Source organism: Salarias fasciatus, chromosome 5 (genome assembly GCF_902148845.1).
Source record: "Salarias fasciatus chromosome 5, fSalaFa1.1, whole genome shotgun sequence".
In the NCBI taxonomy this organism is placed as follows: Eukaryota; Metazoa; Chordata; class Actinopteri; order Blenniiformes; family Blenniidae; genus Salarias; species Salarias fasciatus.
Genome location: NC_043749.1, coordinates 2,622,528 through 2,766,706, shown reverse-complemented (window position 1 = coordinate 2,766,706; position 144,179 = coordinate 2,622,528). Strand labels below are relative to the sequence as shown.

Below are 144,179 nucleotides of genomic sequence, written 5' to 3'. Positions count from 1 at the left end.
GCATCTTGCATGGCATTGACTCTGGTCCCGCGTCCCACTGGCGAGTGGTCCAGGTTGTTTTTCAGGGCTGTAAATAGAGTAATGTTTGTCTCTCCGGAGAGTTCGGAAGCATTGTTGGATTCACCGTTACTCTCTGGAAGCAACACAGCGCACAATAAACCAGTTAGAAAACAGGAATATCTGGCTGTCATCGCTTTTAATAGGTAAAAGCTGCACTTGTTTTTTGTTTTTGTTTTTTTGCTGCAGTCAAACTTGGACCTACTGAGTCTGCAGAGCTAATTCCAACCTGTTTTTTTTTTAAGCCATTGAATAAATAAGTACCCCTGTGCAGCGTTCACCACCCCGTCTGCTCCTCCGGACGTGAACCGGTCCCATCGCAGACATTCGGGGACGGGAGAAATGTTATTGCTCCGTCGGGTTTATCTGACGTTACCTGAACTGCAGGACGTCGCTGTTGGAGCTGAGGTGATGTTCTGTGAGGCTGGAAACGGGCCAGAGCTGCTAACGGCTCCTCCGTTCAGACATTTTCAGTTCAGAGAAAACATCCAGAACAGCTTGATCAATTACGGTCCGAACCAGTAAAATGACTCTGTTTACAACCACGACTCCCACTGTTTTCATTCTGTTTCATCCAAAAGATTCTACAAAACCTGAAGAAATGTAGTGGGGGACAAAATATATCCAGACCCCATTTACACATTTGTGTGAAAATGCATCATTTCGTGATTTTTGTTACAGAAAAGTTTTGAAAATCCATGTCTGTTTTCACAGAAACAGCAGAAACACCGAAAAAGATGCAGTTTTGATGTTATGCCACCAGAAACTACTCACACAATCTGCTGAAGAGCTGTTCTCTGTGGTCACGGCGCTCATTTGCTGCAGCGTGTCAGAAAAGCATTTCCCCCCATTTCGACAGAGTCAGAGCGCTTTTGAAAAGTTCCACTTTGTGAGCCGTTGCATTGTGACTGGCTCTGAACACCGTCTTCATGTAAATGCACACCCAAAACACAAAGTTTTCTGTTTTCCCTTGAAAATGTTGGGCTCAGTGCTCTCCCATTTCATGGGTTTTCTGCCGGAGCTTGAGATTTTCATGAATGTAGTTCCTCGCCGAATAAATCCCCTTCTTCATTTCATCATTTGAAATGAAGTGGAAATGCAGAAGAACTTCATTTCCTTTTAACCACACAGACCGAGTCCTGTAGTGCATCAGATGTTTCTTGTGTGTGTTTTGTTGAAATCTATCCAAAAGTACTCAAGTGAGTTTATGACCAACACCACAATATCTCTTCTTCTGGCCCACGGGCCTCATGTTTGACACCCCTGGTCGGCGCAGTGGAATAAAACACACACGCTGTAAATACTGTAAACGCTTACTGATATAACAGATCTGTTTAGCCAGGCGCACACGTCACGTCTTGAAAGCAAAGACAGGATGTAAAAAAATTCCCCGTGGACGCGAACGCCGGCGTAGCTTTGTGCCGAGACTCGTCACGAGTGCCGTGCGTCGGACGCCGCGGTGGAGCGGCTCCTCCATCGCCGGCCACGAGCTCCAGCCTGCAGGCTGCGGGAGGATAATTAATGTCAAAACAGCGCAGCGCTACAAACAGACGGCGGCTGCGCTCGCGGGCCTGACACGGCTACAACGCACCAGCAGGCTTCAGAGCCCCTTCCAGTGTTTGGGCGGAGGCGCATTCCAGCAGACTGCACTGCGACGCGCCGCCGCTGACTGCTCCTCTAATGAGGCCGGGGACTGTCAGCAGCCTCCCCGCCGCTTCCTCAGCCCAGCCGGGGTGCTGCGCTCCCCGTAGCAACCCGCTGCCCCGCTCCCTCCGGGCCCGCCACACACTTTACACTGGCTGCACCGATTAATCAAATAAGGCCTTCTGCTGCTCACTTTAGCATTTTTTTTTTTAAGAGCGCAGCCCTTGAGAAGTGGGCTTGACACTATAATAATTGGGAGCTGTGCCGGCCTTGTTAGCGAGGCTAAACTAGGGTGGCGAGTGCGTTCTCATGCTGTAATTAAATATTTGCAGCAGCAGCACTGCGACTGTTGCATTATGGGTGCATGTCGTTAACGCATGGAGGACGGAGCCGTTATTTTTTTCCTCCTTTCACGAACCCTCTGATTATTTCATTAAAAGCTTCTTCGTGCAATAAATCCAATCCTTTTCTTGACAAAATAAATCTGAGTTGATCAGCGTGTGCTGAGCTCTGTTCAGAGAAGGTTCAGAGAGAATGTGTGTGTAGGAGGAGATTTCAGAGACGCTAACACCGCCTAGCTTTTTTACCATCAAGGGCAGTCTGGCCTCAGAATTCTCCTTTATGAGTTTCAACCTTTCTAAATATCTAAAATTAGATAAAAATATCTGTGTTTGCTCAGTTTGGAGGAGCAATCTGACGATCCGCCGTCATGAAAATGTTTAGTGCTCAATTTATTTCAAGCTTGCCAAAAAATGAGACGTTGAATCTTCGCCAAACTGCATGAGCTCAGCTCTGCAGTCATCATATATTCTATATTGAAATGAGAAAGTACATGAATATAATGAATTCACATATTTCAAGAGAAAACACAAAACTTCACTTGCTTTGGGAGTCTGTTTGCATGGCAGTGGTGCTCAGAGCCACTGGAAAAGGTGGACCTTCTCTAAAATGCTCTGGCTCCATGTAGATGGGTGAAAACAACACTTTCTGAAAATGCTTGAGCTCAACCTGCTTGTTTGACGGCGGACAACCAGCGACCGAGCACGATGTGACGTTGGTTAGTTTTTTTTAGCATGTGTTGTTTTAATGAGACAAACAGACAACAGTACGCACTGCCGACTAGGCGTGAAAACTGCAGCGTTTTCAGTGTTTATGTCATTGCTGTGTAGATGAACATCATTTTTAAAGACAGAAATACAAAAATGATGCATTTCCTCTTGAACTGCTGTCATGTAAATGCGGCTGATTTTTTTGAGTTGCGCCACTGATCAAATTGGAAGTTGGATAGTGTTGTGAATTTATCTAACGTTTTTCCCAAACTTTATTACCACTGATATTGTACAACGTGGAGTAATATTAAACGTCACAGTCTTTAAACTTTGTGTTTGTGGCTGGACATGTGACTTCTGAACACGTCAGAGAATCTGCAGGACGAAGGCGAATTTTGAACAACATGCAAATATACCAAGAGGGCAGAGCGCCAGTGATCATGCTGGGATGTGCCAACTGTGGCACCTGTGCCTGATGTTTCCACCCTCCCCACTGCCGCTAACCCCCCCGGCCCCCGGTGGCTCCTCTGTCTTTACTAGAAGTAAATCACAAGATATAGCCCTCGTTTCATGGACACTTATTCTTCATCTGCATACTGTATATTGTTAATGTATGCTCATGCTAGCAGGCGGAGATAAACAGATGTGCGGTGAGCAAACAGCACAAATGTGACGTTGGATTTGCCCCCCTGCCAATCACTGCTAACCCCTGAAATCTTACCAGATGTGCCTTGCAGGTGGGGGTGGCGCCGGCTCCAGTAAACTGGCCTTTACTGTGCCACATCAAGGACGCTGATCATCATGACAGCCTAAAACCCCCCCGGCGCTCGGCGCCTTCGGCTCCGACCCCGCCCCCTCTCCGGGAGGATGCCCCTCATCCTGCAGCATCTCTTTTTCTCTCTCTGGCTGATTTTTCTTTCTTTTCTTTCTTTCTTCTTCTTCAGCTGCCTGTCACCGGCCGCAGACGTCTACGACTAACCTCGCAGCCAAACAGGCTGCCTTCGTTCAGTCCAAACCAGCAGATGCTCTAACGCTCACTGCGAGCTAGTGAAGCTAGCCGGCCTCCTAAAGCGAGAGCAACGCGCCAGCCCTTTGTTCACAGTTCACAACTGATTTACAGCAGTTGCGACTGAGTCAGGTTTATGGAAAAAGTTGGAGCGGACATTTGCGTTTTAAACACTTAGAGGTGCGTCTTTAGGGAACATTCACCCGGATGCAAAGCACATTTGCACAGTGTAAATACACAGTGTAAAATGTAACAGAACCTAATAATAGTGTAATAACTACTGTAATACAGCATGTGAGATAATGCCTTAATACTATTTTCCCTGTTTTTATGCATTTTGCTTATCAAAAATAAACATAGTGCAGGATGGCATCTTCATATTTTTTCCATTTAATATACATTTAATCAAATTTTATTTATACAGTGCAAAGTACAGCACAGTCATTTCAAGGCACTTCTATGGAAAATATCCAACACTAATTAGAAAGAGACCTGCAGAACCAGACTCAGAGGTTTCACGTTCTGCACATGGCGTTATTTTCAGTTTTTTCACCATTGTTTTCCATCATGAAATAAGCTGAAATGTGCAAAGTGTTTGTTTGTTTGTTTTGTCAGGTATGATCGGTCGTTATTGAGTGCTCCGTGGTGAAACGCTCATGCGTGTGCAGGGGAGAAATTAAAAAGCAGAGTTGACACCTGATGTTCCCGACACACATTCACATTTCATACCAAATGGATGATAATGTGACTTTAGAACTGCCAGATGTGTAAATAAGCGGGTGTTTGCTCACAGTGACGCATTCTCACACAACAACAACTTAAAAAAAAAATCTGCTTAAAAATGTGATGATGGTGTTTTGCTGTGTTACACTGAATGAACACTGTAATCTCCTCCGCTCAGCTGGAGCGACACCTCAGGATGTTCCCGTGTAGAGTGGCCACCCATCACACCAGCATGTCACTCTCGTTAACAGTCGTTCTGACTGCACGGCGACGGCCATCAACTGTCTTTACGCTTCATGTCATTAAAGCAGACGAATAAAAGCAAATGTGTGCTGGTGTGTGTTGTGACAGACGCCAGCTGCAGGCAGTCGGAAGTAAAACAATGCCCCACTTAATCGCTTCCAAATGTAAAACAACCCCAGTTACAAAAAAGCTGCATTGATGTCAACTCATACTTTACTTGGGATAGTAAAGTGGTTCCAAACCTGAGGCCCGAGGCCCTTTAGGGAACAACAACAGATTAGAAGAAGACTCTTCCTGCAGTGTAAGTTTGCTCAATATTGAAAGTGTGCAGATCCATCAGTGTTTCTTCAGTGTTATAGTTTAGCAAGGTTGGTTTGCTCAGTTAAAACTTACGCAATGTCTCAAGTGAAAATAATTTGTTTTTTCGCTTTCACTTCAGAAACGTTTGCATTTACTCAGCGATGCTTTCAAAATGATACCTGTTTGCCAGAGACACTGAAAACCGCATATTTAACCTGCAAGGCCAATATGTAGGGAGAAAATAGCATGTAGTAACATTAACAGACATTCGTGAGGACAGACGACCAACTTGAGTTGCTCCTCTGGAGACTCAACTTTAAAACCAGCAGGAGAACATGGACTGGCAGTCACGACACTCCCCTGGTCGCCATCGTTGTAATTGTTCATCTATTCCTTTATGTGTAGAAGAATTATTCACTACCGCCATGTCGAGCATGCAAGTTCACTTTCTCAGAGTTTTTCAGATTTTTTTTAATGTGATTTTTCAAAATTTTCATGATATGACACATTTTTTTTTCTGTTCAGAATTGTGTGTAACACAACAGTTGCCAACAGTTTCCTTTTTTATACAGAGATTCATTCAGATTTCTTAAATTCTTGAAGTAGCTGGTCGGATCTTTGATGTGTTCAGACAGTGAACGAGCGGTGTGGAACTGTTGGAAGCTTCGGAGACGTGTCTCGCAGATTGGTGAATCTCCGCTCATCTTCGCTTCTTTTTAAAGCTGAGCCATAATACCAACCTGCCACCAGCTCGCCTTATTGTTTGCACAAACGTTCTTTGAGCACCACTTACCTCCTCTGCTTTTCAACGCCCGTGTTCCGACTTTCCCGCGTCGTGTTGCCGCCGTCACATTAAAATTATCCGTGAGATGGTGAAACATCTTGCTTTCAACAGCATACTATTAGGGGTGTTGTTTCACTGGCACTAAATGACATCGGGATAACACAAAGGCAGCAAAAAATCTGTGTTTTTCACCTTATTCATTAATTCAGTGAAATAAATTTTTGAAAAAACTGAGCCTGAGTGAACCTGGTTTGGCCTTTCTGTTGTGCTCTTCTGTATTCTGTCCTCAAAGAAAAAAGAAGTAAAACAAAATCCCACCGCTTCTTTTTTTGTGTGACGATGTTAAAAGGGTTAAAGGTGCTTTATTATCCTCATAAGAACTCCCCTGAAATCCAGCGCGCTTCAGCAGGTTACAACACAAGGGCGTCTCTGAAGTTATTGTGTGCTTCTTGCTCGTACTCATACAGTGCGCTCCGCAGGCTACTTCATCATGTTTTTGTGTCCAATCAATGGGCTCTCATCACCACATCAGAGTTTCCGTGTGAGTGTGTGTGTGTGTGTGGTGGTTTAATTGAGTTTTCCTCTGCTTTTCAGTAGAAGGGCAGCTATACAGAACCTCCAGCTCACCCACATCACATCAGTGACTCATGGCTTTGTCTTTACTTGGAGGGCACATCCACGATATATCTCCCTCCTCTGGGTTTAATAACTCGGCTCTTCCTGCTAAACGCTGCTGTCGGCCAGCAGGTGGAGGGGGCGGCCGTCGCTCTTTGTGCGACGACAAAAGTGCGAACAAAACGTAAGTGACACTGAAAGCGCCGCATTGACGACTCCTCCAGGAGTTCTGGAGGTCGGGTGAACACAGTACGAGACAGTTCATCGGGTCTGCCGGAGGCGCTTCGTTTACATGGATGAGCTCTGCAGCCGATGCTGCGTCATTTAGCTCTTCAACAACTAAGAAAAGTGATGAGGAGATCTTCACTCGGAGGGCATGTCTGGGCGAGGTTCTCCCCTCTGGGTCTCATAAGTTTAAATGCTGTTAACTGTTGGCAGGTAGAGCGCTGATATGTCTCTTTATGTGGTGCAAAAACTGCCGGAAGTGGAAGTTTTGACTGGGGAAGAGCTGTATTGATGAATTCTCGGTGAGAACGTGATTGTTCACGAACAAAGAATCTTTGCAGCTCAAATAGGAGCATTTATTTCTTCATGGTGAGGGGTTCAACTACAAATACTGAAAAAGAAAAAAAAAAAAGAAACAAAATCATGACAAATCCTTGTTAAGGATAGAGTCCTTCGTCTGGCTTTGGGTGGAGGGTTGCAGTGGCTCCTTATACGATGCAAAACTGTCGAAGAATTTGACACTTATCAAAGACTTCACTATAAGTTCTCTAAGATTTACGAACAGATCATCCTCGCTGCTCAAACTGGAGGATTTGTTTATTCATTTTGAGGAGACCCGTCTTCAAAAAGTGATTGTAAAGCCCCACAAAAAATAAATAAATAAAAAAATCCCACAGAAGCTTTTCTGAAATGGGCGAAAAAGACGAACAATCCATCGGCAATTTGGACGTTTCATGAACAAAGAGTCTTTGCGGCTGCTGCTGCTGGAGCTTTTCTTCCTCCATTGTGAGGAAGCACAACTACAAATGACGGCAATAAACCCAACAAATTCTGCACGAGCTGCTTTGGAAAAGGCAAGAAAAGACAAACAATCCAGCTGCAATCCCAAAAACCCTGAAGACACATAATTCATGTGTAGATTATTAAAAAGGCTGAAAAAGGTTTGAGTTTGATTCTACTTGTAATCTGTTAAGGGTTTCATGCTGATGCTAATATCAACTGGATTAAGGTTTTTTTTTTTTTGTACGTATCCAAGTCTGTGGCCTTGAAGTGAACATTTATCAATTTTGTATTTTAGAAAAGTTTTGCGTTCATGCAGCATTGGCACCGTTATCGTGTAAACACACACCCAGAACTCAACGGATGTTCTGCGCACGCCCCGAGCCAACCTGTGGAAAAGTGCTCGACATGTGCAGAGGTGTGAACTGCGTGTTTGCCGTCTCTGCCCGGGGATGCCAAACTGGGTGGGGTTTTGGGGGGGGGGGTGTTGTTAGCAGATGGTGGTGTGGTGTGAGGATTAGACGCGGCGTTGACACATGGCGGGAGGCGTCGCTGGCGTGGAGCTGCCGTGGGTGAGAGTGGAGTTCAGAGATCCCCTCCATGGGAATTGGCAGCAGCGTGGAGGAGGAGTGGATTTACATGCATGTCTGGAACGCCGGCTCGGCTTCAGACAGCGTCTCCCTCTCTGGCAGCACTGTGAGGAGATCACTGCTGTTTTTTTTTCCTCTTTTCTTTTAAAATAATCCAAACAGTCAGCAGAGAGGACTGTATGCTTTATATGCTCTGCTTCTCCCTCTGGACTGAACTGTGTGCCAGAACTTTATATATAACTGGATGAATTACCAAGTAATCACTGACCAGGCCTACTTTGCATACGGCTGTGCTGGGGAAAAATAGACTTCTTTATGTTATTGCTATCATAAAATAGGATGATACTGCTGCTGGAGTTCATTAATAACAACCCCGGCCCATAACTCTTGAAGAAATATGATGTGTTTTATACACGCAAGAGCACATTGGAACAACTGTATTTTTACTGGTGCAATTAAGGACAAGCACCTTGCTCAAGGGCATAAACACGAGTGGCTCTTTGGATTCATCTCCCCGGTGTTAAATCACTCGGCTATTGACCTCATGTAATACCCCCTGCTGACACTGTAGAAAAAGGGCTTTAATTATATATTCAGTGGAGAAAAAAATGGTGGGGGAAATAATGGGATACCCCTGTGGCAAGGGGAGCCCAAAGTCAAGAGCAGCTTGAAAAGAATATTGAATTTAAAAACACCATTTTCTCTTTTTTTTTTTTTTTTGTCGTCTTTGATGGCGAGTCCCTTCATGCCCTCTGCGTGTTGCTGTTAATAAATCATGATGCCTGATCGTTATCCGGCGCTGGGACATGAGGAGGGATCATTGTACAGCAGGAGAGCTGAATGATATCACAAAGACCTTTGTTTTAATGTGGAAACGCAAATAAGTGCAGATTTAAAGGGTGCTGGGTTTTCCAGGGGTTTTAAATGTGCAGGGATGCATGCAGCCAGCAGAGGGCGCCACAGATGACACAAATAAACCAAGGTGTGATTCCTGGTGCCACCAACAGAGAGAGGCAGAGGACAAGTTTTCCAGAGGTTCCTCATGATGGCGGGAGAAGGATGCAGCAGAGCACCCAGCAGTGGTTCTTGTAGGTTTGACGCATGAAGCCACACAAGAAGGCTGTTTTATCAGCCGCTCAAATCCTCCGTATCTCCCAGAGTCTGAGCTGACGGTCGACTCGGTCTCTGGTCTCTGATCCTGCCAGGTCGCACTGTGACACCAGAGAATATCACGGGTCAAATGCTGAATTATCATAGCTGCTTGTTCTTAGAGGAGCCGGTCAAGTCTTCACAGCTGATGTCGAAGGAGGAGGTTAATCCAGGGGAGTCACACACACTTTAGTTCAGGGCCACACAGAGCCGAGTTCATCTGGAGTGAGCTGGACTGATCAAATAGTCTCCTAATAACCTTTAAATTTAAGCTTTAAACTTTGTCTTTGTTTTAAGACAGACTACCCATGATGAAAAGGTTTATATTTTCAAAAAAGCAAACATTTACTTCAGAAAATAACTACAATTTCAACATAAAAACAATTTTAAAGAAACCTCCTGGTACAACACCAGTGAAATATTCAAAAAACTTAATTGAAGAAACATAATTTGAAATTGAATTGAACTAGCAAGTTTTAATAAATATCTATATATGATAACAAAATGTTGTTGATTATTAGGTATTCTGATGATCAAGTTGGATTGCTATAAAGAGACACAGTCACCTATAAAACTGCGAAGTCCCGGGAGAGTCTGGACTGGGAGACATGACACTCTGGAAGCAAACATTGTCATTATTGTTTATCTACTCCTGCATCTGCAGAAGTAGCGTTTCAGAAAAACGGTGTTTTCCTCCATTCACACAGAGATGAGTTGGAGCATTTTGAAAAGTTCATCCTTGGGATCAACTTTTGAAAAGTTAAATTTCCCTCCCATCGCTCTGGTAAAGTGATGACACTGACAGAATGCATGTTTACAATAGTTAAACTTTGAGACAAATTGAAGTTTTTGTGGGATCTCTTGAGCACCTTCATGAAAATAGGATACATCTGCTTCAGACTTCTCAAAGTACCTGGAACAGCCAAATGTGTGGCCGTGTTTTTGTAACATTGCATGAAATTAAACGCAGAAGAAGATAGAACTGATGTGACGATATTGCAAAACATTTTCCAGAAATCTGGTGAAAATTTTTCAAAGCATTCAGAAAGCATTAATACTGAAGTCAAGGATTTTACAAAGACAGGGTAAAGAAGTGGTTTGTCTTTAATGTCTTTAAAAAGTTACCAGTAAAACAAAAAAAAAATCCCAAAAATTTCAAATAGCTATCAATACGATAATTAATGAAAAATGAGTTGAATTCAATTTTCTCCAAAAAAGGAGTGAACATATCCGAAGAAATGACTGAAAGGTGAGAGGATGGGTTGATTCACACACACCATCCACACACACTGAAAATTGAAACATGCAAAGCACCAAATCCCATTAATAATTAATTACAAAAAAAAAATAGTCATGCAGCTACAGGAGGGGAAAAAAACACAGGCAACCTGTTTAAGTGCAGTCATAAATATTCATGGTGTGTACTCAAGAGAGAAATAAGAAGACGGGGACGGGGTTCGAGGGGCGGCGAGCTGAAGGGGAAGAGGCATTGTGGAGGGCTGACTTCATCAGAGCTTCATCTGAACACAAAGAGGCGAGACAGAAACTCGATTACTGGGAAATGGAAGTCTGCTGTCGTGTGACTGTGACAGTACGGGGGGGGGGGGGGGGGGAGGGGGGAAGGGGGGGCTTCGCCTCCGAGATGATACCATCAAAGTCCTTCTTTATTTCGCTTGATGAGGAGGAGATGCCTCATCCCCGCTGCTGCTGGAGGCCGCCGGCATGTCATCCGCCTGTCAGACGGCGTGACAGGAAGCCCAGCCGCCGGCGAGAGGCACGTGGAAATGAATGCATGAATGAATGAAGGAGTGAATGAATGAATGAATGACTGGATGGATGGAGGAAACATCAGGTCCTACAATGAACCCCGCGGCCGTGATCCCACCTGCTGCTCATTTACTGGCAGAATTCACAGTGAAATCTTCTGCGGGGTTTCGGTTGGGTGGTGCTCGCCGCTCACGCTCCGCCCTGTGATCCTCCGAGACACAATACAGCCGCAAGACAGAAACGCAAGCAACTTCTTCTGAGTATTTTCGAGGCTCATGCAAATCATTGCAGGCGAACCGTCCCGGCGTCGGGACTTTGTTGCGGCGACAGATTTATCAGCGAGGCCCTTTGTCACCGTCCTCAAACACCTCTGGCTCTCGCCCAGACAAAACACCAGAGGTCCATTCAGATTATACCTCACTGGATTTCTACAATGGCGGCATTAGGCCGTTTAAATCGAGCCTTGAAATCCGCGGGACGGCGCCGCGCCACAGATGCCCGGATTGTTAACCGGAGACGCCGAGCGAACGCTCGCAGGAGTAAATCTCCCTCAAAGAAAATAAAACCTCAGCCGCTCACCGCTGCCAGACAACATTTAATGAGATGCAGCCAGATTGCTAATTGACTTCCTGAAATTCCACGTAGCCCGTGTCTCCATGGCAACTAAAGCAGCCATCTCCTTTCATACTCTTAGGGAAAAAAGAAGAAAAGTTTTTTTTCTTCCTTAAAGAGCGCCTCTCAATCACTCTCTTCTCTTTTCTCCTCTAAATACCACACTGATGATTACATTTCAAGTTCTTTTCTCCCCCCAAACTGTTCACCGCTAATGTTATTAGAGGAATAATGAGGCTTAATCAATGCACGACATGATTACGCAGATTATATCTGTGCAGAGTTTTAATGACTCAGATGTACGAAGCAAGGACTGAGAAGAAGAGGCGCTGCTGTGAGGTGAGGCCATTAAAGGAGACGGGGGGGGGGGGGGGGGGCTTGTCGGGTGTCTGGCTCCCCGCTGACAACGACATGGCCCCCTCTGTTCCCTGTCACAGTGACACAAACCAGCCCAAAACCTCCTCCGCTGCTGCTCCTCCGACCCCTCCTTCCCGCCACTCGTCCACAGATCGGATCGCGGAACGAGATCCGGGACGCTGCTTCCTGTCAGGCCGACACAGGAAATAGGCTTGGCAGAAGCGCACGGCAGACACCGGCCGCTCCAAATAAACCCCTCGATTCGCTCGTGCTCGCGTAAAGCCGGGCGGTTTTACGACGCGCACCTCGTTTCCGTCGGCTTTTATCGAACTGCAAGAGAGTTTTCTCAGCCCGCTTCTGTTCCAGGCCCCCGTTTAGGGTCAACACGTAAGCAGCCGGGCTTCTGGGAAATATCCAAAGACTCGCGTATTTATAGTTTTCATATTAAGGAGGGCCCACCAGGAATTTAGAGCTGTTGAAACAGATTACAGCAGGCAGCAGAGGTCAAGATAACCGGATTTTCAGGCGATAATGCGAGCCAGACGCTGCCAGTGCCGGGTGTTATTCCCCCTTCAAGTGCAACCAATATCATTAGTTATTGACGATGTCCTGCACGTTCAGCTGGGTTTTCCATTATTGCAGGAATATTTCAGTGCAGGAGGTGACAGGATTACATGCATAGAGATGATCGCAGAGAGATGAGATCATATCCTTTCTACTAAGCACGTTTGATTTCCTCTCAAAGATTCATCAAAGATTCATTTCTGCAAATTATTAGAAGAAGCCGGTTACGTTTTTATTCCATGACAGTCTTCCTTTTTTTCTTAAAATTAGCCTCGTAAGGATGCAAAAAAAAAATCACAATTAATGTTGATTCAGTCATGAAGACAGACAAACACAAAACGATTTATGATGAAAATGGTGCATTGCACAGTTCAAAAGATTATTATGACAGAAAACACAAACTTTTTTAAAATAATGTGATGAATGAGATAAAATTATAATCTCAAAGGCAAACTAATAGGCTCTCATTCAGGGGTGTCAAACATAAGGCCTGTGGGCCAACACCGGCCTGCAAGAGGCTCTAACTTAAAATGTATTAACTGATTATGGTACTGTTTTACCACTCCAGAGGAAACCGGGCTGTATTTGTGAGAAGTGGAACCTGAACTCAAATATGTTTGACACCTCTGCTCTAACTAGCAAATAACATGAAATACTACGAGGGCGTACCCAAAAGAAACCGGAAATTGGTCATAAAATAATAATAATTATGAGTTTCGACTTCTGGCCGTCAGATGTGCTGGAGGTAAGCCTCGTGCATATCTGTGAAAAATCTGAGATCCCAGAGTGACACTGACGCCAGTCAGGCGCTATTTATAGTAACAGAGTGCCGCGCCCCTCTGCGATTTCTCCACAATGGCGACAGTGACTGCAAAGCTAGAGCCGCGCACTAACATTAAATTCTGCTTTTTGCTGGGAAAAAACAGCAGCAGAAACACTCAGCTTGTTGCAGCAAGCCTACAAGGATGATGCTCTGGGGAAGCCGCAGGTCTGTGAGTGGTTCGGGCGGTTTGAGAAGGGCCAGATGTCCATTGAGGATCAGCCCACATCAGGACGACCCTCCACCTCCCGCAGAGCCGAAATTGTCGGGGAAATTGAAGCGGCTGTGATGGCAGATCGACGCCGGGGCGTTGGAGAGGTGCTGATCTGACGGGGGTCTCCTGGGGTTCCTGCCAGAGGATCATAAGCCAGGATTTGGGGCCGCGCCACGTCTCTGCCAAAATAGCAGACAGCCCTGCGCGTCACGCAGTTTCTGACGAAGAATGGGATGACTGTCCTCCCCGATCCGAATTATTCGCCGGGTCTGGCCCCGTGTGACTTTTTCTTGTTCCCCAAGTTGAAGAAGCAGCTGAAGGGACGGTGCTTTGCAGACGTAGAGGAGGTGCAAAAAAAACCGCAGCAGGTCATTAAAGGCACAATTACGCACAAGTTTTTCCGATGCATTCGTGAAGTGGGAAACACGGCTGGAGCGTTGCATTAATGCAAATGGAGATTATTTTGAAGGCGACGGTGGTGTTTTATTTTGAAATGTAAGAAATAAAAATTTACAACCAAATTCCAGTTTATTTTGGGTACGCCCTCGTATTTATTCTGATTGACAACAACATCCCCGTCCTTCCCGGCCTGAAAAACATCTAAAAGAAAACTCTGAACCTCTTTTTATAGCTCCAGTAACAGGAAGGTTGTACAGTTGATAAACTGCAGCGCGATCCATGGTGTCATTTAATTTATGGCCACAAATATCTTTAATTAGCCGATGCTGTGAGATATTGATAAAGTCCATTCACAGCTACTCTGAGAAATTAAATCATTAGGCAAAGAGGCCGTTTCAGAATGGTTCCAGCTGAAGAAGACGTATCTGTCTCTTTTTTATGTGGTGCAAAGTGAGTGCAGGCTGGCAGTCATGGACAGTAAAGCAGTGGCTCCTTAGTCCTTGAGGCTTTGACTGCTCTTAAAATAAAACACTTAAAAAGACACTGTCTGGAATCTAAAGCAGATCTGGAAACCCTCAGGTCCGTTTGATATGTTGGGAAAAGTCACAGTGTTTGGCTTGGCTGTCATGTTGTGTGAAATAAGAGGCCGGAGTGGGGGTCTGCAGCATTCCTCAGAGGTAAACATGTGGGGGGCACCAAGGATTAAAGGTTAAGACCCTCTCGTCTAAATTTCCCCCCAGACTGTGGCCACAGGTGCATCATTTCCAGCTGTGAGTGAAAAGTAAGACCAGTTAAATGTGCAATTTATGAAAAATTAGCCTTTTGCTCAAATATCCCACTCACTTAAATCCCCAAAATAGAGGAAGCAGATTATCACTGATGTTTGTTAAAGAGCTTATGCACATCATGAAATAAGTGCTTGTAATTTGACATCAGCCTCGTCATCTTTTTGACTTTAGAAGCGAAAAAGAGGTTTGGAGCAGCTGAAAGTCTTTAGTCAATTTTACTGCGAACCACCAACATTCCAACATGAAGCTAATGTGGGAAAACATAAAAAGTCAAAGATCTGTTGCAGAATTGCCCCTGAAATACATCTCAGTCGTGGCTTTGCAATTAAATAAAGGAAAAATTCCCCCCTCAGTATCTATTTTCACAGTCTTCTCCATCAGGAGGCAGAGAAACGTTTAACCACCGAGTTAATTTCACCGTATGATGAAACTGTCTCTCATCACACTTCGAAGCGTCTCCACAACGCAGGGATCAGTACGTCGTGTTACACACAGCTTCTGACGGGAATGCTCTTGGCCTGATGCTGTTCAGACAGCTGCTCCTGGTTACAGATGAAGAAAGAGAAAACACTGGTGAAGAGCAGAATTATGTGCCATCCTGGGTTTTTTTTTTTTTTCCTCACTGTCTGTGCAGACTGAGTGCCAGAGACGACTTGAATGCTTAAAGACAGGCAGACTTCCACTTCAAGGGACCAAAAACTTTACAAGGAAGAGGCTGGTGCACAAGCAGAGAGTGAGGGAGCACCGAACAAAGAGGACGAGCAGAGACTGAAACAGAAACTTCTCCCTCAACAAGCAGCCATAAGCAGAACCAGACACAGGAAATCAGTCTGAAACGACTGAAAAACTGGCCACATGTTGTGAAATCAAATTCCAGCAATTTGACACAAAGTATAATCCGACCTGCTTTCCATTAAGCCTCATGTCTCATTTACACGATGAAGGCTCAGTTGAAAATGAGTCGTTTTTGCATTTTCGTTACAGAGAAGCTTCGAATTTAGGCGGCAGCGTGTTGAAAATGGTGTGGGTTTACACGAAAACACTGAAAACAATATAATTAGAATTGATGCAAAACTTTCTGAGATGTGTTGCTTTCATCAGCTTCTGAAGTGTCTCAATTTCAACTGGGAAAAATATAAGAATGGTGAATCAATTCATTTCTATTATGAACAAAAAGTGGCAATTTATTGATAAATTGCTGCAGTTACACATTTTTTTCAGCATTTTGCGCCTATTTCTGAGAGATTCTGACTCTCTGAAGTGTTCCTTTTATTCTCGGTTAGGTTACTAACAAATTCCAGCTGAATGTTAAACATGCTGTCAACATCTAAAAAGTGGTCTTAAGAAACATGCACACGTTTGTGCTCTGATTTCATCTACATTTTCCATGGCTGTTTGGGAATTGGTTTCTGCTTTAGGAAGGAGCTGAGTGGAAATGGGTTCAGATTGAGGTGATATGGGCGTGGCAGGCAGGAAACGAGGTGAAACGACAGGAAAACATCAGATAAAAAAAACCAGACAGAGATGACAAAGTGAGAGCGAGGTGGGGTTCATCTCAAGCCTAGACGTATATGTTCTCAAAAGAAAAAAACAACCAAGCATCAATAAACCCCCAAATCTATAAACCAAATCAGAATGAGACCCAAAATGAAACTAAAACACCTGGTGTGAAATCTCTCTTTGACTAATGCGTGGGATATTAACAGAAAAGTGTGACGATAATGAAACAAATGTGAAAGATTATGTGTATTGATTCCCAGCGTTTTCTTTATAATTAGCCTCAGGCTGTGTGACTTGATTGGATAGGATTCTGGATCTGGACGTATTGATCTGTTGGTCCTTTAAAGCCACTTTGTTGGTTATTACCGACCCCCATCCCTCTCCCCCGTGGCCAGTGTTTGCCCCCTGCTACCAAACGCGTTAGTCGCTGCCTCGGATGGCTCCCTGAGACACTTAATTGAAAGAGACATAATAACACCCCCTGTTATCCCGCGGGCCCGATTCTATTAGCTTCCCGTGCGCCTCCCCTGAGACAGGTGTGCAGCCACAAACCGAGCGTAGCAGCCGGAGCGTCGGCTCTCCTTCAAATCTCATCTGGGAGCGACGGGGCCGGGACGGAGACGTGTATGACATCTCTCTTATCACTGCCCCGCTGTTTATCCGCAGCATCCATCAGCGCCTTAATGAATTAATATACAGGCGCGGCTGCGTGTAAATGTGAATTACCGCCTGCGTTCCCGGAGATCCAGACGATACCGGCCCTGCCCGTCGACCTGCCCGCCCGGCCGCGAGCGCACAAGGCAATTATTTGCATGATCACACCGTCATTGTGTTGCATCCAAGCACAAAGACATTTAATTATCTAATGGCAAACTCTTGAGCAGGCGAGGAGCGGTGACGGGCCCCGTCTTTTCTTGCTGCGCTGGTTGTTTGGCTTCACGGCACACTTGGTTGCACTTTGTACATCTTGGCAATCTGATTGGAGAGAAATCTGGAGCTGGGAACTCGAATCCGGGTCCATCCATCTTCTATGGCCGCTTCATCCAAGGCAGGGTCAAAGGGACCTGCAGCCTCTCAGATGACATTGGGTTAAAGGTCACCAGTTCATTACATGGCAAACACAAAGAGACACACAATCACCAACAGGCATTCCAACGGAAACACAACTGAAGGAGGAAGCAAGGGCGCACAAATAAAAGCAGGCCTCGTTTACACGATGTTTTTAAGTGTAAAATTAAAAACTGAGTTTTGGGTCTCCGTATACATCATGTTTCTCAGACTCACTAAAAAGGCAACTTTTTGAGAATGGCATGCAAAAATGCGCCGACAGTCACAGTGGAAATGGGTGAAAACTCAACTTTTCACTCATGAATGAGTTGATGGACAACAACAAGAACGTTTGCCTCCAGAGTGTCCTGAGTCACAGTCCAGATTCTCCTGGAACTCCGTAGTTTTATTGGTCCAAAAAGGTTCATTTAGTCTTCAAAGTTATAATCCAAATCGAAAGTTCTTTTTCACTGAGCAGTGTGGTATTTGTTTGTTTACCTTACTGACGGTTTCGAAGGCTGTCAGCCATCTTCCTCAGTGTTGTCATGTGATGTTGTTGTGACATATCTTGTCAGCTGATTTATACAGGTTTTGGGGCTATTTTCCCACTAGTGAAAGCGGGAGAACAGCGCCATCTGCAGTCTGACTTCTTCAGTACAGCATCCCAGGTGTGTGAAAGCAAAAAGGCCCCCTCGTCCCGGTTCACTGTCCCAAGGGCACGTTTCCGAATTTCAATAGCCTCTTTTATCCAGCGTCGGTGTTTGTTCTCTTCTGTTCCGATGACTCTCGCTCCATCCCAATCCATAATGTGATTTTCTCTTTTACAATGATCTGAAATGGCCGACTTGAGTTGTTCCTGTTCAGCTTTTCTTTTTGTTGCTTTTTGTTGCTGTTGTGGTTTCTTTCTCACATTCTGTTTTGTGTTCTTTTTTTCACGTGCTGAAAGTCCTCCCTGTCTCTCCAATGTATGTTTTGTTACATAACTTACATGGAATTTCGTAGATTATATTGCATTTTTGTTCCAGTTGTATTCTGTCTTTGATTTATTGTTAAGAGTGAAAAACAATCCAGCTGGGTCGTCTATAGTGAGTGCATGGACTATGTTTATAGTGTGTGGCTTCATTACAAACATGAACGCCAGCTCCCACTAGTGGCCTGGGATGTGTACTACATTGTTTTCAGTATTTCTGCCATTTCTGTGGAAACGGACATCGTTTTCATTGCCGTGTTTAACATGAAACTGCTCGGAAATGAAAACGCAAACAATGAGCTTTCATATAAAATGCCACGTAAACAGCGCTGTGATATTATCGCAGGGAGAACATGCAAACCACTGTGGAGAAGGTCCCATCAGGCAGATTTTTATTCTGGGTTTTCACTTTCTTATTAAAGCAATGAATGCGAATCGTAGTTGCTTGTGTTTTTGACCCATGTCTCCGCAGCTGAATCACTTGTTTATCAGCAGCGGTCACTAAAACGCTGAGAAGAAGCCACTCATGTTAACATCTAATGAAAACACACCGTCTTCATCAGGAAGATCCGGCCGTTATATTACTGCAGGAGGAGAGGAGAAGCTTATTCCCCATTTCCTCCTTTGTTCGATGATTGACAGTTGTTTGGCACTAGTCTCCCATCTTAGCTCAAATTTCATAGCGGCAATATTTGGATTGCTATGGAAACAGCTTTTATACCACCAGGAACCCCGTCCCCCTCCCCCTCCCCGTCCTCATCGACACGCCGCGGTATCTCCCGGCCTTTATTGGGTGTGAGGATGCTCCTCGCTGCTCTCATAAAGAGCAAATGATTACACGAAGGCGCGTGATAAAGCCCCACGGCGGGGCGGAGCGTCTGTCTCTGGGGAGAGCGCCTACGCGCGGCACAACCTGCCTGCCGCTTGGAAAACGCCCTCACCCAACCTGCTGCTGATATTAATTACGAATGGAGACGCCTCCAGCGCTTCCTGACGTGAGGCTGGGAGGGGCAAACCGGGAGGCGAGGGGACGCTACAGATGATGTTCACACATTCTTATAGTAGCAAAGGAAGAGGCACTTGCTTTTTTCTTTTTTTTTTTTTCCTGGGTCTCTTTGCTTGCAGGTGGGGTCGGTAAGAGCTGCAAAGCCTTCATGCAATAAATCACAGCCGCCCTCAATGGAGATACAGAACTGAGAGTCCATCCTCTGCGTCGACTCCCATGATGCATCCCTGCAATATCGCCTGCAGCATGGAGGAGATAAGGAATTTCTCTTGGTTCTTGCAGGGAGATCTTCATGTTTGCAATAAGACTGTTGCATCACAAAGGCTGAAGCATCCAAGGTTAAAGATGACGCATCAATAATAAAACACCTTTCGTGCAAAACAACGTGCCAAAGATGTGCAATGTGCATTGTGAAACTCCACATCTGCTCTCAGAGAAATGAAAAACTGACATGAGATGCTGAAAAACTGCTGACACAGTCAGCATGTATTAAGCTTAGCATGAAGGCTAAATGTACCTAAAGTATCAACACTCATTCAATTATCAACATTGCCATCAAAAAAGAGACATTAGCAGTCAGTTACTCGCAAACTGGTGTTTTATTATAATGTTCAAAAACCTGATCTTTGCAGGGAATTAAAGAGATTGGTTCTTCGTGATCTCATGCCTTCCCTACTCCAGGTACGTGCTGAGGCCATTGATTACTGATTTTTTGTGTTCATATTGGGACAGAGCCATGCTAAGCATCCACTCACCCATCTGAAGTGTATAGTGTAATCGCACAATTAAATACTTTTCAGATGTGTCAAAAGCTGATAAAATTAATTTGCTTCCTTCCATCATCCTCTCACCATCGTGTTCAAATTCAGCTTTGTTGTATCCTGCCAGACTTGAGTAATTTGTGTCATTAGGTGAAATGTTTATGTTAAAGAAAAGCCTAGAAAACTGTTTATACTCGTCCCCTGATTTCATCTGAACTCGGCACCTTCTTCCTGAGTTCACCTAAAACCCAAGAGCAAGACATCGAATATACACAGCTCTCAGTTCATGAGCAATGCATCGTATTTCTTCTAGAGCTGTCAGGTCAATGCTCGAATGTGAAATGGATGGACTATTTTCATTATGTGCAAGTTTAATTAAACATCCCTCATCTGCTTGATGATTGTGATTAATGTCGTGTGTGTTTTCAGAAATTTGCAGTGAAATGATCATAATGTTATATGTGTCTTCTGCCATCCATCGTTCGGCTCCATCAGAAGATATTGTTTGTTTGTTTGTTTGTTTGTTCTTTCAGCTGCTGCACACTTCCATTCTGGTTGAATTTCTATTGTGACTTTTGCATTTGACCCTCCTGGGCCACCGTATTCATGTATCAAATAATGACATTAAATGAAATATAGTTGTAATTACTCAGACATCTTTTTAATCATGTCCCATCACCACTGAAACTAAAACATAATAAAGAGCCTTTATTTCTGTTCCCAGTGATAAGTAGCCGTTATTCAGAAAAATTGGAAAACTCTGTAGTCGCTAAGCTGAATGACATAATGTAATTAACCTCTTGAAAACCCTTCTCAAGTGTTTATTTGTGCTCGTGGAATTGAAACAACTGAGCAATTAAACAATCGCTTCCCGCTCCCGCCGCCGATTTGTGGTGTTTGCGAGGCCAGCGGCAGAGAGAGTGGAAAACTCTGAATGCACGCCGGAGATTTCCCTCTGTGCCGACGCTCTAATCCTTTCTCCCAACAGCATATTGTTTGCTTACATGTGTGGTGAGTTTTGAACCTGTTCTGTGTTGTTTTCATTTCCATGGGAGAAAACAGTTTGCAATCATGGACCGAGTAAATCTCCAGTCATGTTTATTTCAAGCCTCTCCACTTTCATTGTGCCGCGTACTCTTTTCCTTTCCGTCTCCCGCCGGACTAAATGATGACTAAAGGAGTGCCTGTGTGGCCCCAGATTTCATGTAATGAAGAGGAGCCTGTGGGGGAGGACCGGCGGCAGCGAAACACAGTCCAAGAAAAAACACTGCATCCCCCTCCTCTTCCAGCGGAGTTTGAAAAAAACACATGTTAACGGTTTGTTGAGAAAAGTGCAAACTGACAGTGCAGATGCAATTCTGCATATTGGATCATCACCATCTTATTCAGTGAAAATAAACATCAGCAATAAGAGAAGGCATATAAACAAAAGCGTCCAAAACGGAATGAATGAACATGTTGAAATCCCCCGGAACGGCCTTTGAATTCCACGTTTGGATAAATAAAACACTGCGCAGCATTGTTACGGGCCTTTTGGCAACACAATCCATCTTAATTTTTGATGAAAGCCTATGCCTGTCTGGTACGGAGCGGCAAAGCAGAGCGCGGCCTGCATATTTACTTCCAGCTCATTTATTCTCATTATGCAGCCCTGCAGACGTCAATGAGGGGATTTCTGCCCAGCAGTGATATGCCATGATACACAGAGAGAGAGAGAGAGAGAGAGAGAGAGAGATGGGGGGGGGGGGGGTTACACATCATGCAAAGGCAAGGCGGAAGCGGCGGGACGTTGGGGGGGGCGCATTCATTCGTGCTCTGCCCGTGAACTTTGACACCTTTGACAGAGGTACCCTCTGTTTCCAGACCCTACGTTGACGGCAACCGGCTCATTCTTCGCCCCTCGCTCAGTCTCCGTTGGAAATTTCACATAATGAGGCCCGGCCCTGTCTCGTTTGGCTGGGGAGGCGCCGCCGGTTCATATCTCAGCCTCACCTCCTCTGCAGTAATTACCACCTGTTTTGCCAACAATACGCCACCTGAGAAACGGTGCAGTCTGGACATGTCTGGGAGGAAGATGGTCTTTGCTTGCAACTAATTACATCCAGGATTATGATCACTTTTCTCGGTGATGTGTATTAAAAAAAGCAGTTTTATTGATTTTTTTTTTTAATCTTTCAGATAAAAAATGTGCTGAGATTGCAGCATCTCTGCACAGGCATGTTAGCTGGTTAGCCTACTCAGGTATGTGCAGAACAGCCATTTGCTCCGGCCGTGGTGCACATGCACGGCGGTGGCATTTCTGAAGTCTACAAGAAGATGTTTCCAAAAAAATAGCATTTTCAGTGGCACCAAAAATGCAACACATTGCTGAAGCAGACACCAATGCAACAGACGCCCTGTGTCGTTGAAATTTGGGATCTCTTATTCATGGCTTTGGAACTTGTGTTTCCAACTTCTGTGTGGATAGCAAGTATTTATCCAATTATTTTACCACAAGAACGTCTTTACTTCATCTTCACAGGCAACCCTCGGGATCAACTGCATTACAACGTATTCAAATGGCCAAGTGAACCTCAAAGTGCGTTAGAACAGTTTTTACGCTTTGTGCAACCATGTTCAAATCTCAACTCATGGTTGTGAAAATTCACGGTGGGTTGGACCAACGCCCGCCCCCCCCAAGTAATCTAATTTGCCAACTTGTTAACCCCCAATTGTTAACGGGTCCAATTATGTCAATCACTGCTGTTGTCATTGAGAAGCGGCCACCTGTCATCGTCTGATAATGAAGAAATAAATGTCACAGCTGAGAGTAATTACACAGGAAGTGTAAAACTAATAAACACTTGAGTTCACCATTCTACATGATTTTCACTCTAAAAACAATAATTGAAAAATAAAAAAAAGTGGTTACATGATAGAGGTAGTAATTGTTCATTGCAGTGCAGAATGTATGTGATGAAAATGCAGATATTTTAACAAATCCAAAATAAAAAACTTAAAAACTGAAATTTGAAGACCACTCTTTACAGTTTTGTCACTCAAGATCAATTTGCTCCTGATTTGTTGCCCCTGAACTAAAATGTGTTTGACACCCTTGACCTAAGCTGACCACCTTCAGAAACATTGCTTGGGTTTCTCCAGGTGAATATTTCAGTCTACATGATGTGATGCAGGGTTGAAACACCAGAAATCATTTGATGCTACTGAGCGTCACATCTGCAGGATTCGTGACACCTTCACCAGTTAGAACGCTCATTTTGAGACAATATTCACACACATGTGAAAACTTAAGCCCACCACAGGATTTTGTGTCTTGCGTCCGAGCTGCGAAATTCTGAAAGTGAAAAGCATTTGCATATTTTAGAAAGAGATTAAAAGTAGATGTCATTTTAAGGATTTTTACAAGATATTTTTCAAGGATACCAGACACGTGACGGCTCCAAGCGTTTTGCAAGCCTGAACACATTTCTTGAGGAGATCATCAATAGTTAAATAGAAGATTTGACTGTAGTCAGTACAGTTTAAAGCAAAATGCTTCCCAGCAGCTTCTTTAAAGCATAAGAATATGTGGATATAGTGTAGTCAGTGCCAACAGGAGGACACAGCAGGGATTAGAATTTAAAAGTCCTTGTCTGTCCTCGATCTGAACCTCCTCTGTGATTAAAGGCCTGTATTTCATTTGAGTGTTTCACAACGAAGCCAACCTTTAGTCCAGAAGTTGAAGGGTTGTAATGCGTTGTACTGGGAATGAAATTGTTCAATCTGCATCAATAGTGTCATGTTTGGTGGAAGGTTGAAAAAGGTCAGACAGATGGGGCTCCATTAACAAATAACAGAACAAAGGGAATCCCAAAACCCCGATGAACACAGAGAGGAACACAGCCCTGCAAAATACAGTGAATAACAGAGAAACCGACTGAAGCAGTCACCTGGTGAAGACAGCCACAGGTGAAACACATCAGGGCAGGAGCAGCAACCACACAGGAGGGAAAGGGGGGGTCAAAGAGCATGAAACAGACAAGACACAAAATGTGCACGGTGACACTTCTTCAATGCAGTGAGGATATGATGAAAGAGACTCGGAAGTAGAGCGAAAGACACGAAGGAGTCCATGTGCAAAACCCGATGAACGGAAACTGCATATAAAATTGTGAAGATTAAGACTGTTTATGTAACGTTTTCAAGTGAAAACGTAAAACTTTAGGTACACTGACATGATAGCCTATGAAACTTTTTGAAAATGGCTTCCAAGGTGTTTGAAACCGGAGGAAAAAAACATACATTTTCTGAAACGCTGCTACTGCTCAGCATGGCCATAGTTAATGATTCTGATGCACATTTAGATGGACATTAACAACAATGGCGGCCTCCAAACCCAACTTGAGATACATTTCGTTGACATTCAGCCCGTTCTACACAATCACATGTTGTGTAGGTTGTGCCTGGTAAAAGTATTTTCACAATGATTTGATTTTGCATACATTAAATAAGACTAGACAAAGAGATTTTTTCATATTTTACAATTACCTGACCAGCTGTGAGTTCATGCAAAAGACAGAGCGGTAACGACGAAGAGGGTGGCGATGCACACAAAACAACATGCTGGCAGAGTGGAAAGCATTTGGGCCACATGTGTGGTGCCTGTCGATGGCTTTTATGAGCGTAGCGGAAGGACTTTATTAACAAGCTTAAAGGAGGAGAGACATTTCTGCTGTTTCGTGGGATAATGTGAGGTTTAACTCAACAGTACATCTCAGAAATCAGTGAAGAACAGACCAAACAGATGAGATGACAGGAAGACGGCTGAAAAGGTCAGCAGACAGACAGTATTTTAATGTTAACATGAAGGTTAATAAGCCGCAGCTTCAACAGACCACTCATTCTGCTCAAGTCGTGTCAAAATATTGATCGGTCTTCTACGCACTGGAAGTAAAATCTATTCTCTAGATGCTTTTACAGAGAAGCTGGGCAGAGCGTTGTTATGTATGTGTAGATTTTGCATAAAGAATTTTAAAAAGGCACCAAACAACTGGAAGCAATGGAGGGAAAAAAAAAAAAACACATTTTCATGGAAAAATCCCAGTGTCATTAGGGCGCCTCCACAAATGCACAGCAAGTTAGTTTTGGTGAAACATGATACTCTCACACACAATCTGGCACCTGGCGGCAGCTTGAGCCGAGTTAATTACACACACTGAGCTGATCAGCAGAGCTCAGGACAGATAATACCCATTACTGCTGGACACAGGACAGGAGGTCACTCTGCAAATCAAACCTCGACTGAGAAGCAAAGCTAGAAAAAAAGAAAAACCCTGGAATTATGTGTCATGAACACAAAGCAGAATAAAAAGAATGTTCTGGGGTTCTCACATGAACTGTTGGACGACTGTGTTTCCAGGGGTCATGATCAAACCCTGTGATCTCTGGAAATGTTGACACCACTAAGGTGTCTTTGGGGATTTTACCAGTGTTTTAAAAAAAAAATCATTTTGCCTCATTTCTACTGAGCCGTATTGAAAAAGCTGCATTTTCAACACTTTTCATGCAAACAGACACCAAAAACTCAACAACACTTATCAAGGTGTTTGATTTGATTTGAGGTATTTAATGAAGAACGTGGCGCATAAAGTGATGTTTCCAGCTTTTGCTGGATATTTTCTTAAGTTCGCTGGAGAACAGGTCATGGATTCCAGTATCAGGTTTATACCTTCAGACGAGCCGCTTCGTGCAGGAAGCAGATGTTCCCCCCAAATTGAATTTGACTTGATGAGAGCACTCACTGTTATGTGGAGCACCTCACTGAAGTATCGTGTTGCATTTATTGCCCAGTCAAGCCATTGCGTAATCCATTCAGCGGGATTATAATACCCCAAATCACGTTATTAGCATTCAAGTCGATCTGCTCGTTTCCCTTCGGAGTGGAACGGAAAGGAGTCAGTCGTTCCTGTTTGGTGCCAGCTTGATGAAGATGAATCCACGGTGGACGAGACGGGGCAGACGGCCTGGCTGAGACCCAGGCATTCGGTGCCTGCTTGGCCCAGTCGTGGCCCCTCCCCTCCCTGATCAGGTGTCCTGAAGCGGTTAGCTCCAGGAAAGTCCCAGTTCTCCTACAGTTCATCTAGAGGCGAGGAAGTAAGTCAAATCTACCACAACCTCAAACCTCAATCTCTTTTTGCCCCACTTCTGAACTGACTCCACCATCTTGGAGCAGCAGTCTGGAAAAAATCCCCACATTATGTTCATATTCAAATTATTTTTGAGTCTCCATGCTCTGTGTGTGACAGCTGGATTTCCTCTCCACAGGAGTGTGGCCGTTTGGAACAACTTAGTTTTGCTCAGCTAAACCTGCCTCCTGTTCACTGTGGCAGGACTGAGAAATAATCCAGGCACAGATCATTCTGCTAACACGGAAAATGGTGGGTTGTTTCTATAATCCAGATGCTGGTTTTGGATTGGAGGCACTTTTCTAAACCATGACTTCATATCTTTTGGCAGCAACTCAGAAAGTTCAAATACACAAGTCTTATTGCTTGTTACTCATTTTGCCGCCTCGCCCTCCGCTCACTGACCTGTTAGCTTTAGCATTAGCTGAAGCTGTAGATCGCCACTCTGGAACAGCTGTGTTGGTGTTTTTGCTGAAATCTGGTTGACTGGAGGAACCACAGCATCATTAATTTTGGAATGGGCCCGATATGGCAGAAGCATGAAAGATGGAGGACGAACATTAACCTTTGGCTGTATACATTGTGGCTTTGCAAGATTGATTATGTTCAGTAAACATTAGTTTAACTCTATAAATGTGGTTTTTAAAATGGGCATGGGAAAAGAGGCACAGCAAACCATTGAATATAAAATTTACCAAAGAAATGATAACTAAGTTGTTGGCACAGAAGGAGAAAATATGAATTAATTTAAGCATGATGTTCTGACACTTTTGACCAAGCAGTGCTATTTTGTTTTCGTGAAAGTGCTCAAGTAGCCAAAAAAAAAGCACAAAATCAACTGAGATGCCAAAATTCAGAATAAAATCAGCCAAAAAGCCCCGATTTCATATTTTTTCTTCAGATTTATTTTTGCTATCACATACAAAATAAACTAAAAATGACCTAATCTAATACCTTCCATGAAATTGTAAAAATTCTCAGTTTCATCATCTGAAACAGTATTTATGTTTGAGAATGCTAGCTTAATATTTTCACATTTACATTCAACACGGCATCCTAATGTTTGAAAAGTTGGGTTGTTGATGAAAATACCGGAGATGTTTCAGATGTCTGGATGTGTTTGTTAGAAACAGATTCTTATTGTCACCGAGCAGATCTGTTGGAAAGTGATTTTACTTCCCTTTTAATAAGCGCTGCTGCATTTATGAGGCGCAGTCTCGCCGTTCTGCTGCTGACGGGATTGGGTGGTTGAACTCAACACAGATGGGCAACTCAACAATGCATGAAGGCCTGAAAATACTGCAAGATACCAGACACAGAACCAGTTTTCTTAAATATGAATTTATACTTCTGTGGATTAAAAAGCAACCGAAAATCCCTCGATACACATCGAACCACGCAGCCGTGTCAGCTAATGACAACTACACATGCACTGGGGGTGGGGCTGGGCTTGAGATGCTTGATCCATCCAGAAAATCATCACAGACCAGAGCACAAGTGACAGGCGCACGGTGACACTGACAGTCGGCCATAAATACGACACGGGGAAGACGGATGAGATGTCGCGACGGGGAAACTCCCCCGAGATCGATGGAGAAGAAACACACGTCTTCCGCCTTGTATTCTCTCAAGAGATAAACATCGGCTCATTTTCAATTCCGCTGACCAACCCACTGACTCACAGATGACCGAAAACGAGGCCCTAGACGTTCCTGGCAGTGGAGAGAGAACGCCTCCTCCCACTTCGTCATTCAGGTTAGAAATCCACTCCATTTCTGTCTGTGGGTCTAAGGTTATTGGATAAATTGATTTCTGGCTGACCTTTGCTGCCCGCTCCACTGATGCAAAGAGTTCTTAATGATCTGGTGCTGTCAGAGGAGGTGATATCACAGATCCCTCCAGACGCCATTAGTCCACAATACCCGCTCTGGCACGATGATGAAAGGAGCCGCAGCGCTTGATATACGGCAGGTCGACACAACAATGCCAACACCTGTTCGTGTAATGAAATTCAATAGAAACGGCGAATACTTCATTTGTGAACCATGAAATGAGGCCGCAGAAAACAGGCTTGTTCCACTTCATGGTCATTTCTGCGCTGCTCTATTTGGAGTTGCTACTTTACGTTGTCAGATGGTTTAAATGTGACATTAGAATAAATGTGTTTGATTTTTCTCTACTGTGACCAAATAAACTGAAACAACAGTGCAAAAATGCACCTGATATTCTGTATTTCAGTGTTTTTTTCTAGATTTTTCATGTTGCGTCAGCCTCGGTAATGCTGATAAGACGAATGGTCGACCCCAATGAAGGGTAGGCCCTTATCTATAAAACAAAGGAAATGGCCATCTGCCGTCACAGTTGTGATCATTTTATTAACAAATCAAATCATAATAAAGAAATGCTTTCACTGATAATCATTTATATTACATGTTTTGCCACTGTGAGGTTATTAAACATGTAATAACCACAGTTTTAAATTATATACAAGCGCCTTTTAAGCTCGACATCCCTTCTGTGTGGGTATAAAACCCAAATATAGTCAAGGTAATTTTATTTATTCATTCATTCATTCGTTCATTCATTCATTTATATATTTATCTATTTTAAATTACTAAATACACAAATCCTGTCTGGTTTTCCAGAAGATGAGCAACTGACGGCACGATGGCCAGATGCCCTTCCTGTCCCTTTATAAAGCAGTCCAAACGTGAAGACGTTGTTAGTTTACCAGGTTTTGAGAAGAGGAAAGAGTCAATACAATAACATCGAGCCTCATGCCATGAAATTTAAAATCTGAGTGATACTTCAGCTTTAATGGACATTGTGATTGAGTCCGTGTTACACATTGTTTTAGGTTGAAACGTACTGTTTGTCTTTTTGTTTAAGAAAAGTTTTGTGTTTTTAAAATGATGTCAGTTTACACAGAAACACCCGAAACGCTGAAAACGATGTAGTTTTCATGTAGACTCACCATTGGGTGCCGACGTTTTTCTTTTAGCAGTGTTTCAGAAAAGTTGCGTCTCACCGGTTTTTCACAGTGACTGAAGTTGGAGAATTTTCAAAAGCTCCACCTTAGTAGCAGTTTTTTAAAAAGACACATTTTCAAGAAGCTCCGAGCAACGTCGTCATGTAGATGGACACTGAAAATGCAAAGAAAGTTTTACGTTTTCATTTGCGAACGTGGTGTAACGCGGCTAAAATGTGTCCCTCGAAGTCGTCAAAGTTGTCCATTGTTGCTCTTAATGATTTATGAAGAATTTACAAATAAACAAAACGTTACCACTGGTTTAAACCATTACCTGGTGGTAATGTGTCAGTTACGCAACCTTGAGCACTACTGATGGAAACTGAAGCAAAACCATGAGCGCACACTTTTGTGTAGGTACATCAGGTCATGAAGGAACTCCAGATGGAAACCAGGCAGCACCTCTGGCGCTCAGACCGGGCCTGTGCGTCTCTGTTGTAACACTGTCTGCTCTACTTTTGTGGTAAAAATGAGCAGAAAGTAAAAAAAAAAAAAAAGAAAAAAAAAAAACAAATGGCTCCAGTGACAGGCAGGATTGGTGCTGGCTGGTGGGAAAACTGTGGGAATGAGAAATGAGAAATGTTATTGCTGCATTATTCAGGTGCCTCTGAGCAAGGTGCTGAACATCATGCTGGAAACAGGAAACAGTTGAATGGCCAACGGGCAGTTTTCAGTGGCCAGTGGCCAGAGGGATGTACCATTCTGCTTCTCGATTAGGGGAATTAAACATAAGCCGAGGAGCACATGGATAGGAGTGTCTTCACACAGGACGAGAAAGAGCCAGTCACACTCCAAAAGTCCTGACTCTTCTTTATCTCGTACATGTTTGGCATCATTTTGCATCACGGTATCAGCATTCGGCTTGTTTCCCCTCCTCTCTCTGGCAGCTTCATTGCTCAGTGTCGATCCTTTGGCACTTCTTAGGGTCATTTTGCATCTTTGTGGCTCTTCCATCGTCTCTTTATGGCCATTTTGCGTCTCCTACTTATTGTTTCACAGCTATTTCTGTGCGCTGTAGGACTGAGAGGTTCAAGAGATCCTGTTTCCCCTCGTGCCATTCTCCCATAAGACGACTGGTAAAATCACTGTGTGCAATATTAGCTACCTGTACTGCATCTCTTATTTTTATTTGATTTTATTTATTAATTTTTATTATTGTAACTATGGATTTTTATTGTTTTCTGAGGAGCTGGACACCATGAATTCCTCCCTTTGGGACTGAATAAAGTACTTCACTTATCCAAAAATGACCCACAAGAGGCTCAAACCTGACCTGAAAAACCAGCCGGTAGATTCTAACATCAGGGCTGAACACCTCTGTGGAGCGTGACTGCCTCTCAGGTCGGAGGTCTGAACTGCAGGTGCACCTCAGGGCTTTGCTCAGGTATAGAGACTTACTGATCTGCACATAAACAGTAATTACAACCACTTTCACCAGTACAGTTACTTCTATTAGCTATACTACTGTTTGATTACAATTATTTAAATTTTGATTAACTGTAACAAATAAACTTTTTGCATTTTTATTGGAACGTGTCGTACTGTTAACATGTTGACAAGGATTTGAGTTTTTAATTTTTATACAAGCACATTTATAGGATAGTTTTGTGATGTTTGAGGGAAAAAAAAACGGACTTCGTTGTTGGAGCTGCTTGTGATTGATCAACTGTGGGATGTACTTCCCTGAGTGAACACCAGTCAGGAGGGGCAGGAGTGGGAGTCAAACAGCCCTGTTTTACTCTAAAGGTTATAACTCCAGTAAACCACAAGACAATTGATGAGGGATCGTAAAAGACCTGTTCAATGTTACCTGGATACACTTTTCACATGTTTTACTTTATATTTTGTTTCTGAAAGTTCCTCAGAGCTTCACAGCAAATGGTTGAACATTACAACACAATGGAAAAACTGAGTGTTTGGTTCTCTGTTTTCACCTTTAAATTAACTATTTGTAGCACTCATGTTGAATATATTAACCATTTATGGGGCAATTAGCCATATATGGTCATGTTCAGTTTTTTTTTTTGCTTCCTTGAAGACAATTTTAAGTTTTTTCCACCATGTGTTGTGAAATACAAAGTCATTCTGGTCAGGTTCTGATCTGAACGACTTTCCCAAAATCTCCAGGCCCGTGGGCCGAAACTGACCAGCAAGTAGCTCCAATCCCGCCTTGAGATGGTGTTTCAACCAAACGAGTTTATCCTCAAAAAACAACTCATCATTAGAGAATTTAATGCAGAGATTTCTCACTTATAGCTCTCGGATTATCCAGATCTCAGATCTGATACCCCAGTTATCCATATCTGACTTGAGCATCATGTGATAACTGTTTTTGATCACATTTTTGATCAAATGCACCCAGATGCACTTCCAGAATTTAGCCTAGATAGTGTTATAATCCCATTAAACAAGAGCATCTTGGTGTTTCCTCGGAATCACGGATTTAAAAGAACCAAAAGTCTGAAGAGCCACTTTAGAATTAAAAAAAAAAAAAAAAAAGACTCTTATTTAGTGAGCCCAGCCAAATGATCCAACTCTGCAAAAGAATTCCCATCACCATTAGAGAGAACATAAACGTTAAATAGAGGACGTCTGACAATGCATTAAAACATAACTACATGCTGCTGAACTCGTGGCCTCACAGAGAGGGAACTTGGAACACACCTGACTCACGCGCTTTATTCTGAGCAGCGGAGTTCACTGCCTCCAATCCTCTCCGCCTCCTGCCATTAAAACCCGCTCCCTCCGAGGCTTGGGAATAATGTCTGTCAGTGTTTCGGGGGGCTTTAACCCGGTCACCGCGCTGGGGAAGTTGCGCACGGTTTTCCCGCGTTGCCATGGGGGCGAAACCCTATTGACTGCGATAGGGTCCCTTCTTTTCTTTGAGCCCGTCTTTGTGGAGGAGGCGGAGGAAACCGCTATTACTTTTTTTTTCCTTACAGAGGCGCAGGAGGAGGAGGGAGAGTAGCATCCCAGGGAGGAGGAGGAGGAGGAGGAGGAGGAGGAGGAGGCGCTCTGGTTGAGACCAACAGCGATCCGAAGCGGCGCTGAGCGTGAGCGTCTTTCCTCCAGCGGTGTGGAAAAAAAAATCAAGTTTGTGAGCGGCCGTCTGGACATGAGTTGCACCGGAGTGGTGAGTTCATCTTAAATTTTTCCTTTTCATTTGGAAAAAAAGAAAAATCAATGTTGCACTTGTTACAGAGGTGTTAGGCGGCTACAAGCGCGGTTTTTACGCACACGCGCGGTGCGTAAAACGCACCTGCACGGTGCGTAAAGACTGGAAGAGCGTTCAAAATGAACGGGAAGGGTGGGATTTTTTTTCAGGGGGGGATGCAGTCAGAATTGCTTGAGGGATACAAGCAGGAGAGCTGCTACAGATGTGCAGACCCTTTAAATCAGCCATGTGATAGCCTCCAGTGCGCGGCAGAGGTGATGCTCGAGGATAAGTGCCCATCGGAGATAACTTATGTTCTTCTCATGATCACTGTGTGGAGACCCCACTCTCGTTTTTGCACCAGGGCTGAGCTCATCCTGCACACCCCTCTGAATACTGAGCTGCAGAAGTGAATCATACTGTGTCATCTGACTGTGCTGAATAGCCTCATGCTGTCATTCACTTTTGATAAAACACATGCTTTATGTTCAGGCGAGGGTTTGGTTGGAATAATGCCTGTGTGTCCATGCTTTGGGTGGAAAGGGGATGCACGTGCAATTTCCTCACATTGAGTCACATGGAAGCAGAAATAATCCATAAAGTCTTCTGTTTCGACATAAAAATGGCTAAAAAAAGGTAAATCGACATGTATACTGTCAGATTAGAATGACTGATGAGACTTAAATGTGTGTGATTAAAATCACATTACAGTGATACTCCAATCAGATGATCATTATCCAGAGTTTTAATAACCTGGCATGGATTGATCAGTGTTTGTTGCATTCATTAACCAGCTATATGTCTCACGTGATTCACACAATGCCCCCCCCCCACCATGAATATTTACAAGGTATGCAAATGGATCACACACTGCGTGGAAGTGCTGCTGTTGGATTCAAATGTTGTGTTTCCTCTGTGCTGTCTCAGTGCAGACGATGCCTTTGAGACAATCCCAGGAAGCAGAGAGATGTTTTTCCCATAATTTGGTATTTGTATTCCTTTTGATGCTTTTCTTGTCTGGTTTCCAACACACTTAGCTCGGCAGATATTGTTTGTACTGTGGTTTTTCTGGCAAGTATTTCTGTCAGTCAGGGTTTGGGAATACTGATATTTTCTCATGCGTTCATAACTTGATTGACAGATGGTGGAATGGGGCTTTTCAAGCTAAAATTCTTTGATAAAAAGTTAAAAAGTATTAGTTTGATTATTTTCTTTGGTTATTCATTATAGTTTTTTTTTTTTTTTAGTTTTTCTTTTCACAATTTAAGGACTTTGGTCATGTTGAGTCTTTTGTTTGAGCCACAGAGCAGTTTACTGTCACAACGGTAGAGGCATTGAAGCATCACTCATGAAACGACATGAAACTCACTGCCTGCATTTATTTTCTGGTCATAACGAGCAATTTGGAAGAGAAACTTTCCAGTGTGAATTTTAACTTTGGGTAGTTTAGAGCTACTAGATAGCCTCCTGAACGGCTTCGTCCGGATTATCTGAGTTGTGCAAAGTGCTTTGGACGGAAATGCAAGAAGGATTTTTCTTAGCGTGAACGCTGTTCTGTTCACTCATACATTTTACAGCGACTCCACTATCATCCGTGGAGTTTCTTAACACATCCCATGATGTAGTAGAGCTGACCAATCAGAGCCATCGCCGTCTGTGTACTTCCTCCTCCGTTCTCTTCCACGTGACACATCGGTGGTTGGGGACGACCCTGATCCGTACACGGAATATAAATTCAGCTTTATTGCCTGATCAGTCGGCATCGTATTATAATATCATAATAATTCATGACTGCTAAGACCTTTAGCCAGCATCCCGTTCATCTTTGTCTGAACCTTTCTCTCTCACGTCCTCAAACCTGAGCTGATGCTGGATTGACTTTATCTGTTGCTGTTCATTCATTCTTTCAAAGTCTTCTTTGCGTTTCATACAAAAAACGAATCAATATTGAAACATATTATAACTTTTCTTCTGTCATCCAAACAAATGTCTACAGGAAAAAGTCGTTCAGTTTATTATTCCAAGAGACCAAAGAAAAGACAAATGATTGAAAATGTAAGCATTAAATGACTCTTCAGATGGATGCTGACTCCCAGAGGACAAACCTTGAGACTCCCTGCTGCATCACAGGCTTTTCTGACTCTTCAGTCACACAGTTCTTCAGGAACACCAGCAGACATCCATCCGGAGCCTCATAACGTGAAGCACAAAGACCTTGTGAAGGTCAGGCTGGGATTAGCAAGTTCAATCACCGTCGGTTTTCACTGACATTTTAAAGACTGAACTAGTAATCAAGTTATGTGGAAAATAATTAGAAGATTAATTGATACTGAGTGATTGTTCGCAACACTCAATCCACCACTTGTGATTCGGGGCCCGCTGCTGCTGCTGCTGCTGCTGCTGCTGCTGCTGCTGCTGCTGCTGCTGCTGCTGCTGCTGCTGCTGCTGCTGCTGCTGCTGCTGCTGCTGCTTGACGTTAAACACAAAGCCCTTGTGAAGGTCACACTGCCATTAGTGACTTTAATCATCCCGAGCTGCACGTCCCATTCACGCCGTTTCCCCGCCCGTCCTAGCCGGCTGTGCCAGAAAGCTCGCAGGTTTCTCGGGCGTTGGCGAGCCAGAATGATCGCGCGTCAGGTAAGAAGCCGATTTAAATTTCTAGGCCAGAGACAAGGGCCCCTAATGGCACTTGTCATCACACGTGGTCCCCACAGCCGCTCTGTATTCAGGGCAGTAGTGCATTGTGTCCAGAAGTAGGTCGAATGCTTCTCACCAAACAATTTGAGCAAGAGCCAGTAATTGGACAAGCGAAAGTGGCGACCATCTCCCAGCAGGTCCATGTCAGCCACTTAATATGCAGCTCCGACCTGCCGCATTTCATGGGCCGGTTTTTTTTCTCCCCCTCTTCCTTTTTAATCATTTAGATGACAAAACGCGGCGAACAGAACATCCTTTGTGGATCCAGACCGACTCATTCTCAGCAGCGGCTCATGCACTCAGCTGACTGAGAGTTTACAACACACGTCTGCTCATATTACCGCTCCGCCGCTGTTCACATCAAACTCCTGCCCGCGCATCAATCAGGCTCCGCACAGTACGCCGCCACTCTTTCTCTGGCTGCACGCAGATTGAGCGAATGATTAAAAAAAAAAATAGAAAAAGAAAAAACCCGCAAAAGCTTCCACCTTGCTGTGTTGTTTTTTCATCTTTTCACTCCGGCGCCGCAGACTGGCGGTGTGTTCAAGAACCAGGAAGTGCATTGAGGATGTGAAAGAGAAAGGCAGGCTGTGATTTTTTTTTTCTCTTCTTCTTCTGTTGCTTGATGTCTGTACCTGTTGCTACAGGTGTGTGTTTGCCTTGGAGCACAAACGTCTGGTTTTTTTTTTTGGTGTGCCGGCTGTATTGTCCCCAGTGCAGCGTGAGAGATGTGGGGGAAGAGGGAGGAAGAGAGAGAAAACAGAGGGGCCATTCTTTGGGGCCGGGCTGAGTTCACCTGGCGTTTACTGCTACAGAGCTGGAGTGAAACCTGTACATGTCGGGATACAGTGTGGCTGAAGGCACGGGGCCTCAGACATCAGAGGCTGGAAACTCTGGTTTCTCCATTTGATCTAATGGTAAACCGTCGCTGTCGCATGCAGCTTTGGCTTGGTTTAGGCCAGTGAGCACTGGCATTAGACTGCAATTTAGACATTTCTCACAGTTGGTTTATTCATAAGGTGTGGTCAGGATGAGCCAGTGGGATAAAATGTGAGAGTTCTAGAAGTTCTTTTGACTTTTCACTGTATTTTGCACCAGAAAATTATGTTGAGATTGTTTTCATTGTGAAAATAGACATTTTCCTCTTGTAAAAATCAATATATATAGTTCTTTACACAGTTCTGTAATGATGAATACACTTCATTGACTGTGAGATGATTGCTTTGTGCATTTGCAGCTCTTCCTAACAACATTATGATGATATTGATAACCATACGTTCAATTCAAATAATAGTAATAGGCTTGGTACAGATATTACCCTTTATGTGAGCTGCTCTTCCTGTTAATTCCTGTATTTAAACCACTCTAAAATGCTTCCCGGCATCTTATCAGTGCTCGGTCTGCAGCGGGTGCATCTCTTATCGCCATCAGGAATGTAATTTCAGGTTATAATGCAGCCTGTCCGATGGAATCAGCAGTATCAGATGGTGATTGCAGATTAGAGAAAGCAGCTTCTGGGAAAGAGGGAATTGCTGTATCAGGCTAATTGTCCATTTAGGTTATCCTGCTATCACTCCGTCTAGAATCTGACATTAGCGGTGATGTATTTTAAAAAAAACAGGAGTGTGGGTGAGGAGTTGCAATCAGCTGGATCGACAGTATGATCTCCACCAGGCGGTTGTGTTGAGATGTGCTGAGAAGGGCTCGCCGAGCGGCGGGCAGGGAGAGACGGTGTGTGTGGAGCCGAGCGAGCGCACCCCGGCAGCCTAATTGAGGTTCAGCTCAGGCTCCGGCACTACAAGCAATTACAGTGACGCCTCACGGTCCCTGCGCTGCAGGCAGAGCTGAGAGTGCTGCAGCGTCGCAGCGGACCGCAGCACCTCCTCTTTCATGTTTGTCACCGGTGACAGTCGGAAAGGCGCCTTTCCAGCCACCACTGCGTGGAAAATACATGAAATATTCATCCACCTGCCTCCTCTCTTGCATTGAGCATATTTATTTTCATTTTTTTTTTCTTTAAATTTGTTCTTACGAGAGCGTTTGGAATGATTCCTCCCATGTGACCTCTGATGAAGGGTGCAGGAGCGGATCGTCAGCACCGAGGCTTATTTCTTATTAAACATCCCGCTGCATCATCAGGGACGACACAGAGTGATCAATGGCTTGTCGAGCCGCACGTACGATTAATCAGTAAAGCTAATACTGGAGGACAAACCCCGCAGTGGGGTCGGCGTTATCTGGTGTGCTCAGTCCTGCCTTTTCCCAGCAGGGGGGAAGAGGAGGTCAGTGGCTGAAACACGCCACAGCCTCGCACCGACGCCCGAAGGCGCAGCTCGACGAATCATCGTCCTTCCTCCGAGGCAGTCTGAGCAACGTTTGGGCCACACATCCTGAAATTGGCTGTCATTTACAGAGCTGGAAAACGTTTTGTGTCACCACTGGAGGAAAATAAAGAGCGTCTTGTTATTGTTGTGTCTGAGCGTGTCCTCCACTTGTTGTGCCATTATCCCTTACCTCCAGGCCGTTTGAGAACACGCTTTCCACGGGAATTGTTCTCTCTTCTCCCACATTCAGCCACAAAGACAATAACGTCTGGCATTTTTACACCTCATCTGGCTTTAGAATTGTCATTTTTTACGTTTAATTAATCAGTGTAGATTTGACGCACATGAAAGCCATAACCAATAACGAGAGCCAATAAGGGAGTGTTTTATGAGCGGGACTCTAATCCCGCCGCTCGCGTCGAACTCGTGTTCTAATCGCATTTTCCCCGCTCCGATTTCTACCGCCACTGCTGAATCACGGGAGCGAATATCCTCCAAATTCGATGTTTATGCTAAAAACCCAGGTGAAAAGGCCAGCACAGCCGTAAGATCCTCCGAGGAACAACAAACACGACAGATATGCCTCAAAGAGTAAGAAGTTATTACCCTCAAGTCGCCGGGACACAGGGACGATTTCCATTTCAATTGCTGGCTCAATTTGGGATAACTCATGCATACAGAGGTAAAACGAACAAAGAGCGTCGGAATAAAAGTGACAAATGCAGAGAATGGAGCGGAGAAGCCTTGGTATCACTGGCTTTGTGTCCCATGAAGGGTATTGTGCGAGGCCGCCGGGATAAGGTTGCAGGAGGACCCTTGGGACATGAAAGTGAAGGGCGCCAAGGATGAGGGAGGACACTTTTGACAGGCAGGGGACACGGAGAGGACGTGCCAGGACGGAAATCAAGCCCCCCCTCCCATAGACTGCGGTGCTGCGATCGGCTTGCTCTGTTTTGCCAGTCAATTTGTTGGAATTGCTCGTCCCAGTCTCCCACATGCCAAATTCCCCCCAAAAAGACTCAGTTCACAGTCATTCAAAACACAGCAGCAGATCATTGTTTTCAGAGACACGAAGCAGCAAATGTTTGGCATTTAGACTCCACAAAATGATGCTAATTCTAATTATTTCAGCGTGAAATTTTATGGTTTCCTCCAACAGAGTTTGAACAAGTGAATACTGTGGGATGTACAAATAATTCACTGCTCGACGCCCAAAAATGACAGAGCAGTCAAAAATTGAATGCAACCAAATAAACTAAAATACCTCATTACCTTTGTAATTTTTGATTGCAGTCTCTTTTTGTGGGTTTTCTGAGAATGAAGAAAGGCTTCTTAGCATTAACAACCAAGCCTGTGGTTCTTTGAGGGTGCATTAAGCCACTACCAGTCTTTGAGTTCAATAGTGACAATGCCACCATGCTGGTTTACCACCTCTTATGTCCCGCTCTGTTGCATTAGCATGTTAACATTTGCTAATGAGCACTAAAGATGTAGGAGCAAACAGAGGAAACGGTTCAACGAAGACTGGAGATGAAAGCAGGACAATCCAGCAACCATGAAGGAAACGCCACATCAGTTATTTATTATCTGTGGAAAAGCGCTGTTGTACATTGCAGGAAAGGCATTGGCAGGTTCTTGTTTCTCGATGTTCCTGTTTGAGTGAGGAATCTCAATCCTGAGCTACATGAGAAACAGGTTACATGAAGATGTCATTGATCCGATCTGGAATTTATTTTTCAGATAAACTCAAACACAAAAACATTTTTTTTGACTTCTGAAGGGAAGTAAAACAGCAAATTTTATAATGCGGTACTGTATAACAGATTTGCAGGAATAAAATAAGTCGTATTACTTATTAATCTGGTTTCGTTTTTCTGCTGTTTGATTATTGAATCTACATGAGTTCTACACACATTTCCCCAAATCTCAGCACAGTAGGACATAAAAAGCACTGAGTGAAAAATACAGAATAAACAGACTTTCTCTACTTAACAAATATCTAGCAACAGATTTTGATCATTTTCACTGATTGTACTCTGCGTGCCTTCTAACACAGCATGTAATGAAGATGGGTGTACATTTATTTGACAGATTATTATCTACTCGTATAGTCATTTTGTAGCACACTATTGGGAAAGAAAGACTCTCTGGAGTCCTCAGTTGCATGTTTGTGGTGGAAACATGGTGATTGAAGGGAAGCAAAACAGCTGCCTTGTTACACACTTTCAACAAGGAAAAACTTGATGTCATATTAAGGTCAGAAATGTACATACCTTTGCATTTTTTCTTTATTTATAGCACTGAATTTCATTGAACTGAACTATTTAGCCATTTTTTGCTTTTAATTAGGTAACGGTCGCACCTATTATTTATGCTTTCAGTATATTGTTTGATAAGTCCTGCCAGAAATCTTTAAAGGAACATATGACTGTCTGCATTAGGACAGTCCAGTGCTCAGGGTGAATGCCTGTGTAAAACTCAGTGGGCAGTCCATCCAGTTGTGTCGAGTCATTAATCTCTGTCAAAAGGTTTGAACTGACAGGCAAACATCTGCCATTCATTGAGCTAAGCTGCTCATATGGGGAATGCCTGTGAGGAATTCTAAAACAGCATTGTGTTGGTATTTACACCCAAAAGGCAAATTAAGGTCAGACAGTTCACTCTTGTAAAGCCCCGTGACAATTAGAGAGTCAGCGGGTAATAGAGGGTCTGTTTTTTTTTCCTCACTGGGAATGCATTTGCATGCAAATCACTGTCAAAAATCTGCACTTGATCATTTGCAGGAGATAATTTAGCCCCTAAATGGCGTAGGAGTCTGTTTGGGCAGGTGTCTATGACGGAGGCTGTCGTACAGGGCAGCAGCGCTGTATGTCCACAGCCTTCCCAGGGGACCTCATTACATGGTGTCGGGCTCCACTGGGTACTGTAAGTGTACGTCTGGGAGCCCCTCCCCTCCTCTCCCCCCTCGAGCCAGTTGCAGCCCCATGCTATGTTGATTCGCTGCGAACATGCAAGTCCGGTGTCCACTCCGCATATTAAGAGCCTGTTTACTGGCTCTCGCTGAGGCTCGGAGTCAAGCACGGCAGCACCAGAGAGGAGATTAGAGAGCAGATCAAGCATGATTGGAACGGTGAAAACAAAGAGGTTGGAACGAGTGGTCAATTTGCTAAGCGGGCTAGCAAAAAGTTTAATTCCGGTTTACTTCCTGCATGGTTTGAATTGATCCATTTGTCCACAGAAAGTCATTACGGTTTGCTCGATGATAGAGACTGATCCAATAGTTTCCTCCTAATAGCATTACGACATTAACGAATATGATGAGCGCGTAGCGTTGTTCTGCTTTTTGATGGCTGTGGCTCGGATGGTAGAGCGGTCATCTCTTAATCAGAAGGTTCTGAAGCGTCCTCGAGCAAGACACTGAACTCCAGATTGCTTCCAATGGATGGATTAAACACCTTGCATATCGCAGCCATCTCCACTGGTGTGTGAATGGGTGAACGTGATTAACAGTGTACAGCACTTTGGGGAGCACTCACATGGTGAAGTGCTATATAAGTGAAATCCATTTACCTTTAAGTGCCTTCATCATAGTGAAGATTTTTTTTTCCAATCAGTTTTTTCAAAGTTGTGATTGTTCAACAAAGTCCATGGGGTTGTCCTTCAGGGGTCTTTCACAAGGAGTCTGCTCGCAGCACGTCTATTTCTTCAGGTACTCACCCACAGACAGAGCAAATGTTGAGGAAAAGAAGCTTGCCAAGCTGGTACCAATCCAAATTAATTCATCAGCTCAGGGGAACTGTGATCTTTCATTTCTTAGAAGCGCGACCCACCGACCACCAGCTATGAACTGCAGACCTCTTTGACCTCATTATTTTTACAGCGCCGACATTTTTGGGTCAAAGCTAGCACCTCTTTTACAGCCCTTATATCGGGCTGCAAACAATCTCACCTTGTAACATTTTCGGAGGTTTACAGCAGACTTGTAATGAGTACCCAGGGATGACTCGCTTCTAGGTAGAACTATTAGGATGCTGAGGCTTAAATAAAATAGCTCAGTGCCAAATGACTAAACATTTTAGTCACAAATGGACTCATTTAGGAGGCAGTGGTAGGGATAAATACTGCTAAATTGCATTAGCTAATCAGTGTTATGCAGACTAACTGCAAGAGTGTAGTGCTCATTAAGAAATGCCAACCAGATAAGCATCCACTCTCATTTGAATTATTTCTCATTGGGGAAACGGGACAGAGGCACTGTATCGTAGAAGCTTGAATTGACACTACACCGCTGCTTGATTTAAAAAATTTACTGGAGTAGGTTTCATGACTGATGGAACTTTGCTCACCCCTTTCAAGTAAGCTTGCAGATGTAAGCAAATAGATCACGATTTCCACAGCCGTGACTCTTCACACAATGCTTTCAAGGCTTTTCTTGAAATAGCATTCATGCTTTGCTCCTTTGCAGAAATACAGCTGGAGGGTCTTTTCTATCAGCCCTGATCCCAGGAGGGAGAAGACTGTATTTTTATGCACTGAGTATTGTGTGAACTATTTTTTTTTTCCCCGGCAAAGAACAAAGACCAGGAGTAAGAAAACTACCGAACATCCAGCAAACTTAACAAAATGCACAACCCATGATAGAAATTATGACGACATTGTTCTGTCACAGGAGGCAATAAATGATTCACAGCCACATGCTAATTTATCATGGTGTGGTATTGCAGATACTTCTGGAAGGAAACAGATGTTTGTTTCCGATTAATCTTGTTGATATTCACAGGCGCAAATGCTCCGTAGATAAAAATAGTGCCCTGCAGCTCAGTAATTAGATCTTTTGGCTTGTTTGCCTACAATCGTCTGTGTAGGAAGCCTTTTATCTGGGTTCGAACTTGTGTTCTACATGACAAATTGCTGTAAGGGGAATGTTATAGTGCAGTTTGTAATATGTTTAAAACACTTAAAATTGCCCATAAATTGTGATGAAATACATTTAGGAACTATTCCTGAATCTGCCCTCAGTGAGCAGAGATTACTAGATCTCAACACATATAAATAAAACTCCAGGAACTACAATGAAATATTGCTGTCTGTTTGGAGAACTTTTTTTGTGAGGATATTATGTTTTCTGTCAGCAGTGTTGCCGGTTACTGTTAAAAATGAAGGCGCATTTGCAAAACTGGTAGTCTTTTTTTATGATTGCGGTCGGGTGGAGGGGTGTCGTCAGCAGCTGAATGTAACTAATACATTGACTTGTAAAGTAACTGTGGTGGTGGGGCGTGGTCAAGCTCAGAGGCAGGGGAGACGTTGGGGAGCTGGTTGGAGAAGGCAGCGAGAGAGAGGAGGGGGTCACCTGTGTCTAATGATCGCTGATTACTGACGACGAACTGGAGGGAGAGTCCAGTCGTTCATGTTTTGGAACTTCTCCGTCGCTACCTGGAGGAAGCCGAGGAGGGAACTCCAAGGGACATTTCTGTTCGTTAGAGGATGCACGAAAACATTTGCGGACAAGTTTGCATTGCAACCTTGGCAAAATTTAAAACAGCAACATTTCATTATAAAAATATGCTGCTGCTGATCAGGCTTCTGTTGAAAGATGCAATGGAGGCTCACTTGCTTTACAGCCGAGGCAACACCGACACACTGCTGCAGGACCTTGAGAGAGCCATCAGTTATTACCTCAAATATTTTGGTCATTGTTCAGGAGCTCAACAACAAAGTTAGTGAAGGAAGAGTATATTGGACTCTGGGAAATATCTTCACTGTCCTGGGGAATCATGACCCAGCAATAGATACAAACAAAAACATCTGGAAATTGCCATCAAGATACAAATCGAGAGGTGACAGCCGGGATGAACTTGTCCGATCTCCATCAGGTTTTAGTGTTGAAATCAAGTCCAACATCTTCTGCAACACCAATGCAAACAGTTCTGCTCTGAGAATAAACTGCCGAGTTTGTCTGATCCAGCCAGAGGTGAAGCCCCCATCCAGGATGGAAGGCAGCTCAAAGAACCAGGAAGACAGTCTTAATCCTGAGGGGGAAAAAAAAAAAAACACTAAAAAAGTGAAGATTCTCCTTCACTTCCAAACTCCAAGCAGAATGTGTTTCCTGGGTCTTCAAAAAGTACAGCTGAATGGGGAAGGGGACCAAACAGGGTGATGAAGTTTCCTGAGGTCAAATTTCTTTGGCCCTGGAACTCCTGGCAATAGCTTTACCACTGGACCAAATGATTACAGGCATACTAATTGGTCAATCTGTCCACAAGCTTGAGTTATATGCACGTGATATCCTTGTGTTCCAAACCAGAGCACTCCCTTCCTGCACTGCGGAAGTGTTAAGACACTTTCTGTCAGCTATCGGGTTGCAAAGTCAACTGGTCAAGTCAGACACTCCCCCATCCAGCAGCATGTTCCTTTGGGGAAATCCTGGCCCACTCATGGCATTAAATACTTGGGCGTCATTATTCCTTCAAGGCTAGCAGACCTAGCTAAAATCAACACTGACCCTTTGTTACACTAACTCTAAGTAGATTTTCCCCGTTGGATCCCCCTTTTCCTCTCAACACGGGGTAAGGCTACACCCAAAATTAATGACCTTCTCCAGGCACTTTCAATCAGAATCAAGTCCTGTCTGCAAGTGGTTGGTTGAATCCCAAACTGAGAATAGAAAAGAACCATTTCTGGTCTCCTGCCTTTAAAAACTGTCTCGAGGAGGCTGAGTGGGTGCAGACGTCCCTCATGCTGGGACGGAAACAGTGTCAGCGTGGAAGATGACAACCTTATCACAAGTTAGGGTTTGGTTCTCACAGCTCGGCATTGTGGCATCACACAAGGATCTCCCTAACAGACTGACCAACCAGGTTTGGAGATATTACACTAAGTGGGGGAACTATATGTATATATATATATATATATATATATATATATATATATATATATATATATATATATATATATATATATACACACACATATCAATGTGTATGTCTGTATGTATATGTATTTCAATGTATACACACTCTCCTTTGTCTTGTATACTAGTTTGGACTGTCTTCCTGTGCTTGTTTGAAAAATAAATAACAAAACTAATCACAAAAAAGGCAGTCTCCTCCTCCAAGTCTGGTCCTGCAGGTTTCTTCCCGTTTCCTCTCCACCTTCTCCTTTGCCCGACCCTCATCAGCTCCCCAGGAGCACATTAATTTAACTGAACACTGCAACCTTGAAATAGGATGGGTAAATGCAGAAAAGGAATTTTGCCAACGGAATTAAAAGCATGATTAGCTTAGTTTCACTTAAGACATCAGTCTGTGGCCACATTTAATTTTTTGTTTTTCACTCTAATAAGATCACTAAGGTCTGTCTAAGAGCAAAACAAATGCACCATCTTAGTCTGAGTGCTCTGCCAATTGGAATTGGCTTAAAGGCTCAAATCAGTGGCTTTGAAAAACAAAAACAGATCAATGAAGGTGATCCGACTTTGATATCCTTGGCTTTGGCCAGAAAATGCTCCCAGCCGTCTTCATATGACAGTTTTTTTGTTTTTCTGTGTGTTACTTTAAGTGGATGCTCATTTCTCCGTGGCTTTCTGCTGACCCCGGCAGTATCTCAAACCACAGGAGGCGCCTCGTCTTTTTGAGTTACAGAGATCCTGGTGATCCTCAGTGGTACCATTCACCTTTGGAACTCGGGAACCCAGCACTGCAGCCAGTTAGTGGTCTTGTCTTAAACACTGACATTTGCATTTAAATTGACTTCATGCCGCCGTGATTTATTTTCTGGAGAGAGCGACAGAGTTTGGTGGACGGCTTTGCCTCTAATTCTCTCGCATCTGCCAGAAGTACGATAACCGGGGCGGGATTATTATTCAGTGAAATCGCGGGCCTTAACTTTCTTTCATAGTGCGCCGTCGCTGCTCACCAGCTGCGGACCACTCGTGTTTCAGAAAATGTCGTCCTAAAACAGCAGATAAACTCAAAGTCACTCGTGCGTGGTGGCTTTTCTCATGAATTAATTGTAGCAGAGAAAAAAGTTTTTTCTTCACATTGCAGATTAGAAATAAAGAAAGTTGAAAATGTCCTCTCAGGAATTTGTTAAATTTTCGGATTGAGTTTTGTTATTCTCGACACTCTGTTGAACAATGATTTCTGTGCTACATCAGATTTTTTTTTCCCTTTCAGCTCCACAGTCACTAAACACTGGTTTTATTTCTGCTTTCAGCTAAAATACATTTACTAATTAATCGCTTTTGGGTCGACTTTATATCACCTTTTGGATTCATGCACCAAATATAAAATAGTTGGAACTGGAGGCTGCCAGCTCTGTGGGGGGTCATGATAATTCAGGGGTGACAGTTTGACACGGGATGTTCGTTGACGTCTCCGCAGAAAGCGGGTATAATTGACAACATTAGCCTTGAGGTCTGTCTGGTTTCTGACAGCTGATGAATTCACGTGTGTCTCCCCTACGGACAGCATCTACACACCTCCTGCTTTTTTCAAGCCATTTTACACCTCAGTAATCCCTGCTCTTCAGAGCTACTCGCCCCAGCTGAGCCACAGTTTGTGCCCCACGTGCGGAGTGTGAATCACGGCCCAACACGCCTTCATGTAAGTCAGCCGACAGGTCTGATTCCCCCAGGGTGCGTATTCCGGCCTCATTGTTGATCCGGTGCTGCGTTGGGCCCCCTCGGCTTGGCTGTACCATGAAACCAACCTGCTGTTAAAGCATTTGGATCACATCCCTGAGCAATGAGCAGCCCCAGTTCTCCCGTTTGCAGCCAGACCTGAGTTACAGATGGCCGGGCCTCTTCCTGTGGTTCACCAGTGGAAGAGGTGTGGAGAGTCTGAAGGTTGCGGGCAGGTCTTCCTCTGTTGTTCCGCGTCATTACTAACTCACCCAGACCTCTTTAAAACTTGAACTCCTTTTCCCTCCACCACCTGCAGTGAGATGGGGGGCTTCAACTGAGGTCGAAAGTGTGCCAGAAGTGCTGCTATTAACCCTGTGTATTGTGCCTTTTGCATGAAGGGCAGTCCACTGGCAGCCTCTTCCCCCTTTTCATAAGAGAACAGGCTGCATTCCTCCTCCCGTGAGCGCCGACATAGCTTTCTGGCTCTCAAAGACCCTTCATGCAGATTTCTGCAGCACGGGATGGTCTTTTCTCCCCCGTTCAACCCAAACCTCATTTCTCAACTCTTGTTTGGACCAGAGCTGCTCCTCCCTGGGATTGGTTCAGCTATCTCAGTCATGAAGCAAACTCCATCTGTCCTCTCATTCACTGCACAACCAGAGCGTAAGGAACTATTCAAACAGAGTGGGGTAAAAACAATGAGTCTCCTCCAGTGTGTGTGGGAGCGTGTCTTAGCTCCACAAAGAGAGGCTGGAGCTCTGCTGCTAAGTCGACAGCGGCGTGTTAGCATCACAGTGGAGAGAGGACGACTCTCTGGTAATCACTGCTGGCTCTATTTTATTTGATCTACTGCATCACAGGGATGTAAAGGAGAGCATCGATGCTGACAACATTAATATCTTACTGCTAAAATGCATTATTCATATATCTCTCTGGTGCCACTCAGACTTGTTGCAGATCTCATTTGCTCAACGTCTTCCTCTTGAAGAGAACCTAAGGTGGTCATTTTCAGGGGTGTGAAACTCAAACAGAAGCTTTTCATGATTTACAGTTGAATATAATCCTCACTTATCTTGTCCCGGAGCTCTGCGGCTCCCTCAGTTCTTCCTCTGATTGAAACAAATGATTTTATTCTTTCTTTAACAGTCAGCACTCCCCGAAAGCCTTCTTCCTTTTGAGCGGTCAGATTTCACAGACGTGCTCATTTCGGACAGGAGAACCTGCCCATTTAGGACATTAGGAGGGTGTAATTTGACACCTGCCTCAGCATTTCCCAGCGACGGTGATGTTGTGTGTTATAATGATATTAAGTTCATTTTCAAGGAACTCTTAAAGCGATAAAGTGTTTGACATGAAAGAGGAGCAGAACCATTCATACATTTAAGTAGGACTGCAGCGATTAGTCAAGAAATACGCAGTGAGTCTTTTCCCCGCTTGCTGCAGCCAACACACAAGGAAGTGGAGGAAGACAGCTGAAAACATGCCTTTGCAACTAAAACAACTGACCCTAACCTTATCACCTCAGAGAATGTGCTTGGAAATTAAGATAATCGTGACTGATCCACCCATAGAAAACGTAATTGATGGGTTAGTCGAAGTTGCTGCCCTACATTCAAGGTGTGAGATTTGAAAGATTGATTTGTGACTACAGTTAGCCAATCAAAGGAACAGAGTCTTGTGATTTGTATTATCAAAGTTGCCTTCAAGAATTTGTTGTCCAAAGCAGATGTCCTCTCAAAAATTAAATTAACTCTCAGGCCATATTCGACATCAACCCACATTTACATGCGTAACAGCAGTGAAATATAGAAATGTAGAACGGTTCCCCTTCTAATTTCAGCTCGCTTAATGACTGGTTTCACAATATTTGTCTGTAAAGCGCTCACACTAATCATGGCTGTAATCTAATTCTCAACGTGGTACTGTACCACAGATGGCACAACAGCTGTGACTGAACAAAAATTAGTCAGAAAATAAGGCTAAACTAATTTAGCAGGCCTGAACTCTACCCGATCGTTCTGTGACCACATCCTCTCCGCCCGAGAGAGATGGAAAAACACAGGATGTGTGCTGTGAGTAATGGGTATTCATCGTCTGTGTGAAGACTGGCTGCGCGGTGAATCACAGTGGATGTAGCTGCAGGAGCATACTGTTATTGCCAGTGTGTGTATTGCCAGTGGAGTCACGTCTGTCTGTTTCTTCGTTTTTATGTGTGTGTGTGTGTGTCAAATGTGAAATGGTGGAGCCCAATACTGATCAAGCCAACCGTGAGCAAGTCTCCAGGTGGGGGCTTGCATCACGACACTCAGACCCCACAAAGGGCTTCAAAAGAAACCAGGGGGGATTTGTTTTGCTCAATAAATGGTGAAAATGGCTGAAAAAATGCTTTTTTTCCCACCCTCCTCCCACAGCGGCTGATTTATAAGACCGCACGTCTCCAGTTTCCTGCTGCTATGTTAAAGCAGGGGGTGGGTGGAGGGGGCAGTTAAACTGATGGCAGAGCCTTCGTTCTCCGTCACTGTCAGTAAAACAGCACCTGAGTCGAAGGCTGATGTGGGGGCTGTTCCTGAAGTGCAATGCTTTTTATTTCCCTCACTGTACTTCTGCATTTTCGAAAGGAAAGCTGCAAATTGCATCTGAACGCATGAGAGAAAAAAAACAGATTTGATGAAAAAGCTACATGCACATCAAAGTGAGGGGGGCTTTTAAGGAGCCATCCGGTCCCCGTCTTGACCCGGTGCGTGCACCACGGGCACAACCTGAACACCAGCACGCCGGAGGAGAGTCCTGCCACGTCTGAACGCAGCTCTGAAGCACCAGAATGCAGAGCGCAGCAAGTCCACAGCCATCATCATTAGAGCCGCGCCGCTGTGGACACTAATGGCCATCCCCGTTCTGCTGCCTCGGCACTTCCAGAGGGCTCATCTGAGACCTGATGGTGTGAACACATGAATTAATTCAGAGCCCGCTTTTAAAGCAAGACACAAGACCGAGAAACCTTGAAAGCCAACAGCCACCATGAGTACACTGGCTGTCTGTTCCAGCCACTTTCAGATCATCAAAGGAGGCTAATTGTCCTCATTTATCTTCATTTAAAAGGCTGGAAAAGATGTCGTTGTTTGCTTGTTTCAATATTGAGAAGCAAGTGGAGGGGTGGGGGGGTGGAGGGGGGGGTGGAGAGGGGGCAGCACAGTGGTGGTAGTGTTGAACTGGGGGATGGGTTGGTAGAATGGATGTCCTCTGGATGCGCTGTCCCCAAGACTCTTAATTGTGTTTGAGGATTTCAAATGGCCCAAATGAGCGGCTGTACACGGGAAGCGTTGATTTAAAAACCTCCACGCATATTCCAGCGGAACGAAGATTTATCATGCACTTTCCGCGGGAAAGTGTTAAACGCAATATTTGAGAATCGATACAGGGTCGTGACAAGGCGCATTTGTCAAGTGTGTTTATGGTTTTGGTCACGGCGAGGAGCTTTGCGCCGCCATCTTTTTCCAATTACATGCAAAGGCGAGCGCAGAGGACCGCCCTCCCCCCCTCCCCTCGGACTCTGGCGGTCTTGCGGTGGCGGTATGGATTTTCAGACGTCCAAATGAGCTCTTTAGAGCCCGCAGTCCATCTGCAAGGCCCGGCCTGTGGTTTTAAGCACAATTGTCCCCTCCTCCTCCAAATGTACACTTTACAGATCAATAAGCTTTCACAGTAATTCAACTGTGTGCACCCCAGAGAGAGCAAATTCACTGTATCATAGATGGAATTGAATCAGTACACTTCCCTGTTGTCCCTGCTACAGAAAGGGCTTAATCGATGTCACGCTGTGGGCGCTGTTTTTTTATTTCTTTCTTGTACTCTGGTATGTTTGTGGCCGTCGCTAAATGAGAAGCACGCAGGTGATGTGGGACTTACCAGGATTTCACATCAGATAGTTTGCCATTTATAACTGTGACTTCTAAATCCAGCGAGGGAACTGGGGCACATTCTGATTAGCTCGGTGGCCGAGCGGTGTCTCTACCCGATGACGATCAATACTCATATCGTGTGAAATCAATTCCCCATTTGGGCCGGGGGCTGGGGGACACCCCCTCATGTTGGACGCTGCCCAAAGCCGGGCTTCTGAGTCCAGTTCTCCAGGAGAAAAACATTTTCAGGACAGTTAATCAGCCGATTTCTTTTTACATAACCCAGCAGAAAACGGCCAAAACGGAAGGTTTAACAGCTGAACAGTCAACATATTCTCAGTGCTCTTATCTGTGATACGCTGCTCTGCTTTCTCTCATACCAGTCTGTCTTTGTTCAGCCAATATCTGTCGACACGATCAGCCTGGCGCTGATTTTTTGGGTTTTTAATCATATTCATTTGATTCCCGACCAATAAGTGTAATCTCTTTAGTCATATCCACAGTGGAAATAAAAATGCAAAAAAACATAGGATTTGGCTTGATGGCAGAAGGCGACAGATAATTGTCCAAGGGAGTTTAATTATACAAACATGGAGGGATTACTGAACAAAACGACTGGGCACAGGCCCAGAGGCCCACAAGGTCAGAGGGCCTCGAAGTGACACCAAAAGACTACAAAGCGATGGAAAATGTCCACCAAAAAACCCCAAAAGACACAAATACATCAGTAGGAGGCACATTAAAAAACACTAACACTGTTCTTGAAATAAAAAAAAAAGACAACAACAAGACACACAAAGACCAGAAAGACATCAAATGAACAGAAACAGGCTGTAAGTGGCTACAACGAAAGGGGAATTAGCCTCACACGTGTGAGAAGTGGTCCACAAAAGAGACAAAAAGGACTTCAAAGCAATGATTTAAGTCCTATTTACATGACTGCATTTCAGATAAAATGGCATAACTTTTGTACTTTCCATTCAGAAGAGTTTTGTTTTACACAGCAACGTTTTGAAAGCAGCGTCCATTTACATGGAAATGGCAGAAATGAGCCATTAGTGTGGGGTGTTTGTTTATGTAATAAGAACCACTGAAAATATACAAAATGTCAAAAAAAAAATGTCTGGAAAATATCGTTTGTTGTAGAAGTTGGTTAGCCAGTCCGTCATAGCGAGCGGACTGCGCCTCGGTCACGACCTTTCCTGTCTGTACGACGGAACAGAATCAACCAATTGGCTTTAACATTTATGGAAAGTTCATATTTACACTTCAAATGGCACGCTGTCTTTTCTTCACGTAACTACAGATCTTGTCAAGAGCTTAAAGGATTCCGCCGTCATTCTCTTCAGGAAGCTGGTTAAAAAAAAAAAAGCCCAACAAGAATCTTCTCCGCCGCGGGCTCCATTAACGAAGGCTCTGATTGATCCTGTGCTTGGTGTCACGCTGCGGTCACAGCGGGTTTCCGTGGTCGGCACGAGGCCGACCCTCGTCGCAGTCTGTCAGACCAGCTTTCATCTCCGAACCTTCAACAGTTTGCGCGTAACGCGAGGGACCCTCATCCATAATGCATGGCCCCTCAGCTGGCCCCGCTGATGAACAATAGTTGGTATTCTGCTTCTCCGTCACGTGCGCGCACACCTCTCGGCACACGGCTTTGATTCCCTATCACTGGTGGGCCGGGAGCTCAGCTGCTAATCCAAAAACCAGGTTATTGAAAAGCGGCATTGATCAAAACACGAGTGAACTAGATAGAGCGGGCTTCCCTCTGAGCTGACGGCTGCCGAACCATCGATACTCTCAGTTTGGGAACAGTTGTGTTCGACCGGGATGGAATTTATACAAGTTTTCCAATAAGGAGATTAAACACGGACACTGATAAATAATACGGTCATCCACTTCACAGCAGGGGGTCAAAGAGGGAGTTATGTATCATGGAGAGATTGGAAAAAGCTGCTGCTTTTAAACTTTATCTTTTTTCCTACTCAAGGTTGTTTAAAGGTTTTCTACTGATTTCAGCGGCTTCATGTTTATGAACTACTTCACTGCGTGATGCAGATTTGATAAAGAAAAGTAAGTTTGATAGCAACAGTGCAGCCCTTCGATGGCTACACTGCAGTGTGCTTCAACATTATCCTGTAGGTCATCTACATACATCGCTTTAAAAAAAAAATCAATGCTGTTGAAGCAGTTTTCTAAAGGCTGTGCTTTCAGTGAGCGAGTACCACTGTGTTGTGAACAGGTATCCAAAATGCAGCAAACGTTTTCTGTTTTCACCTAAAATCATTAAATTGGAGATCAAATAAAATAAATAAAGTAATACTATTACGTCTCGAGTCAGTTCAGGTGACCAGGATCACTTCACAGATGTAGAAATTCGCTATGTTACTGATCATTACTGGAATTTACGTTGTTCTGGTCATAGTATGAACCAGGCTTTTATATTTTTGAGTTCCAGTGACATGTGCTCATATGTTTCTCTGCTTTTGAAGATATGAATAGTGTAATAATAATCCACTGTGAGATATAAAGCACATGGTGAACTGAGGGAGAATATTGTTCAAAATGCTGTTCATTTAGTCAAATATTGATTTTTCATGTGATAGTTTATTGAATGTGATTTCCCTAATGATATATTAATACTCTGCTGCATGAAATCAAAGAAAAAAGTTTTAGCTATTTTTTTTATATCATATAGAGATCAAAGTAAAATGGAATTGACACTCTCGCTTTAGAGTCATGATATGACAGACTTGGTTTAAAGAAGAAATCTTAATTTTTATTTATGACTTCAAAGCAGCATCCAAAGCATCTTTCAATGTTTGAACATCTGACCAAATATTGTACATTTTTGTGAGATGAAGCATGTGCCGTGTAAAAGACTGCGGGGCAAATGTGGTTCAAGCTGTGTGATGCTGGGGCTCGATCTTTTTCCAAAATGTTCACTTGTCTTAAAATGATCTCCACATACAGATAATTATCATTCTGCATAAAAACAGACTAAAGAAGGATATGTTTTTGAGGAAAATCGGCTGTCAAAAGTTCTCCTTCACTGCCGTCCCAACTTCACTCCGTCCAAAACAGAGCAATTCCTAAACCTCCCTTTAATAGAGTCTTTCAGGGAGGCACAGGAAGAGGAACAAATGCCCCTATTCAGCCACGTCCAAAATGCTAATGCCTCCGGCTCTTAACACGTTTATAAGGGTTCCCATGTCACGACATGGCATAGTCCGGCCCTGATGGTAGCGGCCGTGGCCGTGGGGGGAGGTGGACGGCATGAAAAAGCCCGGCTCCGTTACAAAACATGACAAAATATGACAACAAGAGAGGCCGGTTTCCTGGGAGAGCCAGGCGTCGGGATCAGCTATTCCTCTGGTGGAAAATGTGCCCGAGCGTGTTACGTCACTCTGAGGGTTCCTTTCCAGTCGCTGTTAGCGGGTTGAAAGGCGCTCTCTGACATTTTAAATATCTATAAAAAGTAACTAGCCTTGTGTGACCGGTGGCTGTAACATCGCCCGGCAGCGAAGCCATTAGCTTCGACTGGTCTGAAAGACGTGAGCGATGGCTCAGGTGCCGCCATCGAACCGCATTGAATTCTGCTAACTGGGTGCTTTCGCTTGTAAACGATGGCGGCGCCGGTTTCTATATTGAAGAAACTTTCTTGGAGACAAACAAATGAAGGACAGGCAGGGTTTCTAGTGATTTCTGGGGAAGGTAATTACTCCTTATCTGTGTGGCTGCTGCTGGAAAGCAGTCTGCAGACAACTCACCTCCCACTTCCACTCCCATTTCTTCCATTTTTTTTTTTGGATTGATATTATGTCAACAGCTCCACAGCTATTTTCTGGAGGGACGCTGCACACCAAACTGTTGGAGCAGGGTCCCACGCTCGCATTGACCGCATGGAATGATAAGATGACAGACCGCGTTAAACTTCCCTCTCAAATCTTAATTCCATTTTCAATATGTCACCAAATAACACGGCGGCTTCAAACAGGCCCGCTGACGAGAAAAACACTGGGTTGACATTATCGAGCGGTGGAAAAAGGGGCTACAAAGACTGCGCTCCCAGCCGTGCTATCGATGTGTGTGTGGGGAATACACGATGAAAACAGGTGTCCAGGGACAGATTGACAAACTGCCATTCATGTCACTTTTAACAGGACTGGGAAGTGTCTCTGCTTAACTGCATTTTAAGACCTTAACAGCATATTGGGATAGGCAAAGAACATTTATTTCTGCAGCACCATTCAGACACGAGGAGATGCAAAGAAATAGAGAAAAAACTTGAGGATAACATTTACGCGTGGGTAAACTGACTTCACTTTTCTAACATTTTGGTTGAAACTGATGGACTGAGCCTCGCGCAGCACAGAGCTGGACTTCTGTGTTTCTTCCCCAACAATCCTGCATCACATCAACAGATCGGACTCCACCACCTGAACCGCAGCTCTGAAATATTCCGGTGCAGTACGATGTTTTAGTAATGGCTTATTGACATTTCAGCTGTGAGCAAACTGCTCTCCATCGTGGAGAACACCTCACATCCTCTCTACAACACACTGCAGGGACAGCACAGCTCGTTCTCCAACAAAGAAACTCTACAGACTTCACTGATTCAACAAACCTTAAAACCACACAGTAACTCATCTCTATGATAAATGGGACAAAATAGGGTAAATTAGAGGTGTCTAAAACAGTTTCACTCTGATTTCAGCACAAGTCGGCCAGACTGGTAAAACACTGCCATAAAAACCTCTAAATTTAAACTGTAAAGTTTTCCTTTATTGTGGTGCAGAGTGTGCTTGATGAAAATCTCTATATTTTCTCAAAATCAAACTGCTTGAGACCTAAACTCTGAGTGGATGTCAGTTATTTGTCCACTCGTGAGCAGCTGTGAACAATATCAACGTTTTTGTTGCATTCTTACCAGAAACTACAACTCAAAGCAGCTCAGTGCAACATTTCAGCATCCTGGTGTTTCCTGCACTATTAGCGATTAAGTTCAAGTTTCCGCTGTATGTTCAACTGGAGAGCACATGGGCCTGGAATGTGAAAAATGCACAAGATTTATATCCATCATAAAACTAAAGGATTTCATGTGTTTCTGAGTATCTATTTTAAGATGAGAGAATAGAAATGTTCCTTAGATTCAGTTTATCACCCCATTCAATCATGATTTCCTCATTGTTTCAGACGAGGATTTCAAATTCAGTTCATGTGGCGCAGATGAAAAACACCACAGCTGCATCTGTTCTCTGAGTTGTGCGCAGCTCTTCGCAACGTTTGACTGCTGTGCAAACGGTCGCTCAGCCGATCAACTTAACTGCTATTGTGACAAAAAGAAAATCACTTTTTTTGGTGGGTGTTGCATCCTTTTTGATGATCCACCTTTGCTGTCATTGTTCCACAGACGCTTTCTCTTGTAGCTCGAGTGTACACCGCAATTTCCCCACCACGTCAGTGGCTGCCTGACAACATCAAAAGCATCAAAAGAAATATTTAAACAAGGTTGCTGCCGCATTTTCAGTCAACAGGCAGCTTTTTTTTATTCTTTTGTATTGCCTGTTGCAGTATCCACAATTTCTATGAAAACCTGATTATTCCTCCACCACATGGAGCTACCATGAGATCAGATGAGAACTCTGTAATCCACACAAACTGTACAATCTGTTTTTTTAGCAGCATACGTGATCATCGTACAGCTCCCAGTTCTACCAGACGGTCCATAGATACATAATGGCATGCCAACACTATTCATCTCCATTTCCCTCCACCGCTCCGTCCTGTTGTGGGGTTCGATTTTATGATTGAGCAAATTGGATTTTATCCCACTTCAGGCGCAGCACGGCGGCTAAATGACGCTGCTCCATCAGCACTCCAGCGTGCACACTCACAACCCGAGGAAGCCGGTCCCCTCTTTGCTCCAACCACTCAGCGCCTCTCGAGACCTGAATGAACTCCCTCTTTGCTCATTTGAAATGTAGAGCTTTTTACTGCCTCCCAGAGCTCTGACCTTGATGCTGTATGCAGCAGTAAAGAAACGAAAGACGCAGCCTATGTGGCTTTGGCGGGACTGCACAGCTTGAATTTCCTCCTCAAGTCAGCATGACCTGCAGATATAAGGACCCTGACAAAATTTATGTAAGTGGACACATGAGAGGTATAGCGAGGGCGGGACACACAAATACTATTGATTGGCCTGCTGAGAGGGCTGTAACTCTCCCCATCACGTGCTTTACGTTTACAGCCATGACATGCCTGCATGAACAGGATCTACTGGGACCAGGAAAAGGGGCAAACAGGCTCAAAGCGTCCAAAAATGACCGTGAATAAAGCCAAGAATATGCATTCTGCAAAATTATCAGGAACACGTCTTACTTTTCTGCAAGTACAAAATAATCCTCAACTACAAGCGAGAGAAACTGTGCAACACCACAGAGAGGTGCAAAGTACTGCAATGTCAAGAAAAAACATGTCAGATTAATCATAAACTGATGCAAATGAGATGAGGTTACTGCAAGTTGAATAAAAACACGACTGAGGAACTAGGTGAATGAAGGGTTTTTAATTTGAGGTTTTCCAGTTGGATGATGGAGGACTGAAAACACGAGTTAAAAAAAAAAAATAAAAAAAAACCTTCCTCGAAACATTCCTTGTTGAGTAGTCCAAGAATATTAAGATAACGTATAAAACTAGCACAAAGGATTGGACAAAAATGACAGACATTATGCAATATTACCACAAAACTACCATAAAAGCGAGCAAAGATGTGTGAAATCACTATGAATGGAGGCAGAAATAGCAAATCTGCATACAGAGTGACTCAAAGAGGCCCAAATGACCACAAAGAGATCTTTCATGCCTCTGGAGGAAGGTGGGTGTGCACTCAGGGCTCCATTGTTTTCTAATTGGCCGGCGATGACATGCTGAGTAAAGCTGTCTGGAAAATCTGATGTGTTAATACAAAGCTTTTTCTTTTAAATTATGGTGAAAACAGCCTGTGGCCCTCTTATTTTTCATGCTTTTCTAATATGAGTTCATGTTCAAGTTGTGAGAAAACTTTAAATGTGCTCGTGTGTGTTTTAGGGCGAATATTCTTTGATTTGAGAAGCCGCTTGAAGATACGTGGAGACTTCAAATGAGCACGTAAATCAGCTCAGATGACTGCTTTGAATCTTGATAACTTCTTGTCTAGCTAACATTGCTAATTAGCATATTACTGAAATGCCCGTTAGGATGGCGAAATACACAAGCGACTTCTCCTCTGTGTGACTTTTAGTGCAACAAACAGCAGACCTCCGCCCACACGCTGCAAACACAAAGCCATATTCTGTCTGCAGGCGCAGCGTTTGATGTTACCCTGACAAAGAAACTCGCTGCAAAAAGCCCCTTTCACTGGATTTCTCCTCTTTTTAATGCCCCAATCGTCCTTTCAAGTCGTGAAAAGATAACTTTCAGGGTGTGTCTCGTGTTGCGGTTTCAAGCCGGCGTTTGTTTCATTCTGCGTCCTTTCAAGTGGCGGCGGAAACACCGAGCTCCTGATTTGGAGAGACTCTCTGATTCTGTCATTGTGGTTTGATGTCTGGTTGATACTCTTTACAGCAGGAAATGAAACTGCAGGTCAGATTGTTCCACAGTGATATCGCACATAAATACAGCAAGCAGGGTGCAGTTTTTATACACTGGACGACGGGGGCCGCCTCTTTCACCCCAAGTCACCAGCTGCTGCTTCACACACATCTATAAATTTCTCAGGTTTCCTGTAAGTTACTGGCCGACCCGTGTCATCCGCAGGGTCGTAGGCAAATGTCAGGTTCCTGCACTCCCTCAACAGGCCCCCTCCAGACCTGCTGAATAATTTATATCGATTTGAAGTTTTATAAGTCACAACTGAGTCCCCAAGTATCCTGTGCCTTGCTTCATTTTCCCCGAGACATGTGTTGCATGAAAAATATAACAAGACAGCGATAAGTGCAATCCATCAACCCGGGCTGGGAGGGACATTTGCATGGTAATACGGGTCCCGGTGTACTTTGTAGAATTGTGCCTGTGGGCTACTACACCTGATGCCTGTTAATTGGTTATCAAGAGAGGCTCTGAGAATAAAGTGGATATCGGTTTCCCACCGCTGCATGCTTCCTACGGTCAAGTGTGGAGACTGCTCACAGCCATGGTGCAGCTGCATCGGGTATGTTGCCAAATTGCAATACATTTAAAGATGGGAGAAGAAAAACAAAAACACACGAGAAGAAAATTCTGTTTCCTTGTATCTGAGAGTGAAGTGGATTCTAGAGGTTTACCAGTGCATGCTTTTTGAGGTCAAAAGTAAACAAAGTCAACAGCTACCGGCTTTCCACACTTCCTGTTGGTCAGCAATAATGACAGCTGATGGATACTTGGGTCTGGGTAGGATGCTTGAAACTGCTCATGAACACAATTTTTCACAAAGAATTGTCTGCCAAAACCAAAGACTCTGAGTAGAAACCACCGCCTGTTGTCTTGGTCAGATTTAAACAGTTAATACATGTGTGTTCAAAAGTGAAGACACCTCATAGCCATCCCTCCAGTGACGTGATTGAGAACATCACCAGGATAAAAAGTCAAATAGCTCTTATGCAGCTCAAATCTGACAAAAGGAAGAGTCCACCATGCACTCAGGGGCTTGGTCTCAGAAAGATAAACACTGGCACAGCACAAGGCAGGGATGCAGGAGCGCCACATGAAACACAGACTGAGCATACACCCAGGCGACACAAGATGATCTGACGACCACAAGAGAGCCCCTTATGAGCCCAGAGCACAAGGCGACTGCAGTCACACAATCAGGCACAGGTGAACGACGTCAGGGTGGAGATCAGCAATCAGACATGAGGAGAGGAGCTGCAGAGCCGCAGAAACACCAAAAACACACCGGACACAGTGCATTTTCCTTCAGCCCCATGTTTCAGAAAACAGACATGCTAGACAATGTGAGGATTTCCATGTCTTTTACTGGTTTTTGAGAAAATGCTGACCATTTTTTTCCCACCACTGCATGCTTGGTACGGTCAAAGACAGCCGCAGCGATGTGGTGGGCCGATACATTTGAAGGTTTGAAGGTAAATACCAACAGATCCAAGGATTTTCCTGCCGTTGCTATGCTGACAGAACATCCAGACAATGTTGTCAGCCCACACACACACACACACACACACACACACACACACACACACACACACACACACTGAAGTGGTGTCCTTTATGTGCTCTCTCAATGGACGGCGCTTGAAAAGTTTGTGCAGCCGTCCTATTGACAAGCGCAAAAACACACAGTCATGGCCTCGCCCTTAAAAAAAAAAGGCCCCACACCCACACAGACAGACACACACACCCACTCACACATCTTTAATTCGCCTCACACATTGGTCCTGCCTCCTCATCTCTTGCTGGGCGTCCATGTGAGACGGAGCCCGCCGACATTTTCCACCGCGGGATTAGTCGTGTAGCGCGACGGGCTGCTCTGCCTCAGTGCTCCCGAAGGCCTGACCCCGGGTGTGTTTGTGTGTGTGTGTGTGTGTGTGTGTGTGTGTGTGTGCGTGACGAGGTGGCCAGCAGGACGCTCCTTAAAAGGCTATTTGGTCCTTGCTGCTTATTATGAGTGGGCGTGTGACCATATTATCCAACCTGCTTCTGATTGTCACGACACTATAGCTGGAAAAAAAAGCCTGTTTTCTGGAAATAATTAATCCCACTTGTTGGCATAATAACACTGAAGGAGAGCAGTGTGTGTGCGTGTGTGTGTTTCCCCTGGAAGATAATTTCTTCAGCCAGGTGGGCTGCTGCCGCTGATGAAGATGATCATCTTCTCGCTCAGCTTCCCGCCTGCAGGACTTCTCCATTAAATTACAGCTGAGCCGGCCTCTCAAGAGGAGGAAGGGTCGCACGGGCTCTGCATATTTGAGCATATATGCTTCTCTGTGTGTGTGTGTGTGTGTGTGTGCGCGCGCCAATGTGCTGATCCCTCCAGCCATTTGGAAGGCTGCGTGTGTGTGTGTGTGTGTGTGTGTCCAGGGTGTATCTCAAAAGCAGAGCCAAGCCTGGTTACCATGCCGACGCGTTTTCACCGCGAGACACTGCGCAGATCTTAATGAATTCATTTTCCAGCCCATGTTTGCCTCTGTATTCTTTGTCAGCTGTGTACACACTCTAAATAGTTGTGGACTGGAGGCCTTTCCCATTGCACGGGAGTGACCTGGGGGGGAAATCGCTTATTGATTCTTGGGGAGAAGCATGATTAAATTGAGTTCTGAGTGGACACTTCATATGAACTTGAGCGATTGTAAGAACGTGCGAGTCACTCTTTGTGAAGATTCTGCTTCACCATTTCTCAGAAACAGGTCGATGTATTTATGTGAACTCCAACAAACCTCCAAACCAGCTGTCTGTTCTCAACCCATTCTTCACGATTCGCCCAAGAAACGCTTTACCTACACAAAGTGTTGAATTTATTCCTGGGAAAACCTGCATGTAGATCATGTAATGTAATTTCTGTAATAAACTGAAATTCAAAGTTGGTGCTGCTCCTTACATTTTTCTGGATTCATTAGGGCTCGTTTACACAAAACCAGTTCAAGTGAAAATACATCATTTTGGTGATTTTTTTTTTTCATAAAGTTTGGTGTTTGGTGTTAAAGTTTGGTAGCGTCTGGAAAATGATGTGCCATCACACGGAAACAGCAGAAAATATGTAGTTTTTATGCCACAAGTTGGTGGGTTACTGTTGCATTTAAGTCTGACTCTCAACATGCCACTCCACCATGGCTGTTATTGTTCACCTGCCCACACATGTGCACAGCAGCAGGGTGATTTAACTGGGACACTTCTGTTTGGGAATTATGTCAAGTCCAATTCTCAGTAATCTTCTGTCCTGTCACAACTGGGGAAAAAAATTCCTCCTTCAAATTGAAGCTATTCACAAGTCAGCCTCATGAATGCCTGCAGTAAACTGAATAGTTTCCTTCATGCATTTAAGCCAACATGTGGATGAAGTGATGCTTGCAGTCAACACAGTGCATCGACTTCAAATCTCTGCAAATTCATCCAAACAGTATGTTTGAAACTAAACTTATTACTGCCTTTATGCTAATTTTCCTCTCTTTAGAAGATCTTACAACTATGAATGGGAGCCCTGTAACAGCCTATTAAACTCCCGACTGTACTGAACTTCAAACGTAATTTCCAAGTTTTCTTTTAGAAAATTACACATAAGATGGAATGCTGGTAAATATCAGTCTATTTCTCCTTTCCAGTCAGTTTATCTCTTTTTCACGTGATCAATCCTCTGTCTTTCTGAGGTGTATCGAACATCTTAAATGAGTTATGGTAATGGCTGAAGTGGAAAGCTTCCAGCCCTGCAGTAGCTCATGAATGCACCACCGCTCCCTGAGCGTCCAGATGACCAGATCAGCACCGCGACTCTAACGATCCGGCTTCACACAGGTGATGGTCTTTCAGATAATTATCAGCTCCTCTGCTCTCCGCGCCGTTTGACTGACATGTCTGTCACGCTGCTGCTCCTCGCTGTTTAAGCAGCGGTCTCGCTTCAGCTGCTCCAGAAATTACCCCGTCGAAGTTATTAAACATGCAGATACCCGTTTTTGCAAACCAATCAGTCTTGTAACAAGTTTCGCTCTGTTCTTTGAGGGAAAGTATTGTGCTGTTATCTGCCATAATATGAATTTGCAATTAAGCCAAAGCTATTATCCTTAACGTTTGCTACTGTTTGTGTGTGGGGAAGCTTTCGCTGTTGGTACATCTTTCCTGGCTTGGTCGAAGCCAGAGACGGAACAGACGTTGTTGTGCACACTGTGTTCAGTAGGTGTGCTAATCGGGAGCAGAGATCCTCCCCCCCCGATCGCTGCCATGATCGCCAGGCGCACCATCTGTGATGCTCCGATGGCCGGCAGCCTGGCCGAGAGAGCTGGAACTGTCTGATTCTCTCTCACTCTCTCTCTCTCTCTCTCTCTCTCTCTCTCTCTCTCTCTCTCTCTCTCTCTCTCTGTCAGCATTCACAGCCTCCATTGAGCAGTTGTTTGACTTTACTTCCAAAGACCAGGAAGCACTTAAAGACTTGCTTGCAGAGACTTCCCGTTTTACTCTGCTATTACCTCTATTAAACACTCAGTGCAGTCCAGATAAACCACATCACCCCCCCCCACCGCCACCCCACCCCGTAAAGTTGTTTTTCCTATTCATCCGCTCTTCAATATCAGTTGTTTGATCTGTGTCTCTGTATTGCTTTGTGCTGGACAAATCAACCGTCAAAAAGTGGATCTGGAAATAATTGAGGGGGCTATTAAAGTGTCACAGATAATGGAGAATTGCACATAAACGTGGGTAATTTTCCTGGCTGGAATTTTTGTCTGTTTTTCATTTGCAGTCGCAGGTTGTAAACAGTGCCAGTCAACAGCTCCGGCACTAATGTTCTGGGTCTCGCTGAGTTCAGAGAAAGTCGCAAGTTGTTTTGTGACTGGCAATTCCCAAACTGCAAACCGTCGTCTACACTGTTTAGCCACATCATTATAACCATTTGCCAAACAACTTAATGTATCATGGATTCCGTTAGACCTCTGAAGGTGTTCTGTGGCATTCCGCATCAGAATGTTACAGCTGATTATTTCCATTCAGTTTTGAGGTTGAGTCTTGTTGGATCAGAGAAGTTGTGGAGATGCCAGGGTGCATTATTATGCAGACAGAGTGATACCCTGTACATGGTCTGCAACACGACTAGGTAAGTCGACCAGAGATTGCAGGACGCCTGGTTCTCCAGTGGATCATCGCTCACAGTACCACCCTGCCTCTGTCGACATGCCTTCTTCCCACGGTGCATTAGACCAGGCCTCTTTTTCCCTTCCTCTGTGGTCCAGTTCTGCTCACATGCCCAATGTTGGTGCCTTGTTGGTGGTTGACAGGGGTCTGCATGGGTACCCCTACCAGCCCGTGGCTTTGCAATGCCTCACACCACAAACTGTGACACTCGGTGTATTCCGAGTCTGTTCTGTCAGAACCAGTACTGATTTCTGCAGCAGTTTGAGTGACAGTAACTTGTCTGTTGGATCAGGACGGTCATCCATGTTTCTATTGCCGGCTTACCACTTCTAATTCCTTGCAAACATAATTTTGTGATACGATGAAGACGTAGTCTTTCTGCTTCACGTCTCCGTGGTCATAATGTTGTGGCTGATGAGTGCATGCAGAGAACGCCTGCTGCCGAGATCCTTACAGAAGAGCAATGCATCAACCCATGAACGCTCTCAATGCCAAAGTGATCCGGATGAAGATAGGGGCATGCGTTGCCATGGCAACCAATGAGAAAAGCATACACAGAAATGCAGAAGTTGTGATATTGATTGAGAGCGTGAAAAATGCAGCACATTGGTATCAGTCAAAGACAGACCAGCCTGCTTCTATCTGTGTGTGCCAGACGAGGAGCTTATTGACTTTTTTTTTTTTCTTTTTTGACAGACTGACTAACAGACGAGTTTTCGGGGTGATGGGCGGTCTGCCCAGAGTTCAATTAAAAGCCTCACTCTGTGTGCAAATGGGCACATCCCCCAAATGGTGAAGAAATAAATATTGGTGCTTCCTCAGCAATCTGGCCGTCTTCTGGTCTGCCCCGACTTATTTTCAAACTTCTTTCAATGCCAGAACATTTATCTCACCCTGACAGGTTGATGGAGATTCTCTTTTAGAGTTTCATCGCAAGAGTGCACCATTCGGAAACATCAGGTCGGGCTTGGAGGCTTGAGTGAGGCTGTGAACTGCAGGTGGATTCGTGCACCTGCATTTTTTTTGTCTTTTAGCTCTCCAAGCAGCCGGTGGGGGGAACGATGTGGCTCCACTTCGAAACGGGCCTCTGTGTTGTTTTTGCTTCGCCTTTCATTCTGCCTCAACCTGCCCTGCGGGGGCAGCGGGTCAACAGGGTTTCATTTAAAATTCCACCCACACGACACGGCTGCAGACCCTCGCCTTGTTGCGGTCAGATAACGTTTAGCGATTGCTGCTTGAGGGAGATAAGAGGTGTGTCGTAAATTAAAGCTGTTGTAAACATTTTGCTTTGAGAGCATATAGCGGATAATCTGAGTTTAAATTGAATTTCTCGAGTGACCCTTGTGAAGTCGGAGCGCATTACAAATGGCCTATCAGGTGCTCCTGAAGCATGGTGACAGCTGAGAATGAGCCATGTGGAAATTTATGGGAGTTTCAGCGCTCAACCCACCAACACTTTCCGCCCCGACTTCCTCTTTACGGCGTTTTAACAGTTGGTTCAAAGTGTGAATAAATGTTTGCCTTCCTGCCTCCGTAAGTCATTTCCAAATCGGTGAATCAACTGGGAGAAGTGGAAGTGTGAAAGAGCCGGAGCAGGGCGGAGGGAGAAAGAGGAAGAGGCTTCCCCCCCCCGGGGGCCATCTCTCCGGACAATGTCAGGTTTGTCCGGGGCCGAGTGCGCGAACACTAAGCTTTTCGGAACTGGCAGCCAGCCCCGGTACCTTCCCATCTCGCCCCGGCGTCCAGAGCTGTCCGGCCCCGGAGCACTAAGCATTTGTGCAAAGTTCATAAGGCTTCCCTCTGTTTGTGTGCGCTCATAATAGAAGCTCCATCCTGTTGTAGCTCAAAGAGCGCTTATAGGCTCTGAGGGCCTGGCGCTGGCGTTGCAAAGGCGTGTGAGTGTTCTCAGTTACTGACTTTGGCTGACTGAACTCATTATGAAAAGACCAGTGTCCCCCATTCACCCCCATCCCAGCAATCCCACCTACCCCTTACCCCCAGGACGGCACTGATTCTCAGCCTCAGCGTTTCTTTCAACTTGTCTTGAGGTCTTTAAATTCACTGCGTTGAAGCTTGATTGAGATAAAATGGAAAGTCTGCATTGTGTTTCTCAGTGGATTTTGTGAGAATGTGTTGGGTGGTCCTGGCTTTGACCCCAATGGGTTTCCATGAATGTGGCTCGCCAGTACGAAAAGGTTTTTGTTTTTTTTTTTTAATTGTCGACTGCATCGGTCTGGTGCTCACAAGATTAAGAGATGCTTTGTGAAAACAATTTAGCAGCAGTGTTTCTATTATTATCACCTGTGTAAATTTGGTTCTGGTCATTTACACAGCGAGTGTGGACCTCTACAATCTTGTAATTCATCTAATGAGAACAAAAGAGTCACATTTTGACACGGAATTAACAGTTACAGCTACAGTGTGATGGAACAAAATCATGAAGTATCACGACAATGGTTCTTGAATGTCTTCTAAATAATTCTCATTGAGTTAGAAGAAGACAGGATAAAGGTGTCTAATAACGCAAGCTTACAAAAAGAGCCTGATCCATCACACACACACACACACACACACACACGCACAGTCTCGTATTTCTATCCTTGTGGGGACCGTCCATTGACTCCCATTCATGTCTAGCCCCTAACCCTAACCCTTACCCTAACCCTAACCCACACCACAACAAAGCCTAACCCTAAAGAAATGTTTTTGCACTTTTACTTTTTTCAGTAACAACAACATGGTCAAGAAAACACTGTTTCTCCTACTTAGGACCGGAAAAAGGTCCCCACAAGGCACGTCGTTCCACGTTTTGCTATCCTTGTGGGGACATTTGGGCCCGACAAGGATAGAAATACAAGAACACACACACACACACACACACACAGAAAGGATCATTTTCATGTTTTGTTTTATTTAAAATGTCTGTTGTGGTTTATTCACATACAGAATAATAAAACTTCAGGGCTTGGTTCACAGTGTTTTTAGAAACCCACCCTGACAGCTTGGCTTCGAGGCTCGTTTGATAGCAGTGAGGCAGCTAGCTGCAATCGCAGGATCTCTGATGTTCCAGCGCAGGTGTTGTGTCCACTATACGCTGAAGAAATTCATTTAAAAAAAATAGTCAATGCTATCTTTTAAATTTGGACAATTTGCTTTGTGGTTTTTGGCCGGTTTTGGCCCTCGAGTCGTATGTTTGACACCCCTGGCTTTGTGGAGTGAATGAAGATAAAGGTCCAAACACTTTATTCGAACTCTGTAAACACAGCAGCATGTCCCAGCTGAAATCGAGCGTCACCAGTACGCGGACAATTCTGCGAGCAGAGAGGAAGCTGCCTGGACTCACTGCTGCCACCCACTGGATCAAAGTGGCATCGTTTGAACCTTCCATGTCGAGATCCAGCAAATCCAGCACAATTTAAATAGCACCCCCTTAAGCTGCTGATTTACAATGGAGGGCCTATCTGCTAGCCCTATAAAGATGCACAATCTCAGGATTTCCTAACTGTCAGCAGTCAGGAGGCCCGAGTGATAACAACCTTGTCATTGGCGGCGGCGATTTGCCACATAGCAGCCGGTAGGTTTTTCACTGCGGTTACGACCCGCATCAGCATAATTCAACCATGACCCTCCTCCCCCCTTTCATTTTCTGCCTTTCTCCCCCAGTTAAAACCCCAAGTCTCTGCCGAGGGTCCACACCATACATCATCCAGACTGGGGGTGGCGTCCTCCCTTCCCCCTCCTCTGTGTGCCGTGGGAGAGAGGCTGCCTTTTTTTTATTATTATTATTTGTCGGCCAGAGGAAGGCTCTTATCGACACTCTCAGCACTCTGCACACTGAGCTTCCCCCTCGTGTCACCCAGCCGCCACTCCAGTCCGTCCGCTTGACCAGGGAAGGCGTTGTTCCTGTTCACCGGCGTGGAACAATCAAGAACCTCTCCAGTCCAGACACCAAATGGGAAAAATAAATTCAGAGCCGTGGGCCAGTTCCCCTCCGATACCTTTCCACTGTTGGGGCAGATAAAAAGACATGGAAGCTTCTCTGAAAAGATCCTCTAATGTTGGGCTAATGCTAGGAGACAATCCTCAGCAGCATTAGCAATTAAGTAGATTGTCAGCAGCTGACAGAGGAAGATTGGAGCACGGGCGAACCTCGACAGATTTTCACACAGCAGGTGATCCGCGCTTCCCCCGTCACATCACTCCCTCAGCTGATTATTGCAAATAAACCATTTTCAGGGTGTCTTCAGGTGCAGTGGACATCTTTCTCAGCACTGGGCTGAGGAGAGGGTGGAGGGGGGCGGGTTTGGAACTTGCATTCCTCCGCTCTCCTTTGTACATACGTGTTGAATGGCCTTTAGATCGGGATTTGTGGGGATGATTGTCAGTGGCTTAATGAGCGTCTTTGCCAAGCTGGAGGCTTTGGCAACATATGTGACTGCGGCGCTTGTGTTGGTCTCAGTCCCCAGCCTGCGTGGCACAACGCGGGACAGACTCAGCACTCCGCTTTTCATTTTTTCTCAGAAATAGCAGTTTTTATTTGCTCGCTCGTTGGTTTTCCTTTCATCGTGGATGTTATTACCTGAAAAGGAATTGTTGCTCCTCTCATGGGGAGCAGGAGCTGAGAATGAAGTAAAGTGATGCTGTAAGTACCTCCGGTATTTGAGGAGAGCCAGAAAGCTGCTGCAGCACATTTGGGTTGATGTTTTGGTTGATGACTGGTTACGACCAGTCATTCTGGTTTCTCTGGAGAGTTTCAAATGGTCGTAGAATTGAGTTGAAGTAGATTCAGGAAGTGGTTGACTTCTTTTTTTTTATTGTGAATAGAAAAAGTGAACTATGTATCACAGATAGGCAGCGTGTTTTCACAGTAATTACATGTTGATTGATGGATTTCTCTCTTTAATGTTTGCATAATTTGCCACAATTCAGATGCTGAAACACTTGTTGTGTTCTTGTTCTGTGGAGAGATAACTACAGGATACACGGACATGCATCTGTCACAAATTGTATGAAGTTTGCTCTTGTCAAACATGTTAAATCTCTTAATCCAATCATTTCCCAGACAATCCTCTCAGTTTCTGACTCTATTTGATTATATACCGACCATTAACCTTAAAACACCCTTTATTTTAAACTCCTAACACAGGGTTCTTTAACCTGTGGTTCTGCAGCCACATCTGGCTCCTCGGCTCCTCTGTAGCGGCTCCTTGATTTACTTTTCATTTTTATTTATATATACTGATTTTCAAAAGTGGTGAAATCTCCCAGCTGAAAACAGCTAAATGAGGTAAAACAACTGGCATAGTTTTGAGAAAAATAAAAAATAATGAAAAAAACCAAAAAGGAATTAATAGGAAAAATGATGAATGAAGAACAGGATAAAGTGAAAAAGATAAGGACATCAAAAAAGGAAGAAAAAATCCATGATTCTGTTTTTTTAAAATGTCCACAACAGCTGAAAATATCATAAAATACATGTAAATTATGCCCTGTGACACTTAAAGTCACTTTATCTCTTGCATGTATAATACATATAATCATTTAAATATACTTAGACTGTTTTACAGCTCCAGACAAATTGAATGTGGTCAAAAATCGTAAACACTGTTCTTTTGGTCATGAAGGTTGCAGACGACTATTATAACACACTCAGAAGTGTGCGGATGTACTTTTTTGAAACCAGTGCCTTAAGAGTGGATTTTCATTTAGACTTTTTTCCCATGCATGTTGTGAATTTACATGGTGAACATGAAGGTTTGAGACCAGGTGAATAGGAAATGCAATACTTCCATTTGGCCAGATTTGGTTGTCGAGTTATTGAGGTAAAAATCTGGCTATTTCTGGTGGAAATGTTAGAAATATCCAAAAAAAAAATCCACGTTGCCGTTTTCTTGTCTTAATTCAATGATCCTCACTGGTCAGCAGCGACTACACTGCTGTTAAAAGTTGTTTACATTAGACTTGCTGCTTATTTGTGTCGGTTCCCTTCTGGGCGACAGCAGTTTATGAGCCTGGTACATAAAAATAGTGATATATTGTAATCAAGAATGGGTCATCCAACATCTGCATTGCCTCGCTGGATCAATCAGGATGATCATGACGGATTCAGACAGCCGTGACGCAGGTGGCAGAGCACGTTGATTTTTGATTGTGGGGTCAGCGGTTCAGTCCCAATCCCCACGTGACAAAGTGTCCTTGGGCAAGACGCTGAACCCCGCTGTGCTCTAGATGTCTGGCGAGAGCCTCGCCGCCGTTGAGTGAGACCACGTCGGGATCGCCGGGGTGAAAACACGCAGCTCCTTTACTGTAATTAATGGGCTCTCTGCTTCAAGTGATATATTTTCGGCTCACTGTCAGGGGTTAAAGCAGAAATACAATCCTGTGTGTCAGGATGAGTTGCCCAGCTCACGCTGGACAAACACAGACTGAATCCACATGGACTTCACTTCATCTCGTCCTTTTACTTCCTGCCAAAGCAAATTTACACCAACCGGCACCCAGCAATTAGAGAAAAGACTTTTAAACCACCAGTTTACACCTCTGCTTCCACTCTAATCTTTTAGTTTAATTTACAAAGCCGGCCCTTTCAGACAAAGGATTGTTCTTTGAAGAATCGAAGACACTAAAAGAACTTTTGAATCCTGTGGAGAGCTGAGTCAAAGACGTTTGGTATTGAGTGAGCAGAAAGTTCTTTAGCAGAGAGGTAAAAAGGAATTTTCCTTTTGAGGAATGCAAGAAGAAATTGTTCCCATTGATAAAATATCAATTCAACCTTAGAACAGTTGAATAAATTACTTCTTACATATTTATGTGTTTTAATGGTTTGTAAAGAATTAATTGTCAAAAAATCCCTATTATTTTTTGTTCATTTGTGATCTTGTCAATACTTTTTTAAAGACACACACTGACTGTTGAGAAATTTGTTGAAAATCATTCAAGAAGCTGTAGGATTACATTTGGAGCCGAACAACGTCCAGACTGCTTCTCTGATTAAAGAAAAACCCATTAACTGAACATTTCAAAGCATTTCTTTGACATTCCTAAACCTTTTCATGCAGTCTTATTGGAATTACTGACATTTTATTCATCCGACACATGATTGAAAAGAGAATTCTGCAGAAAGGCTCCATGTATGAGTCTGGTTCTGCAGGTTTCTTCCTTTTTTTTTTTTTCTCAAGGATATTTTTATTGAATTTTTTCATAAATACATAGTATGGGATATAAAGTAGTGACAGGGGATCTGCAAAGCACACAATCAACTCAGGACCAAAGAGAAACTCCTGTCCATAAACAGCAAAAAGAGAGTAAAAACACAAAACAGACACAAAAAAAAAACCAAAACCCTTATCTAAGCCCCCCAACCCAAAAGTTTCTTCCTTTTAAAAGGGAGTTTTTCGTTTAGACGGTCTCCTCTTCTCTCTCATGTGGAAATGTTTTTTTTTTCTCTGTGTTTGAGCCTTGAGATGACTGTGTTGTATTTAAAAAAAGAAAAATGATTTGCATTTAATGAAGAACTTTGGTTATAAAAATGTGGTTAAAGTGCAGATTTGAAAGAAATTCTCACATAAAGCTGAAGGACAAACTCAAACCGGTCTCGTAGGGTTTTCCTTTTCAGCATTTTGATGAATCATCTGAGCTACCACTATCACAGAGATGTCCATGAATATCGAGTTGGAGCCAAGCCGCCCACCCCGGTAGCATTAATAACTGCTGATGTGATGTAGATACTGCGATCCCGTCCTGTCATCTCTAATAACGTTTAATCTGAAGCATCCGGTCTTTAGTCCGTTCTGTTCCATTCGTCTCAACGCAACCTCGATTCGACCCCGTGAAGCGGCGGAGAGGCGCACCGGTCAGGCCGGCAGATCCGACAGCTGCGTGTCAAACAGCTCACCCGCAGTAACGCTGTCCAGATGCTCCCGCCCCGACAGGAAATATAAATCCAGAATGTGGTCTGAGCAGAGCACCTCTCATTCCACAGGCGGGAATCGTCACCTCCACTGTATGTATATGAGCGACCTGAAGGGATTAAAAATAACTGGAAGACGGGGCAAAGGTATTCCTGTAAGAACAGCTTTTTCCGTCTTCTCTTTCCCGGGTGCTGTAGGGACATCAAAAATTCTTGGTTGTTGGCAGAAATAAATTGCTTGGGGACCCTGATGGAGGTTAGGATTTGGGATATAAGAGCCATCGATCATGTCTGGCCGTGGCACAGTTTTCGTCTGGGGAAATTGCCAGCATCAGTCAGACGGGAGTGAATGAACGCGGAGAGGAGCACGCTGCGTTAGCGCACACAGAATAATATTCCCCGTCCCCGCGGTCCGACCCGCCGAATTCATCTCACTGCCGGCTACTCAGCCAGGATCACACGCTAATGTGATTATTGTCCTGGGCAAGGGGCGCTGCGCAGGGACTTCAAAGGCAGCAGATCAGAGGGGGAAATGAGCAGGGAGGGGGGCTTAGAGGGGAAAGAAAGCTGTTAGCTGTGATGCAGACAGGTGCACTGCACTTTGCAAAGCTTTTTCTTTTGCTTTTAGCAGTTATAACACGCAGAGAGTGAGGACTCTGACAGCACCTGCGAGCTTGTTTTCTGCATGATTTATTAGCACATCAGGTAACATGCTCTGGTAATCAGTTTAAGTGTTTTCATTAAACATATGAATTATGCAACAGGCTTTAATTAAAAGTCATAATCCATAGCAGAACTAAAGGTTAGCTTCCACCGAGCATGAGAATACTAGAGAAGATTTTATGTTGCACACTTTAGAGCAGAGATTTTTCTCTAACAGTACTTTACTCGAGTGTTTATTGTTGTGTTCTTCGACTTCCATTCCCCACACTCAACACAAGAACCTATACTTTTCATTCCTGGATTCCTCAAGGCCCGTCGCTTCTTCAACCTCCGTGTGACGACTTGACGTGAAGGCAGAGAGGAAAAGTCTCGTAAATTATACAATAAGTGACACAGAAGGATATCCTGTGTTTGATAATACCACATATTCAGCGTGTCCTTTAACACAACTTTAGCCCCTGATGGATTACTGTAATTTTTAAAGCTTTGGACGTTCTGGATTGAATCCAACGATGTCAACTATGTAGGCTTAAATGTCGTCATTGGGTTTACAAAGTAAAGGATGTGTAATGAAAACTAATCACAGTGTAGTGTTTGACTCAAGAAGCACCATTTTTCAATTCAAACTGACTTTGGCAGAAATGAATCAAATTTTCATATTTTCACACAGCAAAACCGTGTTTTAGTCTTTTTTTAAGTAACAGCATGAGTGGCCTTAAAGTGGGAGTCCATCGATCCGCAATATTTTTCATTGAGGTGATTTCAAAGACTGGAATTGCTTCCTTATCGTGTAATTCCTTCGCTTCATACTTTGCAACCAGGTTCTGAAATGTTCGATCTACCATTCTCTGTTTCATGAGTCACAGCCGGTGAACCTGCTGCTGTTCAGCCGTCTCTCCATATGATCTATGTGCCGGGAACTGAAAGAGATTTTCCCATGAGCACTGAGAAATGGTCTTTATTACTCTGTAAGAATAAAAAAATGTATTAAATGTTGAAATTAGAAGGCTTCAAAATGAAGCATTTAAATCAATTTTTAATGGACTGATAGACGCTGCAGCTTCGCTGTTATATTTTATTCAGAGAATAAATCCGTTAGTTTTAACTGTTCTGAGTCACAATCATTTATGTCAATGATTAATCTGGAAAATCAGTGTGAACAAATAAAAAATAGATTTTACAAATTGTGTGTGTGTGTGTGTGTGTGTGTGTGTGTGTGTGTGTGTGTGTGTGTGTGTGTGTGTGTGTGTGTGTGTGTGTGTGTGTGTGTGCTTTCTTATATGGCTCCCTAATAAACAGTGGGTCAAAATGCCTTAAGAGGAAGCATTTTGTATCATTATAGCGTAGAATTATGTTTTAGTTTTTCATATTTACATATTTCTACTTCAAAATCCGTACTTTACTTGCACATCTGTTCAAGTACCTTTGTCACCTGTGCTTTTGAATCCCGCTCTCATGAGTTATCAGCGGAATTTCTATGTTTTCTCGAGACAAACAGCTTTTGAACTGACAGAGGAGCAGCTGATCAGAGGCAGGGGGAAGCCTTTTGTTAAAGTAGATAAAGGAAACTCTTAAAATAGATGAAAACCTCGTCGCTCGTTCGCTTTGCAGTGAGATCACCGCCACATGCCTGCCGCCAGCTGGTGACAGGAGAGCCTCTGTTTACAGCATACTGTATGGGTCACTGCCAGGCGGTTGTAGCGTGCACGTGTGTGTGTGTGTTTGGTGGCCTTTCCTCCCCCGCTGGCGGTGAGAGTTCACGCCAGGTCGTGGAGGTCGTTCTTCATTAGTTCTTCGAGAACACAAAGGTCGCCACCCTCAGCGCATCGGCGCTGCTTCCACTTCATATCTGTCTCCAGGCCGCCTCCTTCCTCCTGCCGTCCCCTCGGTCCCGCCTGTCTTCTGTCAGCCTGTCCTCCTGTGGAGAAAGAGTCGCTCGCCTTTTGACCTCAAGGCATTTTTTTTTCGACTTTTCACAAAATGAAATTCATCTGAAGCCACAAGACATATTTAACCTTTAAAATAAAGATAATACAGCTCAAGCTTTTGTCTGAAGAGAAGTTCTGTTTTATGTGACATTTATGTGAACCTGAACAGTCGGCTCAACATGTATCACCTAGTGAACGGTGACGGTGGCGTTAGGCTGTAATGCATAGTGCAGCTGACACGTTATCGATCCTTTCTTTTATTTGTCACCTCAGACCTAAAGGTGGGAGTCATCCTGAAAGCTTTAGTGAACCACAGCAGAGTTCTGCATCACAAACAGCACAAACAGCTGTACGATGTGTTTTCACTCTGAACAACTGCGAATTACATCCAGTCCAGGTGGAGACTGACAGTTGAAGGATTTACTGTCCCAAAATTCGGATTTGATCCATTTCTTGGCAAACGTTGCTGTCTGTACATCAGTCAGTCAGAATGCCTTCCTTTACATTTGCTCCGTGTGGATTTCATTGATGGCAGGTTTGTTTTGCTTCCTGCCACCAGTTGGTGCCACATGGGGGGGCGGTGGCATTACCGTGTGGGAAAGTTGTTTATCTTTCACCGGCGATCACAGTTGGATTGTTGGTTTCTTTTTAAACTGGTTAGTGCTCACCTTTAACTCACCTTCTGCTTTTGTTGGCATTTCCACCCTGGACAGCTGCGGTGTTGATGTATGGCGTACACACCATCCATAACGCTACTTGCTGAACTCAGTCCTGGGGGGATTTTTACCTGCTCAGAGCTCAATCACAGCAAATATCACAAACAGGATTTCCTGTATTGCTCAGATCAATTGCGATCTTCTGCAGGGAACCGGTGCTTCTGCTCTCGCCGCTTTTCTTCGGTCTGGTTAAAGCTCTTTCGTGTTTTCATCAAACAGCACCGGTTTGTTTGAAAGTAGACCGAGACATGCTTTTCAAACACACTCCGTCTGCGTGCTCGGCGCACGCCGGCTTCCAGACGTCCACTTATTGACCAGAGTGGTGCAGCGATCACAGCGGGGTTCCTCTTAATCTTCCCAAACCTGACGAGAGGGAAGACGCCCCACGCTGCAGAGCCGCGCTCATGTAACATTCATTTTGCTTTTGAAAAGGAAAGAATGGAATGCAAATACACGTCTGTCACAACATTCAGACACTGATTATCTGCTTGACATGCCACCTGTTGGTGCCATATTGTGAACATTTAGCCATAAAGTTGATAAAGGTGATGCAAGATGATGGAGAAGTGTCAAAACTGGAATGATCTGATCAGATGATGTGGCTTTTTGGTGCTGTGTTTTGTATTTCTCTCCAATAGTAGGTGCATTCAGTAGTATTTGTCAGTGTTTTTTTGGTGGTGGAGGGGTTGAGTGACGTCCCAGCTCCACACCCAGCCTCCATCCATCAGAGCAACCTCACTGAAATATTAATGCCATGATAATTGAACTGTCATGCTTTCGGAATGGCAGTGAACATCAAGCCAAATCTCAATTAGACAAGCATATTATCTTATATTGCTTCCACTTCCTAATCTCATTAAGTGGCTTGTTTCTTCTTGGTTTTTTTCTTCTTCTCCTCCTCATGACTGTTGTTTTAATAATAGATGAACTGTGCAGAAAAGCCTCATAGAAGGTCACAAATTTGTCACTTCCAGCAGAAAACAATGTGGGGTGAAATGAAAAAAAAAAAACCCCAAAATTCCTGCAGATAAAACTTTATTCCATTCATGAGTGGCTTAGCTCATTGAGACTTCGACACTCTGGGAGATTTGCAAACCAAATGAGGAGCTGATGGGCGGAATGGAAACACAAAGAGAGAAATACTGTGAACTCATTACACACATCAGAAGCAACGCGAGTCAATTGCCGCTTAGTGTTAATCAGCTCGGCCCTTGTTTTAATTGTTCTTGAACGATCAAATGGGGGAATCAGAGTGGAGGCTTTATCGGGAGCGTGAGAGGGGAGCGCCGAGCCGCCGTCTTCACGTCGCAGGTCTTTAGCGCGGAGAATATTTTAATCCGGCCTGACAAGACGGGGATCTGCTTAATCCTATTACAGGCTTGCACATTAAACTACAGTAAGGCCCACACTTCTCCGGCTGTTGTCTTTGTGGGAGAAAAGAAGCAGATGGAGCCAGAGCGGCTCTGTGGTACTGTAGTGAACTGTGAATGGCCGAGCCGGGACCCCGCCCCGTTACTAAACAACACATCCACCAGCGCGGGGAATGCCGGAGGAAGTGCGTTCTTCCTCGAGGTGCTTATGCGTCCGATCCTCTTTTCTGTGTACCGTGTTTGTTTGGGAGTTTAAAAGTTCAGGTGTTAAAGCTGGACCAGATGGCTGAACTATAGGAGTCAGACGAGCGGAGCTTGGCAGCTCCGCGGCGGAGGTGTGCCAGATTGTTTCTTTAGGTGAAAGTCAGAAAGTTGCCCAGGGAATCAGAAGCTACCGTAGCGTGAAGAGAAGCTGTAAGGCTGCCACCGAGGGCCTTTCTCCATAAGTAAATTAGAAATCACAGGAGAGCGTGTCTCTGGCAGGAAGAGTCTGATCATGGAAAGATGAGCGCCGCCAGTTAATATGGAAAAGTAGTGAAGCGTGAAGTGCCACATGTTAGCAGGGCTGCTGCTTGTTGCTCAGTTTACAGAGAGTTAAGACACAGACACGAGTGGAAACAACTCCTTTTATCTGCAGACATTCTAAACGTGGCACTCAAGCCCCGTTTACATGACATTTCAATTGAAAACATGTGATTTTTAAGTTTTCATTGCTCAGTTCCACCTGTTTTCTTCATGTTACTGTGCTGTGTTCGGGATGTAGCGGTTAGCGTTGCTGCTTTTTACGCCCTTTGAATTGATTTATTTCCCCTTTAATGTAAAAATTCTCTGCAATTCATCCGTTGTGGGAAAGTAAAGGTTTATCTTATGTCTTCTTCTTTTGTGGCGTTCATGAAAATAATCTGTCTTACGGACTGCACTAACTGTTAGCATTATTTTAGCATGTCTTGAAAGAAAGCGACAGATTAAATATTGATGATGAACCTAAAACTTAAAGTGATTTGCAGAGTTTTAAACATGGAGGCTCATGTTTGTTTAGCTGACGTGACATCGGGTAGTTTGAGGAAGATGCTCCATAATTCCAAATGTTAGCATAGAGTGACACAGTAAGGCTGAAAGCGAGACAAAGATGCTGAGGCAGGTGTCAAATTACAAGCACTCTCTACTACATGTTTGCAAATCACTGCTGAAAAGGATTCTAATTAGAAACTGACCAATTGTCACAAAGTTTACTTTTTATGAGGCAAGGAAAATAAACCCAGAGGGCTATTTTAGGACAAAAGATTTTATATCAAGTTATCATGGTCTGCAGATTTGTCCTGGTAACAGATAGTTATATTTCTGTTACTGACGGTCTGTCAAAAAGTAATTAAAAAGCAGCTTTTTTGAGTCTGAATGTTTTTTCTAAAAACAACTTTTAAAAAAATCCAATAGAAAAACTTGAATATTTAAGATATTTCTCTCTCATGAGGTCAGCTCCCCAATAAACAACGGAAAAATACAGTTGAATTGTTTTCAAGATCTTGTCCTGTAATGATCTGGAACATTTCAGCTCAGCTTGTCACAATAACCGCAAACTTGTGTTCATTCAAAAAAATCTACTGGGGATTTGTTTTTTTTTTTTGTTTTTTTTTTATTGTGCCAGCTGCATTAATGATGATTAAAGAAATTAGGTTAGAACGTCTCTGCATGAAATTGGTCCACGTTGGCTGATTTAGTGCTGTTGATGAAGGGGCGGGGGACGCTTGTCACAAAGTGCTCCACATCTGTCACTTTCCAGAGAGCTTGAAGGCACTGAAACAGATTCCACTCTCCTCATATAGCTGGATTTCTCTCACTGTGCCCCCCCCCTGCCTCCACGGCCACCACTCCACTGCAGAGCCGTCGCCCCTCTGAGCTCCGGCGAAGCAAAGTTTCACTCTAACCTTCCCACAGCGAGCAGATTTCCACCTCCTGCGAGTTTCATCAATCTCAAGCTGCTGTGATGGTTCCTGAAAGGGGCGGGGATTAAGTACAGCCCCGCGGTCTGTAAATCAGCCCAGCTTAAAGAGGGGGGGCCCCTCTCTCTCCCTCTCTCCCTCCTGTGTGTCGTATAGACCGAGGAGGCACCTCATCCTGTGAGTTCAATGTAGACATCGCCACTCACAGCGGTTAAGCTCCGCCGGACCTCCCCTCAGCCAGATGGCTGCATGGCTTCTCTATAAATGTTTAACGAGGGGGGGGGGGGGGCAAATTAAATCAGAAGCCAAATGATCAAGCACAGTTTGAGCAAAGTGTAATCCATCTAAGGTTGTGTTGGCTTTTGTAAAGGATTTCGGCAAAGCACGAAAAGACAATGAGAACACATTCCCTGGTGGGGACTGGAAGCCTCCCACCCTCCCCTCCTAACCAGGCCAATCGCACCAACAAAGCACAAGCCAATTAAGGCAAAGCCCATACCTTTTCAATTTAATCTGTGTTTAGAAACATAAATCTCTCTGTCTGGGAACGGGCGAAACAGAGAGACGCCCGAGGCATTCCTCCAGATGACTTATAACTTTGACAGAGATAAAGTCAATAGACTTGAATTGTGATGGAGCGTTGTGGACGGTGTATATTTCATCCTGGGCGCTTGCCGCTCCGGACCCACGCCGGCGATGCCGCAGCCGGGCGGGGCAGAGGTCAGGAGCCGGCGGAGCGAGGGCCGGTATTGAGTCTCAGACGGAGTTAATGACGTTACTGCGCGGCGCGGTCGGAAGGTTCAGAGTGCACGCTCATCTGAAAACAAGGCCTGCGTGGAGTGAATGAAATCGACTGCTTTGTTCTGCGGTCAATTATTCAATTACATCTCCTGAACAGCAGCTTGACCCCGGCGTTGCCCATTGAATTGGTCGGAGGCAGCAGGAGGGCGAGGAAGAAGGGAGCAGGAGTCAGATCCAGCATACGCTGGAGAGCACGCTCCTCTAAAGATGTCTGACAGGTGGTGGAGGGCCAAGAAGTTACTGTATTGCTCAGATCTCCTTCTTATTTTTTGAATTATTTAACCCAGTGGGAAAAAAAGCAGAGAAGCTGTTGAATAATCTTTCAAGCATTCATTCATTTTCCCACCATGAGATCTATTCTTAACCACAGCCACCTGTTTATATGTAGCGTTTAAATCACTCTCCTCCTTACATTCATGAGAAGAAGGCTGAAGTTGACAAACACTCCAGAAATTAAACCCATATGTTCCTGTTTTTGGCTATAATCTGAGGCCCTGTGTGTTTTACTCACCACAGTGTTTTGTTCCCAGTAGACGACAGCAGGGAGACGGAGCTGCTGTCTTATCTTCACTGAACGCCCGACCCTTCCCACTCTTGATTAGTTCATTCTGACTTCCTCCACAGATTCGACACAGCAGAGGTAGAAACACTGTGTTCAATCCGTTCATTCACACAGATGTGAAAACACAACAGCCACAAGTCAAACTGAAAACATGGAGAAGATCCTTCCCAGGACGCCAACCTCCTCCTGACCGGAGTCTAAAACCTTTAAAACCAACACAACTGTTTCTGTGATTTTCCACCAAATAACAATTGTCTGGAGCCAAAAAGGTATATTAATTATCCGGGGAATTGAGAAAATTGCTGGAGAAACAGAAACTTAAGTTGCATTACTTGTCATCGGTGCAAATTAGATTTATTTTGTTACACTTTTAGCTTTTGTAGCCATTTTTAGAGATTTATTCATGAATTCTCCAGCTTTAGCCACGTCATGCAGATTGGCTATTTTAACCTTTTTGGCTGTTTAGAATTACAGTATGTTTTGTCATGGTCGGAGCAGTTTTAGATGTAGTTTTTTGTGTCTTTTTTTAACCAAGTTTAATCATTTTACTTTTACTTTTCCTGAACTGGGTGCTGCAGTTTGAAATACATTGCCTTGATCAAATACCACGCACTGCTGTGGTTTTGCACGTCTATTTTGTGCCATAACGCCTTTTGTTGGTGTTGTTATTGGAGTTAAATTTGATGTTGCCTGTTACTCAGATGACTGCAATCTGCAATACTGAGGATCGTGACCCTATGCATAATATTTTAGAGAAAACTTTACTGTTCTGACTGCGGGAACAGTCCTTTACAGCTTTCTTCTCTTGATTAATTACCACTGTGCCTGTTAAATAACTGAAGAATGAAAAGTGCGCTCCATTAACTATTGAATGCACCATTCAAATTTCATGTGCAACAGTAAATTTCCTTGAAAAGTTGTTTGGTGTAAAGCTCCTAATGTGATTCCCCGAATGGGAGCGCCTGTAATACAGTCTCGTAATCGCCGGGCTCGTGCTCGTGGTGCTCCTCTCACATTAAATCATCTCTATTCTCCACGAACACCATCGAGACTCCCAGCAGGCCAACAAAACCGACTCCACGATCCTCTAACGCTCCCGTGTTTGGCTCTTATTACTTTATTTTGTTATTACGTCGAGCTAATTACTCCGACGTGACCTTTTAAGCCGGGTCACGGCCAACACGAAGAAGACTAATGAACTGACACCCCAGAGGCTTCCACGCATTAGAATTCCCATACATCGCTCTCTTCCTCCTTCCTCCTCCTCCTCCTCCTCCTCCTCCTCCTCCTCCTCCTCCTCCTCCTGCCGCCGCCGTGGTTCTGCTCTCTGGACCCATCATGCGCTCATTACAGGTCCAGACTCCGGTCTGTTGGCTGGAAAATGTTCTGTGCAGACTGTCAGCGTGTGAGCGCAGACAGCTTACTCCGTCTGACTGTTAAATACTTGCTCCTTCTCTTGTGGCTCACACCCCTCGGGCCGTAATATTTCTTTATTTCGCCGGTAATCTCTTGGAGTCATTGTTATCAGAAACATGCAGACGCAGATCAGAACAGGCACGGCGATTTAATCGGCCTCACTTTGATGGTAATTTTTGATGTTGATTTCAGTCTTGGCTCCGATAAATGCCTCGTTTCCTTGGGTAATGTTGAACATCTGCCACGCATTAATAAATCTACAGGCATTAGTTTATTTATTCATACCCATTGTCGCAGGAACGGGAGAGATTCTCCTGCACACGCTACAAAGGGAGCGGTCCCAGAGGAGAGCCACAGCAGACTTTGTGCTGAATGCAGTGCGCCTGGTTCAGCCTGACTGAGCGGAGGCTTCCTGGGCACTGGGGGAGGTGGGGGGGGGGGGGGGGGTGGTTTCGCCGGTGTTTGGGGTTCGTCTGTCCGTGTGCCAGCGCGTGGGTGGATTCATGGGGCCTTCTCCGTCTGTGCCGCCTTCGCAGGTACTGGCATCTTCAGAGCAGCCGAGAGATGAACTGAGGACGAGGAGGAGAGACTCGGTTTTTTTTCGTTCCCCCCGCCAGCGTCCGAGACCGTACAGAGAAACCATGAGGCCGCAGAGGAGCCCGGGACCGGCCGCCCTGCTGGTCTGCTGCTTCTGTGCCTTTCACGCTTCTGCAGCCTTCGACATCCCGCTGCAAGGTGAGCCCTGATTCTCTGCACGATTCCACAAAGGATTAAAAGCACATCCTATCAATGGGAGTGATTCATTTCCGTCGGTGTATTATCTTGATAAACAGCTCTGCTCTGTTCACCTCCATTATGTTTGAATCTCCGCGCTTTGATCCCCCCATCACAGAGATATTATATGAGACACGAGCTTTAAAAAGTCTGCACACTGAGAGATCTCCCCGAGGGCTTAGTCTCTAATGTTTGAAGTCAACTACCGGTGTAAAGTCATTAAAGTCTTGCTCAGTGGGTTTAAGTACAACTTGAATAATTTGTCCAGAGTCGTCTGAAGAGAGTTAAAACACACCGAATTTTCTGCAATACAAGTTGAGCATTGTTTTTCAAATTTTTGGGCAAATCCTGCAACTAAAATGCCTCGATTCACAGCTCTCACTATTCACACTTAAGTTTTAAGTTTTTCCCTCCTTTGTGTTTTTGTTTCAGAAAAGTTTCACGTTTACATGCAAACGTTTTCAAAAAGACTTTGCATGGATATGCCAGAAACGCAATAAAAGATGTACCCAGTGTGCCAGTCGGCTTCTTGGTTCTTTGTAATGAAACCACACACACATGCACTCAGAGACCAACACACTAAACATGACAATCAAACACACACATGGACAGACGACCAAGTTGGATTCAACTGTAAAGCTATCAATTCCAGGAGAATACGGACCCCGAGTCGAGACCCTCTGGATTAAAACATTGCTGCTTGTGCAGATACACAGCAGTGATTCAGAACGGTCCCGTTGTCCACATTTCCACGGAGATGAACTCAGGAGAAAAAAAATGAAACTTTCTGAAACAGCACCCAAGTTGGAACTTTCCAAAAATGCTCCGTTTACATGGAGACGAGATTAGAGGGTTTTCAAAAAGTTGTGTTTTCAGTGGCTCCAAGCAAAGAAAACCCAATGAAGGATTCAGATTTTCATGGAAACCTTTGTGGTTTAAATGCGCTCAAATACATGATAAGTCGTCTCTGAAAGGTAGAAAAAGGCTAATACTGGGTTAGCATCTGGTCCTGGTGTCTTGAAGTTGCCAAAAACTGTGCAAATGCATGTAAAGGGACATATGTATTAATAATCTGTTTTCTGACGACATTGTTAGATCAATTTAGAATCTTTTTTTTATATTATCTAAAAATAAAATAACTATTTTAAGCAATTCCTCCCATAATCTGTAGACTATAAAAAGCCATTTGTTTATCAAAGTGCAGACGTCCTGCATTGTCGGTCGGTTCACAGTTCAACACAAATCACAATAACACAAATAACAAAACAAAGAAGAAAAACTACTTCAGCAGAATCATTGATGAAAGGTTGAGAGTGTAAACGGCTTGTTTATTGTCTCAGAGAATTTGTCCTTGAATCGCTTTTATCGCAGGAGCTGAATAATTTAGAGGGAAATAAAGCACACCACGGAGAAGTGTTACACTCGTCAAGCATTTTGTGCTTTTGAATATATTTACAGCCATTATCTCGTTTAAATCATGTTTTTCTTTTTTTTCCTCTCTCTCTCCATGTATCCCAGTTTCCTTGGAAACGCATATCAAACCTCTCCCTCTAAATTATTCAGAAACATCTCTTAAGGCCTTGATAAAGAACTGTTCAAACAGGTTTTTCACATAAAAGCCAAACGCATATTTTGGCTCGCTGTCAGAATATTGTTTTTTTTTTTTTGTTTTTTTTGTTTTGCATTACCCATGTGAATTGAAAAGAGTTCAAATGTAGAGAATAGAGACAAAAAGGAATTATTCCCAAACTGCTGACTGCTGTTTTTTTGTGTGTGTGTTTGTTGTTTATTTTCCCCCTGCTGCCTCGGATTCTATAGTTTTAGGTCACATAAACAGTAAGTTCGCTCTGCCATCTTGTAGTTGGTATTAGTGACTTTTTTTTTTTTTCCTTGCTTCCTCTCATTTCCCGGCACGGCGGCTGAGCTCAGCGGCGGCTTCGGCTCGCAGCCATATGCGTTGGATCGCTAACGCCTGTGTCATCAGTCTTGACTCCGTGTTTCTCGCGGTTTAGCTTTTCATTGATCACCTCATCGCGCCGTCAGCAGGGAGCTTTTCCATCCTCACTTTATGTCTGGACTCATTAAAGCCATCTGGAGCTGAAAATGCTAGAAATACACCAAATTAACAACATGACCCATTCATTTTTAAATGACCACCTTTCATTTTCTGCTGTCGAGATCTAGAACGTGAACCTTTTTAGAGAGTCAGTCTTGGCGGTCAGCAGTCCTGCAGATTCAATACATGTCCCACTTCAGCCAAACCTGACTGTAAAGCCTCGGTAGTGGTTTGTCGTAAAGGTTACTGAGGGGATTCGTGATGTTTTGGTACAGAGACATTGAAAACATGTATGACTGTGGACCTGCAGGACTTCCTGAGTAGCCACAGACAATAATACTTCATCATTATATTCATTTTCATGGCTCCCAACCTGGATGGCTCTAATTTGTTTTTTCTGCCTCCACAAAGTTCTGCAACCTGCAGCAAATTCCCATCAGTTATAGTGATAAACTCTACCTCCACCAAGAGATTTGACCACTTCTGGTAACGTATATGACCAGACCAGACCTACAACAAGTCATGAGATACAAATGTTCTCCCTGGTTTCCCAAGCTGTGTTTCGTCTGGTGGGTATAAACCTCTTAATTGGGTATTCAAGCTGCAGGTTGTGGGTGATCGCCTGACTCACAACCAGCAGGGTAGAGGCAGCGAGCGGTATCAGTGAGACAGACGTTCAATGACAGATTACAGTTGAGTTTTCAAGGCCGAGTGCAGGTCTGTCCAGGTCTGAAGGTGTTTGTGAAACCTGTGAAAGGCTTTCTGAGAAAACTGAATGAAGGGATGTGTGACCCTGAACTTCATCCAGCTGAAAAAATTCCAAATCTGAGCAAGTTTTTTCAACTCGTTTTGAGTGAAAATGTCTAATTTTACTTGATTTAAGATAAATTTACTTAAATTTTATATTTGATCTAGATAAAAAGGCTTGATTTAAGAGAAATTCTCTGAAATCAAGAAAATTTTTTGCTTGTTCTATTGGCAGATTTTTTTTACTCATTTCAAGTAAAAATTTCTTAATTTAAGAAAAAAAATCTGCCAATAGAACAAGCAAAAAATTTTCTTGATTTCAGTGAATTTTCTCTTAAATCAAGCCTTTTTATCTTGATCAAATATAAAATTTGAGTAAATTTATCTTAAATCAAGTAAAATTAGACATTTTCACTCAAAACGAGTTGAAAAAACTTGCTCAGATTTGGACTTTTTGCAGTGAGAAAGGTTCTCTCTGAATGAGTCTTGGCTGAAGATACACTGACAGTCATTACCCACTGTAGGCTGTAAAGCTGTTTTAGCTGATAGGTGTTAGAGATTAGAATCGCATAGTTTTTGATGTAGTCATTCCAAAGTGTGACGCGGCCCGTTCACAGGCCAGAAGGGTTGGGAACCAGGCCTCGGCGTCGTGCTCCCGCATTCAGACGATCGCTGCGCCCGTCATGTTCACTCTTGTTTGTTCGTTTCCCAGTCGAGCAGCTGCCCACCATCACAGCTCAGTCGCCCAGCTCGCTCATCGCCTTCCCGTTTGATGAGAGCTTCCCCCTGACGTGTGAAGCCAAGGGGAACCCCGAGCCAGAGTGAGTGCCACCAACAGATCTGGACGCTCCGTTCTTCTGGAGCTTTTGGAACTGGAGCAACGCGGCGCTCTTAGCCAGACGCCACATTTCCATACTGACTTTCTTTGTGCAGATTCAGATGGACAAAGAATGGCCAGGAATTCGACCCCTTCCTCGACCCCCGCCTGATGAAAGAAGAGAATTCTGGGACCTTTGTGATACCCAATAATGGGAACCTTACTGAGTACCAGGGAACCTATCGCTGCTATGCCTCAAACAAACTGGGGACCGCCATATCGAAGGAGATTGAGTTCATTGTGCCCAGTGAGTAACCTGCATTTGTGTGTGTGTGTGTGTGTGTGTGTGTGTGTGTGTGTGCAGGGTGCTCTGTTACAGTGCTCTCAGAGTGATTCAGTGCCGGCAGACCCTCTGTAATGACTGCACCTCTCTATTGTGAGCCTTTCATTGCTGTGGATGTGGCAGAGAGTCACTGAGGCTCCCTCCCCTACAGTCCCTCATCCAGAGCTCCCCACTGGAAGGTGGACTGAATGTGATCTGGCCTCTCCATCATTTCCTCTTTCTTTTAAATTATTTTGTTCCCAAGTCCAGTTGATAAATTCTCTTAAGAAAAAAAAAAAAAAAAATCTATCCAGGCTCTGCAGCAGTGACGGAGCACAAATGTAGTCGTGATGTCTGTTTTTTCTTCCTGCAGGTCAAGTAGTAGGAAAAAAAAGCCCAAGACCTGAATCTGCTGAATAGTGGAGCTCAGAAAACTCGTGCTGCACATAGAAGGATGTCACTGCCATCTTCTGGGGAGAAGTAGAACTGCAACACTCTGTTTTTATTTCACTTCATTTTTTCCTAGATGTCCCAAAATTCCCAAAAGAGACTCTTGACCCTGTGGTGGTGGAGGAGGGCCAGCCGTTCGTCTTAAAATGTGATCCACCCACCGGTATCCCACCTCTGCAGATCTACTGGATGACGATCAGTAAGTCTCTCACTGCGAATGTCAGCTGTGTGTTGCTCTGTGAAACTTTGTGTGTGCGCTGTGCTGCAACCTCAAGTATTTTTGCTGTGCAGCAACAAAAACAAAAAAACAAGAAAGTTACTGGAATGTATTTTATCATGCAAAATGGGACTTTTTCATGTTGTCAGCAGTGAATGTTTTTCCTCTTACACTTACAAACCCCCAGCCGTCATTCACATCACAGCCAGGTTATTAAAAATGCACTCACTTTTAAAGTTAAAGACCATAAATATATTTATTTTTTCACATGTATTTCGTATGTAAGGTAAAATCTGACCTGCTAGAAGTGTTTCAGGGCTAAATCAGAGTAATACTGACAAAGGTTTACTGCAACAAACTCTGTGTGTGTATAACAGAAGTGATGGGTCTTTACTTTGTATACATGTTAAAAGGTTAAACTCAGCTCAGTTAAGATGTTTGAAAGATGAAAGATGATTAAAAAAAAAAGGATATTCATACAAATGTACATATTTATCAAAACTTTTGTGTAGTTTTTGCCTTTTTGAGAGTCATCACATCTATTTCATCAGTAATCCCTGAAAAAAAAAAAGATTTCTTATGGATAAAAACAGCTATTCTTCAATAGGATAAAACTTTTTCAATAAACTCTTACTATTATTTGATAGCTGCTGTTTCTTCACTGCTTAGCATGAAAAAACCAGGAGCTTGACACATTTGGTTTGTATTTGTGTGACATCTTCTTCATCGCCTTCAGATCTGCAGCACATCGAGCAGGACGAGAGAGTTTCCACCGGACTGAACGGAGACCTCTACTTCTCCCACGCCGTGGACAAAGACAGCAGGAGGGACTACTGCTGCTTCGCCGCCTTCCCCAGAATACGAACCATCGTTCAGAAGACCGCCATGTCTGTCGTCGTCAAGACGAGTAGGTCGCCGTCGTCTTTCTGATGCAATCACATCAAATCCAACACACTCCGGGATCAAAAGCCATCCCGGCGTCACGCTCCCTTTGTTCATCTGCATCCTGTTTGCTTTTATGTTGCACTTGCCTGATATCTCCCATCATGCACGCACATTGTCCTCATTGTCATCTTTTTCTTTGATATTTTGGTTTTCCCTCCCGTTGGTGTCTTCCACCTGCATTTCAGAAACGAGTGACAGTCCTGGAAGTGGTGAGTTTCCAGTTTCCGGTGCGCACGGAGCTGAGCTGGAGTCGAGAATATGGATGAAGGCCACTGATTTTCTGTCCCCCTTTCACAGCTAACGCCATCCCAGAGAGAAGGCCCTCGCTTCTGACGCCCTCTGGTGTGCGATCCGAGGTACTGCTGGTCAAAGAGGAGGACTTGAAGCTGGAGTGTATTGCTGAGGGACTGTGAGTTATTCAAATTTAAAACCTCTACAAGCTGATTTTTGGAAGAGTATTGAAGTCTTGAAGACTTCATTTCAAAAATAAGAGCTACAGCTGCGTCTAAGAGTTCACCGCTGACCTTCCCTCCCAGTCCGACGCCACAGGTGGAGTGGGTCAAGATGGGGCATCAGCTTCCCGCTAAAGCCAAGCTGGAGAATCACGGCAAGCTGCTGATCGTGCCGAGAGTGGAGCAGGACGACGGCGGGAAGTACATGTGCAAGGCGAAGAACCGGCTGGGAGAAGCCGTCCATTACTTCACCGTGACCGTGGAGGGTGAGTGAGACCGACGCACGTTTGATAACATGCAGCTCACCTCCACTCACAAGGTTCTCATGATGTGTTTTCATCCATTCCAATGTGGAGAATGCATTAAAATCCTTCAAGGAAACAGTAAAAGCATCTTATCGAACAGCTAATTCTGAAGCATCAGTATGAAGGAAGCATCTTGTTTAGTCATTTGTGTGTAATGACTAGTGATCACAGAAATTCCCAATAAAGTGATAATGACTTTAATAATCAGAAGAACCTGCCAGTTCAGAAGGATTTTGACGGTGCTGAACACTGCACCTCCATCCAGCCTGAACATCTTATTGGGTTGTTTTAAAATGAACCTACTGTCATTCACACTAGTTTAACTTTTCCAAGCCTGGATTCGAACCGGGAACTTACTTGTTTGTGAGGTGAAAAGCAGCATCAGCCTGAAGTTTGCAGGCTGCAGTGAATTGAATCGTCTTTTTTGTCCTCGGCGAGCCTTTCAGCAGAACGACACTTAAACAGTTTATAAACTTCCAAAGCTCCATACAGAGAATGGCTGTGATCACAGCTGTCAGGTGGAGGAGGAAGTGCTTTGTCGGGGAGCAGATGCATAATGCGGCATAAAATGGAAACAGCCAGGTAAAGCCCGGGTTCTCCAGCGCCGTTCTTCAGTAAAGAGCTCCACTTATCCCGCACTGCTGACTTGAGAGTAATACACTTCAGCCGCGCGTGAGGTTTGTTGTGTCAGTCAGAAGAAAAGAGCATAATTATGCATCAGTACGGTCGCAGAGAATTTCCAAATCTTGTGACGCGCGCTCCTCATGTGCCGCCGTGCGCATTTGTTGGTCTCCCATCAATCGCTCAGCATCGCGCCATCTGCGGAGGTGTCGGAGAGAATCACTTCCAGGTAATGCATGATGGAAAATTACACATAATGGGCGTTTCGTTGGCGCGGCGGTTGTGATGAGAGCGCAGACAGTCGCCGAGTCCTGAATGTGTGTGTTAACGTGGCGACTGTGTGTTCCCAGAGCCTCCGGAGTGGAAGCTGGAACCGGAGAGTCAGCTCAGCATGATCGGCTCGAACGTGCACATCAAGTGCTCCGCCGGCGGGATCCCTGAGCCCGTCACCACGTGGAGGGTGAACGGCGTGCCTCTGCAGGGTCAGTCCGTCAGCTCTGCTGACAGCCACCGGGCACGAGCGCACCGCTTGACACAGACAGCCAGTTCCATGTTTGTTCATCTCAAAACAAATAGGCCGCCAAGAAAAAAAAGAAAGAAAGAAAGAAAAAAAACCCCAGCTCTTCCAGTGTTGTGATAATCTTCAGACATTTCCTCCAGAGAAGAAGTTACCGAGGCAGGAAGCCAAACCAAATCACACTCTCAGGATCAGGATTTAATGTAAGTAATAGCTGAAGAGCCCAACTATGGAGATGGATTCTACTTCCAGTGGGAAATATAGATTTTAGTGTGGAAAATCATTCGATTGCAGTGTTTTAATTTCGTACACCTCTCAAAGAGGTCCAATTTAATATTATTTGCATTTTTATGCTGTGGAACGACGTCAGCGTCGCTTCTCTTATTCAAAATGACATTTTAAAAATCTGCTGAATGCATCTCATTCATCGGTCTCCTTTGAGAAGCTGTAATTTGACACCAGCCTCTTCAGCAGTTATGCATGGAGCAGATTATTATTTAGAGAAAGAAAGTGTTGGAAACTCCTCAGTGTTTGGTTTTCCAGGTAGCAGGGAGAGCAGTGGGAGGGGACGGCTCTGAAAAGGCCAGCAGACAGGTTTCCCTGACAGTGGTCCTGTGGGGAGGCCTCCCCCTTGTGACCAATTAAATCCCATCAAAGTGTTTCTTTGATGTAAAATTATGAAGAAAAAACTTATTTTTAGCAGCAGCACTCTCCAGCGTGTGCTGGGAGTACCGCCCGCCGTGTGGAAATGAAAAGTTAGACGAAGCCTTTCACGGCTCTGAAGGGAGCCGAGAGAAATGTGACGGATGAAGCGGCGTCACCTGAACGGGTGTCGGCCGGGGATGAAGAGTTTGATGAATGAAGAAAATCAGGAAGAGCTGGAGGCTAGAGGTTGTCACTGCCGTGTCAAGTGTTACGCCCGATCCTCCAGTTGAGCTATCGGCGCTGAAATTGTGCTGTCAGTAATGTCGCCGTCGAGTTTTGGCAAGATAGAGGAGCGCCCGGAATGAAAAGCTCCATTTACTTTGATGGTTTTATTTTAAGCTGTCCGTCACCAGTTTGACAGCCTTGTGTCAACTTCGGATATTTAGCAGACACACGATTCAGAAAGGAGAAAGCAGTTTGCTTTCTGAAAGGGGAAATATTATCATTCACTGTCACATTGTCACATAAATACTAACTGGTTGTAATTTTCAGCATCCTTATTGACTGTAGGCCTTTGCAGCCTTAACTGAATCCTCAATTTGTACAATTTGGTGACAAACATAAGACCCGTGGGCCAAAATCAGCCCGCCAGAGGCTGCAATCTGGGCACTGATAGAACTCTAAAAATTTCAAAGTAAACTAATTTCTTAAGAGTAGCAGATACAACACAACACTGAGACCATGAAAGCTGACAAACTAGCATTAGCGTTTGTAAAAACATGAATAAAGCAGCACAAAAAAGATAATTTTCTGGGGACATTTCAATGTATTGACACCAGACGGTATCATTAAAATTGGCTTTATGTTGAGATCATTCTGTTTACCAACCAAAACCTTTAAAAACTGTGTTGAAGTGTGTTGGTCCCAATGCAAGAAAAATGGATGAATTTCCCATAATAATCAAAATATAGACATTCTCATCACATATACTCAAAAAACACAGCAAAGAAAAACTATAAAATTCAAATGTGAAGGTTATTATTGCTTCACCAGTCCAGCCCACTCCAGACGCTGTGGCCCCTGAACTGAAATGTGTTCGACCCTCTGATCTCGAGCTTTCTGCCACGTCAGGATGACAGAACTGAAGATGTCAGCTGCTCCCATCTCCCTCTCCTCTTCTAATGATTGTGATTTCTCCCATGTCTGCGTCCTGGTCTGGTGCAGAGTCTCCGGCAGCGAACCGGAAGGCTTTCCGCGACACCGTGGTTCTCCATAACGCCAAGGCCTCCGACAGCGCCGTGTACCAGTGCGAAGCCTCCAACAGACACGGGACGCTCCTGTCAAACGCCAACATCATGATTATGAGTGAGTGCGACAGCTTTCATTACCCCGAGCCGCGGCTCTCATCACTCCCACCGTCAAGTACACGGAAACACAATCTCTGCGGCGCGTTGGTCTCGCGGTGCTCGAGTCGGGGGGGTGTCAGACTTTTGTGGTGAGTCACTGGGAGGCTGCTGAGTGATGCGCGGCGCTGCAGAGCCGGGCGCCGACTCCGGCATATGCCCATAAAGCAGCCGGGAGCCCGGGGAAGGAGCGCTGTCTACAAGCTGTACTCCTTCATTCAGGCTCGCGGTTTCTCCCCGTGGAGCAACAAGCCCAGTTCCCTGCCATTTATATGCTAACAGTCCCCCCCCCCCCCCCCCCCCCACCCACCCACCCACCCCTCAATTCCAGTGCCATAAGACAAACATGTGCTGCTTTACAAGTGCTGATAAAGAAAAAAAAAAAAAAGCAGAAGACAGAATGGTGCTTTACATCAGTCGGCGCAAACTGAGTTTGTTGTGGGTGACACTGGAGTTAATAAAGCAGGACAGTGTGTGAATGCAGAGTCCCGGTGGTTGCCTTTGTAAACAATTAGAAGAGACAGACCATTTTGGCGGGAGGCTTTGGCTACAGCCGATAACGCGCACACGCTCGGCTAACTCATTATTCCATTGTTTTCCGCTTTGATTCCATTTACATGTTCGCACTTTTCTGACAAGCTGACAGCTGAATCACTTTCTGTACACAAAGGAGCCCACAATTAACGCGCAGGTAAGGCAGCAGCGCTGTCACCTCCTTTAACTCGCGGCTATCTGCCTGCTCCCACTCCTGCTTTATCAGGTCGAAAACTGCAGACCTAATCTCTCTCTCTCTCTCTCTCTCTCTCTCTCTGTCTGTCTCTGTTGTTTTTGACCGGCTGCCACGAGCGCACTCCCACTTTCCTCCAGGGTCCGTGCTCTTCTGCCGACCTCTGATTGATGATTAGATCCTTCCGCTTGTCTTCACAGATCTGCGCCCCATGATTTTGACCCCGGGTGAGGAGAGCTACTCTGCTGTGGAGGGGAAGGCAGTGACGATGCACTGCGAGGTCTTCAGCTCGCCTCCTTCCACCGTCACTTGGTGAGCGAGCGCCGGCCCCCTTAGCTCCGACACGCCAGCAGAGAGCAGTAGATCTCAACCGGTGGATGTACTCGCTCCCTTTCTCCTCCTTTCATCCCCCACCGGCTGGCTCTTTAAAAAGAAAAGTTGTGGTGTCAGTCTAATCTGATTGTGTATTCAGCGTGCACCTGTTTTCTTCTCAGCTGCCACATTATCCATTAAGACTGCTACTAATGTCTAATTACATTTATAATCACAGTATTTGAGGCTTTAAAGCTAAAACATGTCAAATCTCATTTTGTTGGAAAGAGGACAAATGTCAAGGTAACTGTGGCTTTTTTTTTTTTCTTTTTCTGGTACTGCAATATTTTGTGTCACACTCTTTAATAGCTTTCATATCGGGGTGGAGATACGTTGTCAAATACATCTTTGGTGGTTAGCAGAGACACAGCCATCCATCATCTTCTAATCTGGCTTTTATTGAGCTTTGGGTGCGAGGAGCCGGAGCTGATCACTGTGAGCGATGGCAGGATACACGCTGGACACGCCACCAGTCCATCACACCACGAACACACAGACACACAGTGGCACCTGCTCACTCCTCCAGCGAGGCCACGCTCACAAGATGTTTCTTGCGTTTTCATTTCAGAAAAGGTTCACGTTTACATGCAGCTCATCTCACATTACAGTACAGTGACACACAGAACACACCCTCCCTCCTAACCTGGGTAACGGTTGCATCTGACTGGCCACATATTGGCTTTTTATTCCAACACTGATGGAGCATTATGTCCCTCGCTGAGTCATTATTTTCATCGTCGTGCTCCATAAATCCAAAATGTCTGGAAGGACTTCACAATTAACACGCATTGATTACATTTTGATGGCTACAAATCAGAGTTCAAGGTCGCCCTTTCTTCCACATTCATTAGCAGACCACTAGGTGTTTATTGCTTTCCGGGGTTTATTGCACATTAATGCCATTAAACGCCGTGTGAGACCTGGATCAAAGGCTGAAGACCCCAATTTCAGACTTCAGACTCAAAGACCATCAAGAATTAACCCAATAAACATCGACATAGACCTCGGTTATGTCACAATAGTATGGTTGGACAGTTATGTTGTTAGTGATCCTGTAATAAAGTGTCTGTGGAATTGATCATCGCTTTTGATTTTTAATTTTGATGCGATAGGTTTCTTCATGTCGCTGTGTCTATATGTACTGGTCTGGTTTTAAAACATGTGCAGGAACACAAAAAGCTGCTTCCATTCAGCAAGTGAATAAACAGTACCAGAAGAAAACTTTCAACAGATTTATGGCTAAAACATTTGAATATGTTTAAATTTCCAAACTCTCCTCTTCACCAGCTACATTAAAGAGGAGTTACTGAAATCCTAATTGGGCGTTTTGAATTCTAAATATTTTCCAGGAGCAGGGAAGACTCCTCTGAATCTGTGGACGGACACAGATTTACCGTTCATGACAACGGGTCCCTGGAGATCGAACAACTCGAGAAAGGCGACACCGGTCAGTACACGTGCCTGGCTAAAAACACGGAGGGACTGTCCGCCATCAACGCCTTTCTGTATGTAAAAGGTAAACAGCTCCACTCTGTAAAAAAGAAAAAAAGAAAAAGTTTGTTTGCGGTTGCTCACAGTCCTTGAAATGTAACTACTGCGCTCCTCCCTGCTGAAGATCCCACTAGAATAAGCGCCCCCCCGGAGGACCAGCAGATCTTAATAGGTACCACGGCCCGGCTCTCATGCCTGGCGGAGTACGACAAGTCCTTCAGCAATGACTTTGAGCTCCTGTGGGAAAAAGATGATATGGAGATAGGCCTCAACTACACCGAGAATTCAAGGTACGGTTCCGATTTCTGGCTATTTTCTGTAGGAGCAGAGCAGGACTAATCCCAGCTGGAGACACGTCTTTGCCTCTTTTTTTTTTTTTTGTCATTGTGCCTCCGTGGTTCTGTCGACAGATACCTGGTGGAGGAGGGTGTTCTTCACATCATCAACGTGAGCCACGCAGACCAGGGCGTGTACACGTGCGTGGCCAGAACTCCGGTGGACCAGGACGTGGCGTCGGCTCTCCTCATGGTCTTAGGTGAGGGAAACAGCAATTCCTGTGCTGCAGCCGCTCCATCATTTGTCGTTTTTCCGGATATTGTTGACGTCTTACTGGTTCCACGTCCTCTGGCTCTCCAGATCATTTTCCTCCCTTGGTGTGTGTGTGTTTGTGTGCTCATGTGTGTCGCTGTGGGGACTGATGTGTGTGTGATTTTTTGTTTTTGTTTTCCTGCTCACAACCGTGCCGTTTTGATGGTTTTCAGACGTTCCCGACGCGCCGGAGAACCTGCTTCTGTCTGAACACAAGGGCAAAAGTGTGAAGCTGAAATGGATCCCCGGGGACGAGCACAACAGCTCAACCACAGGTAGGGGAAGCATCCATGTGTGCAGGTGTCGGCGCAGACGCTCCGCCGTGAATGGGCGGCGTCGTGCAGCGAATGCCATTAATATGACATCCGCCTCGCCCCCGCATGTAAATAGATTTGTTTGATACCATCAAGCACGCCGTGAATCCATTATTGATTTATCTGAGTGTGAATTCTGATTAGCCTCCCTGAGGAACGTGCCAGCGTCTCCAGCGCGGTTTCAGGAGTTTCTCCGTGCGCAGTCGGCGGTTAGATAAACATTTTGCGGGCAGGAGCCCCTTTGGCAGTGATTGTCTTCACGCCTGTCGACAGAGTTCATCATCCAGTTCGAGGAGAGTCAGTGGGAGCCGGGAAACTGGAAGGAGCTGCTGCGGGTCCCCGGGAACCACAACTCGGCCACGCTCAAACTCCACGGACACGTCGACTACAGATTCCGAGTTTCCGGCGTGAACGGCATCGGGACGGGCCCGCCCAGCGAGCCCACCGAGAGATACAAGACCTCACCCAGAGGTAGGGGCTCCTCCTGCTCCGCCTTTGTTTGCTTCAGGCCACTTGAGCTCCCGACGAGGCTGCTGTGTGAACTTTAAAACACTCAGACCTGCTGCATAATTGATTCCTCTCTGGTTGAAAATCTGCTTTCGTGTGCTTCTGCTTTTTTTTTTGTTTCACTGGAGATTTCTACCACTAACAATGCCGACAAAATCTATATTCCCTCTTCTCCACAGCCCCCGACAAGAACCCTGAAAATATCAAAATCGAAGGTCATTTGCCACATGAAATGGATATCAACTGGGAGGTAAGAAATAAGAGTTTGGTCTTTTATTATCCTCTTTCAGCACTTTCTGCGATCCAGCCTACCTTTCCAGAGTGAATAATTCACTTCTGCTACGGGTGTTTTTTTTTTTTCCAGTCAAAGAATTTCTCGGAGAGAAAAGAAGCTGAAGTTTTATCAACGTTTCATAGACAATTACTAATAGGAATTTAAGAAACCAGAATAGCCCACTTCTGATATTTCAGTCTGCAGGACAAATCTTCAGAAAAGCCATTTTCTGGCATCACCGTGAATGAGTATTCACTGAAAGCCGCTTCTCTTTTTCTTTGATTAGCAAAAGAAAAGAGGCCTATGAAAGGGGAAATTTTCTTTGAACACTCCTAGCAATATATTCGCCTTTTATTGTAGGAAGATGAATCTCTCCTCCACTTATTATCTGGTCGCCCTGTCATGGTAGCGTCACTCCTGAATCCTGGATTCATGAGCTTTCTCACTGTTAATGATTTGCTTTTGTGTATAATGGTATCTCCTTCCATTTCTCACAGGCTGACTTCTGTGAGGACACAAATCTTTTCATCCCCGATGTCTTAACAAGCCTCATATCAAAGAAAAGCCCCGCTGCTAGACCAGTTCAATTCTTCCATTGTTTCATGAGATAGCGGGTTAAAACCCCGGCACGGTTCACTGGGCGAGCTCGTCTTTTTAATCCCTCAGAGGCGGTGGCATTGAGCGGTGGAACACAAGAAGCGCCTCACGCAACTGTGGGAGTCTCTCTGAAAGCGTTCGCGTCATCGTTCTCACGTTGCGTCCCGACCTGGATCTCTTTCAGCCGCTGCTCCCCATCGAGCACAACGGCCCCGGGCTGGAGTACAAGGTGAGCTTCCGACGGCAGGACCTGGAGGACGACTGGACGGAGCACACGGTGAAGAGGCACTCCTTCGTGGTGAAGAACACGCCCACCTTCGTGCCCTATGAGATCAAGATTCAAGCCAGGAACCATCAGGGCTGGGGCCCCGAGCCCAAGATAGTGACCGGATACTCAGGAGAGGACTGTGAGTGGTGACTTGTCGGGTTTTAAAAGTATGAGTACTAACCTTTAGCTGCTTGTCAATATCGAGTTCTTATTAAGTCTCTTTCATACACAGATGATACATGAAGGAACATAATCTACAGTCAATGAATTTGGAGTTTTGTTAATCTCTGAATAGCATCAGCACAATGGTTTAAGTTGTGGTTTCTTTGAGTTTCTTTGAGTTTTACTCTTGGTACCCCGTCTACCTCAACCTAAAATCTAAAATCAGGATTGAATCGTGGACTGTGCCCCTGAACATCATCCATTCAGATCTCCAGCTCAGAAATATTATGCAGGCTTTTGCTCCATTCAGGGACCCATAGCAACATTAGAGACTCAAACCTTCCACTCACCAAGGTATTCTAAGTTGATTCTGTTGTTTTCAGCTCTTATTTACATGGACCTGCGCAGGCATTTATTCAGATGTTATGTTTTATACATGATTTTCTCACTTGACTGTGGCAAATGTCTGCAAGGTGATTGTATTTGCTCTGTTTAGCTTTCTTCTGGATTTGCCCCCAGGAGGTCACATCAGGTCATAACACTTCCTCGCTCCGGTGTCCTCGTGAAAGTGTAGTTTTTCTTGGGTTTTGTTCCAGTGAATAGCTGATGACTAGTCAGTTCAGTAGAATGTAATCCTCTCCCATTAGCCTGAGACGTCCCCACAGAGATTCATATGATGACTTTCCTCTGTAATGTTTAACGTTTTGCAGTGTGCTGTTGATTTTTAGGTGTTTTTCTCTCCGCAGTTCCCTCTGCTGCGCCCGATGATGTGAAGGTGGAGGTGATGAACAGCTCCGTGGTCAAGGTTAGCTGGACACGAGTGCACAAGGACAAGTTGCACGGACATCTGGGAGGCTACAGGGTAATACCTCAGAAACAGACCTCTGCTTTTCGACACAGTTTAAAAGGAATGGCCCCGACCTTGCTCCAAACATTTGCGTCTCTCACCTCGCTTTGTCTCCTCGTTCTCGGCGGACTCTAAGAAAAACCCACTCAACAGCTTGTTTGGCGTTCTCTCACACACATACCCATATGTATGAGGTGCCGAGTCGTAGCGGCTTCTGAAGGCCGCCCCGGCGTGTGTCTCTTCTCCGCCGCAGGTGAACTGGTGGCGTCTGCGTAGCCTGGTGGACTCCAAGAAGAGTCACGGGGAAAGACAAATGCTGAGCTTCCCGGGGGACCGCAGCCACGCCACGGTACCGGGACTGACGCCCTTCTCCGAGTACAGCCTCATCGTCATGACCTTCAACGGACGGGGCAACGGCCCGGGAAGCCATCCTGCCAGCTTCAAAACCCCAGAGGGAGGTAGGGTTGTGGAAGAAGCAGCGTGGAGTGTATCGATTCAGAGAATATCTAATAATAGCCGAGGAAACTGGGTTGCACAATTCGACTTCTTACTGTGGTTTACCTTCGTTGCCCCCACAGTCCCGGAGAAAAATCCTGTTTTCAGGGTCACAGATGTACAGAGGCACACGGTCTCGCTGGCCTGGGCCCCTCCCCTGGAGCCTAATGGGATTCTGACCGGATACCTACTGCAGTATCAGCTCAGTACGTATCCTCGTATCCTTACACTTCATCAAGCCACGTTTAATGGCGATGCCCTGCATTGCCTCAAGGAGATAATGTTGTTTTGTCCTTGTGTTTAATAGTGTTTACATCCCTCTTTTTTTTTTGTTTATCTTGCACCCTCAGAAGAAATCTAGTCTATACAAAAAAAACAACGCAGGCGGTATATTTCACTTTAGAAGCAGTGCCCTGAATAGCTGGGCTGTTTGAAAATGCACAGCCTCTCCCTCCATGTTTTATTCCACCCTGATGCCGACGAGGATGTGCACTATTTCAAGAGTGTCCTGGGAAAGAAAGAATGAAACAAAAGAAGAGGGGTGTATCTTTAGCCCTGCTGGTGATTGTCTCTCCCATGATCCTCTGCACGGGGAAAAAAAAAGAAGGAGAAAAAGCATCAGTGCCGCTCTAATAAGGCCGGGGTCACAGTGTGTGTAAAGGAGGGATGTCAGGGTGATGTCTGTTGCCTCGTACGTCAGCATGGAGGCTCAGACAGTGCTGACCAAGTGCGCCGTGTCACAGCCGGTTAAGGTTGGGTTTCTACTGACCCCATCCTGTCCCCCGGCGGGACGGACCTCAGCTCCGACGGTTTCCCCGGGAGACGTCGTCTCCGAACACGCTGTGCACATATGTCGTTGTCCTTAAACTAAAAGTCATAACGGAGCTAATGACTAAGTCCAAACAGCGTCTTAGTACCGCATTTCTCGGGTAATTGACTTTGATTTGGCACTCGCACGAGAGGACCGAGTGTCACGCGGTGTATTTCAGCAGAGGACGTTTTCATTGTGCCACGGCAATAAAGCTGATGGATTCTTTGAAGTGTGACTTTTTTTTTTTTTCGTGCTCCTTCTTTTTGAAATCCCCTTGATGGAAGTCATGTGTGAAGTGTTGAGGATAATGCAGCCAGCTGTCAGCGTATCATCAGCGACACAAGTGGAATCTCAAGCTACGGTGCAGCTGTTTGAGGGCTGCGCCGAGCTTCACCGCCACATTAAACAGCTTCCCGTCTCGCAGGGTTTTTTTTTTTTTTGCAGGAAAGGTCTGCTTTAACGTGTTTAACCCACTGAACATGCAGGATTACCACTGGCTTTAAATCGTTCCTGTAACCTGCTTTAATATGACTCCATTTCCAGATAAATGGCTTCATTAGTTCAGACGTACAGAAAACGACACTTCAAAAGGTAATAATTTGTTAAAAGAGCCCTACTTTAACACTTCTCTTTAAAAACATTACGGATCACGATTCATGTAAATTATGACAATTTATTCCATTCACATCAGTCCGAGGCTGGCAGTTTGAACTCCATCAACCATCAAACACCTGGTGAGATCTTTAGAACAAAATGAGGCTTCGTTTACACGAAGTTTCATATTGAAACATAGTTTTGTTTTTTTTTTTTTCTTTTTGTTTTTTATTCCATTTTCAGTTCAGGAAAGTATTTTTTGAAAACAGAGTAAGTGGCTCTGACACCCAAAACACAATAGAAATTTTCCGTTTTCACTTGAAAAACATGGTGTAAATGGGGCCTCGACACAGCTAGTCTACTTTTAAAACAAGCTTCATTTTCCTCTTCACGCCTCTAGAAGATCTGTCAACACTGAAATCGCTTACCTTGTTATTTGCACCTGAAAATTACCCCCTCAGATCAACTCAGTGTGATGTTACAGCGCCTTATTCTCTCTGTTATCAACCAATGAATGAAGCAAAAAGGGGAGTAAAGCTGCCATTCATACCAATGTGTTCCAGCAGGAAAAGACAATCACAGTTCACAGCAGGTTGAGGTTACAGAACTCACTTTATAGTAGTTTGCGGTGTAAACTTAGACAGACTTTCAGCAATTTGCAGCCGCTGCATTTTATTCTTCGCTAAATTCTCGTCTCAACACATATCCACAGTCGACGCGGTTATCTCTCCCGCTGCGCCGCACTTTGTAGTGATAATAATCACGGTCAAGTGTGCACAAGACAAGTTTGTGTCAGTATTTCTAACTAAATGCATCCTAAAGTTGCCCTCGCTGTGGAGTGGGTGGCGCAGTCACGCCGCCTCAGAGAGCTGTTAACCCTCTGAAAAGCCCCGGGCGCGGCGCGGCGCGGCGCGGCGTGCCAGCACAGACCAAACAGCTCGTCAGGCTGCCTCTCCGGGAGCATGGCGAGTCAAACACAAGTGCGTCACAAAAGTGAGGATGAGAGCTCTCTGCCATTTTGAATATATGCTTTCCTTGCGTATTCAGAGCAGTTTACTGTGGTTAACCCTGACATGCTCTTCATATTTCATGCCTGCACAATATGGTGCAGCTCATCCTTAGTAAATGTTTTACAGAGCAAGGAGAGTGTATTTTATTGATTTTACTGCAAAAACATCTATTTCCAGGGATGCTCTGAAAAACAGGAGTGCTAACTTTCAGCTACTTGCCGATATCGAGTTCAGATACAAGTACTTCTTCAATGGCATTACAAAAAAGTTTCATTTTCATCTCATGCATTAAAATTCCAGATAACACTTAACTGACACTGAAATGTTCACCGTATCGCTTTCTACAACTTGGCATTTCAACATGTCTGATATAAAAGAAAAATACCTGAAATCACCAGTGGTGTGTTGAACACATTCTCCATGACTGGCCATTGGTGAGCCATGAGCTGAGAGTCTCTTTCTGGTTAATACATCACCGTAGAATATATTACATGCTGTTTTAACACGCCTGTACATCCAATTCCAGTTCAACATTTAAAATGTCCAACAGGTTGCAGACTCAGACCCGGTACCCCATACTGGTGCTGGCATCAGTGCATCCCTAGCTCGAACACAATAACATGTTCAAGACGTGAAACTTGACAGCCGATCGTCAAATTTGATTCACTATAGCCAGTTTTTTCAAGATTTGCACAAAAGTATTTTTTGAAAGTGTTTATTATGTAAAGTTGTCCAAAATCAGGGCGAAAGAATTCAGTTTATGCCATTTTATTGCTGTTGAGTGTCAAAATAGATCAATGCCTTGGAGTTTATTGTCTCAGCAAAGACAAATATAACACATGAGGCACACTTTTTCTATTTTTGAAACCATTCGAGGGAAGTTTGTGCTGCCCTGAATTGAAATACCGACACGAGTACGAGTTGAAAACGACCTTGGCTTCTGCTTCCTCGCTCCCGCTCCCTGTTGGGTCACACTCAGACTCCAGCTCCGGAGCGTCTCGGTGCCGTCTCACGCTGCGTGAGGCCAGTTAAATCTGGCCCGCCAGGCTGTGGGATATTTGGAAATATTGCTTCCTGTAGTCGGTGGAAGCGCCAGGATCTGCAGCCCTCTGAGCCAGTTCATTCTCTAAGATCATGCACACCAGCTGTCACTCTCCAACGTGTTCAGAGGAGCGAGGAAGTACGAAGGCTTGTGGCCTCTTCTCTGCACCAGCAGAATTTACCAAAAACTGAAGGGTTTGAAACAAAACAAAATTCATGAAAAATAAAAAAAAATAAATAAAGAAACTGATGTGTGATATCAGCGGGAGGCGACCGGGCCAAAAAGCGAAGCAGACCAATCCTTTCTTGTCATTGTTTCTGCCGCCTCCTACCAGAGAGACGTAGGACCTCTTTCACAGCAAAGGTCACCTCGCCACCTGCTGCGTTTGTTTTTGTTACGGAGAACATAAATGCCACCTCGCTACCCACTGGACTACTTTACGTAGTGAGAAATGAGATCCCGTCATTGTGCCGACAGATTGCAGACACCGGGAACGCAAATAAATTCCACCTGTAAATGAGCGGGACATAATCTGCTCCCTTGTTAAATGCAAATAATATTTTAAACAGGCGCCCATTAAGCCGGCAAACAGAAGAAGACAGAAAAAGAAGCTGTGACAAGTTGTTGATCTTGTTTGTTATGTTGTCTTTATTTTCTGTGTAAAGCCCAAAAAAAGCGGGGGAAAGCCAAATTGACAAGTGACATTTGCTTTCTTTGGCATCGCTGAAATGTCTGGTGATTGTCAGCTGGAAATATTTGGAAAGGCCAGTGACTGGAGAGTTTGTTCTCCCCCGAAATAAGACAGAAAGATCTCCGCATGTTGATTCAGTCACACGCTCAAACTTTATGAAAACGCTCAACTCTGTCGTAATATAAATGGTTGGAAAAAGAAGAGAGAAAGTCTCAAATAACACAGTCAGTAAGTAATGACTATCAATACTGACAGCTTAATTAACAACAAGAGGGATTAATCTCTCAATAAGAAAACACAACACATGAAATGTATCTGATATTAGTGACTGAATCTCCTCCAGCAGAGTTCTGTTTTACTTTATAGTTCCAAATGAAAGGGAGCAATTATTGCCTCAAATAGGGAGGAGGATTGAAATGAAAGCATTTAATGATGAGGTCTGGATTGTTCAGACAGTTTAAGTGCAGTTCGCATTGTGCAGAAAATCATGTATACAGTGGCATCGTTCCAGTGCCGAGTTTGAGCTCAACTCGTGGAAACTATTGGTGCAATCCACAGAATGTGTTTGATGTATAGTTTCTATGTAATTTGCCTTAAAGGTTAATTAAGGAGTTCGCAGGTTTTATGCGAAACAGCGCCCCCTGCAGGCCTTGGGTGTAATGCAGCTTAGTAAAAAACTCGTGCCTGAGGCTCGCGTGCACTGAAGAGAGGAACTCCTTCCTGGCTCTTTTAGCAGCGCTCGAGTAAAATGTAAGTTTCTTTTACCAGGTGGAGTCTGTGCTGGAGCTGTGGCAGTGCTAGAAGCCGGTCTTTTCTTACTTTCTGGAAGATCCTGCTCAGTTGTTGCTCGCTAAGCATCTGGCGGAGTAATGGCGGACAAAATGAAACTTAACTCAGTCAGGCCAGCCGGAGCTTGCATTACGTCATTCCTCTCAAATTCTCCCCAAAAAAATTCTGGTGCCGGACCGGCACTGCAACTTTCAAGTGACAATTTAGTGCTGTTAGCGGTACTTACAATGAATATGTCAGGGAACATTGTACACATAATTACAAATGTGGAACATATTTATGGTGGAAGATAAGTATTTTTAAAGTTGAAAAACTCCTTAATGCACCTTTAAAGTCCCATTTACAGCATTTTTTTTCCTAAAAAAGACTGAATTATATAGTATTTATTTGTAGAATTTCTGGGTTTTTTGGGCTAGTATTTCAGTCTGTAACAGCCAATTTTGACAAGTATTGAGATGAGGTTGAAGAGAAATTTGAATTTGAGAGTCGTCTGCATAAAGTTGAGCAGCACTGTTCCCTGAATCAGGGTGTTTCTGAAATGAGTTTTAACTGTGGCTGGAACTTTAATACATTCATTTGGGTAAGATAATTAGAGGAAAATGTGTGTTTTTTTTTTACAATCCAACATTGAACTTTTCTCATGCACCTGGTAAAGTTCCTTTCAGTTCTCAGAATCCATTGGGAGTTTGCAGCTCGGCGACCATGTTTTATTTCAGCGTTGTTACGGCTGTCCGTCACTGTTTGTTTACTCAAATAAAAAAAAAAAAAATTGCCAACGGGTGCTATATTACCAATGCACCAAACACACATATTTTTGACAGCCCTACACTGTAAAGAATTTCACTGTAAAAAAAACAACAGTAAAATACTAGCAGCAGGGACGCCAGTAATTTACTGGGTTTTTTTTACAATGCACCTACTGTAATTTATTTTCACAGTATAGTACTGTATTTTGAATTACAGTATATTACCGTCAGATAACAGTGAGTGGTGTGGTAATTTTACAGCACATGTACTGTTATTTATTTTAGCAGTATGCTACTGTATTTTGGATTACAGTAGATGACAGTAGGATAACTGTTATGGTCATTTTACAGTATACAACCAGTTTTTTCACAAAGCATAATAAATCTGCTATTTTTCATTTAATTTTTACAAATCCCCACAAGCTAAAGAAGTAGCTTATAACATCATACAGAGCTTTTGAAATTCTGGACTGAACAGCAACTCAACCTGGAAACATGTCCATCCATACCGCATGTTTATCACCACAGCAGGTAACATCCACAAGTCCTTCTATTAACACCGAAGACATGACTTTTCTTTTACTTTACTTAAATTGTGTACCTTCTTGCGCTTGTGCTTCTACCAGCCGATGACAAACGCGTCCAATCAACTGAAGAAAAGTATCAGGTTAAGCTAGCGGAGGAGACGAAGGAGAGCACAGAGCGAACAATGCAACGACCTCTCACTCTGATGCTGTTTTCAAGAAACAAGAACTGACAGAGTACAGAGCGCTCACACTAATGCTGCTTTCCAGAATAATCCTAAGTGAACTGATTTAATGTTGATAAGATGCTATTGCCAATCGTTCCTGAACTCTGAACTTGAATAAAAATCAGATCAGACCTTTAAGTAGCAAGTTTGAGAACCCCAGGTATAAAACACAAGAGAATATATATTCCATAACATTGCTGTACTTTAATACAAACCCTCAGCAGACTTTGTAACACGAATAACATTTAGAACATTTGTACTTCAAAAAGAAAAGGTATTCCATTACCTATTTGGAAGACATTATACATAATAAAATCCTCAATGAAGGATTTTACTAATGAGCATAAATTCAGACAATGCATTAAAATAACATCAAGAACTGTGAAACAGAACAGTCCAGCTGGTGAACAAGTCTTTTGTACATGTAGATGTGAACAATAACAAGTGGAGAAAGGGAAGAGAAGGAGAAAGACAGAGTGAACAGTGAGAGGACTTGACTGCAGCATTTGGCTGGCGTCCTCAATGACCGATGACTAGTGCCTATAAAACAAACAAAAATTTAGCAACACAACATCACTGGTAAAATATAAAAATGTGAAAGAGACTAGTGGAGGGAGGGAAGTAAGTATAAGTATGAGGGGACAGAAAAGGGCCAGAGCAATAAAATCTTCAAGGGAGAGAGAAAATAAAAAGTGTGAAGAAGAGAAAACAGCAAGAGACAAAGGAGAGAGAGTGGTTAATCTGTCGTTATAGTTTAGGGAGGGAGGTTACCTCTTACTTGGGCTAAGTTAAAGAGCTTGCTTTGCCAATTTTAGCAGCCTGACCAGGTGAAACAGACCTAATGAAATACGATAGGCTATTATTTATAATGTCAACTGTTCAATAATCATGCAGACAAACAATCCTGGACACTGACAGTAGTTTGAGATTAAAAATAAGTTTACCTCTTTGGTTGAAGTCCACATGGAGAGCTTGGAATGATGAAGAAGTCCTGCTGTCCAAAGTCAAGTTCAGGAATATCCTGTCACATGTTGTCACTCAAAAATAATGTGAAAAGTCTGATTAATAATGAAGTTTGGCATCAAAACAGAAACATAAGTCCACAATTATCCGTAAGATGCTGATGGATAGTGACAAGACTTTGTGAAGGAATATGGTGCCGATCTCCACCGCTTGACAGAAAATACTGTTTTATACTGTCAAATTACAGTTATCTACTGTTATTGTTAACTGACTGATTTTACCGTTAATTTACATGCTGTGGATGGATATTTAACAGTACTTTACATTTATAATAAAAAACAGTAAGTTACTGTTGTAAATTCCCCGTAAATTTACAGAAATTTGTTACAGTGTAGCAAACATATCTATTTATTGATTCATTCAACTTCCAGTTGAGATTTAATTGAAAAGATATACCTTTCCGTACCAAATATTGAGATGAAACTGAAAGCTTTAAATTGGATTTATTTTTTAGCTCTCCTTTTAATCTTCAAATCGTTGCATCAGAGATAATAAATCAGTCACAACGTGTACTTTCTGTACATTTTCATCTCAGCTCTTAGGAGAACAAAAAGAGGCAGTAAAGGTACAAATTAGAGCTGTGGCTTGTTCACATCCTCTCAGGTGTAATTACACAGGAGCAGGCGGTACAGTAGCATGTGAGAAAGCTTTTCATAGCATAGCTGTAGATGTGAAAGGCTATAGTTTGTGTGATGGTGCCAATCGGAAATAAAGACGCTGCACGATCTGAATTTTGATGGCTTCTACAAAGCAATTATCTGGTGCAGCCGTGTGACTCTTGTCATCTTCAATGGAGTCGAGCAGCGTTTGCAGGGCCTGCTGGATCTCCGCTCCCTGGTGGAGGACAGCGACACGTCAGCCTGGACTCCGGCTGAGGACCGGGACCAGGCCGCCGGAGGGAAGGCTTCTATGTCGTGTGTAGTTTTGATGGAGTGCCCACGTGCCCCGACATGAGGGTTTAATCACTCCGCCCCGAGACGCTCTCAGGACCTTCTGGTACAACTTGCCTTCGGGGACAAATTCAGGGAGCACTTCCCCGTGAATGACGGGAGGGAAATCGATGAGCGTGGTCTGGGTTGCCCTCCTGACTTCCGTTGGAGAGCGTGCACTTCAGGGACCAATGCTTAATCTGAGAGGCCGCGGCCTCAGGATCCACCCCTCCTCCGCCGGGGCAGGAAGCCTGGGTTCAGTGTTGGGCAGACAATGCTGCAATATTCGATCAATGTGGGACTTCCTGTTTGTCGATCTGACATGATTGATAGTTTCTCTTTGTTTTTGTCATATTTTTTTTAAACGCCTAGTCAATGACACGGAGGAGGTGGGCCCCCTGCAGACGGTGGACGTCAGCAACGCCGACACCACCAAGTGGGTCCTGCGAGAGCTGGAGCCCCTGAGCAAATACAAGCTGTACCTGCGCTCCTGCACGGCGGTGGGCTGCGGGCCCGTCGCCAGCGAGGAGGTCACCACAACCCTCCAAACGAGTGAGTACCAGCAGCAGATCCCCATCTCGACCTCCGAGCCGCACAAAAAAAAAAGTCTTTTCAGAACCGCATTGAGCTGGCAAAATACAACGTATGCCCCAACAAGCTTTTCATATCTCCATGTAAGTAATTTTTGTGGATAAACAATTTCATACGGCCGCAGTGGAGGTTTTCATTTGTCACTGTCATGAAAGAGCAAGCTCTTATTGATTGGACGGAGCGCGCAGGCTGTGAAACAATCAGCCAAGAAAGAAAATTGCTTTGAGCAGGAGGGGAAAGTGAAGCTTTTCAGACTGCATTGTGTAATCATGAAAAAGAGCGGGCTGGGTAAGTCATCATAATGAGCCGGCTCCCAGCATGTAATCTCTTCTTTTCCATTACATATCATTTGCACGCCGCGCCGTATCTCGGCCGGCTTCAAACTCAACTCAGGTATCAGTGACTTGGCCGTGCGAGTTACTGACGTCTGGATCAATATGGAGTCATCGATACTTCCAATTGGACTCGTTTCAGGATCGATTCTCGGAGTAAAACATTGCTCATCATACTCTTTGTACTAATTTTAGGTCAACATGTGTTTATTTCACCACAGTAAATAGTTGTCAGGCTTCATTCAGCAGTTTGGTTTGAGAAAATAGCTTGATCAGACAGGAGGTCCAGCGTTAGTTGTGCTTTCAGCAACTGGGAACTTGGAAGTTCCCAATGAAATATTGAGAAGTTTCCAAAAAATGCAAGAAGCAACTTCGACATTTGGTTTATTTAGGAAAACTACTGGGTTCAGAATTTATTCCATCAATTGGCGTCTTTTGTCCTGAAAAACCGTCCGGTCCTTTCTAAAGTTTCCCATCATTTGTCACTCTGGATACTCAGCATGTGGGAAAATGCTGACAAACGTCCGTGAGAGTGAGCGTGGAATCCTGCGGTAATGTGTATGGTTTTCCTGCCTGTGTGTTTGTGGGAATAAGCCGATGATAACAGACCCGAGAGGAGCTTTTTAAACTCGCATGCTCTTGGATATATGGAACATGTGTCAAACCTGCTTTAATGTTAAAGCTGGAACATACCGCAGGTGCTGAATATGCAGGAGATTACCGAGTGTTTACTGCAGGCAGCCTCACAACCACAGACACAAACTTAATTGACTCTTAGAGGTTGTTTATTTACATCCTGGAGAAACCGGTAGAAGATGATTACAGGGAGAATGACTCACTTCTTATGTGTTGAATTGGAAAGTGGAAATGCGAACTTGAAAGCTATTTGTAGTAACTCTGCTATCACCATGTCGGTGCTGCTACTCTTAACGGTCCTCGCCTCGCTCTCCGGTGTTACCTCTGATCATATGTTGTGTGTTTATAAATGTGCTACTGCTTCGCCATGCAATGTTTGTCTCCTTTCTCTTTTTTTCTTCTTTCTCCTCCTCCTTCTTTTCTGGTTTTTTTTTTTTTTTTTTGTCCCTGCAGCTTCGTCTTTGGGTTCTACTGTTGTCCTCAGTATGTAGAATCTGTTTCTGCAGTGTGTGTGTGTGTGTGTGTGTGTGTGTGTGTGGGTGTGTGTGTGTGTGTGTGTGTGTGTGTGTCTGCATGTCGTAGCGACACACTCGCGTTATTTTCAGTAGCCTCTTTTTTTACAGTCCACTGATTACTGAACGCTAAATAAATTGGCGCATTTATTCTAAATCACTGAGCAGTGTCTAAAACATATCACCTGATTAAAAGTACAACTTTAAAGCTCGGGTTGGCGATCTTGGAAAACTAGCGTTAGCATGTAGCATCTCTCCAGGGCTCCGCCTGGCTAGCTCCGCCCAGCTCCCACCCCATTGGAGGAGCTCCCGTTGGGAGCGGAGACGCGGAGACGTTCACGGCGCGCGCGGCGCTTCCGCGTCCAGTGCGTTCCTGGCGTAACCTGTCCTCAGCGCTTCGTTTCTTCGTTTTTCTTTATTTGCACTACGCCAAGTTATGGCGCACTCAACGGTGAGTAAACCCCCAAACATTCATCTCCGCCATTCTGCAGCGACGCTCCGTCCTTCTGCACGCGCACTGAACCAGGGTCAGTGCACGCGCACATGTACGCGCAGGGGGCAGGTCGAACGGCGAAGGGATTTGATTGGTTTAAAAAAGGTGTCCCCTCAAGACTATTGGTTGCTGTTTTTTCCCGTTTTACTCCTGCTGTAGATAGCGGATATTTTCCAAACTACTTTAAAAACACGCTATGAATTGCTTCCCATCGGGTCATAAAGATCATTTTAACCAGTATTTAAAAAAATGTATCTCGTTCAAATCGCCAACCCTAGCTTTAAGACAACGTCTTCAAGAAAAAAAGGTGATTTTATTTATTTATAAAAGAAAACTTTGTGTTCCATCCACATTGACTTCAAGCCCTGACATTGAGCCTCTGCTGCTGCTTTTACAGAAACTACACATATCTTTATCATTCATGTTGTTTTGAGAGTTTCAAATGGTTCAAATCTCTCAAGAAACCAACAACAAATGTCCTCTAAAGGTGTGCACATTTTCACCCATCAATGCTTCAGTTGAAATGTCATGAATGCCAGACTCCTGCACTCACGTCCTCCTACTTCTAATTAACTGTTACATGAGGTTGTATCACCGCCGGCACCTTTTCCAGAGCTGACACGCCGGCCGCCGAGTTCAGCGATTGTCCATCATGTCACGCTCTTCTCTCAGACCCCGTGCCGGTAATCAGCTCGCTGGACAGCGTGAAGCCACTTACACACTCCAAGTTCCAAGTGGGGGTGTTGAAGTGTTCAATTTGAGACACAGCAGGGGGCTTAACGTACAGGAAAGACAGGATTTCTCTCAAAGGACTCGGAGAGGAAGAAAACCTTGTCACGACATAGAAACACACCAGATTTACCGATTAGAACCATTAACAGGAATAAGTTTAAACTGTACATACATGGAGACAGGCAGGAACTTCAAGGAAAATAGTTTTTTTTTCTTTTTTAAATCTATATAGTACAGACTGAAAACTGACACAACTTTAACTGATCACATCTAATTGTAAAGATACTATTTCTTCTCATAAAAATACATTTTCTGTACTTCTGTACCAAAAATCAGTAGCATTGAAAAATTCAGCGCTTCTCAAATAAGTAAATGAATAAATGCAGTAAAGAGAGATATAAAAATATGCCCAAAATGAATGTGAGTGCTGTTTCATTCCTTTAAAGAAGTCAAGAAATTTCATTAAAAATTCACTACACACACATCTGTGTGAAACATAAGGCACGTGGGCCAAAACCAGTCCGCAAGAAGCTCCAATCCGGTCTGACAAACAATTTAAGGAAGTGTTTTCAACATTTTCCATCACATACATCAACAGCTCTGGCACTGTTCACCCGTCTGGCCCACCAGAGGTGGATTTGGGTCGTATGTGGCTCCTGAACAGCCCTGACTGCAGCTGAAGGTGAAATTTGACAGAAAAACCGTGTTAAATAAATGAAGCAGCATCGTAGCACTGGCACACCCTGAATTTGAGGATGATAATTAAATAGTCGCGTTAAGTGTTCTCCCAGAGGAATCGATCAATTTTTTCCTCCCCTAATCTAATCTTGACATTTACATCAAGTCAAAACCATAAACGACGGATCACCGCTGTATCATACTTGTTTGTAGATTATTGAATAAGAGTATATATGATAATTGATAATGAGTGGACTGTAAAAGGAGGGTTAACTTGGTAGTTAGCAGTTGCATGCATTAGATGTTAGCTTAGAAACCTGGACAGGTGTGGAGGCCTCAATCAGTAAAAAATCAGCATCTCTGACGGTCAGATTTTGTGAATTTGGTGGCTGGTCTGCAGATAATTGACCCCCTGCGCTGTTTGCCCCCGCTGACGCCGCCTCTCATTAGAAAAATGTCAACTTCTGCTCGGATAAAGTTTGTGGCTTCCTCTCTGATAGCGATGCTAATGAGTAGCCTAATTATAAATTCACATTAATCTTGGCTCATTAGCGACTGTAAACGAATATTGACTTTTATCCGAGCAACAGCAGTCGTGTCTGACTCAAGCCGGGCTGATAAATGGCGCTTTAAGAGCCGAAGCGAGGAGGGAGCATCGCACGCCGTGCCGCCATCTTTTTTTTGTGTGTGTGTTTTACTCTCCAGATAATGATTCACAAATAAAAATGGAATTGCTTTTCAATCCCAGATGTGCATCTCACCTTGACTTTAACCAAACCAGGAATGGCAGTTTGTCCAAAGTATTTTAGCTTTCTTCTTTTCAGGGAAGCAGGTTTTTCTAACGTCCAGAAGTTTTTTAATCATAGATCATAGACACTAACGTTTAGACCCCGATTGAATGACAATGTTTTCAAGTGAAAACGCAAAAGTTTCGTTGCGTTTTAGACGTCTGTTTCCATGACAACGGAGCTCCGAGTCACTGAAAATTCTGTTTCTGCCGTTGCTGTGTAAACATGAAACTTTTGTGAAACAAAAAACGTTTTCACGTTGAAACGTTGTCATGTAGCGGGGGTCTTAGTCGACGGTGGCATGTACGCTAACAGTAGCAGGTAGCCCCCCCACCCACCCCCACCTCTCGCCCTCAGACGATAACCACAAGGTCTGTCTTTTCTTTTCAGGCAAGTCAGCTTCCCCCTCACCTCCAAGCACTCCAAAGTCCCCAGTGACCAAACCCACTCGTTCCACCATAGGTAGAGCTGCAGCACATTCTCCCACCTCACACACACACACACACACACACACACATGCAATGTGAAGGAGCAGCTGCGTGCTAACGTTAGCCGGCTCTCATTTCCCTGCCGCACCGCTGGGAAATCTCGATTACTCAGATCCATACCCTCCGTCCGCCGGCGTGGCTGTGGACTGCAGTCGCTTCAACAGGACAAATACGTCTAATTGGAAGTGATTGATCTGTTCTGCTCCTCCCCGCCCCTGTTCACACGGCAGTTTATTGACCTGACAGCCACCTGACATTTCCATGTAATCTTCAGTCGGGTAAACAGTAACGCTCGTCCTGGCGGCGTCTGAACCGCGAGAAAACCTGCGAGGAGAGACGTCCTCGCATCGCCGCGGAGGTGTTGGCTCACGGCGGGAGCGTGATATTTACAGGACGCTGAGATAAGTGGAAGCTGCTGAAAGCTCCTATATCAAAAAAATATGTTTTAGCCTCTCGTTGTGAAAAATGAAAAAAAAAAAAAGCCTCCTGACTTTGAAGGGGCGTCTTCCTGCTGGGTGAGCAGCTGCTTTCTGCAGCATTTAACGGCGAGCTGAGGGGGCAGTGACAAAAATAATAAGCAAGACACACTCACACACACACACACGCCCAGGAACCTATGTCATGTGGAAGTCAACATTACTAGAATCACCGTAGTTGCGGACTAATCCATCAGCATTAGCCGGAGAGTGTCACCGGCAGCAGGGCGGGATGGACGGCGGGCGTGCTGCAGGGGCATCCTTCTGTGCCGAAATCATCACCTGAGCAAACAATGCACCTGAGCTGGAGCGCCAGCGGAAGATTTGCATGTTTGCGGCGGCGAGATGAAGTGGCTGCTGGCTTTGTTGACCGACGGCGGCAGCTGCCGTCAAAGTCGCACGTTCCCCATGCTAATGATGCACATCAGTCACCACAGGAGGAGCTCCTGGCGCCTGCAATGCTTTGAATTTCAAAAGATGCATCACATGATATTTATGCACGACCACTTCTATAAAGGAAGCAAAGAAATAATTGCATTTTCTCACGCGAAGCTCAGTGAAGATTATCGTCTGTTCATATAGCTGGAACAATCAAAGTGTTATTTAGTTTTTTTTTTTTAGCATATATATTGGTGTATCTATATTTCTAGAGCACTTTACACAGGAATAATAATGTTAGAAATAGCTGCAGTGTGGGAAAAAGTGAAAGGGTAAAAATGTTTCAAGCAGCAAAAATAGCTAAAGTGGTTAAAATGATTGCAACTGCTACATATAGTTTAAAAGACACAAAAAATTACTAGAATTATAAAAAGTCAAACCATTACAAAAAGGTCAAAAAAGAAAGAAAGAAAAAGTAATTTAAGTGAAATCACTAATATAATTTTCACCGTTAGAAAAGGAAGAGAAATGAAAAATGGCTGATATAGAAAAAATGGCTAAAATGCCACCTTAAGCCCTTGGAAAAGGTCCAATGGAAAAAAAACGTGGATAGTATAGCTAAATGGCCAAAACAATTTCAACCATTAGAATTGGTAAAACTGAATGAATAATAATAAAAAAAAACTATTTAAAAACAAAAAAAGCTGATAATGTTGAAATAACTTCAAACATTTTAGACAATTAGGAAAGGTAAATGCCAAAAAAAAGAGAGAAAAATGACCAAAATATCACTAAAATTTTTAAAATGCCCGAAACAACTTGAGACCTACAAAAGGTCAAAAACAAAAAAGATAATTAAAAAAAAAAAAATGGTAAAAAAAAATAGTTAAAACAGCTGAATCTGGTAAAAATGATAGAATGGTTATAGAAGTAGTCATAAAGGTAATAAATAATTTTCTAAATTATAATTTCAAAGCATAACAGCTGAAAATACATTTTTCATATGTTGCTTCAAGCAGCGAAACAACATACGAAACAACATATACAACTTAAAGAGCTGTTAGTTCTAAGAATAAATGAAGTTGTGGACTTGCAGCTTCATAGATTGAAATTCTTTAAATCCTGCACATGATTAAATTTCTGTTTTAAACTTCAATATATATTAATGTTAAAAAAATAAACACATTGAATAAGGTATCCATATCTACTTCAACATTTCATAACTGTGTATCAACCTTCAAACATTCATATGCAACACACAGTTTTCATGCTAATGTTGCTAAAATCTCACCTTAATTTACCTGCACTCAGTTTGTTGACATTTCTCTGTCTTCAGCTTCACTTCATATGAAACTTCGGAGCGTTACCTAACGCGCCTCCAATTTTCCCTCAAGTGGGTTTCATCATCCGGCGCGGCGGGATAAAAGCATGTTTGGCTTCACTTATGTTTGCTTTCATCAGAAAAAAAAAAAAAGAAATAGCAGAAACTTGAAAATATTTGGCTTCATGAGGCTAATTTTTCGTCTCCAGCTCGTCTCAGATGTGAAGATTTGTTGCTTTTAGTGCTTTTTAATAGCTTGAATTAGCAGGAAAGAAATGAGAAATTGAGTGTGGGGCCTGAATGCTGCTGTTTGTACGCCGCTGATGTGGCGCTGACATTAAGATCACCACGTTGAGAGATAATTACTTCCATATTGAAAAGATTAATGAATGAAATGAAAGGCTTTCAGATGTTTTGGCTCGTCCAAAACTTTTATTTGGGCTGTTTCAACTTGAAAGGGGCTTGTGATGGTGTGAAATGTCGATTATCCAGAGGTCTTTGGTGTTAAATGTCCCTTAAGGTCTCAGTAGATGTTCATTTAGCTTCACAGGCTCCACCTGCGGTTCCATTTCCATATCCACATTACTCTTGTCACGCGCGCTGTCGCGAGCGCGACCCGGCGTCCCCTTCTGTCACACGTAATTGATGCCTCCTCACAATAGAGTTGGAGAAGCGCGCCCTCGCCTCCTCGGCGCCGAGCGACAGGCGGGCATCCTTCATCGCGCCATGACAACACTCCTAAACACTCTGCTTTGTCCTTCGCTAACTCTTCTTTCTCGCCATCTCTTCCCCTCTCTGTCTCCTGTCCTCAGCACCGGGCCTGTTAGCCGTTAGCTCGTCCGTTAGCGACAGCTTTGCGAATATCAGCTGGGTGTCCGAAGGAGAGCACGCCGAGTTCTATGTTGCATATATGAACAACCGTAAGCTTTATGGACCTTTCTTGGAGCTGTCTGTTAGCGTAGAGTCAGGAACCCTGTGTGTCGTCAGCCCCCAGTCGTTTCCCAGTAGCGTGTTCTCTTCTGTCGTGAGTTGTGACTCATTGCCTGATCATTCGCCCCTCTGCACAGGTGAGGGTCACTGGAAGATATCACAGGCCATAAACACCTCTCAGGCTTTCCACGTCATTGACGGGCTCGATCCTGAGACTGAGTACACTGTGCGCCTTATCCCTAACAGCTGGCTCAGTAACTCTAGCATATTCCAAGATGTTATCAAGACCGAGGCCACAGGTGAGGCGGGAACAGGAGGAGTTCAGACAGCAGTCTGGAAAAGCTGTGACAGTGTGTAAACAGAGGAGAGTTTTGATGACGGGCAAATCATTCAGTTCAGCAATATGTTTTAAGAACTTGGGACACTGGCTCATTCGTACGCTCTGTTTTCTATACAACAAACCCTGCGAGCAGAAAATGGCACCAGAGCATCCTAAAACTAAGACAGGACCAAGACTTTAAGAGACCGAGACCGAGTCAAGACCAAGATCAGAACACTCGAAAACCAGAAGGGACTGAGATCCTGTCAGAACCAAGACCTTGAAAATAAGACCTTGAGACCAAAACCACCGTCAAGCGTTCCAGCAATAATGTTCAGGTGCTGTTTTTTCAGATTCCGCCCTTCTTTTTGCTGCCTTGCCCTTTTATTTAAAATATATTGCTGACCTCAAATCTCTAAATGTGCTCATGCTTTTAAAAGTTAGAAAAATCCTCTAGTCTTTGTCCGACTTTCATCTGAAATAAGATGTAAATGATCCGTGCCCCATTGCCTTGTTTTGGGTGTTTTTTTCTCCTTATTAGTTATTTTGCACAATGTCCCAACTTTTCTGGGATTGGGGTTGTAGAACTAATTGACCTCCTGTTGGAAATCAGCCCGGGTGCTCGCGCCGCGTCCTTGAGCGGTGACTGGAGCCGCGGCGTGTGGTCCGGGCCGTCTTCACCGGGATTTAATTTGGCCCGCTAAGAGAAAATTACATTTGTACAGCGTTGCTTACTTGATTAATTAGACAAGGAGGATTAGCTGTTTAATATTAATACCGGACCGTCTCCATGGGCGGGTGGCGCCCCCGCCGCCGCCCCGCGCCTGTTGTCGATGTGAACGCTCGGCGAGGCGTGCTGACGGGGCGGGGGGGGCGGCGGAGGTGGGTGGAGGGCCGAGGCGGCTGAAAGTCATCGGGGTCTTGTTGTGCGCAGGTCTGCCCAGCGTGCACGGGGGAATCTCCACGCAGGGCTGGTTCATCGGCCTGATGTGTGCCATCGCCCTGCTCACGCTCATCGTGCTCATCGCCTGCTTCGTCAACAGGAACAAAGGTGGAAAGTATTCAGGTACGTGCACGCACGCCCACATACACACACACTCTTTTCTGAATGCTAATTGCTGCTCAGAGCTTCATTATGTTTCCATTTCCCTGTTTGTTGACATGAAAGAAATGATCAATCATCCCAGAAGCCATTACTCTGATACCTCAGGTGATATATGCTCTTTTTTTTGGTTCCAGGCCTCAAAACCACTTTAATGCAAATGTGTGTTTGAGACAGGCTGCTGCGCCGACCGGCAAATTAGCATCCGTACTGTACATTTGAACGTCTCTTTTCTTCTCCCTCTCTCTAAACAAAGCCAGGAAAATGCAAATGCTGCGCATGAGGTGGCCGCGCACGGGACTGATGACACAAGCTCCTCTTGTATCTCAATGTTATTCCTGCTATCGGGGACGCGGGAGCCCTTATCGGCTTTATTATTCACGGCTAATGGCCGTCAGGTTGTCGTCTGGGCGGCGATCGCTTCGCTCGTCAGCAGAAAAAAAAAAAAAGAAAACGGAGCGGCACGCAGCTCTGTCCTTTGTTTCCTCATTAAGTTCTCATTATCGCCTGCAGTTCTGACAAGCCTTTCTTTCATTCGCCCTGCTCCCCCCCCCTCCCCTCTCCACTACATATAGGACCATACGTTTGAATGTTCTCAGCATGTTCAAGACCGAAAAAAACAGTTTTGCTCGAACCTAAAATTGGATTTATATGCAGAAAAAAAAATTTTCATTTCTTTCTACATTTTGCAATCTTCTCTCACACTTGCATTGGTTTTTCATCCACTGAGTCTGGGCAGGGAACGAGGGAGCGTCCCCGCAGCATTAGCAGTCAGGAGACACATTGATCTCCCCCTCTTAAGGAAATCGCTGATATCTTCTCTGTTTTGCGGAGCAGTGAAAGAAAAAGAAGACCTTCACCCAGACGTGGAGTCCCAGGGCATGAATGACGACACTTTTTGCGAATACAGGTAAGAATCGCCCTGCGAGTGCCACCAAACACTCCTCCCCTCCCCGTGCTCGCCACCTCCGACGCCCCCCCCGCCTTAACTTAACTCTCTCTGCATCTCCTCTCTCGCTGGAAAAAGCCAACTCAGCACGCGCGAGGTTCACTCCGAGCCTCGCTCCCCTTCTGCTGAGGACTTGTGATGGAGCGGGGAACCGGGAAGTATGTGTTGACCAGCGTTAGCATCCCACCACTCCCACCCCCACCCCCCCTCCCGGAGCAGCAGTAGCACCCCCCCCCCCCCCCCCCCCCCCCCACGCCGTACGGGCCGCTGTGGTTCCGTGTCATGTTGCTGCACTGTGAATGACGCTGCTTCATAACGGAGAGACAAACTTCTGGCGGCGAGAGGCTCATTCCAATCAGAGTAAATTGAAAGCAGCTCATCGCCGGGGCAGTAATGTCCGGACACGTTTCATTAATCCTTCAGTGGTCCTATTCATAACAGCCCGCCGCAGTATGAGTCCCAGTGTAATTCTCCAGTCAGCGGGATCCGCACAGCACAACAAACGCTGATGTGGTGAAGCCAGAAGCAACTGGCTGTGATTTATACTCCTTCACTTTCAGGAGCCGCCTGCTTTTCCCCACAACACCACCGCTGCTTTTTTTTAGGAGCTGCAAGCAAAATACAGATTCCAGTGGGTGTGTCAATTACACCAGCTGAACTTTGACCCCGTTTACAGGACAACGTTTTGAAGTCAGTGTCTGTTTACATAAAACTGTCGTTCTACTTCGGAGAAGTTGGGTCTACATGGAGATGGAGTCGCAGCATTTTTGAGAAGTTCCACTTGAGGAACTGTTTTCAAAAGTTGGATTTTCACTGGCTCCAAGCACTGTTGCCATGTAAACGTGTCCCTGGCCTCATTAATGCCGACTTCTCAAGCAAGCTTCAGCATTCACACCATGTTGATTGTTTGTCGTCCCTAATTTCAAATTTACAAACTAAAACCACACTTACTACTTTTGAATTATGATATCTAAGTATACATGTTTTATTCATCAAAGTAAATATTTAGGCTGAGTTCAATTATTGATTTCTTCAGGTATTTAGTCCATTTACTTTTTTTTCATTATTGTCTTTGCTCAACAGCTGGACTCAATCACTTCCGTTGGATCTCTTATTTCTAAAAGTTCTACATTTTGCAGTGTTTTAAAACTGCAGCTGTGCTGTGTTTGCTTTTCCATTAAAGAAAGAAATGCAGGATTTAAAATCATGAGCAAGACAGCTGGGTGGCATGCTCACTTCAGCAGCCATATTTTTGATTTTGTGACATTTTAGTTTTCTGTTTACACGACGACGGTGCTTTTTGAAAACGACTCAAGGTTGAACTTTTTGAGAACAGCACCTGCTAGCAGCCCAACATGCGAACTACATCATTTTCAGCATGGATGCTGTTTTCAAAATGTTCCTGTGTAAACACAACATTTTCCAAAACTAAAACTCGAAGCGTTGTTGTGTGAACGGGGTCGTGGATCAGAACGATCCTCCTGCGGGTGGCTCGCGGTCGGCTCCTGAACGTCTGGCTCCTCGTGTCGGCCGTCGCCGGGACGTTACGTGGTCCGTCCTGTGTAATCGTCCCACGGCGGCCGGACCGCAGCATGTGCAGCCCGAGCATCAGCGCCATCTGTCTTCCAGCTGTCCAATGCACTGATGCACGTGTCCTCCTGTCTGAACATAGCCTCCACGTGTGCATCCTTGTTAGAATCTCCCATTGGTCAGCCAGAGGTAAAAGGCTGATGCCGGTCGCGGGGGCTGGCGCGTAGAGACAGCGATAGCAGCACCTTCTTCCTCCTCCTCCTCCTCCTCCTCCTCTTCTCCGCTCAGCCACGCAGTGAAGCCATGAGTGAAATGAGCTGGTTGTGAATCCGCTGTGCCTCTCTCTCTCTCTCTCGCAGCGACAACGACGAGAAGCCGCTGAAGGGCAGCCAGCACTCGCTGAGCAGGGAGATCAAAGCGGGGGACAGCGGGGACAGCCTGGTGGACTACGGCGACGAGGACGCCCAGTTCAACGAGGACGGCTCCTTCATCGGCGAGTACGCCGGCCGCAAGGAGAAGAGGGCGTCCGCCGAGATCAAAGCCGCCGTCCAGACCCCGGCGTGAGGACCGCCGGTACCCACCTGACACCCGTTCCCCTCCCCCACCCGCCGCCCCGCTGCCCCGCCGGACACCGTTTTCATTCAACCTGTTGGGACTAAGAAATGAAACAGAAACAGACATTCTCCACCCTGAGTGCAGGTTTTGTGTCAAATGTAAACAACAAAAAAAAAAAAAGAAAGAAAAAAGAAAAATCGTAATGCGTCATTGCCAACAGCACACTGCCATTCCTCCGATTTCTAAAGCTCTGTTGAGACGCAACAGAATGACCATTACTAAATACTGTGTATATATATAGTGTATATTGTATGTGCGGAGTGTCTTTTTTTTATATAATTATTATGACATAAAAATGTAGAGGGCTTGTTTATTCTTTTTTTTTTTTTTTTTTTTTTTTTTTACTTCAGCTGCAGTCCTGTTTGTATGCGCCCCCCCCCCCCCCCCCCCCCATATCACACACCCCCGCCCAGCAGCTTTGCCTCTCGTGTCCAGCAGGCCTCAGAAGAGTCGGGGGGAAGGAGGGGTGGGGGGAGAAGGTACCGAGTTGATATTTTTCAATTGGAAAAAAATATTACTGACCTTTTATATTTGAGATGGATTCACGGAATATGATGTAAGATGTGTACAAAGGTTTTTTGCCTATTAACTTATTTTTCTTTTTTCCTGCCGTTTTTATACCTGACAAAGTAACAAGGATATTCACGTACTGTCGCATAGCACCAGAGTCGCCAGTGTCCCCGTGATCGTTTAGAAGGAAATGTTATTCAGTTTCTACGTCTTGTTTATGAGCATTTAGGTCTATTTAGACAGTTGAAATCACGACCATCGTTCTGTGTTTGACGTAACAGCCCAAAACAAACCACATGGGAGAGGAGATGTAATCCATTATTTCTGACAGTGAAGTTATCATTAAAGAACCAATGTAATATTTAGGGCAGGGATATCAAACATCAGGCCCAGGCTCCAACCAACCAAATGGTAAAAATTTCAGTGACAACAGATTTTCTTTAACACAGTTCTCAGTGAAGCCACCACAAAAGCTAGCAAGCTAGCAATAAATAGCCTTAAATCCATTTGTAAAGAGTTTGTAAAAACATGCATAATGCCACAGGTATAAGGGAAGGTTTTTTTTAGGGACATTTCACATATGTTGAACCATTAAAATTGGCTTTTTGTTGAGATTATAGTCATTTTCCATCTTAACTGTTTGGTTTTGTAAAATAAACATATTCAATGCACCACAATGAATGCAAACGTTAAGGTTTAACATTAAAGGTTATGATGATACTATTTTACCGTCCGCTTCCACTTCAGATCAAGCTGGACTGAATGCGGCCCCTGAACTGAAAAACTCAATGTTTGACTGCCGATCTAAAAGGATGCTTCAGTAAATTGGAAAATCAAAAAGATATCAGCCTTTTTCCCTGTTTTTCAGTGTCATGTGTGTTTTGTGGCCACTGCAGGTTCTCACTGACTCAGAGGAGACGAGGGCGAAAGAGGTGGAAATCGGTTCGAATGAAAAACTTGGCCAATGAATAAGAATCCTGTTCCAATGCTTAGAGTCTTTAAGGGTTATTTTGTGACTTGATCACATCGGCTCATCTCCTAAATATGAAGCTGGAAGTTAGCTTAGTTAGCATGTTTCCATCAGTTCTACCAGTCCATCGTTCGTTGGTGGGTATTTCGTAGGTTCCCTCAAATCCTCCCAAAAGTCATTTCTCTTCTTCTTAAAGGAATACTCCACCCAAAAAACGATTTGGCCTCATTTTCTACTCACCCTCATGCTGAGAAACACTCTGGAGCACTTTTTTGACGTTTCAAATGCAGTTGGAGATGTTTGGGGATTTTCGTTGTCAACAAACAGGGACCGACAGAGCCCGACAGAAAAAAATGGTCCATAAAATCCACAAAACGTTCCCATTTTCCTTCATACTGCTCGTCCGCTGTAATCCAAGTGTCCTGAGTGCGTAACGTCCATAATTAATTCTTAACGAGGTCATTTAGTACATTTTAAGAGCCCAAACAGGGCGCTCTCATACAGCTCCATTGCATGTCTGCGCGCGCACCCTGAACTACGGAAGCCGCGGCAGACCAAGCCAGACGCTTGAGCGCTTTCAGCGACTACTTTTCTAAATTGCAAGCTTAGAAGAAGTTCCGCTGTTTATATTCTGCTGTGAGTGACCGAGCTGTGGACAATCACAAAAGTGATTGGCTACCGTTTTAAAGCTTTGAATTCGGTGTCCTGCTGAAAGGGCACAAGCGTGTTGCTTGGTCTGCCGCGGCTTCCGTAGTTCAGGCTGCGCGCGCAGACGTGCAATGGAGCTGTATGAGAGTGCCCTGTTTGGGCTCTTAAAATGTACTAAATGACCTCGTTAAGAATTAATTATGGACGTTACGCGCTCAGGACACTTGGATTACAGCGGACGAGCAGTATGAAGGAAAATGGGAACGTTTTGTGGATTTTATGGACCATTTTTTCTGTCGGGCTCTGTCGGTCCCTGTTTGTTGACCACGAAAATCCCCAAACATCTCCAACTGCATTTGAATCGTCAAAAAAGTGCTCCAGAGTGTTTCTCAACATGAGGGTGAGTAGAAAATGAGGCCAAATCGTTTTTTGGGTGGAGTATTCCTTTAAGCTCTAACTCCAGTCTGAAAACCTGATTTCTCCGAGCACAGAGGCACATATACACTGAAAACAATAATGAAGGGATTCACTCTCAGGTTCCGTCGGGTCTTAAGTAGCTGTATCAATAGTAGCAGAGTGCTTTCAAAATGCTTGAGAGATTTAAACTTTTCTACAAGACTATCTCTAAAAACCCACAGTCCAACCCGATTGCATCGACTGCCAGAAAAAAATATTACATCTCTCAAAAAAAAAACAGCCTTTCTTGGAGTAGTCTGTAGTTCCAGGTTGGGGTGACCTCAAAGTGAGTTTACTCTCTCAGATTTGACGATCTTGGAGTGGAGTACCTGTAATGGGTGGCAGATCTTTTTACCTGTCATGGGATTGCTGGGTCTGTTCGACTCGTTGCCCTCGTGCTGATTCAGTATGCTCCAGTGAAGTGTTGCATTGGTCTTAACAAGCCTTACGTTGCCATTCGAATCGCAGCCATCATTAACGTTATAGCCTCATGATCAGAAACACTGCAATGTTTTGTAAGACTTCAGCCATTGCATGTTACGAATGTTAATTGGTGTTTTTTCGATGTCATTAAATTGCTTTACTTTCCTACTTCCTGGTCCGACTGTCTCATCAGTGATGAAGGTATTTTTGAGAACAAACTGGGAGAAAGCAGAATGTGGGGAAACGTCTTCATTCTCAAACAGGTTTGACAGTTTGTCCCCATTTACTGCATGACTTTTACAAATGCTGCAGCGGAGTCAAGTCTGAGCCCGGCGCCGCGTTTGATTACTTGAGCTGCTGGAGAGAACGGCGAGGAATCAAAGCGGTGGGCTCGGGCAGGCACTGGATCAAGGAGTGAGAGCTGTAATCACGTCTGATGGCTGATAGTAGGGAGTGGAGAGCGCCGGTGTGAGGGTTCGCTCTGCGTGGGTCGCATCTGCCTCCGATGCTCTCTCATCACTCCCTGCCAGGCTCGGCCTTCGCTGGTCGGCGCCCAGAGGCTCCGGCGTTCCCGCGCTCGACCTTCAGGTGCCCATAATGGACGCTCTGGTGGCCGCGCTGAAGGTCCTCGGCTCTCCTGGCAACAGTGCGAACAGCTGGGCGCGTCTCGGCACATGCAATCAGGCCCGGGGAAGCTACTTACAGAGCTTAATTGTGCGACGTGACAATTACTGCTCTCTGGAGAGAAACTGAATTACATCACAGCCAGAGAGAAAAACAGTTGGGAGGGCGAAAGCCTCTTCCAGAAAAACATACAGCGCACACAAACATCTGAGAACATACACACACATCTGGCCTCCAGCACACACACATGTAGAAACGGAATGAAAGAGCTCTTGGGTCTCATTTTGCTTTTGTTCTGCTCATAACAGCTGCCCGTTTCTCTTCTTTTTTAATTGATACTGTGTTCAGAAGAATTTCATACAAGACTACAAAAAGAAAGAAAGAAAGGAAGTGAGTCAGCATTTAATACATTTATGTCAGAAGAAAACTAAGTTTATTTAAGGTTATTTAACAATGTATGCCCTTAAACTATTACTCAAAAGCATTAAAGTATTGTGAGGATATTGGTGTATTAAATGCCAGCATTCTCTCGTCAGTATACACAAAGGTAAGCTTGCAGTCAAGTAGTGGGAGACAAAATCAGCAGACTAAAGAGGAAAATTTAAAGAAGAAAAAAAATAACATACAATAAGGCTTCATAGAAGTAATGGAATTTTTTTTTTTAACTTAATGCATAATTGCATTAAAAAACTGGTGAAATTGGGTTGAGAGCTGTGAGCTGAAGACTGCAGACCTCCGAACACCTCGAGAAGGAACAGAAATCCAAAGAGGTTTTCCCCAGAGGACAGAAACTCATTTTGACAGATTATATCAAAATATTCATTCATTCATGAATGAATGAATGAATATATCAAAATATATCTTGTATCTTATGACATTCTTGCAGTTTTTTTGCGAGTGAGGGGGGGGGGTAATACCACTTCATACCACAAGATGGTGAAGTGAGCCATTAAATTCTTCTACCATTAATAACAGGATGGAAAAAAAAAAAACATTGAAGCCTGAAGCCATGACTTGACATCTGGCACAATAGATTCACTGTTGAGCGGAAGTTTTTCACATTTGTCCTGAAATGAGATGTTGCTGTTGACGAGTTTGTTTTCCTTTCTCTGGATGTATTTCATGGAGTGCACACATGAAAACACAATAACCGGGAAGCTTTCAGGTCTGTATGAAGTGAACCAGGAAGTGATCTGCAGCTGCTTAGCTGAGCGTTGAGAGCCATGTATTTTTCACCTTTTTAGAATGCTGTCACCCATTTCTTGAAGGAACTGAAGAGCAAAGCGTCTCACTGGATCGTTGTTTTGATGGTGGATTTTGCCAAGCAGCAATTTAACTGAAAATGGAACTCAGGATTTAAACAACTGCTAAACTGTTTCAGTGTGACGGCTTACCTCTCTGAAATGAAGAAAGATCGTCGCTATCATGTGCTGTGAGATCTCCTCCCATACCGCTGTCCTGCTAGTGATGAATGACTGTTGAAGTTGTTACAGCCAGAAACGCTGGTTTGGAGCTGCACTCATACAGATTGTTCACCATTGTACAAACAGTCCGAGTTCAGAAATACTTACCTTCCTGGAAGAGGTTGCATGGACCATTAGAACTCAGACTGATCTGTCATGTAAACATGACAGTGAGGAGATTCTATTCTATTGGAGGAGGTGTTGAATCCTGAGTATGGTCCAACCGGTCTGAGTTCATGTTGCTTCTCACTGTCGGAGCTTTGTGTCCACGTCTGATACATAAATCACCAGAAGAGACTGAGTGTTTTCAAAGCAATTGTAGGAATCAGAATGTAGGATCATGTGGGAGCAAAGCATTATGGGATTGATCCACTGACTGAATGGGAAGATATTTCTCCTTCTACTCTGATCACTTTATCCAGTATTCATGCAGATGGGACAATCTAACCTTTCCATCAGAAAGGCTTTAATCCGAGTGACAAAAACAGAATTTACAGATATGTTGACATTGGACGAGAAAACAATTTGGATGCCCGTCCCAAGTATCGAAATCTTTGCAACAACTAAGGAATTGTGCTGGACTGCCAGGCTCAGGGGATTTGGAGAGTGGCTGAGCTTGAAAGAGGAATAAAAAGCTTTCAAGTCAGGAATTTTCAAACTGATGGTCACTTTTCAAGAATCCTGCCGTTCAGCAGATATGTGATGCTGAGTTACCAAAATTTGACTCCAGCCTCACCACACTTACAGCTGTCCCTCAAGAAGATGAACACATGAAGGAGTCACCACGTTCATCAACAGCAGCTCCAAAGGAGTCTCCTTTATGGAAGGAAGTTACTTTATTTAAGACAGTTTGACCCCTTTTATGTTCTTCAATTTCTCTTATTTATTTCTAACCAGCCTGATTTTCTTGAGTGAACTTGTTCATTTGTGTTTGGCTGCAATGTTTTCAAGAACAGAGATCAACTTTATTCAAAGCAATCCGAGGCTTAAAAAAGGTTTGAAATCATTAGTATAGTCAAAGCATATAAGGTCCTTGTTCTGGTAATCTAATGATAGTGAGGAAGGAACCAGCTGCAGTAAACAGTAACTGTTGGGTGATACCTATTTTGTTTCTTTATTAGTTTGGTTTAATGTCAGTTTAAAGATTTACATGGGAAATGCTTCAAATGAATTTTTTTTTTTTTTTTAAGTTTTTTGCATTGTTGCTTCAGAAAAGCTTTGTGTTTAGGCGACAACATGTTGAAAACAACGTCTGTTTACATGGAAATGGCTGACAGAGATGTTCTTTTCATGCCAGGACACGATCTGGCACAGTTGGTTGTTTTAGTAATGAAACCACAAACACACATGCACACAAAGAACAACACACTTCACCAATGACAATGGCCACATTTGCGTGACTGTCAATTGTAAAACTCCCGAGTCCAAGAGAATTCTGGAGGTAAACACTGTTCTCGTCCAGCTACCCTGGTATGGACAGAAAAACTGTTCACTGCAGCTGCATGCACAGTGGCATTGTTTTTTGAATTGGCTGCATTTCCCAGTCAAAAAGTTATGTTTTTAGTGGTTTCAAGCAGACAAAATGCAACAAAAATTTCCCATTTTCACTTGAAAACATTGTATAAACAGGGCTTTACTCTTTCATGTCACATTTTTGTCATTTTCAGTTTATTTTATGAGGTTTGTTCTGCATTTTTTTTTAGGGTTTAATTAAATTTTATCCTCTTTAACAGCTCCTGTTCTCTTCTTTTCTCCTCTGTTCCTGACTCAGTAAAATTCATACAGCAAACATTCTTCATTAAGAAAGTTTTACCATGAACACAGGTTACCAGACATGTATCGGCCTCCAAATTCATGTTGCCTCAAACTTTTTAACCGTCTACCTATTCCCCATGTGTCTGTCTACATGTGATCGAACCAAACTGTGTTTTAGTATTCAACGTTGAGCGGCACCCCACACCACAGGCCTGCTGTTAAAGGGTGGCTGCGATGTTTTGGTGGCTTACTGCCACGTAGAAAACGGTGGCTGGGGCTACTTTGGATTCACATCAGTTCCTTTGCACGGCGGATTCCAGCAGTGACAAGTTTTCACAGAGGAGAAAAGAAGCAAAACAAGGACAGAAAGTTTTTAAAGCTCTTTTTGACTGTCCATCTGCAGGCACAGGATGTTCAGCCATATTGCCTCTGTTCATGCCATCAGCCTGGTTTTTTGATTTATTCTTGACTTTTATTTTTGTTTTCACCCCCTCAGCACATTCATTTTTTTTTTTTTTTTTTTTTTAAGGGAGTTTATGTTTTTAGTGTTTGACGGGCCTCCAACTGAGGGGGTGCCAGAGAGCTTCGAGGGGGGGCTTAGCAACAGAAAAATATCTGAGAATCAGGGGATGCCATTTCCAAGGATAATTTCTGTCTTTATTAATTTTGGAAAACAGAGGGAGGGGAAAAAGTGTGTGCATCCATACATGTGGTTTTCTGACTTCTAATTAACTTCACTCCACAAACTGATTTCTTTTAGGTGATAAAGTTTTAAGAAATGAGGACATCTGAGCCCTCAGGCAACAGGAAACCAGCATTATTTATCTCTGAAACACAAAGAGGTGGATTTATTCACTGAAAAACTATCTCTGCCCTATCTTCCTCTCTCTTTCGTTCCTCTCACCTCAGTCAGCACAGCAGGGAGTCTCCACCTCCGAGGCAGTGCTTCCTTTCCACTCTCACTTTTACTTGTTTATCAATAAGTGTCGCATTTTCCTCTGTAATGGTGTCTTGAAATGACTGAATGAGTAGTTCAGTGAATTCAGGGACGATGTTACTGCTTATTAGGACTGAACTTCACATTTTCTGTGTTTACCTGTGTTTGTTGTCATTACAGTCCAGTTGGACAATCCATCTTTTTCATTTCAAACATCAGACACTGCTAGAAAATTCTAAATATTTACCAAGTCGATCATTTTCCCACTTGGCGTAAACAGGTTTGTGATGAAAGTAAAGAAGAACATGATCACCGCAACATCTCTACTTTTTCTGTGGAATAAAATTTCAAATATCTTCAAGTTCTTACATACATTTCATTGGAAAAAGAAGAAATATGCAGCTCAAAAAGGATCTCCCTATTGTTTTGTGAAAATAGTAACAGTTAATCCAGAGAGGATTTAGTGTTTGTCTCTGAGATTTGCTGAGATTACACACTCTGATTCTGTTGCAGTTTGAGAAACGACGAACAGTTGCTGTTGTCTCAATGGCTAAAAAAAGTGGCCAAATACAAGCACTCAGGACTATCCAGAGAGAAAAAGCCCAACATAACTAAGACAAAGCTGCTCTGAGCCACATCGGACTCTGACTTCCTCTCCCAGCTTCAGCACCAGTTATTGATCAGTGTATTGAAAAAAAATCTTAAAATGTAACAGTAACACTCTCTCTGCAATGATGAGCCTGTATTGGGGTGCTGTGGCCTTATTTTGGTTTCTTCTGTTTTGGGTGGGAGTAGTGGAATGTGTCTGTGGAGGCAGGTTGCTGGCTGTTGATAGCGGTGGTTCATATCACCTGTGGTGCCGGATTGAGATTGTTTTTAACCGGTACTCAGACTCCGCTCAACGCTGATGGTGGACACAGGTGGCCTGCTCCAAACTTTAGATCAATGGTCTGCATCAAAGCAGCATCCTCATGGATGACAGGATCCAAGGCTTCGTTGTCCAAAGCATCAGCTGCCTTGTTTTATTTGCATCATGGCACCATGTGTTTCCCTGGTTAGCAAGATGCATTAATTGAGACACTAAAGCAAGACTCAACTGTCATGAGTCGCAGTATCGGACCTGAGACCCTGATCCTGGTATTGGCTTCAGTGTGTCACTTCAAGTGTCAGGATAAAGAATCAGTCTTATCATTTCACCTGTCGGTGGTCTTAATGTTATGGCTGGTACTCAGTCCTGATGCCTACTTTTGGTAAATCAAAAGACTTTTCGTCCACTCTGGATTTTTTTTTTTTTTTTTTTAACTTTGCATTTGCAATTACTGTAGCCCTCCGACCAAAGCAAAACTGGAGCGTCCAGTGGGGTGGGAAATTGGGATTAAGCTTTAAACCCACCAGTCAACATTCCCGCTTTGTCAGGGTGCATAAAAGTTCACTGAGAGTGGAGCAGTAAGCAAATTTACTTTATGCCCCCCCATCGCCCTTCCACAAGAGAAGCTCATGCATTGTGCACACACCAGTGTCAGGATGTGTTTTACTCCAGCTCCTCTGGAACTTCAAAAATGTGTCTGCAAAGACCTTTAAAGTGCTCTGAGCGACAACACACATCCTCAGTCCGGCACAGTGCTGTGCGGTGGTGGGACAGGAGGGCTCCCCGAGGACCGAACGCTTCTCTGGTGCCCCGATGTGTCGAGTGTTAAACTCTGAGAAACATCCACCTTGCATCAGGCGCCTCGACTACATCAGCAGACCTAAACAGCAAAGGCGCTGAAAATTCACAGGGGGTGTGAAGACCCCTCGTTTTAAGAGGTATAACTTATTAAAAAATGGCGGCATGTTAGCTTGAAGAGAAAGATGAATAGGTAAGAGAGTCATTTTTTGTAATTGTACAGGATGTGGTGGAGGGCCGCCGAGGTTCACAGCAGTAAACATGTCTGTCCTGTCAATTAAATGGTGGGATCCAATGTTCTAAAAGCCAAACTTCCAGTGGTTTTAACTCATACAAACACAACCTCAGTTGATTCCAACATGGAAATATCTGCTATGTAACCAGTTCATGACTCCTTTGTTTAATTAGCATTGCCTGAAGACGCCTGGAATAATCTGTGGTACTCCTTGTCCCACAATAAAGGAGATGTTCCCTTGGAGAAGTGTTGTTTTTGCACTTGCTCTTCCTGAGATTAAGTATTAATGTTACACCACGTTTTATTCAAAGGAACGGTGTGACTTCAGACCCACAGGCAACTATACAGCAGAGCTCTTTGTAAGTCATTAAAACACACGAAAGCAACTTTTAAGTTTGGTAAAAACATTACGGAGACGTGTCAGAGTGTGCACGTTACAAAACCTGAGCTCACAGAACTGGAAGCTGAGCTGAGTTTGCTCAGAACAACCAGCCAACTGGAACACAGCAGCAGAATGTGGCAGCAACGCCATAAACCAAATGATATTAATTGAAAGCGAAATATTCTTTAAACATTCTTCAGCGTCAATGCTGTTTCAAAAAGTAAGAATTCTGACTTTATACATCACTGCTGTGGTCCTCAGCCCACAACACAAGCTTCAGACTCAAAACTGGGTTCAAATCCTGAGATATCACAAAAAAAACGGCTCTCAGCCTGGGTGAAAGGAGGATGTGTGGACTGAACTTGTGGAAACTCATCCAAGGTGTTTGTGAGATATCACCAGAATATTATGATGGAAAAATGGAGAGAAACAAAAACTCTATTTATGGCTGCAGGGCAGCACCGAAGTTCTCCTCTACGTGGTGTGCGACGGCGTCCAGCGCTTCGGTTACTGAGCTGAGACTCAATTTTATTGGCTTTCCAACGCGCCACGCTATCAGAGAACCTGAATGAGACACGTTGCATTGTGAGCCGTATAATTAACTAGCAGATAATTCCGGTAAACTCCTGTGCGACGCGCCTGCAGCAGCACTGAGGACAAAGGTGAAACAATTCGCCGGTCATGTCGGAGCTGCAAAGGGGCTCGAAGCTTATGTTTAACCAGTGTTTTATGTATTACAGCCTACATATCATACCATGACCTCAGTGCATTACAGAGGCAATGTCAAAGGCTTTAAAAAAACGCTCCATTGTGTGTCGGTGCTTCTAATGGAATCCACCACGGGGAACCAGAGCGAGCCCTCTCTACAGGCTTCGCCGTTTGTTGAGCAATGGATGGCGAGGGAGGGTCAATGACTTCCTGCACAAGGTGGACTTTTAAGAGCTCCGGTGACGTGAGAGAGTCTTTTTTTTCTCTTTCTGCCCTTCCCTCGAACAAAGCACTCCAATGGAGTTTCACCTAAATCACGGTCATAAATAATACACGACTCAAATGAACGTCAGAATCGCCTCGAAGGTCTCACGCAGGAAAAATAGCCGCGTTAAGTAAAGAGGAAAAATAGAGTCTTTCCACAGTGCGGGATGAATTTCCTCTCATGGCAGAAAATAAAGTGAAAACCGGGAAAATAACATCAGAAAAGCAGAAATATGTATGAATGAGAGTTATTATAGTTATAAGGAGCTCCGGTTCCTGTCGTGTGCTTGGAATATTATATTTTCACATTGACAAATGAAACAGTGGATGCAATTTTCTTTTTTCACCATTTAAAATCAACATACATTGTTGTCAAGATAGGATTTTCAGCATTATTCCTAAAAGAGTAATAACAAAAGAAATAAGTTTCTCCTATGTTCAATGCTTTTGTTGCTGTTAAAATAAGGGATTTTGTTTTGGTCATTGTCTTAAAAAAATGTTGATTTCAGTTGAATGATCTGTTAAGATTGGCTGAGGAGAGGCTGAATATGACAGACACCAGCATTTAAGAGGAGCAACAGACTTATTCCACACACGCAAAAATAAAGGCCACGACAACACAGAAGGCATCCAACCAGACTCAACCTACTGAAACGCAGACAGAGGAGGCCTATATCTCTGTACCCCAGCCAGCAGGTGGAGTCAATCAGACAATCAGGCACAGGTGAAACACACGCTGACAGGGAACAGCAACCCGACACAAGGAGGAGAAGTCAAGCAGGTTTAAAGAGACAGAATAACAGAAACAACAGAAGAAACCAAACCTGAACCACGAGACGTCCGTGACGCAGTTTTGGGGAATTGTGAGAATTTATTATAATTGCTAATTATTGGAAAACACAGATGTTTACACAGCTGTCTGCTGAATATTTAACATGTTTTACCAAGACACACATCTGGACGAACCATCCCTAAACAAATGTTGGCAAAATGACTAATGGCTGTTGTATTGTTGTATGTTGTATTATGGTTTTCTAAGGAAGAGAAAGGTTCATTCCTGGTTCAGCTGTGGCAGCAACACGTGACAACTCATCTTATTTCAGTTTTGTACTGTAGATTGTGAATGGAGCAATGCTGCCTCATAAATTAAAATGATCATATTGTGAATACCACTGTATGTAACTGGGAGAATTACTGAAAACACAGTTTATTGCTGCTGTGACACATTAAAACTCAGCCTTGAAAAGAAGAAAACAACAACAGAAGGTTCTGAGATGCTGCCATCCTTTCTTAATCCAAGTACATATAAGCTGTCATTCCAAATGCTAAAATCTTATGCTAAATAAGTTGTTGTTCTTGGTAGTGGTCTTGGTGTTAAGACATTGTCAGGGTCTTGGTCTTGGCTTGGTCGTGGATCTTTAAAGTCTTGGTCTTATCTTGGTTCAGGGATGCTCTGTTCTTGGTCTTGAATTCAATGAATACAGCACACTAAGGCAGTGGAACAATTTATTTGAGAGTATTTCCAGTGTTTCGGCTGTCTCTTCACATTTAACATCATTAGTCAGATTCACCTGTCCATGCTCCACTGGCAGTGGAAACCAATTTCAGATTGGAAGCTGACCCACTCAACCCAGTGTCAAAACACCCCTGGCGGTTGAAAACATCATCTTAAATTTTGGCAATCCAGAGTTACATTTTCCAAAAGGCCTTTCTGTGTGGATTTTGAATGTTTTTTTTTTCTGCGTTCATGGATATTCCAGGTGCTCTGACTTCCTCCCAGAATCCAAAAACATGCTTGTTTGGTTAACTGAAGACTTGAATTGACTGCGTGTGTCGGGGATCTTGTTTGCTGGCCTTGTGATTGAGTCGACCTGTGTCTCCTGCACAGTGTCAGCTGGGACGGGATCCAGCCAATCTCCACTCCAGTCTGGAAAAAGCAGGTAAGATTGATGGATGGTGCGTTCCCCAGACTAAAGATGAGAGGGAGCATGAGGCTTGTTATCAGCTCACAGGCCAAAAGCCAACATCTGTGATGATATTGGGAGCACCTGACATGGGTGACCTAAACATCTGTGAAGGCTTCATTATAGCAGAACAAAGTTTCCAGCTGTTGGAGGAGCATAGGGTTACCAAATGCCCACTGTACAAAAGACCCTTCACTTCCACCACCCTCTGGTTCGCTGTCATGAATATTTTTTCGCCATTCTGCTCCTGCATCCAGACCACATCTCATGTAATCATCCCACAGTTCAAAAACCAACAACTGTGATGGGATACAGTCATTACTCTGCATGACATGAGTGACTCACACATCTGCCGTGCAGCCATTAACGCCTAGCAGAAGCTTCAGAGCTGAATATGCTGCCATCCACAACACATCTTTTCCAGGATAACCTCTGGCCTCTTCAAGTCAGATGCTGCCACACCGCACAATGCTCAGTATAAACCAGTCACTCTGGAGTAAAAGTGCGAGTGAGAGAAACATTTGACACATTAAGGCGTAAAAACCTGGACTACGCAGTGTTTCAACTCTTGCTTCAAATGGTTCATGTTTGGGTCCAGGTTGACCTCGGGAGACTTTCTGTGTGGAGTTTGCACTTGTGGGTTTTCTCCAGGTTCCACATACTATTCAGAAAGATGCATTTGAGGCCAAATGGTGAATTTATATTTCCCCTAGGACTCAGTGTGCGTGTGCTTCTCTCTGCATCTTGCTCTGTGATTGATCTAGAAGCCCAGCTGTGGTCTGCTATATTAAATAGTGGTATTATTTGATATGTAAATGGAAAGAAGATGTAGCATGCCATACTAAAATGGTTAAATAATCTTTTAACATTTATTTAGGTTGGTGCATAAAAAGACAAAAATACCCACGGAAAGTAAAGAATGTGAGTATTCCATTAATTAAAGATCAGAAAAAAAAAAATTGTTGTAATTGCGATTTAACTGATACCAACTAAGAAGTGTCAGACAGAAAACAGTGTGACACTTTCTATTTCAGGGTCAGATGCACCTATGCCAGAATTGAAAACAGAGAGAAGCAGAATAAAAAGTCTAATTAATAAATGAAAATGCATTCAAAGCCGGACCATTTTCAAAAAGCTGAGTCTTCAGTGACACCTACCACAATTCTATTGTCATCCAAAGCAAGACAAAATGCAACGGACCTTTTTCATTTCCACTTGAGAACGCTGTCATGTAAACAGGGCCTCAGAGCCTTGAAAGCATCCCCTATCCCTCTATCCAGTCCATCATCAGAGTGCCGTGTGGAGCCACTCCTTGCCCCACTCCATCAGAAATTCTCTGAGCAATTTAGACCTTCAAATGTGGGATTCATACAGTCAGGTAATGAGAAATCTTGCTGTCACAGTGGCAGCGAGGGCTCAGCTCTCCAAAGCTCCGATTCAATCGGTGCTCAGCTGAATTTCCGGCGCTGGCACATAGGCCCCACGACTCTTTCATAGTGCTCAGGCTTCGGGGACATCTGAGGGACTGATCTCAACATATCGCACTCGCGCTGCAAATGAATTGGTCCCCAGGGTCCCCAAAGCTGTCAGCAACTCACTTTGTATGAGAGCTTCATTCATCAACACTTTTTTTCCTTGTGAGCAGCAACTTTTGGGGAAAAAAAGAAAAAGCGGAGTGAAGGGAATGTAGCAAAACTTCTTTTTTTTCTCTCTCTCTCTCCCAGAGTCATCCTTTTCCACATGCTGAATATCCATGTGGCATATTTGAAAAACCAGTGTATGAAATCAGTCCTGACAGGCTGTTATATTTCTCAGATGAGGTGCAGTACCAGTTTCAACATATATAATTTAGTCATCACGTAAATGATGGTCACACATTTTAGTTCAGAGGCCACACACAGCCCAATTCCATCCTGAGTGGGCTGGATCAGTCAATAAAGTTATATTATAACATTTACATTGAAATGGTCAAGTTTTTCCTGATGTATGCTCATTTTATCATAAACAGACTGTGATAGATAGATAGATAGATAGATAGATAGATAGATAGATAGAGTCCAGTGGCAGAGGACACTGACTTTGGAACAGGTGATCGGGGGTTTGGATCCCGGTCAGGGCGTATGGTAATCCAGTTGGGCCCTTGGACAAGGCCCTTCACACATACAGTATATGTCCACACTTCAGCAAGAGCGAAACCATAAAAAAAAAACAGTCATACTGGCTCGGACGTCGTCCGGGTCAACAAGGTCCGCGTCAGTTGTTGTGGAACCAGGGCATACTGATGAGAAATTGGCTACTGGAACAAGACGCTCGTGGAGCAGGTCGGAGAACAGAACGTTAATGGAATGCTACTACAGCAGTAATCCCAGTGAAAGGGGATATATGCAGAGAATGTGAGAACAATGGTTACTTCAAAAGCCAACATCTAAGCTCACTAAGAAACAGCTACTAAGTCAGTGCTCGAATATCCACAAGAGGAACTTACTGTCACAGTTGGAGATTGATGAGGTGCAACAACAAAGAGTCCCAAGCCCCAGCACCTCACCCACGGTACAAGATGCTACATCAAGGGGGAGCCAGGATGACAGGTGTGGTATCATCACCCCCAAATAATAACGACATTGGGTACCAAGCCCCAATAACAGAGCGGAACACGGGAGCAGCTGACCTGAGAGGGAAGATCATGACATCCTGGGTGCCAAGGCTAAGTAATGATAAAGTACCATTGGAATTTCTACTGGGAGATGTGAACACAGAACTGCTAACTATCCCTACCAGCACCATCACCCAGACCAATCAGCTGATACATGCAACAGCAACAGTTATGCGACATCTTGATGCTTGGCAACAAGATGAACAAGGTGAAACGGAACTTTTCCTGTTATTTCCAGCTTTGAGCTCCCCGACACCCAGGAAATAAGTGATGTAATTGACCAGATGAAGTTGTCTGCACCTGGCCATGACAATATTTCAGCATTCCTTGTCAAGTGGGTGAAGCAATCAATCTTGCAACCTCTTCATCATATTTTTTCCCTGTCTCTGAAGACGGGAGTTGTACCATATGACTTAAAGATTGCAAAAGTCATTCCCTTGTTTAAAGCGGATGATCCTTGTTGTTTCAATAACTATAGGCCTATTTCTATTTTGCCATGCTTCTCAAAGATTTTAGAAAAAATAGTTTACAAAAGGATTATTTTTCATCTAAATTCTAATGAAATTCTTTTTAAACATCAATATGGCTTCCGAACAAATCATTCCACATCTATGGCTTTAATTCACCTGGTTGATAAGATTGCATCAGCGCTAGAAAAGGGTGAGTTTGCTTGTAGTGTCTTCCTAGATCTTTCAAAAGCCTTTGATACGATAAATCACAGTATCCTATTGGCTAAGCTTCACAGATATGGTTTCCATAAAGATACTCATCAATGGTTGTCAAATTATGTTTCAAACAGAACTCAGTTTGTTTGTGTAAAAGGCTGCCATTCCAACAGAGCACAACTTCACTGTGGAGTTCCACAAGGATCCATCCTTGGTCCACTATTATTCCTTGTTTACATAAATGATTTGTGTAACATCTCAAACATCGTTTCTCCAATTATGTTTGCAGATGACACAACACTGGTTCTCTCAAACCCAAACTCCAATTCCTTAATAAGGGATGTGAATGATGGTTTAGATGCCTTTGTCACATGGTTCAAAATGAACAAATTATCTTTGAATATAAAAAAATCTAACTTTATTATCTTCAGTGGGAAAAAATCATACAATAAGGATTTATCTAAAATTATAATTGAGTCCATAGAGATGCCTCAAGTATCATCTACAAGATTCTTAGGAATAATTATTGATGAGAGTTTGAGTTGGAGAGAACAGATTTACTGTGTGAGTAAGAAAATATACAAATCTCTTGGTATAATAAGGAAAGTTAGCCAACTTGTTAGTAAACAGTGTCTTCTTACTCTTTATTACAGTCTAATCTATCCGCATCTTTCATATTGTAATATTGTTTGGGGGAGTACATTTACAACCACTCTTTAAAAAATCTTAATTCTTCAGAATCGCTTTGTTAGACTTGCATCTCGATCTGGCTGGGACGCTACTGCTGCTCCCTTATTTAAAAATCTCCAGATTCTCACTATTTATGATATTAACAGTTATCAAATATGCATTTTTATGTACAAGATATTTTCTTCAGATGACAAGGTCCCTGAGCATTTTAGGACGTACTTTGCAGCAAATTCTCATTTTCATTCTTACTCAACACGACAGGCCTCAGCTCTACATCCACCCAAATGTCTTAAATCTAGAAGCCAATTTTTGTTTAGGTATAGAGGTGTCAAAGTTTGGAACAGTTGGTACCACATTGCCAACAATTATAGATCTTTATCTATCTTCAAAAGTCGTGCAAGAGAGCATCTAATTCAAAAGTGTAGCCAAGAGAGCTCTGTACTTTAGCTTTTCCGTAGACTGCTAACTTCTTTTTAGTTTATTTTCAGTGTTGCCTATAATGATCAACAAAAATGTCCAGCATGTCCATATAAGGTCAACAGCATTTTTCTTTTCTTTTGTCTTTTTTTCTTCTTTCTTTCTTTTGTTTTGCATGAGAGTTTAGAGAGTTAAGAAGTTAACAACACACCATGAACGCCTTACAGCACAAATGAACCAGCTGCTAATAACAGGGACCCACCCAGAGTGGCTAACCCAAGGTCGGACAGTCCTCATCATGAAGGACACCCAGAAGGGAACAATACCGTCAAACTACTGGCCTATAACCTGAGATGGCAAAAGTACCCTAACTCTTTACTTGAGCGGAAGTAAAAGTATTTGTGTAAAAAAATTACTTTGGTAAACATGAAAGTACTGGTCCACGTATCTACTCAAGTAAAAGTAAAACGTACAGGCCCTGAAATGTACTCAAAAGTATTATGAAAAGTAAAAAGTATTTTTATTGCTCATTTCACTAGAGAGTTAGAAACCATTTCAATGTATAAATATTGACTTATAAAACTTAGATGGACCTGGTTTCTAAAATGTAATGTCAAAAATCATGCTCATAGACCTCACTCTTCAATTTTTTTTATTAGTACATCAATGCAACACTAAATATAATTAAAAAAAACGTTAAAACATTTGCATATAATTCAGTTTTTTTTTTAACAAAATGGAATAAGATTAGCAGAAAATGCAATGATCTACTGTGTAATACAAACAGCTTTGTTTTTTAACAAAAATAATATACTGTTTTTAATTCAAAGAGCTCTATTTTAATTCACAATGAACTGTTTTTTTTAACATATTTTTAACTTGAGTTGCACAACACACACTCAATTGCCCCCTCTCTATCGCTCTACATCACTCCACTCTTCTGTGTGAGCTAATCGAAAGTCAAACACGTCTAACAAAATTGTTTGTTCAGCTTTAAGAGAAGCAGGTTTTCAAAGTTGTCGGGACATAGCCTGGCCCTCTTGGGTCTAAAAATCATTCCTGCTGTGCTAAAAAGCCTCTAACAGGCAGCTGAGGCAGGTAGTGGCGTGTTTAGCTTCAGAGACAGGTGGCACACAGATGGAAACATTTTCAGGACGTCCATAGTGTCAGGTGAACTGGTCAGGTAGGACTCTAGTTCCTTGGCGTTGCCGTCCCGCTGATCCGTCTGTGTCATTGTTGAAAAGAAATCCTCCTCTGATGATGACAAATTGTCACCTGACTGCAATGCACTCTGCTCCTTCAGGTGGGATCTGATGTAGTCGAGGCGTTAGGGGGACACAAAACCAAATGAACAGAATTATTAAAGAGAAGGGGATGGAGAGAGAAGGAACCTGGCGCATGGGAGGGCAAGAAAGCAAAGGAGTAAAGGATGAAGGAGAAGGCATAAAAGGGTACTGGGGCTCTAAGCTAAGTGGTACTTAGTTTTCTTGTTCAAGCAGGACCCTATTTTCCCTCATCCACTTGTCTAAATGAGTGGTGGGATTTTCAATATTTCTAATTCCTTTACGTATCAAGGGACTGTTTCAGTGTATGGGCTATATGCACAGCTCCATTACTTCCTGAAGTTCAGACAGCACCTTTATTTCCTGTGTTTCATGATAGGATGAACTGATTAATCCAGGTGTGTCTGACCATTTACTGAGGTCTGAACATCTCAGTGTGCAAAGTATACCTTGTTTCACATGGCCTCAGCAACTGGAGTTTGCATGCAGTGTTCCTCAATGAGCGCTGAAGCTGTGGCGGACCTGCTGCTCTTGTTCCAGAGAGCCTGGCACTTTGCGAATGATGAGCTTCATGTACACCGGGTCAGCGTTTGCTGCATGGACGTCAACTGTTGCCACCTGTTAATATCAATTCCTTGGATTGCCATTTTTATTCAATTCATAAACTCAGTTACCCACCAGGTTCAGAAGGTGACAGGCACCGCGATGGTGTTTAGGCAGCTGGTATTCCAGGCCATCATCTTGCTCCAACAAGAGACCGACCTCAACTGACTCAACCACGTCCTCTTCGCAATCCTCATCATCTGCATAATAAAATTAATTAATTTCCATTCAAAGGGTTCTTTTCAATAGTTATTATGTAATCATCCTAAACCAATGTGTAACACTCACCTAATTGATCTGGCTCTGTCCCAAGGGGTTCTGTGTTGCTTGTTTCATCTCCAGTGACACCATACACTCGGAAGGCTTTCACAAAATTGGAGCCACTATCTGTCGTACGCACAAGCTTGTCTCTGATGTTGAACTCTAAAGCGACAAGAGAAAACGCAGGCAAATGTAATATTTATCCCGCAGGAAATGCAGGTTTGCTGTAGTCAGGGATATTGTACAGACACATACACATCATTACACACTAGTAAAGTTAAGGAATTAGATATTTTTCACTGTTAAAATGTATTAAATGTGAATTATATACATTTTAACTGGAATGGACTTGAAGCTCATGTCCAGAGTTTTGAAAGAGAGATGTTTTTTTAATCGAACGTCTGGAGGTTCCACCCTCCCTCTGCTTTCATGAGCTACCAAGCCACGCCTCTTTAATTGTGCTCACGCATTACCTGTGGGATGAAAATGAGTGCGTCCGAGTTGTTGATTAATTTTATAATATTCTTTACATCATGCTTATTATATTATTTTATTTACTATTGTTCATGTAATGCATGTCTCTATCAGTTATAGTATGCTAGAAGACACAGGCATACAAAAGACATGTATCCTTTTTCTGTTCGCCAGCCTGCCATGTTTCATTTTTACGGCAGCCTCTTGGCAGCTGGACAGTTTGTTTTTTCAAAAGTCAAGACTTTAGGTCAATTGTCTCTCTGTCTCCCTCTGGTGTAAATGAGGCTCATTGGACAAGAAATGTGACACTATGATCTGTTGCACAACACCTGGCATTTGGGAAGACTTGATGGAGACTTGATGGAGGCTGAGAGGGCCTCCCAAGGGGTCACGGACCTTGACCTTTGTAGGGAGGGGGGAACAATTGTGTCTTGACGAAGAGTCCATGGAGAGTTGACGAACTCCCAAGAAATAGTATAAATAGATGGATCGGAGAGCGATCGGCGCGTCAGTTCTTTTGGTCAACCTGACTGCCAGGAGGGTTTTTTGGGAATAAAGTCCTCCTTTTGCATTCTGACTCTGACTCTGCCTGATTTTTCTGAGGAGAACTACGATGGAAGACTTCAAGAACCAAGAATGGATATACTTGAGGATTTTACGTTTTTTCTGGAATATATGTTTGTGGGGTTTTTTGCACCGTGACTGGCCTAGGATACTTTTTAAAATAAAATTCCACGACAGAGTCCAACAGCATCCTACATGTTTAACTGTTTATGGTGGATGTTTAGCAGACAATGGATATATCTGAGGTAAGCGTAAAGTCTCTGGCTGCGCGCACACGTTGATTGACAGCATGACAAAGCAAAAGCTTGAAATCTATTGGCTGAAGCTGACCGGAGCTTTTTCGGATAACACGGGGGTCTATGAGACGAAGACGGAGCTCATAAATAAATGTTTATATTGCTTTATGCTAATACTATATTATCGAACCAGACTGACACATTTAAGCTCTGTTAAAAAAATCATACATACATAGGAAACGAACGGAAACTCCGGACACGAGCTTTAAGTAGAATACTACAAATTTACCAATAGTCTACATTGTCTACATGTATTTTAGTCAGAGCATCTGCGAGTGCAGTAAAATTGTGTGGGCCTTTGAGTTGCTTGCAGGCTAGTGCAGCAGAGCACCTCTGCAGACTTGTGGGTTGTATCCAGCGTGCTGTGACACCAGTGAAGCTCTTCCTGTGTGCTGTCCAGCAATCAGTAGTGGTGCCGATGAACTCAATATCTTGCATTGCAGCCTTCAGGTTTTTCTTCATTTCTTGTGTTGCTTTGTCAATCTTCATTTTCATTGTGTTACGAGTCATTATAGAAACATTTGGTTGGAGGTGATTCACAAGGCGCTGGAAGGCCTCCTCCTCAACAACCCTCAGAGGGTGGAGGCCCTGAACTATAAAGTCCAGAATATGTGCATCTACACTTTTCTGAGACATGCCTAGATTCCCACAGTTTCAGCTGCTTGGATGCTTCAGTGGGTGCTTCATTGCTCCTTCTTTTCAGGCTTGTGAGCTGTGTATATCTCTCCAGGTGTTTCTCGTGTTTTCTCTACAAGGACAAAAATAGGAGAGCCAGCATTAAGTCAAATACAGTATGTTACTTATACATTTTGTTCAGTGAGATGACCTTCACATATGAACATCTTTTATACTGTATTTGAAGATTAAACTTAAGTAAAAGACCTACATCAGGCTATTACTGCATTCATACACTTCATCACATACACTTTTGACATCACCATGTCGAGGGCATGCCTATGTTCCCTCATTTTCCAAAATTAGTCCCTATGTTAGTTTGAAATTACTCTGATTCATCCTTTTATATGCGGTATAAAATATAAGCGGTAGAAAATTGATGGATGAATGGATGGATCAATTCTACTGCCACCCAGCTCACAGTCCGAGGTAGATTAAACTCTGAGTAAGGCGTCCATTTCATTCTGAGTAACGGTAACGGCATTATTGAAACGCTGCATTACTTACCATCAAACTGTGGCAGCCAACGTTAGCCAGCTTTGAGCGTAGTTACAGCAGACCTCGCCTAACCGCCCCAATTCAGAAGCTAACGTTAGCACAATATTACTTCCTAACATAACGCTAAGACTTACCTCTATGGGCTCTAACTTCGTAGACTGCGCCGAATCCGCCCGCTGTCAGCGGAGCGAAAAGTGCGCCGTCGGCGGATAAAGTCAGTGGGGCGTGTCCAGAAAATTGTCCTAATTTCGTGAACCAGGCGCAGTCACGCCTCCATCCCACCCACTGGCGCAGGTGGCGCAAGAGGGAGGAGAGAAAGTGGGTTTAACCCAGCTGAGAGTAATTTGACCAATCAAATGAACACCTCTCCTTTTTTTCAAATGCACTGCAGCAAAGGACACTGCTTCATTAACATGATGAAATACATTTTATTTCCTGGCCTCAATACTAAACCATAGTGAAGCAACAATGTATATGAAGGTATTTTAAAATAAATAATGTCTTGAAGAGCTTGGGGAACCAGACAAATGAAATAACAATGCAGACACATTTACAGGCTAATACTTCTTTCACATCGCCGATCGGCTCTGCCGAGGTTTTTACATACAGTGCGCGCTTTTACGCACGGCACTATTTATTCACAAAGAAAGACAAGGCAAACTGACAGGTGCATGGCTGTAGCAAATGCATCGTGACAAGATGCAAGATCAATAAAACACTCTAAGAGCCTGCCCAAGACTGTCCGAACCGTGTTTTGATCCGATGGTGTGAAATAACTTCTGACATCGTGCGGGTTTCCTCCTCAAAATCACAGGTAGAAATGATGATTCACCTGCTTTTTACGCTGTTCAACGCATGCATATACAGCCGTGCGGGATCCACATAGTTTCCGCGCCTGCAATATGTTCATTTTATTTTTTTAATCAGATCAATCAACTGAATGAAGCCGCTGTCATTGCGTGGAGTGTGTTGGTCAGCTCTAGTGACAAACGGACTGGTTGTCCATATGAAGGATTTTCTTTAAGCCGGTTCAAAATGACCTGAGAGATCTTCCGAGCACAAAATAGAGACTGTTCATGCATGAATGAGGCGACGCAAAGCGGAGAGTCCCTCATTTTCGACTCATTCATGATGACAGAGTTGGTGTCACAGCTCTGTAGAGACAACGTATCCTGCTCTGGGCCCGGCCGAATTGTACATTGACCCACTTGAAACCATTTTCGCGTGTGGTTTGTTTTTCTTTTGTCTTTTCTTTCTTTCTTTCTCTTTTTTTTTTGTGTGTTTTTTTTTTTTTTTTGTTGGTTCTTTGCCTGTGGAAGATCGACAGCGGTCGAAACCTAGCGCGAAAATAAGATAAATAAACAAAATATTAAGTCAAGAGGATCAGCAAACCTTTAAATGCCTCATGTCTGTTTTATCAATGCCTCAAATCAGGTTTCAAAATTTATTTAACTTTTTACAGTGCGCATTTGCGCAGCGTCACCTCTCACTGACACCCCGCGCACTTATGTCCCTGATAAACACGCACACACACACCAACACACATAAAAAAGTTGTATTATTAACCGTCAATAATAATCAAAAGCATATTAAAATTAGTAAAATAAGTCTCCCCGGCTGCGCACCAGGACGGACAACTTTCCACACGGTACCGTCCTCTGCTCATTTGATTCTGGGACTACAGGCTTGACAGGACAAAGGTTTTTATTTAGAAAATATGTTCGTTCTAAAATTAATTTTTGGAAACGAAAAATACATGGTTTGCTGTACTTTGATGGAGGATATAATATTTTACCTGAATCTGTAATTGGCACCTCTGGAGTCGCTGGGCCAGTGCTCCTGCTGTCAACTACCGTGTTCACTGTTGTGTTTAATTTTATTACATTAGTTTATTTTTTTTTACACTATTTTATGATATAATTATTTAGTTGTAAACTGACAGCAGCCTACAGTAATTCTCTATACCTGGAGGTGACGCGTGAGCGCTTCATGCGCCACTGCAGGTTCTGCGCTGGACTGTGCAGCAGCCGGAGGTCGATCGGGCATTTTTGGGGCAGCAGGATTAAATTTGTTTCGCTGTTTGGCGCGTGCCTGTTCTGACTCTGATTCAGAACGTTCCTCCTCTTTACTAAAGTCAAGATCGCTGATGTCCGACACGTCTCCGCCATCCGATTCCCCCTCACTGACCTCCTGTATCATTGCTAAAGCTTCTTCCACCTTATATCTCTTATTTATGCCTGTTTTTATTGTCTTTCTTTTGGGATTTGCTTGATATTTTTGGCCGTCTGTCTGATTGTCTGCTGTCAGACGCGCTCCCTGTTCAGATGTGGGCATGAACCAAAACAAATCAACAGCAGAAAAAAAAAAAGCCCCGTGAAGTGCATCTTTTTTTATCAGCAGTCTGTGAGACGCTGATGGCCTTTGGAGGTATAAATGCTTTGTAATATTATTTGTGTCATTGTTAGGACCTTATTTGCTTCAGAAAAACATACAAGACACATATTTAGGAAAAGCCAAAGAATTAGAGGACAGGGAAATTATTTTTAACAGATTTATTTGAATTCCAGAAACCCAATCGGTCTGTCAGACCATTTTGGCTGTTCTAGTGCTAAAGAAGATAATAAAAACAATTACGTGCTTCATGAGTGATTCTGTGTATCTTTCATGACACTGACAAGCTGTCAGTGTCATCAGATCCTCCGCTCCCCAGCCTGCTCACACCTTCTGCACAAAACTATCACTGCGCCCAGCTGATTCTGTCGACCCCTCCCCCTGGTGCGCCGCCACGCCCATCTCGGCGCAAGTGCAGCGGACCGGCCAGACACCCTCTTCTGCGCCTGTCGAAAATGGGAATGCGCTGCCTCCGCCGCTGATCATCGCCAAGTTGCGCCGTCAAATTAGAGCCTTATGTGTTTTCTGAGATTTGACGGCGAGTTCTTGAACGCCAATGCTTCGTGGACCTTAGGTTTGCATAAGACACAGCACATTCGCCAGGAATTACCCTTGGAGCCGACAAATTCAAACAGTTCTTTTAAATAGGGCCATGGGCGCTCGAGTGGCTGGTCCTCCAATTGTGTCGCAGCAAGATTTTCTCCTTCACAATCCTCTCCACTGTCCATTTCGCATGCTTCTTCTGGCTTCATCCTGCAGATGTTCTGACTAATTGTGACTGACTGCCGGGAAGGCGGCCATGTCATGCACGTCTTTCAAAATTTTAGAAAAATTAAAAAAAAAAAAAAAAAAAATATATATATATATATATATATATATATATATATACATTTAAAGAAGTAACGAGCTTTTTGGGAAAATGTAAGGAGTAGAAAGTAGCAATATTCATATTCAAAATGTAGAGAGTAAAAGTAAAAAGTTGTCAGAAAAATAAATACTTCTAAAAGTAAAAATACCTGAAATTTTTACTTGCCATCACTGCCTATAACCTGCCTCAGTATCACATGAAAACTCCTAACAGGCATCACAGCGGCCAAGATAAGTAGGCACATGAGTAAAGCACAAAAAGGGATTGGCAATAACACCAGGAGGGCCAAACAATAACACCAGAGGGGCCGAACACCAGCTACTGGTTGACAGGGCAATCGCCCAAGACTGCAAGGCCCGCAGGACCAACCTGTGCACTGCCTGGATTGATTACAATAAAGCCTATGACTCAATGCCACACACATGAATACTGGAGTGCTTGAAGCTGTACAAAATCAACAGGACTCTAAGGAGCTTCATTCAGAACTCAATGGGACTGTGGAAGACAAGTCTAGAGGCCAACTCAAAGCCAGTGGCACAGGTAAGCATTAAATGCAGCATATACCAAGGTGATGCCCTGTCCCCCCTGCGGTTCTGCATAGGTGGGGGGCGGGGGAAGCGGTGCAGCGCTCACACAGAGCGTAGGGGTGAGCGGCGCGGTGTTAACACAGCACACGGCGTGGCGCCCCCCCCCCCC

General features: G+C 44.0%; 1 protein-coding gene across 3 annotated transcripts; it reads left to right on the top strand.

Moving 5' to 3' along the window:
• The first annotated feature begins 32,162 nt into the window (after positions 1-32,162).
• On the top strand, positions 32,163-118,437 carry chl1b (cell adhesion molecule L1-like b). 3 transcript variants are annotated; one of them, XM_030091109.1, is made up of 31 exons: positions 32,163-32,295; positions 80,508-80,706; positions 82,564-82,581; positions 84,261-84,369; positions 84,482-84,672; positions 85,214-85,336; positions 86,091-86,261; positions 86,485-86,508; positions 86,597-86,708; positions 86,836-87,017; positions 88,028-88,159; positions 90,064-90,204; positions 91,170-91,281; positions 92,691-92,857; positions 92,957-93,122; positions 93,243-93,367; positions 93,594-93,695; positions 94,008-94,205; positions 94,421-94,491; positions 95,297-95,519; positions 96,289-96,404; positions 96,643-96,847; positions 96,968-97,090; positions 105,643-105,822; positions 107,283-107,312; positions 110,423-110,494; positions 113,508-113,615; positions 113,763-113,924; positions 114,879-115,010; positions 115,884-115,956; positions 117,885-118,437. In XM_030091109.1, exons 1-31 carry the CDS (start codon positions 32,278-32,280, stop codon positions 118,087-118,089), a joined length of 3,990 nt encoding a protein of 1,329 aa, XP_029946969.1. In that variant the 5' UTR covers positions 32,163-32,277; the 3' UTR covers positions 118,090-118,437. The 3 variants fall into 3 exon arrangements, with proteins under 3 accessions (XP_029946969.1, XP_029946967.1, XP_029946968.1); XM_030091107.1 differs by lacking the exons at positions 107,283-107,312; positions 113,508-113,615; positions 113,763-113,924 and having other exon boundaries at positions 32,165-32,295; XM_030091108.1 differs by lacking the exons at positions 107,283-107,312; positions 110,423-110,494; positions 113,508-113,615; positions 113,763-113,924 and having other exon boundaries at positions 32,165-32,295.
• The last annotated feature ends 25,742 nt before the right edge of the window (positions 118,438-144,179 follow it).

What these genes read in the sequence shown, in the direction of transcription:
- chl1b (XM_030091109.1), top strand. An exon ending in CCTCCTTCCACCGTCACTTG is followed by an intron (nt 91,282 to 92,690) that starts GTGAGCGAGCGC and finishes AATATTTTCCAG; the next exon opens with GAGCAGGGAAGACTCCTCTG. An exon ending in GGGTTCTACTGTTGTCCTCA is followed by an intron (nt 107,313 to 110,422) that starts GTATGTAGAATC and finishes TTTTCTTTTCAG; the next exon opens with GCAAGTCAGCTTCCCCCTCA.